At 35.4% G+C, this 144,179-nt stretch overlaps 1 protein-coding gene across 4 annotated transcripts; it reads right to left on the bottom strand.

Moving 5' to 3' along the window:
- Positions 1-51,866: 51,866 nt before the first annotated feature.
- On the bottom strand, positions 51,867-111,212 carry LOC149532534 (phosphopantetheine adenylyltransferase-like). 4 transcript variants are annotated; one of them, XM_089805126.1, is made up of 3 exons: positions 110,868-111,212; positions 110,615-110,719; positions 51,867-52,714 (listed from the first exon to the last, which is right to left on the bottom strand). In XM_089805126.1, the coding sequence occupies exon 3, from the start codon at positions 52,499-52,501 to the stop codon at positions 51,929-51,931; it is 573 nt and encodes a 190-aa protein (XP_089661252.1). In that variant the 5' UTR covers positions 52,502-52,714; positions 110,615-110,719; positions 110,868-111,212; the 3' UTR covers positions 51,867-51,928. The 4 variants fall into 4 exon arrangements, with proteins under 4 accessions (XP_089661252.1, XP_089661249.1, XP_089661250.1 ...); XM_089805123.1 differs by lacking the exons at positions 110,615-110,719; positions 110,868-111,212 and adding an exon at positions 110,493-110,529; XM_089805124.1 differs by lacking the exons at positions 110,615-110,719; positions 110,868-111,212 and adding an exon at positions 110,472-110,523.
- Between the last annotated feature and the right edge of the window lie 32,967 nt (positions 111,213-144,179).

Here is a 144,179-nt window from a genome sequence, read left to right as displayed (position 1 = left end):
ATGCCAGAATTGGATAGGGAAAAAATGGCCAAGGCATTAAAGAAACATTCTAGAAAATTTGTACCAAAATATAGGGCATTCAACATATTGCAAAACAAGGTTGAGGATGTTGTATAAAAAGACCACTTTGAATTGGAAATCATTATATGTTTTTATAGCACCCAAGGCAATTATGCAAGAACTTATTGAGGTAGGTGAGGAAAAAGTTGAGAAATAATAGGTAACTGAGGTAATCACAATTGACACTAAGATAGTTACACAAGAGGAAGGAACTAAAAAAAATGAAGAAACATAGGCACTAGTTGAGGAAGAGTAGCAGACAGAATAGAGTGTAAAAGATACACTAGCATTGAGTGCCAAGTGCCAATCCTCAACATGAGGTGAATATAGAATGTGATAATGTAAAGATTAAGGATGGTTTTGATACTATCACTTAGAACATCAATCCCCTCATAGAGGATGATTTGACGAAGATACTAGTTGAATCCACTACCTAAGCCAAACTTTGTAAAAATCCTATATTGGTGAGTGTTGATGAAATTGAGAAGGAAAATAAAGTATTTATAGGGGAGGAATTACAAACTAAAGAGACATCTATAGCCCCTCCCAAATTTACATTAATGCAATCTACATTACCCATTGTGGTATATCAAAGGAAGGAGACAAAAACTTCCACTGTTAATGCATTACTCCAGTCTCAGTTAATATATAGGAAAATGAAAATGATTAGGGTGAGACAGTTGGAGAACACAAAGATGACATAGAAAAGAATGAAGGAACCCAAGTTATAGTAGGTCAAGTAGATATTCTTGTACCTACAGCACAAGATCAAGGTTCATCTATGAATGTAGAGAAGGCAAAGGAAAAGACTAAAAATCTAGGTATTACTACCAAACATGAGGAGGAATTAGTAATACAAACACTGGTAACTTTACTAGAAACTGCTACTCCTCATATTCACGCTCTTCATAGGTTGAGTATAGAAGCTATACCCCTAAAATCATCACAGTTGAGTCCAAGAACATCCAAGTAAGCTAAAGTTACATCATTTATTGATGTGAACTTGGATAAAGTGATTGAGTTGCCCAAGTTTTATTTTGCAACTATCACTGTAGAAAATATGAACATACTTTAGGATACTTTTGCAAAGAAGTAGAATCAAGAACTGCTCAGATAGTAGCATAAGAAAAAGCAAGCCTTGATAAATATTAAAGGCATTTTTATTGATGCATTTAGTCTGCCAGCACTAGAAGCAACAAAGTCAATCATAGAATAGCTAACCATCTTAGTAGAGAAACTAAATGACATAGACCTAGATTCAAATATTAAACTAATTGAATGGTCTGAAAGGAAGTTTCAACATAAAGTTGATGAAAAGATCTCAAGTGCTATTGGACTATCACAGGTTGAGTTAGCAACCAAAATTGATAGTACGAAGAAGGTACTAGAGAATATTCTCTCTTTGTACACCAAATTGTGTAATCCCACTTTTCACACGAGAAATAAGGAATCACAAACTGAGTTTGGAGAGTCATATACAATCATCTAGTATTACTCTGCCTAAGTCTCTAGTCCAGAGTGAGAAATATTTCAAAAACCTCTCAACTCCCAGAGTCAGTTAGTAGTATTACACATAGATGAACCTAACATCAAGGCTAAACTGACCAGTATCTAGTCTATTCTAACTCCACATATGGATATATTGCACAAGGAACTAGCTTTTTCAAAAACACTCATGAAGAAAGATTTGCATCTTTCTGCTCATGAAGGCTTAGCTCACCTTTTTGCCAAGTTAGCCATCCAGATCAAATGGTTGGAGGTATCTTGTGATAACTGGGATGTAGCTTTGAAAATAATGCTAGAGGTCCATAAATAATTTTTGGAAAAATACACTCTTAGTGTATAACCCTTTGATCTAAGTCTCAAAATGGAGGAGAATAAGAAATGTGAGAAATGGAGAGAAATATGAAGGGGGGAATAAGAAGTATGGGGGAGATACTATTTTTGAAGAAAAGAGATGTCAATGATAGAAACAAAGTACATCTACTCAACAAGAGGAATAATTTTGATTCAAATATAGAATAGCACAATCAACTTAGTGGGAGTTATTGAATTTTGAGGTATGGCTGATGAGTCATAAACTTTTGCAAAATTTTGAAGTTTTTTGAGCTCTTGTATGTATATGGATATTATCTAAGTTACACTTGAAAGGATAAAGGTTATTCATACATGAACAAGTATTTTTCCACTCATGTCAAAGGGGGAGATTGTTAATCTTGAATTTTTTTTGACATATAAGTGATAATATACTTAATTCATTTACTTAATTCATGTCGAACAAGTAATACATGCTAAGCACAAGTTGTCAATTAGTATATGCCGATCGACAAATATTTAGTGTGAGCCAAGTAACTAGTAAGTGTCGAGTCACTCAAGTATCAAGAAAATGGTATGTGCTGAGATATTTAGATGTCAAGTGATTAGTGGATGCCAAGTCATTCAAAGGCTGAGTTATAGCATTGAAGTTGTAGTTGATGCCAAGTATCAAGGACTTCAAGTGACAACACAGTTTTGACATAGTTGTTTGTAATGGCACAAACTCCTATGTAAACCATTTTTTGACCAACTTAAGGATTAATTTTTTTACAATCTTTGTTGATAAGGATGAATCTTAAATGTGAATCCCTATGCATAACATGCATCCAATTAGAAAAAGGGAAGGTTTAAGAGGTAATATGGGTGAATCACAACTATTGATTCATATCTAACCCTAAGTCACCTAGGTCTTCTTAAGGAAGAAAAACCCTAAGATTTGTATGAATGCTAAAAAATGAGAATTGAAGAGAGTTTACATGCACAAATAGAGCACTCATGGTAATTAAGGTGTTATGAATTGAGTTACATTGCATAATCAGTTAAAGAAGAATAGAGGAAAGGAATCAGAGGACAATAGAGATACATCTGATCAGAAAGGATCAAGTACACATTAGTATAGAGGTCATCTAACATCAAGCAACAAAGTTCTAATCAAAGGATCATTACTGAAACATTTTAATAGGTGAATCAATTAAATCTCTTAATAGAGTAGTCTTAACAGGCTATTGTAAATCCTTTAATTGGGTGCTTACTTCATTGTAAGTTAGATTCCTCTTACCAAGCACACTTTTAGCAAGGTGTTTAAATTTGTTAACAGGGTAAGATCCAACAATCTTGTAAGCCTTTAATAGGGTAGACCTTCACAAAGTAGATCATGTTTCATGATCAAACATTGTAACAATCATTTGGGTACACTTTATTACTGTAGTAGTGAAGATTTGTGGATGTCATCTCCACCCTAGTTTTACCTTCTCCTTGGAGGGTTTCTAAGTAACCAAATATCTTGTGTCATAAATGTGTTGAATATATTACTCTATGCTATGGATGTATATATTTAATTTGGTATTTTAGTTTATATGCATAGATTGTGAGATGGATGTGTGATCAATAGTTTTTGAGGTTGAAAGTTTTAAGTGATGATTCATCCCACACACCCCCACCCACCCCCCGGCATTAGATTTTACTTCCCTATTGTATTTCCAACATTAGGATTAAAAAAATTAAGAGATGAATAAGCTAAGTAGAAATGAATCAACAAATGAGAGATTTTGTGCAAATATATGTGTGAAGAGTCTTAAAAAATGTAGGAGTATTGTGGGCTATGTTACTCTACATCAATAATTAGTGAATTCTTGTTAAGGATTGTAAAAGGATAGTTATTCATAAATCATGGAAAGTGTTTATTTTCCTTTCTATATTTTTTAATACTCATATGGTAAATGATGAGGAATGAAGGCTTTGTGTCACTATCAAATATAGAGTATTCCACATGAATCAGGAAAGTATTGGTCCTAAAAAATTTTAATAGAAATACATGGGTTTCTAGGAGATAAAACCATAGTTGTACATCTCAATTACAAGAAAAAAAAAAGGTTTCTACAAAAATAAAATGATTCTTATAGACATGAAAATTATAGAGGCCCTTGTTATGTAGGCACAAATCTCCAAGATAGAATGATAGGAAAAACCTTGAGCTTCAATTTTTAAACATAACACAAGGAATAGATATAGAAAATAGATGCCCTTGTGGAAAAAACCAATGGGGATTATGTGACTTGAACTATAAGCTATGATTTTTGTTTGGAAAATTACCCATACATATTGAAAGTTTTACCCAATGAGAAAAACATGAATAAGACAATGAAGAGGGACCTTGGAAACATTTATTTTAAATGGTATATGAAGGGACAAGCTTGAAGATTGTTAAGTAAATAATTTTTATAGACTATCAATTAAGTAATAGGACAAATGAATATAGTTATTGTTCATAGACTTGGATTGAAATAAAACATTATGAAAGGGTAGATACATTATTAGTAGGTAGGTCAAATGACTTAATGAAGTCTAACGTAATGAATTATTCATGACTACCATAATAGAGATAGACCCAAATTTGTGATTAAATTCACTAATGAAAGACAAAATGCAAAAGAGCCTAATGAATTTGTATATAGGATAAGGAAGAATGATTTACTTGAATGTTGAACTATGTAGCCATGGACATTAAGGTTGTGGGAAAAGGTTAACACTTGTACATAGGTTACAACTATTTGGTTTACAATTTATGTTGTTCTCTCAAAGAAGTATTTTTTTGGTGAAGAAATAATACATAAATGAGAAAAGTTTAACAAAAAAAATGAAAAAATGTGTTCGCCATTGGAAACAATTTAGAACAAAATAATGAATAGGACTTTTATAATAAATTATATCTTTAGAGGCTTTGGCCTCGTCAACAACCTTTGTGGTAAGAAGAATATGTTAGTGGCCAATGTTAGGTTAATCCCATTAAGTGATCCACTTTCATGGATGGATAGTGTTTGTATAAGGATAATTTTTTGAAAAATCCTTTTGCTCGTGCCTTGTAGCATAACAACACTGGCACCTAAAAGTAATCCTTTCATTTTTATTGTTTGGTTCGAGATCTAGGAGTCAACTTTGATTATGATCTCATGTACTAGGAGTTTTGATAGAAGTATGGTAATTTCTTCTTAGATCACCATTTCCAAGGATACATGGTGATTTTATTTCCTATTATAAAAGTACACCGATTGGGAAGAGTAAGGTGGGGGATCTAGAAAGTTTTAGCGCTAAATATACCAACTAATGTGCCCTTAATATTTTGTGGAACTAAACAAGGAATATTTTCAAAATGATGAAAATGCTCAAGACAAATTGTAATTATGTGATTGACGGAGACAATGATGTCAAAATTTGAAACCTTGCGTTCTCAAAGCTAAACAAATCACATATCCAAGTTAAAGATCTATGTAACATGGTGACCTTCATGAGCCTCTTTGTTTCTCTCCAAGCTAAGATGGGAGTGTGTTTCTTGTCTATTTCTTCATTCTGTAATAACAAAATAGAATCATATTATGCTTTTGTCAAAAAAAATAAAAAGAAACATTCAATAAACAAAACAAAAAAATCAACCAAAATCAAATTCCTAATGAAATTTTAGGTCAATGTAAATGGAAATGCCAATAAAATCTTAAGTAAAAGAAAAAAAATCAAGAAGAATTCAAATTGAAACAAAATCATAAGCAAATAAATATGTTGAATAAGCTTGACATTGAAGACATAATCATTAAGATTTTTCTTCCCATTGACTAGAGAAAATGTATATAAAATCTCAATGTAGTCTCAACAAGATTATTTGAGCCTCCTCATAATCGACTTGTGCAAGCATGGTAACAAAATGAATAAATTATTTTTTCACCATTCATTTATATTTTACCCCTACTGAAAATACTTGATTATTTTGTGTGAATTTTTTATTTAAGAAAATTAAATTAATATTAGTATTAATATTTAATTTAAAATAAGTAAAATAATGATTGAAGTAATAGTGTTAGGCTATTATGAAGCTTCTTCAAAATTGAAACTCAAATCTCCATATTTTAAAAGTGCTCTCTTAAAATTCTAAATGTTAAATTTTTTTAGGTAAGACTTTGGAAAAAAATGAAAAACTTTTTTAACATATAAAATATAGTTTTAAAACTTTTTAAATCAAGGAGCTTCCTCTAGCACATAAACTCTTAAAAAAAATTAAAAATACATAAATAATATTAAGAAAATAAAATTCTAGTAATATCAAAGAAATGATTTAGAATAAAGACTTGAACTATCAGATCCTTTACAAATCTTCCTCCGAAATGTTCATTCCCTTATTTTCTACCATATATTAGTTTATAAACTCCCTATAACTAACTCCTAGGATCAAACTCTTATCTTTACATCTCTTTTTGTAATGTTGCAATTTTGTGACTTGTGTATTTTTCTATTTTTCTAATAAAACATTATAAAACCTTCCCAAAATGTTACTGGACACCCCCAAATATACAATTATGGACTAAATAAGCTGAATCACAACTATTTAACCCTTTATGGACACTCTTCACCATTTGATCATTGTTGATTCTATTAGGACCTTACAAGTTTATAATTTGGACAAATAGTTCTCATGGCCTTACAAAATGAGTCGCTTTGCCTTAAATTACCCACAAGACCTTACATAACATGGATGAAGCATTTTAAAAGAAGATAAAATTAAAATTAACCTTTATTATAAATTTCAAAGGCTATGTGATCATGCACCTTCATCTCAAGTAATAAACCTATTAGTGTACAAGAATTACTAGTGAAATATGGTGCCAATGAAGATATACCAAAAATGACCTTATGAATGAGACCTTTTGAGGAGAATAAGTTTTGAAGATCTCATCCCTAAGAATAAAAAAGATCAGTATATTTATTGGCAAAGTTATTTAGCATTTTTATATTAAATATACTTGGACCTCCTATCTAATCTCTTTTAACACCAAAGAAACTTCCTACATTGAGCACTCCTTACGTGTTTTCAATCAAAACATTGATTAGACCAATTACCTTTGATGTCATTGGTCACATGGTTATAAGAATGCCCTCTACTCCCATTACCTTCTATTTAGTCATTTATTTTGCAGCTCAATTAGTCACTATATTTAGGTGACCAATTATCTAGTCACTTATTTAGTCATTTATTTGGTAGTTTATTTAGTCATTTCTCTTTAATTGATCTTATGATTTTACTCGGTGTCCAAATTGGTCACTTATTTAGTCACTTGCACCTATAAATTGCAAAGTAATAATGGAATGTGATCAAATTAGTCATGTGACTAAAATTTTTAGTGGTGTGACTAAAACATTTAGTCACATAGTCACATATTTGCTAAAATGTACTAGTGTACTTTTTCTCTCTTTTAGGACAATTAGATGCATAGTGACCAAATTCATTACAAGTCCAACATTCAAAGTCTCTCTTACCATCTGGTTCTCTAGAAGAAGGGCTATATATTCTTCAATCTTTCTGTCTTCTTTATATATGGTTATGCTACTACTAGCAAAATCTCTATGAGTGCTTGCACTTCTAGATAAGCATGGATGAAAACTTAAGGCACTAAAAGATTTCTCCACTCTTGCCAATTCTCCAGACTGTCTCAAACTATCTTCTTCTTCTTCCAATCTTCCAAATAAAGTCTCCCTTATAAACTTCTCAGTACAGGGTATCAAAATCTCAATCATCTATGCTACTTGCTTGAATGGTGGTGTCAAAGTTTTCAATATCTTCCATGCAATTTCATCTTCTTCCTTGGATCCACCATATGACTTGATTCCTATGGAAATCTCAGATATTCTACCAACATAACTTCTTCTAGATTCATCTTCCATCATTTTAGTATCTTGAAATAGGCATATCCAATTCTGTAATCTTATCCCTTTTCTATGTGTATCCCCTTCAAAAATAGATTATGAATCTTTCCAAATCTTATGATATATTTCTAGTGACTTTACCTAACTGTATTCATTATCAAGAAGAGTTGTTAGTAATGTTAGATGCAATCATTCAATTGTATGTTGTCTTTGATGTTACACAAATGTCAAGTATATACCGAGAAATCAGTGTATGTCAAGCTCACTCAGGAGTCAAAGGAAGTTCTAGTGTATGATGAGCATTTCAGTATTAACCAAGTTTAGAGCCAATGTTAACTGAGCTCACTCAATTACCAAAGGGCATTTTTAGGAAGACAATGTCTACTAAACTTACTTGATTACCAAAGAAAAGTTGGCATGGTCAAATGAGTGTTAACTAAGCTTACTCAGTTACCATAAAAAGTCTAAAGGAAAGTCATTTTTGACTTAGCATTGATCAATTTGGATCAACTAACAAAGGATTTTCCTGTATCATTTTATTTGATCTAAAAAATTTGTTAGTTAGTTCTAGTTGACTCATGGGATGAATTTCATTTGTTTGAAATTGTATTCAAGCCAACTTGACAAGGTAAAACATATAAGGTCAAGTTGAGGATTGAATTGGAGAGGAAGCATGGAAATGAAAAGATAAATCAAGGAAACAAATTGGAAGGATATTTGAGTATCTAAATTGACCAAGTTAGAAAGAACATTTTGATCAAGAAGGATCAAGTATTCAAGGCAGAACAAAAATCTAAAATTATAAAATACAATTACATCAGCAATCATGTCATATCATTGTTACTCTCTAATAATTGTAGCAATGAATCAAATCTCTTAACAAATTTAGCTTAACAGCTATTTGCCAAATCCTCTAACAAGATGGCATTTCTAGATTGAAGTTTCTAAAGACCTCTAACAAGGTCACTCCTAACAAGGTGAACAAAATCCTTTAACAAGGCCACACCTAATAGTGTGATTTGTAACCTTTAATAGGGTTGGCTCCTAACAAAGATCACTTTATAAGAGTGAAAAATGGTAACTAGTCGCAATTGGTAGTTTTTCCCAAATTGGTTTTCCACGTTTAATCTTGGTGCCTCTTGTGTTCATGTTATTTTCTTAATAATTCTACAACTAAGTTAATTAAGGTTAATCACACTTAATATCATAAGATCTACATGTTCAGTGTTAAGAAAGTAACAATACATATATTCAATATTAACTGAGTTTTTATCAAGTGACAATCATTCTTAGTGTAAACTAAGTTACTGTGTTAACCAAGTGTTTTAGTACTAACCAAGTTACAATAGTATTTTAGTTTCAATAAATTTTGGTTGTGATTTGTACTAACATAGATTTTTTGGTGCTTCCAAAAAAGGTTTCAAGGACCTAAGCTAAAGATGAAGATGTCTTACAGAAGGGAGGTTCCTAAGTGGAATAGCAATAACTTCCAAGCATGAAAAGAACTCATGAAGCTACATTTGGAAACAATTGGAGACTTAGGCCTAAAATATTTGAACACCAAGTATGTGGCACCTACTAAAATGATGATTGTGGAAGAAATTACAAAAAAGAAGAATCATAACATAATGACGATTGACACACTAAATTTGATGAAGTCAAAGATTGTGCTACTACTTATGAAATGTGTATCTAGCTGAAATATATCTATGAAGTAGATGAAAATGTAAGGAGAGCTAAGGTAGAAAGTCTCAATTTAAATGAAGATGAGAGAACATTAAATGGTTTACATTGTTGTTAAGGATGAATCAGATGATGAGAATGATAAGATGGCCCTCATCTCTCATGTTAGTAATAATGACACATGGATTATGATAGTGGTTGTTCTCACTACATGACTGGTGATAAATCTAAATTTGAGCACTTGGAAAACTATGATGTTGGGAGTGTCTGATTTGGAAATGATCATGAACGTTGTCATGTGAAAGGAAAATATTGTATTCCACTAACCAATGATCATAGATGTGACAATTCTTATTGGGTTGAATAACTAAAGCATAATCTTCTTAGTGTGGGACAATTGAATAACATTGGGTTCAAGTTAGAGTTCATGAATAGAAAAGTGAAGCTGCTAGATGGAAATGGAAATATAGTTTAGATTGGCAATCAAACAAGAGATAATCTATTCTACCTAGATCTAATTTTAAATTCATGTTTCATAGCTCAAGTAGAAGAAATTTAGTTATGGCATAAAAGCTTGTGTCGTGTAAATTTTGATAACCTAGTCAACATAAGAAAGAATAAAAGGATTAAAGGCATTCCAAGCCTGAAGAAACCTGATATGGGCATATGCAAGCATTGTCAACTTGGAAAGAGGGGAAAGACAAGTTTTTAAAGCAAGAAATATCATTTCAAAGAAATCTTGGAATGAGTTCATATAGACCTTTGTGGACCTATTGGCATACAAAGCTACACTGGATATAAGTACTTTATTTATTTTTTTGGTGATTATTTTAGGATGATGACAATTATCTATTTAAAGGATAAATTAGAATTTTATTAAAATTCCAAATGGTATCTGGCTAGAGTTGAGAAAGAAACTAAAGTATCTAAGGTTAGATAGAGGAGGTGAAGTCATCTCAAATAAATTCGATGAATTATGCAATGAAAGAGGAATCAAACGATAGGTATCTGCACCTAGTACACCTCAGCAGAATGGCATTGCTGAGAGAAGGAATGGATTCTCTACTAATCCTAAAGAAAACCATATATGGAAATCAAAAAAATCATGAGGTATCTAAAAGGTATCGAAGATTATGGTTTTTGGTATAAGAAAGGAGGCAACTTTGATTTGAAGGCATTTACTAATGTTGATTGGGCAACAAGTGTTGATGATAGAAAGAGAACTAATGGTAGAGCACTTTTTCTTGGAAAGAGGCCAGTATCTTGGGCAATCAAGAAGAAGAATTGTATCTCTAAGTCTACAACACAAGAAAAATATGTTCCTATTATAGTCAATTATTCCAACATTGTGTGGTTCAAGCAACTGTTGTCAGGTACGATGAAGGAGATCAAGGACCTAGTTGTTATCTTCTATGATAACACCAATGCAATCAACATATTGAAGAATCTAGTAATGCATACCAAAACCAAGAAAATTGCAATAAAATATCATTTTTTGAGTGAATTGGTGCAAGACAACAAGGTGAGATTGGAATAGGTGAATACAAAAGAAAAGATTGCAGACATATTCACCAAGTCATTGCCTAAGGATGCATTTTTGTACCTACGAGGTAAGCTAGGGGTTATTCCCCTATCTGAAGCTCACTAATTAGATTTTAGAGATGCATCAACCAAGCATGTTCAAGATCAAACAAGTTGATGTAGTGTTGTTAGAGTAAATTGCATATGAATCTATACGTCAAGTACTTGGAAACTACATTGATTATTGTATTTGGCATGAGATTTCAAAGAGGGAGAATTTGATATCATATATTAGAATTTTTTTAATATCTAAGATGTCAAAGAGGGAGAATTTTTCATATCATAATTTTTGAGCTGATATCAAGAGGAAGAGTTTTCTATTTTTCTCATTACAATCAAAGATTGACGATAGAGGGAGTTCACACTAATAGAGGTAGTTCTCATGAATAAGAATTAGAATGAAACTAAGGATATTATCCTTACTTCTATTTTTCTCTAAAATTTCTATGTATCATGATATGTGTTGTCATTAATGCTAAAGAGGGGGATTTTTTGGATACAATCATGAAATTGTATGTTGTCTTTGATGTTACACAAATGTCAAGTATGTACTGAGAAATTAGTGTATGTCAAACTCACTCAAGAGTCAAAGGAATGTCCAATGTATGATGAGAATTTTAGTATTAACCAAGTTTAGAGTCAGTGTTAACTGAGCTCACTTTGTTACCAATGGGAATTTGTAGGAAGACAGTGTCTACTTAGCTCACTCAATTACCAAAGAAAAGTTGACATGGAACAAGTGTTAACTAAACTCACTTGGTTACTAAAGGATGTCTAAAGGAAAGTCATTTTTAAGTTAGTTTTGACTAAGTTGGGTCAGCTAATGAAGGATTTTCCTATATTAGTTTATTTGATCTAATAGTTTTGTTGGTTAGTTCTAGACGACTTGTGGGATGAATTTCATTTGTTTGAAATTGTATTCAAGATGACTTAACAAGGTAAAACATATAAGTATAAGGTCAATTTGAGGATTAAATTTGAGAAGCATGGAAATGAAAAGATAAATCAAGTAAGTGAATTGGAAGGATATCAGAGTATCTGAGTTAACAGAGCTACAAAGAACATTCTAATTAAGTATGATCAAGTATTCAAGCTAGAATAGAGATTTGAAATCATAAAATACAATTGCATCAACAATCAAGTCATATTATTTTTACTCTCTAATAATTTTAGTAGTGAATCAAATCTCCTAACAGAGTTATCTTAACATCTATTTGCCAAATCCTCTAATAAGGTGGCATTTATAGATTGAATTGTCTAAAGACCTCTAAAAGGGCCACTCCTAATAGGGTGAACTAAATTCCTTACTAGGGTCACACCTAATAGTGTGTTTTGTAACCTTTAACAGGGTTGGCTCCTAACAAGGCTCACTTCAAAAGAGTGAAAAATAGTAACTAGTTGCAATTCGTGGTTTTTCCCAAATTGGGTTTCCATGTCAAATCTTGTTGTCTCTTGTGTTCATGTTATTTTCTTTATGATTCTGCAACTAAGTTTATTAAGGTTAATCACACTTAATATTATAAGATGTACATCTTTAGTGTTAACAAAGCAACAGTGCATACATTCAGTATTAATCGAGTGTTTACCAAGTGATAATCATTTTTTGTGCAAACTGAGTTACTGTGTTAACCAAGTATTTCAGTGCTATCTGAGTTACAATAGTATTTCAGTTTTAGTAGATTTTGGTTTTTTTTTGTATTGACATCATAAGGGACTGGGATTTTTTTTTGTGGTAATTGATTCACCCCTTCCCTCTCAGTTACTCCTCTTACATTTCCAACAAGTAAGGCTTCTCATGCTCTCATATTGCACATAAAAAAATATCTTTTTGCTTCACTACATTCTTCAAGCTTGTTTCCTTCCACAATTATTTTTTCTTCCTTTGTCAAAGCTGGTCAATATCCTGGACCCATGCATAGAAGATGGGTCTTCACATTTTCTTTCCATCTATCATAGTTAACCCAATTAAACTTAACACTATCTTATTTGAAGTGATTCATCATTGATCTCCCAAAGAAATTAATTTTTCTCTTCAAGGACCTAAGGCTATGATACCAATTGTTAGATATATAGTCCACAACATAACTAGGGGGGGGAGGGGGGGAGGGGGGCATTGAATCATTTATCCAACTATTATCACAATTATCAACCTTATTAAACCTTAACCATATGAGAAATTTAATCAATAACCATAACAAGATACTCAAACACAATAACATCAAATATGTTAACTAGGGAAACCCTTGGTAGGGAAAGCCCTGATGGGGATGGTACCCACAAAATGATGTACTAATATAAATATTATTTTTTAGAGGATGGACCCTATTAGGAATCTATGAAAAAATTTAGTATATATCAATCCCTATTAAGAGACTTTGAATCCCTATTAGGAGATTCCAACCCTATTAGGAGTTGTGCCAACCTAGTTAGGAGTTGTAGAAGGAAGATGGACCCGCTGTCTAAACAACTTCAGGGGAAAGACCAATGAACCCACTATCCAAATGATCTATTTACCATTCCTTGTAGAATAATAGAAATGAACTATACTTTGCTTCCCCTTCATTTTTCCCATCAGCCAGAATTCTTCTCTTTCTAATCTCAATACCATAACACCAATTTCACATCCAAAAATCCCTTGGATCACTTGCTCACATTTATCAAACATTCTACTCTTTTTACGCACTTCACACACTTGATCACTATTACAATCAAGGAAGACATATTTCATTTATATCAAGTCCTCAAAACAATTCCTTGAGCCAGCCTTGCGACTTTACCAATTGATTATAATAGGATCACAATAAGATAATTAATTATTTTGCAACTACACAACATTGTTGGCTCACATTTTTCACAACTTATTACATGTGTGACTCTAGGACTTGCACACTCATTGATATGATCATTAGACTATCCTCTATCTCTATGTAATTTTTCATATCTTGATTCTATCTCTGTTAGGAGATACAATCCAATCATCAAAAGTTTCTTATTAGGTACTTTGCCTTTATAAATCTTATATATCTTCTGTACATCTTTAACTTATGTAATGTACACTTAAACTCATCACCAGGACATGGTGTAGAACATTTCCTTAATCACACATCACCTAAACATCAAAAATCTATCTATACAACCATAATCTTTGTCTACTACTCTGCTAGTCTTTATAGAAACCATACTATGTTGTCATCAATGACAAACATAGTCATGAATGCAACATGTCAATTATGTCACATGCTTACCAATGCTTAGGATACTCTCTAAAGGAATAAAAAATCAACATTCATGCCAACATATTATGTCATTCCTACCTCTCCCTAATCGTATTTTATCATGTACTGATTAAAAAATAAAAGGTTTTCTTTGGAAATGGACCAAACAATCTCAAGAAAAGATTTACCTTTTATCTTAGGAGAAAGTTTGTGCTCCTAAGGATTTAGGGGGTATTGTAATCAACAATCTTGGGTGCATAAGCTTGGATTATTTTTCCAAGTTAGTATTGGAAAAAAATCTAATCATTATTCTAAGTGGGTTGGCATCCTAAAGAATAGGTGTCCAGATGATAATAGTGAGGAAAAAAACTCCATATCTAAGCCCCCCTCTTGCTTCCCACTTGTAGAACTTCATGATCAAATGTAGAAATTGTATCATTCCCTTTCTTTCATGGATCGTTTATGATATTGAAAAAGTATATTTTTAGAGTGATTCATGGAATAATTTTCCTCTTCTCATCTTGATTAAATTTTTGGCTCAACCCAAGGAGATTTTTTCAACTCTATAGTTATCTAAAGTAAAAAACCACTTCAATATAATAAATACTAGTGGTTTCCCAAAAGTGTAATAGAAATATTTCTCTATCATTCCCATTTCAATGGATCATAAAATTAGACTTTTAGAGATACTTTAGAAGACCATTAGTCATCTTAAGGACTTTCAAGATCACCTTATTTGGCCCCCTTATCCCTTAGGGGTTTATTTAGCTAAACAAGGATGTCATGTTATTTCAATAAATAATATTATACCATGTCCTAAAATATTTAGTCTTTGTTGGGATCCTAAATTCTTGCTCAAGGGGACATCATTTTTGTGGTTGACTTTTTCTATAAGAATGCTAACTAGTCATATGGTAGTACACCTTGGTATAACTACTATTTTAACTTATATCATATGTGGAACTCATGTGAAAATAAGTAACCATATTTGACTTCATTTCCCTATTTCCACATATTGTTGGGAGTGTCTTATAGGAAAACATCATTGGTCTTCCCCCTTACTAGTGAACTTTGTAAGGTATGTGATGCATGATTATTTTTACTCTTTGTTTTTGTTTGGCTAGTAGCCCCATAAATTCTAGTCTAGGAAATTTGGCAGAAGATAAATGGGTTTTTTTTGTAATGAGTATTACCCATTGAGGTGATTATTGAAAAAATTAAAGCCTTTATTCATGAATAAATCAATGCATATTTTTATAAGTCTAAGGGTATTGAGTCATGATTCACTTCCATAGACTCAAACATTTTATTTTAATATCAATATATTAAGCTATCTTTCAAATAAAATCTTTGACTAAACAAAGCCAAGAAAATTAATAGAAAGGAGATTAGATAGAAGCCCCCACCTCTCAACAAGATCAAGTTGAACTTTTATGGTACCTCCAAAGGAGATCTATGTTGATCTCATTTTGGTCTTGACGAGTGATGTATGCACCCTAACATGGTAGCCTAGACTATGCGCCCCCATTATTCAATTGATCAAATTTCCTAAATCAATGGTTTGTAATATTTTATTAAATCAATTCAAATCACTTTATTTGATCAAATTGTGATCAATTTAATTATTTCAATATTTCCTAAGGTTTGATCATTTTATCCTAAGTCTTATTTAATTAAAAGAAAACCTTTCTTTTCATTAAATAATTAATCCACATTTAATTAATTAGGAGAAAAACTCCTCTTTTAATTTTATTAAATATTTCCTATTTAATTAAAAGAACTTGCTCCCTTTTGATTAAATAAAATCTCACTTGAAAAAAGGAAATAAATTAAATAAAACTAAATAAATAAATCTTTTTTTATCTACACTTAAATGCACATATCTCTAAGTAGGATTCCTCTTTTTCTTCTTTCCACTTTCTTCTCAAGCACTCCTCTTTTCTCATTGGTGGAATTTTGTCTCACATGGATCAAACTCTATTATCTCATATTGGTTGTGAGAAGCCTCCGACCTCTACATCTTCCTTTATAAGGAGCCCTCTCCTTCTCATTTTCATATAGAGAGAAATATTGAGAAAGATATAGAGAGAGAGATATAGAGAAAATAGCTCATTGATATAGTATGGTTATGCTACATGTTTACAGAGCAATTTTGGAGAGGGAGTTTGAGCCTTAGGGTTTGGAAATTGGAGCTTCATTGCAACTTTTCTCTTCTTTTTGTATTCTCTCTTGCATCCATGACTTCCATCATCAGGTTTCATCCTTGCATTTTCATATTATCTTAGAGTCATATTTGTTTTCATAGATTAATATTGCATTTTTATTTCCTTTCATAGATTAGATTTCCTTTCCTATATTGCTTTGCATTATCATCATTTAGATTAGCTTGCACATTTATTTACATTCATATTTTGATCCTTGAATCTCTTGTTTCATGGTGTACTTGCATGGGCACAAATTAGGTCAAACTAAGGGCCTCCATTACAAATCCTTGCACTCCATGAATAGAGAGCTAAGAGTCACCATTTGAGATCTCATTCTTGAGTACTCTTGGATATAATGACTCATAGAAGTGTGCCAACATTTTAGCACACATATTTTTTGGTGCCCACTGTGGGGCAATCCACCTTTACTTGGTTTTAGATATTTTTGGAGCTAACCCTCTTATGCAAATTTGTTTGGAGACAAAAAAACCCTAGATCTTAATGATTTGATCATATCTCCCAAATGTTTTGGTTTTTCGGTCTAAATTTTTTTTTTTAGGTTGGTGACATATTAGAGAAGCTTTACTCAAATTTTTAGATTTTTTTGAAAGAATTTATAATTTTATAAATTTTTCTTGATTTTTAATGAAAAATCATTTTTGGGCACAAATTAGTGAATTTTTCAAAAAAAATCTATATTTTTAGAAACTTATTCAAATTTTAAATGGGGTTGGTTCTTTTTATTTTGAATTTAGAGATCATATTAAGGCTCAATAATTTGATTTTCCAAAACTGATCTATTTTGACAAAAGGGCTCCCTAGGGCACAAATGAAAAGATCTTTTCAAAATTATGACATTTTTGGAAATCTCTCTAGTTTTTTATAGGGGTCTCTTTTCTTTATTTAAGGTTTTGGATCCGAATTCATATCATATTGGTCCAATCTTGTTGGCTAGGTCAAAAATCAATATTAAAATATGGGCATTTAATGAATAGCTTGCAATTAATTTTCACATAGATCAATGCATGATGTGAGCTTTTATTTAGATTTTTTTGTGTTATTATCACTCTTAAAAATTATATTTTTAGGTCTAACCTTAGTTTTGCATAAGTTGGATATATATTGCATATCTTGTGTTTGGTTTTTGCTTTGTTTGTTGTGAGCGAGCATTCAAGCGTAAACAAAAGGTACAATAGAGAAAATATGTGTTGCAAATATTACCAGGTATTTTTTTGGATCTCTATAATATTTTGATTTGAAAATGAAATGAACCCTCTCATGTGTTTGGCTTGAGTGCTTTTATATGCTTTCATATATTCACACTTCATTTGGTGCTCTAAAATTGGATATAGATATACTTTCACGCATATGTGTTTCACATAGTAATTAGACCATATGAATATTATTTGTGGAGTTATTGAGGTAATGTGCTTCATTCACTTGCCTTACATCCAAATCTCTTCTCAATGATAGATCCCCTTGTAGGTAGGGAAGGATATTTTTCATTATCTCACTATTCCACTTGGGTTTGTCCTCAACATCCATTAGTACTTTCTCTTTTGAGATTGGTGGTGTTTTTTGTTGGCTTTTTCAAAAAAAATGTGAGGTGATTTTGAATTAGTGTGTCAAAGAATCTTGTTTGCTATGTTTGGGTAAGGTGAAGAGGCAAGAGGAGTATGCTATGTTCCCTTTTGGGCACATCAGAAACTTGGAACCCTTGAATCCAAACCAAGTCCCCATGTGGTACAACTTTGTGAGTCTTTCTTGATTAGAGAGGGTTGATTGTATTGGACATTCCATTTATTAGGTCAACCACATGAATAGAAGCTCAAACAATAAGAGCCATTTTTGACGTGGTAGTAGAAATTGCTATATAAATGTCCTTGTGGGGGAAATCCTCATAGGTGTAGTCTTTTGTTGGGTTGTCGGATCTCCTCAGTATCTCCACTTGATTAAACTCTTGGAATATGTCAAAACCCTAGTTCGTCGAAATTGGATTTTTCCCACTCTAGATTGCAAAAGCTATAGAGTTGAACATTACTAAGAACCATAGTGTTGCCAAATTTTCTTTTCTAGGACTATTTACATAATTGGAAAATATTTTGAGAACATACACGGTGGTGGTTCTAGGGATTAGACTGATACTATGACACTATTCTTATTCATGTGCCCACTCATTGTTTGAAGATTTTTAATTGAAATTATTGATTGTTACCTTGCATGCCTGGTTTATGATTCAAAATTTATCACACCTAGTTGGATATTTAAAATGAATAAAATCTGAGTTCCTAAGTCTAGACTTTATGATCAAACTACTTTTGTATTTTGTTATTTCTAGTCTCCCTAGGTTGATCTAGTTATGATTAGGCTAATTACCCCAATTTTAGAAGCTTGTTTGCACCTTGGGTTATTGTTCTTTAACCCCTTGAGCTAGTGATCTTTGATTTCACAAGTGACCTTGTTTGGAGTCAATGAGTTAGAGACCATCCTTGTTGAGAAAGATATACCTTTGGATTATTTAATATTATGCTTGGAGAGTCTTAGTAATCTCTTGTCCATCCACTTTCATAAAAATTAAATTTTAATTATTTATAATTTGGTTAAATCATCCTCCTAGTCCATATGTGCTAGGGTATTCACCCAAAGTTGTGGGCATCTCTGTAGCAGTGTTGGTTTATTCCTATTGCAAAATTTTATCTTATCACATGTCTTTTGGACAAGTGAGTGCTTTTACTATCCTAGTTTGGTACCAACATTTCTTAGGATTATCCTACCACCTAGTACCTTTTCTTTCATGTCAGTTACAACAAGATATTAAGTAGATCAAGGAAAGTGACCTCAAGTTGTCTTTAAACAATTACCTTTAGTTCAAACTCATCATAGACATAAGGGAAAAGAACTTGTGTTTGTTCAATCACCTGAGAATATTCCAGAAGCTTTGTTTCACCCTAGTAGTGACCTTATTAATTTGAGTGCACCATTAGCATCACCTCACTCAAATATAGATATGGATTTTACAATGGCTCCACAAAAGAAGAATTGAAGTGGTGAATTTTATGTTGACCATTTGAGTGGTGGTCCTGCTCATGAAAATAGACCAACCTCACCCCGTATTGAGGATAGATATTTGGATGCACACCAAAGGGCTAACAAAGGTGAGAATTATACATATCAAGAAGGGAAATCCCAATATGATGAAAAAATTAGTGAGCCTTCTAGCACTTGTGTGAATGTAACATTTACTAGTAATCAATTTAGACAATCAAGACTATATGTACCACTCATGACACCTTTAGGTTATGCGAGTGATAGACTCAAAGTACTTAAGTGTGATAGAAAATCCCTTCTAGAAGAAAAAGATAAGAAGGAAGAAGAATTTAGACACCTAGAGGAAGAAAGGCAAGTTATGTTTGAGATAAAAAGGAAAGCCCATCAAGAAGCACAAGACCTTCTCATGGCTCTGCAACTTGACAATAAATTCAACAATGTGCACATTGGTGGTGGAAAAAACTTTCCTCCATCCACCCCTCCTAAGACTCCATGAAGTGGAAGACACTCAAGAACACATTCATGATCTCCTAGCCCTAGAGGAAGAAGAGCTTCAAGACATGATGATTATAGGAGACCAAAACCCCGTAGACTTTCAAGACAACCTTCACAAAAAGCTCATCATGGTTCACAATATGGAGATGGTAGCTCAAACTTTGACCGCAATTCTTATGATTTCATGGCTATGCAACGAGACCCACATTTTCAGCAACATATGGAAGCATATATGGACCAAAAGAGAGATTCATGATTAATCAACAAGGATGCTAAGGTCCCTTACAACTTTGATGTAAACAAAAAGATTCAAAAGCATGATCCCTCTATGAAAGAAGAAATTGACCAATTGAAGAAATAGTTGAAGCAAATATTGAAACCCAAGAGTTCTTTCTCACTTGATTCAGTTTGCCCTAATCCTTTTGATAAGAGTGTTTACATGAAAGATTTTCCTAGAAAGTTTGAGATCCCCCAATATGACAAATATCATGGAAACAGGGATCTGAATGATCATGTGCATCAGTTCTATACTCTGAGTTTTGAGTTTCATCATGAGCACTCATGCGATTATTTCCAAGAAGTCTTAAGGGTCAAGCAATGGAATGGTTTACCAATATAACTCCTCCTATTAAGACATTCCCTAAGTTAATTTAGAGATTTGGACAACACTTTGCATATAATCTTTCACAATCTCTCTCGCTATTGGACTTATGTCACACAAATAAAAATCAAGGAGAATCCTTTGTTACTTTCTTGAAAATATGTAGATGGCAGTGCTCTCGTTATTCTAGGACTATTCTTGACAAAGAAAAGATTGAAATCCTCATTAGTAACATGGTTCTTGAGATGAAGTACGAAGTTAAGAAGATGGTTTTTGAGTCCTTTCATACCATGGTTGAAGCTACATTTATAATTGAGTATGTTTTGAGAGAGCAAGGTATTTTGACAAAAAATGGAAACAACGACAATAATGGTTAGAATAACAACAATAATAACAAGGATAAAGGAAAGAACACATATTGGAATAAGAAAAAACAAGTGGTTAATGATGGAGTTGTAGATTTCTCTAAGCCTAAAGATAAAGTTGGTCTCCATTTGGCTAGTTCCAATCAACAAAATAACAAGCCAAGATATCAAGAAAGGCCTAAAGGAGAGAAATGTAACTTTACACAATTGGGTGAGTCATATGAAGAGATATTTATGAAGCTCCTTGCTCATAATCTTGTGCACCCATATGATGTCACAAAGTTCCACACGCTTGAAGTTAAGCCATGGTGGTGGGATGAGAAGGCCTATTTCAAACTTCACAGTGGCATTGGACACGATATTGAAAATTGTAGGAGATTTAAGCATATTATTTAAGATCTTATTTAGAATGGAAAACTTAAAATAGATGGATTAAATACCAATGCTGGTCACACAACATTCAAAGAGCCTTTGCCCAAGTATGAGAAAAGGGATGCTTCCTAACCTAAGAATGGAAAGGTTGCAATCAATTAAACTTATGCAAATGTAGAAATGTTGTCAATATGCTTGAGGTTGTAGAAGAAAGTGTCAACATGATGGAAGATAAAGATCCCAGTGGTTATGATTTAAATTTGAGCTCTCCTATCCTTGGTGAAAATCATGTTTTGGTGATAAGGGGTGCTTACTCTAGAGAGTCATCTCAAGGTCCCCTTGTCATTAGAGGACCCAATTCATTCCAATCAAATAAACCTAAGCAAGTGTCTTCCCAAAGTCTCAATGCTATTATGCAAAGTTAAGGTCCCCTTTTCATTAGAGAACCCAATTCAAACTAGTCAAGTAAACCTAAGCAAGTGTCTTCCCAAAGTCTCAATGTTGTTACACAAATTCAAGGTCCCCTTGTCATCAAAGGACCTAGTTCAAACCAACCAAGTAATCCAAAACAAGTACAATCCAATAATGTTCCTTCAAAACCAGTGGTTAATCCTAGGTCTAATTATAATCTTGTTGATCAATTGCAAAGAACCCCTGCTCAATTTTTGATCTTTGAGCTTTTAGAGTTGTCTCCAAGACACAAAAAATTTCTTTAGGACACTTTGCACATGGAAAATGTCCCCAAAAAATTAAATGTTGATCAATTCTCGAACATAGTTAATCATATTGCTAGCCCTCATTACCTTTCCTTTTCAGAGGAAGATGATAAATCTTTGAGCCATCCACACAATCTTGCCCTTCATATTGAGGTCATGATCCATAGAACCTATGTTAGGTGTGTGTTGATAGATGGGGGTGTTGGGCTTAATATTTGTTCTTTGAGTCTTTTAAGGACATTATCTTATTTTGAACAAGTTATTGATACCAGAAGGAAGATTATTATCAAATCCTATGATGAGATAGAGAGAAGTTCAAAGGGGTTGGTCATCCTTCCCATTAGGATTCGTCCTATTGAAAAAGATATTTTATTCCAAAGAGTTGATGCTAGACTCCTTACGTACAATATTTTACTTGGTAGATCATGGATTCATGATATATAAGGAGTGTCATCTACCTATCATCAGTGTGTTAAGTTCCCTTACAATGGAATGGAGATTTGTATAACTGAGGATAATACTTTGTCTATTAACTCTATTTTAGCAAGTACTAATGTTCCCCTCAATAGAGAAGTGGATGATTTTGATGCAACTTTAGCTAAATGTAAAGACAAGTTCAAATCCATAGACCTTGGCATGGGGGGATATCAACTCAACTCCCTCGCGGCATTACCAATTTCACCTAGGTCTTATGGTAAATCTTCATAAGAGATGAAACCTTTCTCTTCAACTATGACATTATTTGACACATTTTTACAGTCGCGAGCACCTATTCAAGATGAGAAAGAAAATGTGGCTATTAGAGTTGGATTTATAGAGAAGAGAAGTATATGCACAATGAGAACTTCACTCCCTCTCCTAAAGCTTATGGAAGAGGGTATACTTTTTTCAAGAAGATGGGCTATCTTGGACATGGCTATCTTAGTAATTGATTGGATTCTAGAGTTGAACCCCTTTATCATTGTCTTTTTGGATGCAATTCTAAGAAGTCAGTTGGCCTAGGTTATGTGAATCACAACAAGAATGTTGCTTCTATCATTTATAAGTCAAACAGTGAAGAAGAACAAGAGTAAATATCTAATTTGGAAAATCAACAAGATATGTGTGAAGATTGGGTCCCTTCTACTAATCTCCTTTGGGGAGATTTAGATAGTCTAGTATCTCTTGAGATAGTTGTAAATTTAGAACAAGAGAGTGTGACCCTTAATGATATTGAGGCTTCCACGTCCAAGCATCCCAAGCCTTCATGGTGTAAGCATCCTAGTTGAGATTTAGAAATGGATTCCAATGAGTATGAATGGGACTCCCTCTCAGAGCCTTCTACAGTTGATATGGATATTGATGTTGTTCATACATATAGTTCTCAACTCAATTTAGTCAATAATTCATGTGTAGGATTAGATGATTTGAACTCACATGTTACCTTAGTGGATGATTCTTTGCTTGTTAGGACGAATCTTGATTTGGGTAGTTTATGAAGTTACTTGATGGACTCTAACTCTTCGATCACCAGAGATATCATTCGTACTCATAACCTTGAACTAGTCATTGATTTACCCCTTGTTCATCCTAATTTGATTGTTTGGTCCCAACACAATCACGAACCTAATCTTTTAATGTTTCAATATGATTATAAGATAGCCTACTATTTGAATGCCATTAAACCCATAGTCTCTTCCACTAGTGAACTAGCTACCTACATGATAGAGCCAAACATCAAGTACCTGAGATGAAAAATAAAAAGAATAGGAGTTCTAACGGTGAAAACCACTATGTGGTGGTGTCATAATCAAAAAAATTAAAAATAAAGGATGTATCTAAGGGTGAAAACCTATCTAAGGTGTCTGAGGATGAGGTACTTGATCATCTCCCTAGTTATTTTCAAGATAGATCTTCAGTGTTTATTGAACCAACACAAATAATCAATTTGGGTATGGTTGAAACTCTACAAATGATACATTTGGCTCAATATTTTTCATCACAAGAAAACGTAGACTACACTAAGTTCTTACAAGAAAAGATCAATTTTGCATGGACTTATTTAGATATGCCAAGGTTGGTCACTAATCTTATTATGCATCACTTATCCATAGCTATAGGTGTTAAACCAGTTAAGCAAAAATTGAGAAAGAAGCATCCTCACATAGCTATCCTAGTCAAGGAAAAATTAGAGAAACTCCTTGGTGTAAACTTCATAAGATTTATTGACTATGCTGAATGAATATCAAACATTGTACCAGTTTCAAAACAAGACAAAACAATTTGATTTTGCACAGATTTTAAAAATGTTAATAGAGTATGGCCAAAGGATGATTTTCCACTTCCTAATATAGACATGGTAGTGGATATGACTATGGATTATAAGATTTATTCCAAAATGAATTTTTTTTCCAAATATAATCAGATTAAGATAGCTCTTCAAGATCAAGAAAAGATTGGATTCACTTGTGTATGGGGTACCTATTGTTGGAATGTTATGCCTTTTGGATTAAAAAATGTAGGAGCCACCTATCAACAAGCTATGGCAACTATTTTTCATGATATGATGCATAAAAACATGGAAGATTATGTGGATGACACCTTGGCTAAGTCTAAGAAAAGAGATACACATTTAAATGATTTAGAAGTCATTCTAGATCACATGGAACCATTTCAACTAATGTTAAATCCTAAAAACTGTGCATTTGGAGTCACCTCTAGAAAATTACAAGGATTCATTATTTCAGCAAAAGGAATAGAGGTGGACCCTGAAAAAGTTCAAGCAATCATGGATATGGAACCTCCTAAAAACATTAGTCAAATGAGGAGTCTTTAAGGGCATCTTCAATCTATAAGTAGGTTTATTTCATAGTTGGTAGATAGAGCTCAACCTTTCAACAAAAACTTACATAAAGGAGTCAAATGTGTATGCAATGAAGAGTGTCAAAAGAGCATAGATCAAAACAAGAAATACCTAGAAAATCCTCCTATTTCAATGCCTCCTATACCAAGGAAACCACTTATTCTATACATTTCAATGATAGAGTCTTCTTGGGGGGCATTATTAGCTCAACTGGATGAATATGGGAAAGAAAGAGAAATATACTACATTAGACATACTCTTGTTTCATATGAGGTTAATTACACCAATATTGAGAAAGCTTGCCTCGTAGTTGTGTTTGGTTCCCACAAGTTACGACATTATATGCTTGCGCACACTATACACCTCATAGAAAAAATTTATCCACTTACATATTTACTAGGTGAGGCTGCCCTCATGAGTAGACTTGCTAAATGGATGATGATCCTTTCAGAGTTTGACATGGAGTATTTTGAGCAAAAAGAAATAAAAGAGAAATCCATAGTAGATCAATGTGTTGATTTCCCACTACAAGATGATGCACCTGTTCAAGTTGATTTCCCAAACAAGGACCTCATGTATATAATTGTAAGAACATGGAATATGTTCTTTGATGAATCCTTTATGCAAAATGGTTCTAGAGCTGGTGTGTTGTTTTTTTCTCCTCATGGGTACATGATTCCTAAATCTTACAAGTTATTATTTCCATGTACAAATAACATTGTTGAGTATGAAGCTTTAAAAAATGGACTTAAGATGGCTATAGAATGGAGAATTATAGATTTACACATCTACAGGGAGTCATAGCTAATAATCAACCAAGTCAATGACAATTATTTAACAAAAAAAGAGAAATTGGTACCTTACAAGAAAATTGTTGATTCCTTGAGATGCTACTTCACATTTGTCTCATTTCAACAAATCCCTAGAGCAAAAAAAAAAAGTAGCTAATACTATGGCTACACTTACTTCACTTCTTCAATTAGAGCAACAGGAATCAAGATTTAAATTCTTGGTGGAAGAGTTGCATCACCTTGTCTATGATTCCCAAGAAAATCATGTTATTTGTACCCTTCTTGGTCATGAGTCATCCCATTACAGTGCCATTTTATTCATACATTTTTGATGGCATTATACCTAAAATCTTTAATTGATCTAAAAGCATAAACCTTGTTCAAAATTGTAAGAATTTGGCTTAGGCCAGAATTCACCCAAGAACTAAAGAACTCAACAAAAGCACAACAGTAGACCAAAATAGAGAGTATGATTAGAATGATGATATTCATTCAATATGCCATATAGCCATTATAGCCATTACAAGAGTACACTAGGAATACCTGTATATAAAGGCCTCAGGAGAGCTTCTAGAATGCATAGAAGTCAGCATCATGATAAGTCATACAACCAAGCACATGTCCACCAAATATCTGTTATCCTCCATTAAGCACAAAATTAAGTGCGATGATGTGAGGATAAGCCTACAATGGTGTAGCACACAAATTAGTGGTGTAGACAACATGTACTAAATGAGAAGTGTGAATAACTATGTTGTCAACATGACAACTCGGTGAATGAAGCAAACTCCTACATTGTAGACACCATGTGCATAAGTAGAGTTGTGTAACTCATGAGAGTACAAAAACTCCTAAGTGTCTCACCTAAATAAATAATTAAATAATGCATTAACCTAAGTAAACTTAAGTAAGTGTAAATAGTAAACACTTATTTACACCAATACCCCCTTAAGTGCAACTTAGGGGAACACCCTTAAGCTTACGAAATCTAGGATGTAATGCAAGATGGGTGTTGGCTACTAGGCCATGTTAGGTACCCATGTACATAATGCTATGCAATCTCTCATAAAGAAGAGAAAGAGGGAAAACCTCATGGGAAAAACTCTCCCCCAAAAAGAGAGATAAATAGGGATGCATGGATGGATGGAGTAATCAAGACCCCTCCATTACGACATACATCTAGTATATACATAAGAGAATGATGAGAAGAGGAAGAGACATGATAGGCTCCCCCCCCCCCAAAAAAAAAAGAAGAATGTGAAATAGTGACTGCTCCAATGAAGAAGCTAATCCAAGACTATAGAATGGTGTTCCTTAGGAAGAAACAATACCAAAGGTACAAATGAGATGCTTCCGCTGTGCATGGAAAGAATCCCATTGATAAGTGATGTCTCTAAAACCTACTCAACTGACTGAAGAACCTACCCCAAAGAATTTTTTGTCTCTGTAACTGATGAAGAACCCTATTACAACTGCTGATCATAAGTATCCATAATCACTTCAACATGTGAGGATCGATCATGTAGAGAATGAATAAGAAGGTCAGATGAAACCCTCGTGACAAATGAACAAGGTACTGCTACATCAAGAAGAAGAGGTAGATCATCAATACTATTCCCCAAATCTGTCACTGAACCTGTACCTAGAAGATTGGTTGTGTTGGACCTATCAATGTGGCTATCTATGCATGTGGTCTGAATTAATGTAGTGACCTCTCACTGCAACTGTCGATAGAACCCCACGTATGTGAATCTGTTGAAGCACTATTGCTAATGTCACTATTAGTTTCCACACTGTATGATGTGTGAGGAGGATGAGAGGAAAAATTTGGTGAATTTTACACAAAGTGTACATCCTTCTCCACAAAAATCTGATGTGTCTTAGGATCTAGAAGTCTATATGCCTTCACACTGTCTTCATAACCAATAAAGGTACAAGGTCAAGCTAACTATGCCTTGCATCCCCTAGAAGATATCTTTGCCCATGTAGGACAATTGAAGACTCTGAAGTGTGTCACAATAGGTTTTCTACTTCACCATGCCTCAAAAGGAGTCTTGCCATCTAAGGTTGGATGAGGAGAACAATTAAGAATGTGAGTGGCACTAGAGATTGCTTTGACTTCTAATGATGGATCTAGAGACTTGGCTTGTATCATGCAACTTACCATAGACTTAAGAGTTTAGATCCTCAATGTTACAACATCTATCTTATGTAGACTGAATGTTGGTGGAGTCTGAAGATCAATTCCCTCGTGTCTACAAAAGTCTATAAGTCTTCTATTCACATACATGCTTCCATTGTCCATTCTTAGAACTTTGATGGCTTTCCTAGATTTTTGTTCTACATGATTCTTGAAGGCTAGAAATGTGTCCAACACTTCATTCTTGTTATGAAGAAAGTAGACCCAAGTGTATCTTGAAAATTCATCAACAAAGGTGAGTATGTAACAACCCTGGCTGAATGCAAAAGGACCTGCTAATACAATGTGAACCATCTATAAAACACCTGGTGCTCTTGAAGACTTCCCTTTCTGTAACTTCCCCTCTGGATGCATATCCACTAAATCTGTTAAACATTCACCCTTAGAAAATTTGATTTGAGGTAGACCTTTCACCATTTAGTTTGTGCAAAGTTGTTGAAGATAGCGATAGTCAAGATGACCATACCGCTCATCCCATAATTACATTGTTGAATTGGATTGAGATAAGAAGGCCTTTGAAGGAGACTTGGGCACAAAATGGAAGAAATAGTACAACCTTTTGTTATGATTCACTTTCCCCACTATAACCAATGAGTCATTTTAAGACTGTGCACCTTTAGTGAGTCTGGAAGGAACTCAACTCTATGTCCATCTCTTACGTGAGTGATTTGGTAGATTGATAGGAGATTTGAACTTAGATTTGGAACATAGAGAACATTTTGAAACTCTCCATTATCCATTTCCATGTTTCTTTTCCCTTCAACTTCCATTTTACTATCATTTCCCATGAAGATGTGCAGTACCTTTGAGTGATTCAATGAAGAAAAATCCTCCTTTGAAGAATCCATGTGATATGAGGTACCTAAGTCAAAGATCCATTCCTTTGAAGAGTTGGAATTAGCCATGAGTGCTTTCCCTTTGCCCTTTGAATCTGAAGATGACTCTTTATCCTTGTAAGCATTAGGCAATGGAACATTATGTTTCTTCATGATGTTGGTCAATTAATCAATCTACTTAAGATAACACTCATGCTCTTCATAACCCATTTTCTTGAAATAGGCACACTTCTTTTTCTCATTTTTTTTGTCACTCTTCTTATTGGAATTCAAGGACTTTCCTTGTTGATTGGATTGTGGTGTTGTCTTTTTCTGCATCCTCTCATTTTTCTTTCTTCCACTTCTTACCCTTTCCTTTACTTGAAGATTATCCAGTTGAGTTGTGAGAACCCTCATTATTGGCCACCAATGCTTTAGACTAAGGTGATTTGAGAATCCCCATTGATTTCAACTTCTTTTCTTCATCATCCAACAGTTTAGCATATTCATCAAAAGTGACTTTCTTGTAGGCAGACCCTAAGGTAGTCTCTGAGGTGTTAAAAGAAGATACAAATGTGGAATACTTCGATGGTAGCTTGTTATGTATGAGATAGATTAGTTTGTCATCTTTGATAGAACTCTTACAATCAGTGAGCTTTTTCCTTAGTTCATTCACCTTGATGATGAAATCTTGTATTGAATCATATGACTTAGGATCTAAGGAGACAAGCTCATCTTCAATTTTGAAAACATCCTCTTTAGACACTTTACCATAAAGGCTTTCGAGGGTATCCCAAGCTTCCTTGGATGTAGAACACTTCTTGATTTGATACATGATCTTGTCATCAACCCCCAAACATATATCACCTAAGGCTTTCCTATCCATTACTACCCAAGCTGAAATATCACTTGCTAAAACATTATCACCTGCTGGTTTAGGAAGAGTACCATCTACATATTGTGAAACTCTATTATGCATTAAGTGATACCACATTTTTATGGACCATGTTGCATAGTTATGAGGAGTTAATTTAGGAAACTTAAAGTTGCTAATAATGTAAAAAATGAAAGAAAATTACAGAAAAGAGAGAACACAACACCAAGAAGACCCCCCCTTTTTACTAAATCAAGAAACCCCCCCCCCCCCAAAAAAAAAAAGATGCTTTGGGCACTTTATTAGTAGTGCGATTATAATGGGCCACTTGCCAATTATGGCCTTTTTGGACTTCTAATTTTTCTTATTAAAACCTCTTAATGGATTACAAATCTAGAACTTTACAATGTGCTACAATTCTGAAGCATTACAAAGCAAAGAAAGACCCTATTGTTAAAAGTGACACTTTTGTCCATACAATACTAAAATTTGACTAAGGATCTGGAAAGTAGACAAAAAATAACACACTTTCAAAAAAAATAGAACCTATTTTCGACTCCAAATGTGCCCGTACAGAGCATTTGAAGTTGCAAAACGTAGGATTATGCAAGTATAGTCGCCAAAAAATGAAATTTCTAAATAATCCATGCACCAAAACTACAAAATAACTATACCACTGAAAATTTTAGAAAATTCTACCCAATTTCAAAAAAAATTGCATCGAAATTGGAGTCTAAATGTCTGAGTTATGGCCTCCTAAAGTCGGACTGCAAAAACCAAAATCAATCTGCAGATGGGTTGCATTAGTGAATGAAGGGGTTAAATTTGATGGTCATACAGCCATCACAACAATTGTAACTTGGCCTGGTATGACAGTTAGATGGTCATTAATTTTAAGCTAGTGAATTCATGATGTCAGTGTACTCCATGTCTGAGATGTCGTCAGTGTGACATCATGATGATGTCAGCATGTACAAAATTATACAATAGATAACATGTATAGTATGGCCTATCCTACATGTCTAATGACTAGATTATGTAGATTACTGGCGTGTCTATATTTTATTGATCCACTTGCATTGTACAGTCTACTTGCCTAGATTTGTTGACTCCACGTGTCTGGCTTATTTGGCACTATTGGATGAGATGTTTTAGCTTCCAAATGTACAAAGGAGTGTGTGTCACATGTCTATGTTGAACCTAGAAAGATGGTTAATTAATCTATGTTGGGTGGCAGGAGGAGGCAGGTACACAACACGTGTCATATGTGTTGTCCTCAGAGTGTTGAGCTATCAAAGATTCGGCAAAATATTCCTCTCCATTGTCGTGTTGTGAACTATGTCAGAATCTTGTGAATATGCCCCAGAATGTTTTTTTTGAATCTCATTGGCCTTTAAAGATGCCAAAGGTTGTGGGGTTTATCCCACATTCAACGTGGGATGGACCTGCGAACTCTTGAAATAGTGAGGGTCGCAGAAAAGAAGCAAATGAGCTTGCCAAATTTTGGAAGGCTACAGCCGCTGGGGTAAGTGCTATGCAACCAATGATAGAGAAAAGGAGCTCAGCCAGGCTGAGTGGGCTTTGTTGGCAAATTTATTCACCCACCTGGTACAACTTCTACAGGTTTGCAGAGGTACTACCCGATTTGATTATTGAGCCAGCTTGTGAAATGTGATAATACCCTACAAAAAAAATTTGAAATTGCAGAGCCAAGATCTGATAGCTCAGTTCTGCAAAAAAAAAAATTCTTTTCCTGGCTATATATAAAAAAATTCAAAAATTCCTAGATGGAAAAATAATTTGCAGAGATAAAAACTAATTCAGATCTGAAAAACAATTAATTAGATCCAACAATGATCATACACGAACTACAAATCAGGGCCTTCAAGTTCCAATTTGCAAAAAAAAATTGCCTCACGATCAACTTTCACTTAGCATAGGCAAATTTATAGTCAATCTTCACCAAATCAATGCTCCAGACACAATGGTGAGGTCAGATCTAGCTCTAGACACTCTCAATTTCTACAAATGCTCCAGATTTGGGTCAAGGTGCTAAAGCATGAACGGTCTCAAACGACTATGCATAGAGAATCTCCCTTAGCTCTGATACCATGTAAGTATTTGGCTTAGGCTAGAATTCACCCAAGAACTAAAGAACTCAACACAAGCAAAACAATAGACCAAAATAGAGAGTATGATCAAAATAATGATATTCATTCAATATGCCATACAACCATTACAAGAGTGCACTAGGAGTGTCTATATATAAAGGCCTCAGGAGAGCTTCTAGAATGCATAGAAGTCAACATCATGATAAGTCATACAACTAGGCACATGTCCACCAGATATGGGTTATCCTCCATTAAGCACGAAATTAAGTGCGATGATGTGAGCATAAGCCTACAATGGTGTAGCACGCAAATCAGTGGTGTAGACAACATGTGTTAAATGAGGAGTGTGAATAACTATGTTGTCAACATGTCAACTCAGTGAATGAAGCAAACTCCTATGTTGTAGACACCATGTGCATAATTAGAGTTGTGTAACTCATGAGAGTACACAAACTCCTAAGTGTCTCACCTAAATAAATAATAAAATAATGCAAAATAATTAAATAATTCATTAACCTAAGTAAACTTAAGTAAGTTTAAATAGTAAATACTTATTTACACCAACAGAAACACCTCTCGTCATTCCCTAATCTTTGCAGATTTTTATAGGAGGGGTCTAGATGGAACACTTCTTATATGCTTAGAAAAGGAAGAATCCGATCAAGCGTTAGTTGACATCCATTAAGGCATCTATGGGGGACATTCCAATGGCCTTTCCATGGCTTGAAGGTTGCTTAGGGTGGGGTACTATTGGCCCTCGATGCAAATTGATGCAGTAGATTTTGTAAAGTCATGTTAAAAGTGTCAGAAACATGGTAATCTGATACATGCTCTGGGCAAGGAACTCATTCCTTCTATCTCTCATTGGTTGTTCAGTGTTGGGCCTTTGATCTTATTGGGTAGATTAATCCCAACTCATCATGTGGACACAAGTTTATTAACATTGTTATTGATTACTTCACTAAATGGGCAGAAGTTGTCCCACTTTCTGTTGCCTTGGGCAAGAAAATTTCTTTGTTTATTCTAAATCATATTATATTTAGATATGGAGTTCCTTTCGATATTATCATTGACAATGGAGGCCAGTTTAAAAATAAGGACCTTAAACAACTCTATAAGAAATTCAATATAAAACAACATTGGTCCTCCATTTACTTCTTGCAAGGAAACAGTCAAGTAGAAGCATCAAATAAAACCATTCTCAAAATCTTAAATAAAACAGTTCATAAGAATGGTAGAGATCAGCACTTACATATAAATTGAGCTTTGTGGCCCTATAGAACAAGTATTTGTACTCTGACTAGGGTTACTCCTTTTGCCCTTACATATGGTGCTAAAGTAGTGTTACCTTTAGAGGTTGAGATTCCTTCACTCAGAGTTTCCCTCAAAGATCTAGTTATAGATGAAGACTACCATGCCATGAGACTTCAAGAGTTATAACTTCTAGATGAGAAACGTCAAGCATCATTTGACCATATGAGGGTCTATCAAAAGCATTCAACAAAACGGTTCACCCTAGAGAATTCCAGGTGGGATATTTTGTCCTATGTGAAAATTCTAAGAACCAACAAAACAGAGATCAAAAGGGTAAATTTGAACCTAATTGGCTTGGACCTTACACTACTACAACAACTTTTAGGTATGGTGCCTATTTATTGTCTACAACAGAGCGAGAGCAGCTCCCTAATCCTATCAATGTCTTGCACCTAAAGAAGTTCTATCCATGATGTTCATTCTGTTTGGGGGCATCTATTTACATATTTATTGATCTTGAAAAAAATACAAAAAAATGATATATTTCAAAAATTCAAAAAAAAGATATATGGAAAAATTCTAAAAATTGGAAAATGTCCTAAAACAATGATCATTTTAGTAATAAGCACTTTGATTTATCTCCAAAAAAATTATATATTCCAAACAAAAAAAAAATTAAGTGGTGAAAACCTAGAAACGGGTGCTACTTGAGGCCTTTGCACCCCTGTTTCTTAGTGTATGTCCTCGACACTTGACCTTTCGCCATCATGCCTTGTCCTTGTTGCCTTGGTTTGGAATTGGTCTTTGTCTAGAGGGCATAACTGTGTTAGCTTTGGTCTCTTGGTTGTGTCAGTCTTCAGGACACCTCGCAAAATGGTTTTTTTCAATACTACCCCAAATGTATTATTCAATACAACCCCTGACATCAAGTGCTTTTCAACACTTATCAGTTTTGTCATGTGATCTTACCTGCTTGCAAGCATTCAATCCTTATCCTCGAAACTCACTATCAGTTAAGACACTTAAATTTTAAATACAAATATTTAATGCTTCACCTATGTCATGATCTTTTCTTTATGTGTTGAGTATTATTGATTTTCGTTGAGTGTCCTTGTCTGACAAGTCTCTCTGGGATGCATAGCTAGAGGACTTTGGGAAGGGGCATGTTTTAAGTTTCCTTCTACTTGTGGGTGTGGTCTTGAAACTCTAGAGTGTCTCTTGTTGTCCCCTTGAAACACTTAGGAGATTTGAGGCATCATCCTTGATCTTTTATCTTTATTTTTGCACAACCATTCTTATAATCATTCTAGCATCTATGCCTTGATGCGAGCATGGTTTTTCTATACTAAATTGGGAAAGCTAACATCAAAGTCATCTTGACCTTTATGTCTTTGATGCTTATGTTAGAATCTTTCCACATTCCAATCTGATTTAAATCACATTCATATCTTCATAGTTGCACTTGTAATCAATAATGATTGTGTGATTTTTTTATGTTCATTAATAATGGCCCAATGATGAAAATAAGTTCTTTTACATTCTCTAATAAATGATCAACACAAAATCCTATGTCACAATTGCTCTATTGCAAGTACACTGCATTTTTAGGTTGTATTATGAGTTTGAGAGGGTTTTTCCATCCTCTTTCTTGTGGAAATTTATCAACTATGGTCATATTTTGATCTTCATTTCCTTATCTTCTTTCGTGATCTCAATCGAAATTTCTATCTTAAACAGTTGATTGATTCTGGGGCATTCTATTTCTTATGAAAATTTTTATTTTCTTCTTTTTGTTTCTTTCCATATCTTCCAAATTTCTACCTTCCATTCGCTTTCACCTTACTTATTTTCTACTAATTCACCTTTGGGGCATAACATTTCATGTTTGATGATCTACCTTGGTTCTGTGATTCTTATATCTTTCGTCTTACATCAAGAACTTTATCTTTTTTTTATTTGATCAAATTTATCAATTTGTTGTTTCTCCTCTATCTCACTTTGATTTTGATCACGAGGGGGCAATACCTATCAACTTCAATACTTGATTCAATTTTCTCAATTTTATCCTCAAATTTTTAAAGTCAAAATTTATTTATATTCTTTGTCCTGATGTGTTCTTGAATCGACCACATATCTGGGTTGCTTTGTGATCTCAAATTGATCTTACTTCAATTTCTTTCTTTGACTACATGTATTCCCAAATCGATCACACATTAGTCAAAGAGGGGCAAATGTATGCACCCTAAAATGGTTGCCTAGACTATGAGCCCCCATTATTCAATTTATCAAATTTCCTGAATCAATAGTTTGCAATATTTTATTGCATCAATGCAAATCAATTTCTTTGATCAAATTGTAATTAATTTAATTATTTAAATATTTCGTAAGGTTTGATCATTTTATCCTAGGTCTTATTTAATTACAAGAAAACCTCTCCCCTCTTTTAATTTAATAAATATTTCCTATTTAATTAAAAGAACTTGCTCCCTTTTAATTAAATAAAATCCCACTTGAAAAAAGGAAATAAATTAAATAAAAATAAATAAATAAATAAATATTTTTTTTTTCTCTTCACTTAAAGGCACATATCTCTAAGTGGGATTCCTCGTTTTCCTCTTTCCACTTTCTTCTCAAACACTCCTCTTTTCTCATTGGTAGAATTTTGTCTCGCATGGATCAAACTCTATTATCACATATTGGTTGAGAGAAGCCTCCCACCTCCACATTTTCCTTTATAAGAAGCCCTCTCCTTCTCATTTTCATATAGAGAGAAATATAGAGAAAGATATGGAGAGAGATATAGAGAAAATAGCTCGTTGCTATAGTATTGTTATGCTATAGTTTTAGATAGCGATTTTGGAGGAGTTTGAGCCTTAGGGTTTGGACATTGGAGCTTCATTACAACTTCTCTCTTCTTGTCTTATTCTCACTTGCATCCATGACTTCCATCATCAAGTTTCATCCTTGCATTTTCATATTATCTTAGAGTCATATTTTTTTCATAGATTAATATTGCATTATTATTTTCTTTCATAGATTAGATTTTCTTTCTTGCATTGCTTTGCATTGTCATCATTTAGATTAGCTTGCATCTTCATTTGCATTCATATTTTGATCCTTGAATCTCTTGTTTCATGGTGTACTTGCATGGGCACAAACTAGGTCAAACTAAGGGCCTCTATTACAAACCCTTGCATTCCATGAATAGAGAGCTATGAGTCGTCATTTGAGATCTCATTCTTGAGAAATCTTGGATATAATGACTCATAGAAGTCTGTCAACATTTTAGCACACACAAGTGACAACACACTTAAGTCATATACAAGTAGAAACATAGTGCAAGTCAAGCATCAGTTGGAAATAATGTATGTCGAGCAATAAATTTAGTTAGTATCAAGCACCAGTATGTGTTGAGCAGATGGTATGTGTCGAGTCACTCAAGTGTTGAGCAATTCATTTATGCTGAGCTATTTAGAAGTTGAGTAAAACAGTGGATACTAATTCATTCAGGAACTAAGTTACAACAGTGGATATAGTGAATGTCGAGCATTAGAGCTTTCAATTATCGAGTAAATAGTTTTTAGCATAGTTGTTTGTAATGGCACAAAGTCCTATATAAACTATTTTTGGTCTCACTTAAGGATTATTTTACAATTTTAGAAGATATATACGAAGGTATACTGAGAATCCCTATGCAGTGCATGCAAACAATCAAAATAAGAGATGTTCTCAATGGAAAAATGGATGAATCACAATTGTTGATTCCTACTTAACCCTATCTCACCTACGTCTTCTTAAGGAGGGAAAACCCAAAAGAGTTTGCAATGTTTGAATGAGAAGAGAAGGTCAAATGCTAAATGCAGAGAGAGTATTCATGGTGACTAAGGATTTTATGATAGAGATATGAATCGCAGAATCAGTTAGAGAGAATAGAGAAGAGTAGTTAAAGGAAAAAAGATATACATTTGATTAGGAGGATAAAGTACACATCAGGAAAGAGGAGATCTAATATTTAGCAGAGAGCAGAGAGGTGCTAACTGAAGGATCAAGGCTGAAACATTCTAATAGGTGAATTAGTGAGAATATCTTAATCGAGTAGTCTTAACAGGATTTTATAAATCCTTTAACAGGGTGCTTGTTTTATTGCAAGTTTAAGTCCTCTAACAAGGCATAGTTTTAGCAGGGTGTTGAAATCCTTTAATAGGGTAAGATTTAACAGTCTTTGTAGCCTTTAATAGGGTATACCTTTCACAGGGTAGATCATTGTTTATGATCAAACAATTGTAACCTTAATTGGCTACACTTTACAACTACAGTAGTGAATATTTGTAGGTGTCATCCCCACTCCAATTTTACCTTCTCATTGGAGGGTTTATGGGTAACAAATTTATTGTGTTATGTGTTATTTATTTTACGCTATGGATGAACATGTGTAGTTAGTTATTTCAAATTATATGATAAATTGTGAGATGGATGTGTGGTGAATGTTTTATGGTTAAAATTTTGAATTATTGATTCATCCCCCCACCCCCTCTTAGAGTTTAATTTCTCATTGTTAATTCCAACAATTAGTATTAGAGCCTTGTTCTTTGGAAAAGAAAATATTTTTAGCTTTGAGGAAAGATCTTGAAGATGGAAGTCTACAAGTTGGGAAAGATTATTAAGAACTAGAAGATTGAAATTTAGCTTACCCTACACCAACTCATGGAAGTAAGAGATGAATTGTAGCATTCATTGAAGAGAAGCAAAGAGATAGTTATTGGAACAAATGCCACACATTGCCAAGAGGAAGACACTACTAATTTTTTTGCAGATGGAAACTCAAGTGACTTTGATGCAATAGTTGTAGATCTGATGGAAAGGAATGTTACCCTAACTAAAGAAGTTGGAAATCTTGAGATAGAACAAGAAGTCCAATCACTATTTCTATGTTAGGTGACCAAGCAAAAAAAGAAAGTTGGGGAAAAAAATGTCATGATTGAAGATGACAAAAGGACACTAGTTGACAGACTAGAAGAGAAGACATCAAAGTACAAAAGATTGTTAACATACAACTGGATACAATGAATCAATTAATGATTTCCAATCATGAATTGAATGGAAAGGACATTGAGATAACAACCCTAAAACAATGGAATGAACAACTGAGGAATGAACTGAGAAGAGAAAAATAATTTGTTGAAAGTTACAAAAAACCTAGTGAAACCATAAAATACTTTGAGAGAATGATGAGATCTCCTAGATCTAACAATGATACTACTAGATTGGAATACACCAGCACTGAGGAAGGAGAATCATCCAAAAGTGGTGAACAAAGAAACAACAAAGGTAAGAACTATAAACCCACTTGGCATAAATCATTATTGCATCTTAGTATCTCTTATGCAAGTTATCTTGGTCTTTCATTTGATCTTGGGGGTGTTATAGAGTCACCAAAAATTCTAACATGTTATCAGAGAAATTTAGGTGTGATGACCTCTTCTCAAGAAGTGCAATATTGGTTTGAATCAGTTGTTGGTGCAAAAGTTAGCAATTTGGGCATCATCATTGCATAGTCTATTTGGAGAAATTTGTGGGTTTATATTTTGTAGCTTTCTAGTGCAAGTCAAAATTGGATATTTTGCTAGTTCAAATCAGAGGTTGGGATCATATTAAAGAGGTCTAGAAACCCCTAAATCAGATTCTATTTCATCTAGATCAGACATATAAGGCCAAATCTAGAGACATTTAAATTTTGGAAGTGCACCAAGTGTGATTTAGAAAAACTAATTTATGAAGCAATTTTCAAACAACGATATCTCACTCACCCAGACTCCTTTTTTTAGCAATAATTTTTATTTTGGGGTAGAATTGTATGATCTACACGATGGTTCAAATGATGTCTAGTATCTATTCTTGAGTTTTAGCTAAAAATTAGGAATCTCATTTTTAACAACTTTCAAAGCCTCGTTTGGGCTCATTTGAAATCCTTTTCGTGTACAATTATTTATGAAAGTACTTAATATTTTCTATATTTTTTAGATCTACTATCAATTTTCAATGCTTATGATAAAAAACTATACTTTCAAAATTTAGCATATTTTTTTCAAGTGTAATGCATAGGCCTTAGTTTGGTCTTTTGCATAGTGAACTAATTCTACTATAGCCTAATTGTGGGGTATAATTATTTACTGATCTCAATAGGTAATGTGAGAAGCATATCATTAATATAATCAAGGGATATGGTAGACATTTTTTGTAATAGATTTGACTAGGGATAATTATGAGTCATGGACAAAAGGAATCATCACTCTTTTCATATTTACAAAATGCACTTTACTCCAAAATCAAGGATATTTATTGCCTCCATATAATTTGGACTATTATTTGGAAGCATTTTGGATATCCATATGTTCCTTTGTTCCTAAATGATCCTATTGCAAATTGTCTCATTCAATTTGATGATGCATATAATATTCTCTATAATGATGATATATTAGATGAGATTGAGTATAATGTGTAAATGGAGAGCTAGGATGATCCAGTAACTCCTCCTAGAGCTCCATCTTCTTCAATTGAGATCACGCATTCGTCTCTTGTTGGTGATTCTAAAAGAGTTATTACAAGATATATTTATTCATCTTTTTTATTTGGATTCCTATGTGTCAGATATTGATTCATTATTTGAGGAGTCTCACATTTCATATTTGGGAGACACATCTGAGGGGGTTTCTCTTCCCTTTGATGATAGTTTCAACACAATTAGATTTGATAAATCTTCACCTCCTTTGGAGATTGAAACTATTTATTCTTCTTCTTCACCTATTTTTCCACATTTCATGGTTCATCTTGGTGATGTGATGGACTATTTGTGCTTGGAGAGACATATTCAATCTTCAAATATGCATACTTGGAAACCTTCTTCCTCCTTTCATTTGGATATGGGTTGGTTTGTGGCATCATCATCATACTTCATTTGGACTCCACTTTCTAGCTCTTATCTAGTATGGGAAGCATTCTTGTATTTGTATTTGGTATATCTTCTTCTCTAGGGGTGAAATGTTGTTTTTAGACATTGGACTATTCTTTTGTCTTCAAGCACACACCATTCTTGCAAGGGATTCTTCATTATGGGTGGGGGATATCATATCTCCTACTATCCTTCTGGGGGGGGTGGGGGGTCTTTCTTTGTATATCCATGATGTATGTAGCTCTTGGGGGGTCTTGAGTACTCCACTCATCCATGGATTTTGTGTGTTTGTCTATCTTTTTGGAGGGTTTTTTCCATGAGGTTTTTTATCTTCTTTTCTTTGTGAGATATTCCATTTTGTGTATAGCATTATGAGTACCCAGCATGGCCTAGTAGTTGAGACCCATCTTGCATTGTGAGTTTAAGTGTATTCTCCTAAGTAGCACAAAGAGAGTGTGTCGGTGTAATCAAATATTTGCTAGTTACATTTTACTTAAACTTACTTAGGATAATGCATTAAATAGTAGTTTTTCATTGAGACAACCAAGAGTTTACACCTTAATTATGCACATGGTGTTGGAGAATTCCACTCTAGGTGGTGATAGTGTTATCTCAATCCCCCTTTACTACACACATCACATTATCATCCTCTTCATTGCATAATGGAAAATGGTCCACCTTTGGTGGACATGATTCCACCTTATGTAGGTGATAGTTTATCTTCTTCTTAACATTGTCTCAAGAATATTGTCTTACCTATATATGCAAGCCTATTATGTACATTTGAGATCAATTCATCGATGTCCATTATCATTAGTATCATTGCTGCATCTTAATGCAATTGTCTTGTCAATCTCTTGTGGAAATCTTGGTCTTTGATTTGATCCTAGGGGTGTTGTAGAGTCACCTAAAACTCTAATAAGTTCCATGACCATAAATTTCACTCCCTTTTCATAAAAAAAAATTCAGTTGCTTTATCGTATGGCTAGTGACTTCACTTGATTAATTGTTATTTCCAAAAGTCATTCTACTTATCATTGTTACCTTATTTAATAATTTAGGTAATGATAACAATAAATTATTATTTAATTCTCACTTTTGAAATATTTTGAAGCCAGATAAAAGTTGGACATTATATAGTTTATAAGCATTTACTTTGAGTATCAAATATTTTACTATCCAAGATCTATAGGATTCCCCTCCAGAGCTTAGTAGGGCTCAAAGTAAAAAAGAGGCCAAAAATTAACCTATTTGTTGGCATTTTCCAATACCTAAGTCAAAGATAGGTGTCCTCCATGTGCACAATTTAGCTACATGAATTATAACTTTATGAGAACCTTAAGCATTAGTGTAGAAAAACCACCAATACAATGTGCATAAAAAAATACCATGTATTTTTATTTAACCCTGGTTGTACTGAAGCTAAATGAAATTTGGATGTTATTCCAAACGATATATTTGGCCTTGTGGATATGCTTTCAAATGTAAAATATTGCTACTACATTTCACATATTAATAAATTGTCTTGATATATATATATATATGGGTTTATTTTCAAAAGGAGTTTGTTTTATTTTCTACAAGTATAGAGTTTAATTCATTTGTTGAGAAATTGAAAAGAAAGAAACTAAAGGTTTTTGAAATAGATAATAATGGTAAGTCCTTCTCTAGAAACTAATTATTGTAGGTGTTCAAGGATTGTTTGAATTCAGTAAATTTGGATAACAAAACCTTTTAACATATCAGCCCATAGTGTGGAAATGAGGGATCTTGCAAGCTATGAAATTACTTTAAAAATTAGGAAGAAAGCAAAGACAAACTTTATTGCATGTTAGTATTGCATATGTTAAAGAAGACTAGTTGCACTATGTTAGTAATCTGTATATTATTTTACTGAACATATATCTAGTAATTTGTGACCAAGGAAACTCTATTGACTCAGTTGATTGATCATCTCCAACTAATGGTTTGTAAGCTTTTCTACTTCAAAAGTTATTTCCACAAGTTTAATAAGTAATCTATCCTTTGTCTTCTTCAGCCATGAGCTTGTCTTTCATTGCTTTCTTCTTTTGTTCCATTTCTTCACATAGTGTAACTGATTGGATTTCCTATTCTCTCTTAAGATCTTTTGCTTCTTTGGTTAGGGCACTAGTCTTCTCCAGTAGTTTTGTCAATGCTTCATTGTTAGTACTAGTCTTTCCACTGTTGTGCAGTCCTTCTATGTTGAGTTCTTTGTATTGTGTGTCATTTCGTTGAATAGCTATCTCTTTCCTTCTTTTCAAGGATTTCCTTAACTCTTCTTTTGTTACTTCTAATTGTTTCAATATGATCAGGATTTCAATCATCTAGTTCTCATTGATTTTTCCCATCTTAAACACTTCCATCTCCACGATTTGGTCCTCTCAAGCTGTTAGGCTTCCTAATAATAGAACTGAGCTCTGATATTAATTGTTGGAAGGGTTAATGAGAAACAAGATACTAAGAGGGGGGTGAATCGAGATGCTAAACTTTAACTCATAAAACCAAAATGCTAATTTCACTCCTAAAGCATCTCATATCTTTAATTGAAAAACCTAAAATAGTAAAGCTAAAACATAATCATCCATGAAAACTTTAACACATAACACAATGATTTGGTAACCCATAAACACTTCAATGCGAAGGTAAAACTAGGGTGGGGATGAAAGCCACAAATCTTCATTGTTGCAACAATAAAGTTAACCTATTAGGGTTACAATGTTTAATCATAAGATATGATCTACCCTGTAAGGGGTCTTCATTGTTAGAGACTATTAGGTCTTTTAGAGACTATTAGGTCTCACCTTGTTAAAGGATTTTACACTTACAACAAAGTAAGGACTCTATTAGTAGGTTTCCATAGATCTATTAAGACCACTCTATTAAGAGATTTACCCTAATTCAATTAACTGTAACTAATTTAGTACCTGACCCTTGGTTTTCTCTATAAGATAGTCTTGGGTCTCCTCTTTGCAATGTCTTTGATCTAATCTCCTAATCAAATATCTCTATTAAGTCCTTCACTGCTCTGGTTTCCCTCTATCTGATCTTCTTTCAAACTTAGTCTTTTCTCTTCACATGCGCATACACACATTCCTTCCTGCATTCATACTGATTCTAGGGTTAGAATCCTCCTTATATAGATGTCTTGTGAAAAATATAGATCTTGATCGACAGTTTACAATCCATCATCTTTCGTTGTTTCTATCTAATTTTTTGATTGGTTGAATTGCATACCTCGAGATCATTACCTTCTACAATGACACATGATCATCTCCTTAACTGGCTCTACAAATATTAAATGTCATATAGAATTTGGCCAAAATGGTTTACATATGTGTTTGTACCATTACAAACTCATATGACAAAATTGAACTACTTGTCACTTGAAACAAAATTGAACTACTCGTCACTTGAATGCTCTAATGCTCAGTCATGTTGACTCATTCATGCTTGGTTCCAACTATATTGCTCAACTCGTACATGTGCTTGGTCTCAATTGAATACTCAACCTTCACTAGATGACTCGATCGCGGTGATGACCATGCAATCTTGCCTAGTAAATGACTAAGTGTTTGGACACTAATAGACAACATAGGCTTAGAGATAAACAATCTCTCCTTTGACATTAGTGGCAAAAACACTTCGTCATGAATATTCATTTCTTCCTAAATGAATACTCCCTCTAAGACCATAGCTCGGATGCTCATATGATCATTTGATTTCTTCTAATACTGCTATGTTTTGTTTAGGTGCTTCACTTTCCCTTTTGATTTGATTATTTATTTATTACACAATGTTTCCCCCTTGTTTTTATCACAAATGGCTTGGGGCTCTTGGGACTAATTTGTTCTTATCAAAGAATTATTGGTGACTTGCCACAATATTGGCATAGTCGTTATTCCATCTCTCCTTAACTTGGTCCAAATTTTGAAACTAAATTTCTAGCTCGGCAGCTAGATCAATAAATCTTGCAATATACAAAAAAAAATGTGTATCTTTCTTCAAAATGTTCTTGGCAATATATACCTCCTTATGAATGATTTCCAAATAAGGTAATAACTGAAGTTGAATCAGTGTCAACTTATTCTGGATTGATCTATCTTTAGCTATGAGCTCGGTTATTCTCTGTTGACCAAATGTCAATTTATTATGTGAGGGTGAGCTTGAACTTGCATTCTTGCCCAATGTATTCACACTTGCTCTCATGTTTGCATGTAACATTTCTAATGAGCATTTAGTATCAACTATAAAGAAATCAATATCACACAATTTCAGGTACAATGAATGAATGGTTTGCAAAAATTGTTTCTAGTTGTGATAGTTGCAGTTGTGTATCACTTGATAGTGATAGTTGAATTTGTTTCCCCTTGTCATTCGATCTTGATCTTTGTCATTGCACTTTTGTAGGAATCACCTATTGTATAGGTGTCTCAGTCGTGGGTTCTACAGCATTTGCACTTGGCAATTGAATAAGAGCTTGAGTGGCCTCTTTCTCTTTATGTGTTACTTCTTCTATTGTCAACTTCATGCATGTGTCCTTGACAACATATTCCTATGCTTGCAAAATAGGCATACAAGTTGTGTAACCACAATTAAAGTCTTACCAAATTTCTCGACACTTGTATCCTCTATAACTGATGTCACATCAATATCATCAGTCTTCTTACTAACAATCTTTGGATAATCTAAAAATTGTAACAAAATTGGATAAGTGCAGGGCTTTCTTAGATCTGGCATTAAACTTTGAATATCCTCTTCTGTTACAATATTCGAATTCGGTGGAGGGGTGTCAGTGTCATCTTCAATTGTGACAATCTCTTTTTGCTCATACTAACTAACTAGTTCTTGAATCTCCTCGATTAGTTTGGCAACTTATTCTTTCTTCTAGGCATCTTCAAACTTTATTGCATCTCTACCTTCCCTCACTTCCACAAATGGAGTAAGCAATCCAAATGCTTATTTCCATACCCAAATACTATCTTGCTCAACTTCATGAGCTTTATTTTTCAAAATATGATATGCCATGTCTCTCGGCATAAACTTCTTTACAAAATCCTTAAGGGCTATAGACATATGAGACTTTCCCAAATCTTCCATAGCTTGTGCCAATGTCGTCTCTTTTATTTGTTTCTCGGTGGCCAGTGCCCAACTTCTATTTGCATCAACTTGTTTGTACAAACCCATTGGGAATCCATCTCCCAATTCCAAGGGTGTACGTCTAAACTTGATCATCATGTCAATCATAGCTTCTTCAAGCTTAATTTGATCATCATTATTCAAATAATCATAATTAATATCTTTGAATCTTATAAAAATTTCTAATTATCTTAACTTTTCACATGCATAATCTACAACCATTGGAGGGAGTCTCTTTACTACTTGAAGTTTGCTAGGTTCATTAGGCTTTGTTTGTTTTTCATCTTCCTCCTACTCTTGTGCTACAATCAATTTTCTCCTTGGCTTCTTAGATGTTATTTGCTTCAGTATTTCATTCGATTTCCTCTTCTTCGATGGACTTCCTTTGACTTTCTCGACAGGGGGTTGAAATGTCTTCAAACTGGTGATAATCACCTTGCCTTTCAGCTTCTGAGGTGTCACCATCCCTTGCACATCCTTTTTCATGTCAGCCTTTACCTTATAGTCAATAATAAAAACCTTTTTCTACTCTGTTGCCTTAGGCTTTGTAACAAGAAGTTCCTTTCGTTTTCCTTCCTTAACCTATTCAAGTTGACCTGAACCTTCTCCTTCTTCTTTATCTATTTCTTCCTTTTCTATTTCTTCTCTTCCTTGGGCATATCGGATTCAGCAGTCAGCTCGGCAATTATTGTTTCCTACATGCCAAATTGCTCAACACCAACATCTATCTCTTCAGCCAAAAGTGCAATCACTGCTGCAGTTACCTCATCTATATTCACTTTGTAAGGCATTGGCCTTAGTTATGCTACCCTTGGCAAAATTGTTTGTGCATAAACAAAATTTGTATCTACAATAAAACATATTTCATCGTAATACTCATCTAATACAGACTTGGGAATTCTCATTTGTTTGTCATCTTTATTTTTAACTTTTCAAAATAGTTATCCATTATTGCTTCAATTTTTTCTCCCAATCTGCTAATTAAACCATTTATCTGCTCCATTGTTGGTCAATTCCTATCCCATGTAATGGTTCCAATAGTAGGAAAAGAATTTTGAACATAGAAAAATGTACAAACTAATAAAGATACAAACTTACAAGAGGTATTCTTTTCTTTCCTTATTGCCTCTAAATTCTTTAGAAGTCAGTGAAGTTGTAGCTCAGCAAGGTCATAGGTATGATCCTTCTTCACAATCTTGTAGCTCAAATCCACTGCTACACATGGTACACTATTCAACCTGTTGAATTGATAAAACTTGTGTGCAGTCACACAAACAACAAACTTAACTAACGAGTCCTCAATTCCATCAATTGACATTCCTCGACCATTCCACTTTGCCTTGATAAAATTTTCAATTGTGTTCTTCATTACTTTTAGGTTGCTCCAAGGTAGGATACCTAGTTGCCCTTTGAATGATGACCTTGTTTATCTTGATTGGCTCACCTTCTAACCATATTTTCATGTTGTGAATGTGGCTAAGCACAATCTTTATACATTCAAATTTTAAAACCTTTGGAAAACCTAGGGCACAAGTAAGCCCTTTCTTGGTAATGATCTTGTGTCCATCCTTTAAAACTCCATCAACACAGCTTCTCATATGCTGCTCTAATCTCAAAGTCTCCAATTTCTCCAACTTTACATAGGTAATAGAATCTTACATCTTGAATAGTCAATACCCTAGGTGGAATTGACGATAAAGCTCCAATATCATCAAACAATGTTTTCGAGATTTACAAAATTTATGAAATAAGGCAAAGGACTTTGGTCATTTCTTACAATTGGAGCAATGTTGTCCTTCAACATTTCACTTCCAAATGCCATTATGAACTAGGGTTTTGCAATAATAAATCCTTTTGCAATATCTCCACTGAATAATCAACTCGGTACTGAGAGTAATACTTACTTTGTTTGACAAATTTGTTGGTATTTTGTTATAATTCTCTTTCACTGGTCACAGAAATCACCTTGATCGCCTTAAAATCTCTCGTGAGCTATTTTGATCGCCTGGTGAATGAAAATGAATGTCCAAATTCAACAAATACCTTCAATTTTTTCAATTTAGGTTTGTAATTAATGTTTTTGTACTTGATTGGTGCATGACAACGACCTTAGTCTCCATACTTGCTCGATCAAGGTTACCTCACTTGGCCAACACTAATTCATTTGGTCAATACATCAACTTTCTTGATGACTTAGTCTATACTGCAAAGCTCAGTCAATACATCAACTTTCTTGATCATTTGGTCTATACTGCAAAGCTCGGTCAACATAGACTCTACCACTAATGCTCGGTACTCTATGTAATAAATGATTTTCTTTTTCTTTCCCTTCTATGAATATGTTCTTAATGCATCTTTACTTATGCAAATATGAACCTTTAGTACTTCTATGTTAGGAACTGATGTAAGATATATCATTGAATATATAATTCCTACATACCTTCTTTTTTTAGTTAGATGTGTGATCACCTAATCCATTGGATTGGGTGACCTCTACTTCATTGGCTCTATTGTTTCCAACTCTCACTATGTCAATCCATGTTTTCTTTCCTTGATGCATGTGTTTGTTTCTCAAATATCCAGTTGGACTTTTTCTTAAATCTGCACTCATGAGCTTTATGTCCATACTTTTGACAGTTGTAACAATGACCTTGGAATACATTTTTGGTTGAGACTGCTTCTACAAATGTTGGTTGTGTGATCGAGTTTCCAACAATGATGACATGTAGGTTTGCCTTTTGATTTGGTATTCCTTTGTTCTCCACTCTTTGATGATTTTGCTTCTTCAGTAGATGAAAAGTGCTTGTTGTATCCAAGTCTAGAGGTGTCTTTTGTTCTAGGTGACCTCAACAGTTCTTCAACATATTTGACAACTACATTTGGTTTGTTCATTCTTTCCATGAGTTCTTTTTCATGCCTTAACTCACTTCTCAATTGCTCATTCTATGACCTTAGGTCTGTGATATCCAAGTCCTTTTAGTTTGCTTCCTGATTTGTAACTATTAATTGATTGATCATGTCCAACTGGTGGTTTGTAAGTTTATGTACTTCAAATGTTCTTTCCTCAAGTTTGATAGACATCTGTCTTTTGTCTTCTTCAGCCATGAGCTTGTCTTCCATTGCTTTCTTCTTTTGTTCCATTTCTTCACATAGTGTAACCGATTGGAATTCCTATTCTATCTTGAGATCTTTTGCTTCTTTGGTTAGGGCACTATTCTTCTCCAATGGTTATGTCAATGCTTCATTGTTACTACCAGTCTTTCCATTGTTGAGCAGTCCTTTTTTGTCGACTTCTTTGTATTGTGTGTCATTTTGTTGAATAGCTATCTCTTTACTTCTTTTCAGGGATTTCCTTAACCCTTCTTTTGTTGCTTCTAAATGTCATAATATGATCTAGGTTTCAATCATCTAGTTCTCAATGATTTTTCTCATCTTATACACTTCCATCTCCATGATCTAATCATCTCAAGTTGTCAGGCTTCCTTATAAGAGAACTAATCTCTGATACCAATTGTTGGAAGGGTTAATGGAAAACAAGATACTAGGAGGGGGAGGTGAGGGTGAATCATGATCTTAAACTTTAACTCATAAAACCAAAATGTTGATTTCACTCCTAAAACATCTTATATCTTTAACTAAAAAACATAAAATAGTAAAGCTAAAACATAATCATCCATGAAAGCTTCAGCACATAACACAATGATTTGGTAACACAGAAACACTTCAATGTGAAGGTGAAACTAGGTGGGGATGAAACCCACAAATCTTCATTGTTGCAATAATAAAGTTAACATGTTAGGGTTACAATGTTTGATCATAAGACATGATCTACCCTACGAGGGGTATGCCCTGTTAAAAGTTTTAGAGACTATTAGGCCTCACCTTGTTAAAGGATTTTATGCTTACAACAAAGTAAGCACTCTGTTAGGAGATTTACATAGATATGTTAAGACCACTTTGTTAAGAGATTTACCCTGATTCAATTAACTATAATTGATTCAGTACCTGACCCTCAATTTTCTCTGTAAGTTGGTCTTGGGCCTCCTCTTTGCAATGTCTCTAATTCAGAACTCTTAATCTAATATCTCTATTTAGTTATCCGCTACTCTAATTGCCCCCTGTCTAATCTTCTTTCAAACTTAGTCATTTCTCTTCACACACCGATACACACATTCACTCCTTCCTTCATATTGATTCTAGGGTTAGAATCCTCCTTAAATAGATCTTCTCTTAAAGTTCTAGGTCTTGATTGATGGTTTACAATCCATCATCTTTTGTCGTTTCTATTTGATTTTTTGATTGGTTGAATTGCATACCTCAGGATCATTACCTTCTACAATGACACGTGATCATCTCCTTAGTTGGCCCTACAAATATTAAATGTCATATAGAAGTCGGCCAAAATGGTTTACATGTGTTTGTGTCATTACAAACTCACGACAAAACTAAACTACTCAGCACTTGAATGCTCTGACGCTCAATCATATTGACTCATTCATATTGTCACTCGGTTTCTATATACCTGTTTGCTCGGCAATTGTTAATCTTGTTAATGTGCTCAGTTCCAACTATATCGCTCAACTTGTACATGTGCTTGGTCTCAACTAAATACTCGGCAATCACTCTCCTGTTCAGTATGAACTTTGTATACCCGACCTTTACTAGATGACCCGGTCACAGTAATAACCATGTAATCTTGTCTAGTAAATGACTAAGTGTTTGGACACTAATAGACGACATAGGCTTAGAGATCAACAGATCTCACAAGCTATGAGATCACCAAGGAAACAAAAAAGAAAGAAAAGACAACTTTTTATAGGAGCTTTGAACAAATAGGGAATAGTAGACACAACCTTATACAAATACTACTCTTTCCCAACATGAGGAAGAGAGGAGCTCACAAGACATTTTCTCTATCTACAAACCACAATCCAAGCAATGGAATCATCTAGAACCTCTCGAAGAGGGGAGGAGAGAGAAAGGTTGTCCTCAATAAGGTAAACAACAAATGAAGGGGATCAACAGGAAGACAAGGGGAAAGGCTAACAACATCCATTAAAAAAGACATGATAGGAGCATAAATTGTCAAAGAAGTAGGAGAGCTCAGAGCAAAAGGAGCCAACGCAAGGTCTACATATTAAGACAAGGTCACCCTTACATCAAGCCCATTAGAACCCTAAGAAAAAACACCCTCCAAAGTGTCAAGATCCTCGACACTAAAATGATCATCAAAAGTGATCTATATGTTGAGAAGTAGGGCCCTTCCTATGACAAAGAGAACAATTGAAGCTAAATGGCCTATTGCAAAACAATGGCGACAATGGAAGGGGATCCCCTCATAATCCAATTGTTGGGACTAAGGCTAATCCCCAACCATCAAAACCACATTCATATGAAGAGGTAAGGAGAGATCAATATCCACCAAAAAAATAGGATTGTTAGACAAATAGAAAATCCATATAATCCATAGAAAAATGTAAGTGTAAATAAATATGAACAAGACTTTGATGAACATAAGTAGAAACAAATTAACTAGTACTAAACTTAAAACAGTATTGAGTTAAAGCACTTCACGTGGCCTGCTACTTTCTCACAAGTTTCCAACTCTTGCTTAGTTGACAATACCTTATGAGGTATGGATAAATGAAATACCACAATTTAGACATTTTAGAAGTTTTGATAACAAGGCATATATTAATGTTCCTAAAGATGAGCATTATTAGCTTAATTTTAGATCTGTAGGTCATGGTGTGAAAATAATGAGCTATATGCTTTGTAATATGTAGTATTAAATGTGTAAGGAAATTAAAATTATTAATAACCTCATTTGAATCCTAGTAAAAGGCCTAATTTTGCTATTAAGAATGATCAACAAGAGGATGCTCAATAATAGAATCTACAAAATGATGAAGGTGGATGAAATTCAAGTACCAATGAACAACAAGAGCATCTTGTTACACCTTCCAAAAGGTCCACAAGGAAACAAAAACCAATTGAAAAGTGTTTGAGCTTCTACTTATAGTTTTCATTTACTCTATCACGTAATGACAACAAAACTTAGATCTCTGAATCAGGATTTGCCTGTAAATGAGCATGAATTCTAGATAGAGGCCATGAAATTAAATAAATGATTTATGAAAATGTGACATATAGTATCTATGTTAGTTTCACTAAGGAAATCCATTGGATGTAAATGGTTATTTATAAAGAAATTTTAAATCGGGGTAAGTTGGAGTCCTGCAAGGCCTAATTAGTAGTAAAACGTTATCCTCAGGTTGAAGGGGTAGATTTTGGTGAGATATTCACATTTGTTTGGATAAAGAAACCTCTAATAAATTTATTTTATCTATTATTTTTTCTTACGATTTTGAGGTAGTGAAAATACTTACAGAACTAACTTTTCTAGATGGTTTTCTGATGAGGAAAAAAATTTGAATTATGAATTATGATTTTATAATATGGGTGTATAGATAACTTCAGGAACATAGCTATTGTTTGCATGGCTTCAGGCCAAACAGATGAATGCTCAGAGCAGATCTCTCCACCAATTATCTCCTTGAAATTTTGGAGAGTTTTGCTCTATTTCCGTATACATGAGTGCCACAAGGATAAATGTCAGAGACTATTTCTTTCTTGATTAATGGTTTTGATTTAAACAAATTAAGCTTCAAATTTCAGCCATAATTTCTGTAAAAGCTATTCTATGGAGTCATGGACAAAAAAATCTTGACAAAAAATTCAAGTTGCTTCACTGTTTTTCCCCATTGCAGGTATGCTATATTTTCTGATAGCTGAAGACACAATCAACTTCAAAATGAACATAAACTGAATCAGTAAATTAATTAATCTAGTCAATAGCATTATAAATCATTACTCAGAAGCAACAGAACATTCTTTCCCAGTCTGTTTAGAAGTATCAAGTTGACGCAGTGCTGTGGAGCTGAGTTTTTCACCATTTTCCCCTTCAATGACCAGGTCAACCACTTCCAACTTCAATTGAGATAAACCCCTTTCAGCCCTTCTTTTATTGACAGACAGTCCACCAGAAAAAGTTTCCTTGCTGACAATGATGGCATCTAGATCACTGTCCACAATGGATGGACCATAGGGATCAGTTATAGGTTCCACTTGCACTAGTAATTCTGGTTTGACAGACTTAATGTATCTTTCAACAGCTCCAATTCTCTTTTCCACAGGTTCAATCAAGTGAGCAAGTTGTTTGTTTTCTAGCATTGGTCCAGTGCACACACCAACAACCACTCTGCCCCTTGTCAAATCTGCTGCAGCCTTGAGAAGACGACGATGCCCATCATGCAACCTATCAAAGGTGCCTCCTAAAACAACAGCATCATATGAGTTCAGCGGAGAGATGATTTTTGAAGCATCCATACCTTCAGAATTGTTGTTATTAAGCTCTTCAGTTGCTAGATTTGCACAAGACATTGGTTAGACCTCTCCACTACTTGGTTACCTCTGCTTTCTATTTTGCTAGTTCTTTTCGTGACTAAAACATTTCCGAGTCAGTTGAATGTGTCACCTTCTTCTTGTCAAATATGTTTAATCTACCACCAGAATCATCATCAGAATTGTCTGCATAAACATGTACGAGCATGTATACTTTACAGAGTTTTCCAAATAAACAAAACTCCTCGGTACCTAAAATAGAAAGGAACAATATTAATACTACGAATATTAGTAAGGCAGTGAAAATCAAAGTAGATTGTCTAATGACAAGCAAAAGATCAAAAAGTTAGCTTTACAACAAACAAAGAGGTTACAAACACTAAACATTGTTACCAACTAATTGCACTTATCATGGAGTTCAAATCCCATGGTGCATAGCCCGTATACCACAAAGTTGATCTATAATTAGATCAAAGCACACCCATTTACAGTATAAACTATTATTATTTTTATGTGTTCATTTGGAGGAAGTAATATTGATAAACCGAGATCCAACTAGCTATGAAGCTCTGTCAATTACCAGTGCACCAGAAGATGATCTAACTGTAAGATTGCTTCTATGAAACAAATGAACAGTATACTGCAACTGCTCTTCTCTCCAACAGTCGTTTTATAAGCTTTTATTGCACTTTTTAGTAGACTTTACCTTGCAAATATCACTGCAGTTAATACTTTGAAATTGGTAACATTCTGCTAAAAAGAAAAGAATGGAGAAGGGACTAAAGAAGAGGCATGCTTAAAAAAATAAAGGAGTGGTATGAGAAGGTTTGCTTCAATAGAATCCCAAGCCATTTCTCAAAATCCATCTTCAAATAGCACTCTATCATACAATTCTCTTCTCTAATTTACATGAAACCAGTTCTGTTTCCTTTGAAAGGAAATCAGTGATGTATAGAAAGCTGATTTGTAAAGGATTGTAAGCTTTGAAAGGACCACTGCGAGTATAGTTTTGGTCTATGCTTTGAAGAGTTTATTTTGGTCTAGAAGACATGTTTTCCTCTAAGTTACCGATGCGTGGGCCCAGGAGGGGGTTGCGTATGCGGACGCGGACTGGTGCGTGAATGTGGGAGGAGGCGTGGCAGATGCTGCCAGGAAGCTGCTTTGTCACTTGCAGCTGCGCGCAGGGTGCTCCGAAGAGCATCCGGGCACATCCTGTAAGCATCCGAACGTTTCCAGCGTCCAGTCACTTAAGTGACTTAAAAAACATGTATTCTAAATGATTTTTTTTTCCTTCTATTTGCCTCACAACCCTAAAACAGCCCTAAAAGAGGCCATTGCCCATTCTTCCCATTTTGTTTTCAGCTGGGCTCTCTTCTCATTTGGTCTCCATTGTGGAATTCTGAAAGCAAGGTCATTAGTTTTGAAGAGGACCATTCCTAGGGTGTCTATTGAGCTTCCACAAAGGACGAACAAGCATCTAAGGTGAGCATTCAATCCATTTCATGAGTTTTTTTAGTGATTTGTTTTAGTTCTTCATGAATTTTTCAAGTTTTAGAAGAAATTTTTCAAGATTTTTTTTTTTTGTAAAGAAATGGAGTAAATTTTTTTAAACATTTCTCTAAGTTATTTTTTTCTATTTTTTTATTATATTTATAGTTTCTATTGTGTAAGAATGGCCACTACTGATAGTCAAAGTTCAATAGCAGGGCAAGAACGAAGTGATAACTTCAATATTGATGTGGCATCTCCATTATGGAGACACACAACAAGATCATCACAGGTTTCCGAAGGTGGGTCATACATTAGGAGATGCAATATATGTCATAGTAAACCATTCAATAGCTCATATTCTTAGGTCAAAGCTCATTTTATGGGCCCTACTGGTAAAGGAATAGCATTGTGCAAGGGAAGGAAAGATGGAAAAAGGTTGAGCGATGCACAATTAGCCAGATTCATAAAAGAACAAGAGGCTGCTGATCGTTTAGTGAGCAAATCAAAAACAAGTTTGTACAAACCTTCATCTACAAAGAGCAAAGTGAATGTGCCCACTGATCATGTTACATCCTCCAAACATCCATTCTTGGAAGTGGGAGAGGAGGATGATGAAGTAGAAGTTATTACCTGCAAAAGAGGTCCATTGGATCAAGCATTCAAAATGAAGGCAAGAGAGATTGTTGCTGAAGCAATTGCACATTGCCTTTATGCCAATGGTCTTCCTTTCAATTTGGTAAGATTTCCATATTGGAGGGAAATGGTTGCAACCATCCTTAGAGCACCAACTGATTACATTAGCCCTGAGTATGAAAAGGTGCGTACTAATCTTTTGCAAAAAGAAAAGATTTTTATAGAGAAAGCTCTTCAACCAATTAGGACATCTTGCAAAACTTCCGGCATAACTATTGTATCTGATGGATGGAAAGAAACCGAACATTGATAAATGTGATTGCAATGTCCCCCAAAGGGCCAATGTTTTTGAGGGCTATTGATTGTGAAGGACAAGTTAAGGATTCACAATTCACTTCTATAATTCTCATTGAGGCAATAGAGATGGTGGGCAGTGAGGATGTGCACCAGGTGTCACAGATAATGCCACGAATTGTAAGAGTGCAGGTGCTTTGGTTGAGTCTGGATATGACCACATTTTTTAGACACCATGCACTGCACACTCTCTCAACTTGGTCATGCAAGAAATTGGCACCTAAATAGATTGGGTGAAGTAAATATACCAAGATGGAAAGCAGATACAAATGTTTGTGACAAACCACCACATGTCACAATCTATATTCAGATCATTCTCCAAGTTGGAGTTGTTGAAGGTAGATTTAAAATTGTAATTATCTAGTTTCATTTATTTATTTATTTTGAATAAGTTTTATATTTATGTTCAATATCAAATTTCTCATTTATAACTTCATTTCATATTTGATGTCATATTGTCAACTTGCTTATAGGTAGCTAAGACTAGATTTGCATCTCATACTGTTGTTCTGAAATGATTCCTCAAGGTGAAATCAGCATTGGGCCAAATGGTTATTTGTAACCAATGGGCTATATGGAAGGCTTCAAATTCAGAGAGAGCCTTGAAGATCAGGGATATGATCTTGGATGAGCATCGGTGGGCTCGTGTGCAATTTGTGTTGGATTTCACCGAGCCTATCATGAATATGCTAGGCTTTGCCGATACAAATGCACCTTGCTTGGGGGATGTGTACGATGGCATGGACACCATGGTAGAAAAGGTAAAGCTTTCCATACAAGCACATGAGACTAACCCCATAGAATGTGAAGCCTTGTGCAAAAAGGTGGAGGATATCATTCATCATCATTGGGAGAGGATGACTACCCCATTGCAACTCCTTGCATATGCCTTATCTCCAAGGTACTATAGTCAGTAAATACTTGCTATGTCAGATAGAATTGCACCATATGTGGATGAAGAAGTTGCTACTGGATGCTACACTGCATTTGTAAGACTCTTCCCAGATGATAAAATACACAGAACGGTGAGGTACGAATTTGGCTTAATTGCTTCAGGATCAAAACTTACTCCATATGCAATAAAGGACCAAAATGACATGAGAGCTATCACATGGTGGTACATGTATGGTCAGCCATTCAAGCATCTACAACCTCATCCAATCAAGATCCTCTCACAAGTAAGTTTTCATTTATTTATTTATTTAGCAATTGTATTCTGCACTTTAGTGTTTAACATTCTCTAATTTGCTTTTCATTTGTATGTTTAATTTTAAAAAATTTAATTTTTATGAAAACTAATCAGGTTGCAAGTTCTTCTACTGAACGGAATTGGACTACATACTCATATATCCATTTAGTGAAGCGCAACCGGTTGGGCTCAAAGAAAGCTTAGGACTTGATTTATATACATACCAACTGGTGCCTTTTGTCAAATAAGGAGGATGGATACTAGGAAGGCTCAACCAAGCTTTGGGATGTAACCTCTGAATCTACAAACTTGGATGCAACACTTCAGGATCTTACTATGATGACAGATGATGATGTTGATAACATCATAGCACGTGCATCTAGCACAATTGGAACCATGCATGGTTCAAATGAATTTGCAAGTGTTACAACAGAAAGAGATGATGAGAATGTGGATATTTTTGAGAATCTTTATGATTCTAAACGACTAAATGTGATTTGTGAATCTTGAGCCTTGACTCTTGATTGATCAACATTGAACCATGAACTATGATTTGATTTTGTAATTCAAATTGCATTGGAATTTTGATGTTTTGATTACTATTATTTCAATTTGATTATGATAATGATTCAATGAATGGTTTATTTTTGTATATTTAATATTTTTTGTATTTCTTTGCATACATTGTCATAAATTATAGTTGACAACTTTACATAAATATATATGTATTTATATATGTGTGTGTGTGTGTGTGTACGGACGCATCCAAAATCCTCTTAAAAAAAAATCCACACATCAACAACCCCCACCTGCATCAACATCAGAACCAGAATTGGTAACTTAGGTTTTCCTTATGTTCATGGTGTTGCGGGGACGGGGACGGGAATAGGGACGGGGATTGCGTTTCAGGGATGTTCCTGAAGGGCCAAAAATAGGGAGTGGAAGAGGATTACGGTATATATATATATATATATATATATATATATATATATAGAGAGAGAGAGAGAGAGAGAGAGAGAGAGACCTTTTTTTTATGTTCTGAAATTAGAGAATGTCTTGTTTGAGACACAAATAAGCCAGCAAGTCCAACAATGATGCATGCATGAAACACGGATTGAACTTAGTGCTAGCTTAAAACCAATAGTTAATGTCAAAGCCCACTTCGACTTGTACCTTTTCTGTTTTAAGCAAAACGTTCACTAGTCTTGGTTTTTAAAATGTTCCACAACATTTTGGGGATGGGGACACAGTAGGGGACGCATTTTCAGGGTGTTTCCTAGAGGGTCTAAAATAGGGGACGTGACACCATGTAACGTAGATTTTTTCGATTCCAAGAATTTTTTTATTTTAAAATCTTGCGGCATTAGAGTAATAGCAAAGGTGGTCTATTAATTAGATCAACACACTCATTTATAGCACATAAACTGATATCCTTGATCCTCATGTTTCAAAGAAGATTAATATTGAGGCTGTAATCTACTTCATTAACAGAGGCAATTCAGATGAAGACATTGCAGAAAAACAAGATGCAAGCAAATTTTACTTGCACTCATAATTATTAGGGCATTTAGCTGGATCAGGTTCAGACAGGGCATAATTAAGCTGCAAAAGAAGGGTGATAATAACTTTAAGGGCTTTCTCAATTTACCTCTTATCTAATAAAGTTTCTTTGACTAGAGAGTTACATTACCTTGTTGAGCCCAAAAAAAAAACTAATTTGACTTTATTTCAAAAGTTTTATAGTTCTCTACACCAGAACTTGTTCTAAATGTTGAGTAACATGGCTTGTTTTTTGCAAATGTACTAACATTGCCAATGTAATTGATGTCTTCCAAATGCAGATTTGAAGATTCATAAATATGAGAGGAGACATGTCTTGTGAAGAGACATGTCTCTATAATTAATCATCATTAGTTAATATATTAATTATATAAGTAACCAAATATATATATATATATATAAAAGAATATTTATCTAATGATGATTTACCACCAACAAGGTATCTCATGATCAAATCAATCTGACTGCAACTACAAACTTAACACTAAGAGCTATTTGGGAGAAGCACGGAGCCAAAAATTCAGAGGAAAACATACATCCATGCGTATTAAGTTCTTATAATAAATAAACCAAGTAGCCAGTTCCTTGTTGATAAAGCTATCAATGACTGATGAAATGCTTACCGAGGTTCAAACAAACAAGATCTGTACAAGCCGTTAGATAAATATAAGGGATTCTTCCTCCAAGATATGCTTTTCTCTATCATGATGGATGAGAAGATGTCTTGACAAGCAAGAACATTTGATGAACATCAAAAAAATTTACCGCCAATTGTCTGCCACAGATCACAAGATGAAAGAAGATGATACAGTGCTCATTACATTAAAAAGCTTACCACAGGCCTATGAACAATGTATTGAGACAGTATCACATTTTAAGTCACAATATTCTAATCCATAATCAAACTCACCAACCATAAAATTTGGATGAAGTTTGGTAAGGGTAAAAATTCAGAAAAAAAAATTGAATTAAATTCACCTTATCTAGTTTTATTTATTTTTAAGTTGTATATCTAATATATTATCAAAATAGCTAAACATTGCATCATATACATCATATGATCATATTATGAAACATATTTGTTTATCAAATTTGATACAATAAAATATAAATTGATTATATTTGATTTGATTTAATATAACAGTTTTTTAATAAAATAATATGCAGCTAATTAATTATTAGCATTTTATACAATTTAATTTATAGTTTATAAATCTTATAAAGTACATGAATAAATATAAACAATAAAGTTATAAACTATGTCGAATGCTTTAAAAAAATCCAAACAAAAACAAATTGCAGTAGAAGCTGTACAGGGAAAGAACATGGCAGAGGGAAGGAATGCAACAGGCAAAGTTTCAATTGGTTTGGAAATTGCAGACTTTGCTGGCCATAGAGCATGTCTCAGTCTGCCAGCTACAGACACCTCGATCGGTGACTTGCCTTTCTCAATCCACCTCAAGGTTGAATTGCAGAAAATAGCAGAAATAAAGATGCACAGAATATTCATCACCCAGCAGTAGCACTCAGCAACTGCTCACATTGACTTACAAACAAGAATATTTTTTACCACTCTGAGCAATATGTGTGATTAAAAAGAACACAGAAAAGCATTTCATCAAAAAGCCAAGTCAAAACCCCTTAAGCCCTGTTCAAAACCCTAAACACACTCTTAAAGTTTTTACTGTAATGAAAAAACATAACAAGTTATACCGTATGAATAATTGGCCGAACTTTAAGGAGTTTTATACAAATATTTGGAATTCAGAAAAATTTGAACTTCATCCATACAATATGCCAAGCAGGCTTAGATCGCATCTACCAGTGTTGACCTAAAATTTGAAGAGTTGTGCCATAAGCTCTTGCAGCAGGACAGATGGAAGAAATTGATTAGCAGCAGTACTGATACACAGAATGTAGAACAAGCAAATACAGCCAAGGACAAGGGCAAAAGAAAATAGTCTCAAAAGAAAGGACGAGAACAATGAAGAGACTACAAAGAATATGAAAAATGCATGTCACTATTGTGGTAAATTGGGCCACATGGAGAAGCACAATAGAAAGAAGTTCACTGTAAAGAAATCTAATCTGAGGGGGCCTCCATCAAAGGCTCACATTGGAAAGCATTCCAAGGAGTCAGCCTTCTATGCTTTCATGGTCAGACAACCAGCAAATCAGTCAGACTTCTATGTGGTACGTTGGTTCCAGCCCAACTCAACATTTTAGCCATATAAAAATCAGTTCATGGAGTCACACAACTTGCTCAGATTCACTCATCTTCAGTGATGTTGAGTACATAGATGTTGGCAGAAGAAATGTACATAGATCTTCTAGAAGGGAAAATGCTCATTTTTTCAATGTGTACTATGTGGCAAGAATGGAAGTCAATTTGCCCTCTGAGTCAAACTATGCACTGAGGTCTCAATTTGGATGTCAGTATTGGCAAACACAAATGCTATATAGTGGACAAGGAATCCAAGAGCCACTCTATTGGTATCAAAGATCATGGTTTGTATCGGCTTATTGATACTGAACAGGTTCAAGAACATGTATTGGTAGCAAAGAGTACCTCAATATCAATAGAATGTGGCATCACTAGTATAGGCACCTCTACCTCTATCACCTAACACAAGTAAATTTGGAAGAAGTATTATTTGACATCCAACAATAGATACAAGGTGTTTGCCAGCTTTGTCATCGGTAGAAACTGTGTAGCTGATGGGTTCATGTCGTCAGTAAAGATTTTGTAGCCGTGTTATGTAGCCAACGAACCCCTTCGGGAAGGTTTGGCGGGAAATATTTATACCCTATCTAGGATCATTGTAAATCATCATGATAAGCATTATGTAATCTCTTGGCATATGCGAATAATAAAAGGAGTACTACTGTTCTTGTTCATTGTCTGTGTGCATTAATCTATTTACCTATGCGGTAAACAAGCTTGCCAACAAAGGCAGTAGCACATAACTCCTTTTTCAAATGGATAGGCTTGGAGAACCTTGTGAATCCTACAGCTGGTTAATACAAACATTTATGGACCAATGAATACGGCATCAATCACTAGTGCCAAGCACTTTCTTTTGTTTGTTGACAATTTTGGAAGGAAAATGTGGGTGTTTTCTTTTAAGTCAAATCAATTTCAAAAGTTAAAATCATTTGTCAAGAAAGGGTCAAGATGCGATATTGTAACTCATAGGTTTGAACATGAGTCTCTTAGGCAAGTAGCAATACTAGAACATTTTCTTGATGATAACCTACATTGGCATCCAAATGACATAGAAACAAGAAGCCCAAGTCATCAAGCAATCTTGACTTGGATGAAGAATCTCATACAAAGAGACCAAAGTGGTGGAAAAGTATCATTTTTAATGTTTGGGATGACAAAATGATTGAGGTGGACCATCAAAGGCTAGAGCAAAAACATAATTCACTTCGCTCTTGTAGCCAATCTTCAAGGAGTTCATGATCCTTAGGAAGTCATGGAGGCAAAAGGATAAATTATATGGAGAAAGGCTATGGAAATCAAACATTTATCTTATGGGGAAAAAAAAAAGACTTTGGGTTCTTCCAGGTCTTCCACATAGGAGGAAACCTATAAATCGGTGTACAAAATCAGTATAAAATTGATAGTACATATACAAGCACAAAGCATGGTTGGTCCCAAAAATGTTCATACAAAGAGAAGATTTAGGCTAAAAGGAGACTTTTGCTCCTACAGCAAAAAATGAACATCATTCATTTACTTTTGGCCATGGCCACTCAATTTGGCTGGAAAGTCCATCAAATGGACATAAAAAGTGTCTTCCTCAATGGAAATTTAGAGGAAGAAATGTGCATATCTCAACCTTAAGGGTTTTCAGATTGCAAGAAAGGAGTATCACATATGCAGATTGAAGAAAGCTTTATATGGCCTGAAGCAGGCACCCAGGACATGGTACATCAAATGTGACAAGTATTTGGTTGAATAGGGATTGGAGAGGAGTTCTTCATATCTAAACTTTTTACGTCAAAAGCTTAGACAATTTGATCATTCTTCAAGTCATCAATGTAGATGATATCATCATTATAGGTATTAAGGCACATTTAATTGAACAAATCAAATGTGATTTGAGTAAAGCTTTTGAACTGACTGATTTAGGCCTCCTACATTACTACCTCAGTGTAAAAGTGTGTCAAACGATTGATGGTATTTTCACTCCTCAGTCTAAATATGCCAAAAATTTGCTCAAGTACAGAACAACAAATTGCAAAACCCCATCTAGGGCTGAGGCTTTTAGCCACTACAGACTCAAAGGTAACAAGTGAGTCAGGATTAAGGCAACTGGTGGGCAGTCTTATCTACCTTACAACTCCTAGACCTGCTTTGAGTTGTGTTGTCAGTTTCATTTCCATATTCATGACAGCACCAAAGGCGGAACATTAGTTTGCGACAAAGTAATTATTGAGATGTGTGAAAGCAACAGTCGACTTTGACATTTTGTACAGAAACATAAACATCCTAGGTTAGTTGGGTTCACAGATTGCAAAGATTTTGTTGATGATGAAAAATCAACTTCTAGATAAGCTTTCCATCTTGGCATTAGTGCAGTCACAAGGACCAATAAGAAGCAACAAGTAGCAGCTCTTTCCTCAACAGAAATAGAGTATCGGGGAGTAGTATAAGCAACATGTGAGTAGGATGGCTAAAAGGAAGACTTTCAAAATGAAAATGCCTCAAGCAGGACCTTCACCTTTGTCCAATGAAAATCAAGGGCTGCAAAAGTTTGCCAAGAATACAGCATTCCACGAGTCTAGCAAACATATCAAACTTAATCATCATTTCATCACACAACTTGTAAAAGATGGATAGGGGATATTGTAGTATTGTCCTTCGTGGGATACAACCAGAGACATTCTTACCAAGTCTTTGAGTCTTGATGTATTTGTGAAATTTCAGGATAACTTGGTGTAGTTTGTCAATCCACTATTAGGGTAGGTATTAAATTATTATTATAATATTTAGTATTTAATGGTGGTGCAGGAGCATCTAAGAACCAAGGGACATAATTGGGTCATATGCATGACATGGCAGATCCTGTGATATGGGTCATTTGCGTCCCCTACTACTTTTATTTGTTAAACATTATCAACACAACATTGGATAAAAAAATAGAATTAAAAATAGACAAGGATATCAGTGAAGTTATTCATAGCCAGTTAAATGGAAGAAAAAAAAAATTGGTGGTTCCAAATGACATGTGGACCAGAAATACAGAAAACAGTTTGGTCAATAAGTTGTTTTTGAGAGTTGTGCTTCTTGAGGGCCAAAGTAGAAAATACAAAATTGCAGACATCACATAAAATAGGAAAGAAATTCCAAACATGAATGTTTAGTATGAAATGGAAAACATGAATGTTAGGTGACAATTGTTGGAAGCTGTTTTACATTCATATATTTCCCAATTTGAGGGAAAACAGATCAATGGAAAACCTAAAGAGTTTGGCTTGTGCAGACCATCAGCAAAGAGATTCCTTGCCAATCATAGTGAAAATCGAAAACATATGTAAATTTTCTCCTCCCTTGATTTTAAAAGCTGTCATAGAATGACATTGTTGGCTCACCAAGGTATGAATACTAATGCTAGTTCACAAAGCAGAGCAATCTTTGTAGTTAGTTATTTCTCCATACTTTTTTAATTCTCTAGAAATTTTTTAATTGAAAGTTTATACGGTTCTTTTGTACAATACACCAAATATGGCAAATACTGGCAGTGGGCCAGCATCCCTTGCAGGATTCGCAACATGGCTTAACCACCTCCTATGGTTTTATAAGACTATTGGTTGTATCGGGCATTGATAGGTCAATCTTTTGGTGCAACGGCAACCCTATCCTTTCTAACAATTGGTATCAAAGCTGGGTCACAAGTTCGAATCTCGCAAGCCACGGCGAGAGACACTAGGAGGGGGATTGTTGGCAGTGGGTCAGCATCCCTTGTAGGATTCACAACATGGCTTAACCACCTCCTGTGATTCTATAAGACTATTGGTTGTATCGGGCATTGATAGGTCGATCTTTTGGTGCAACAGCAACCCTGTCCTTTCTAACAACAAAGGCTCTCTATTTGTGGGTCACTGTAATGTTTTTTGTCAAGATATTATTTACTACTCTATCCAATAAATTATGTATGTTTACCGCATAGGTTAATTAAGAATTGCACACAAACAATAAACACAAACACAAACAGCAGAACTCTTCTTATTATTATTCGCATATGCAAAACAATACATTCCTTCCATGATAAGATGAATACAATGCTTGCCGAAGGGGTTATAAATACTTTCCCAAAGGAGTTCGTCGGCCACATACAACATGTCGCTACATAACAAAAACCTTTCCGAAGGGACCCGTCAGCTACATAACAAGAACCTTTCCGAAGGGACCCGTCGGCTGACACACAATTTCCTTTCCGAATGGACCCGTTGGCTGATACACAATTTCTACCGACAACAACATACATCACATAATAATAAAGATGGCAGTGTGTACCAGATACAAGAGTAAAATGCCTTCAGTTGCTCATGAAATTATTATGGAGAAGAGAACCAAAGATGGTCGGCCAAGGATTCCAATTCAACCAACTACACCATACTCCCTTCCTTGATGGTACACAAAATATTTAAAGGACCCAATGATTGCCAAAAGGAACACAACCGCCAACCGACACTTGCAACTACCCAAGACTAACGAACTTGATAATTAATACATTGCCAGATAACCAATATTATTAAACATAACAATGGGCATTATATGCAGAGTACATCATTCTCTCCAAAAGAAAAATTTGTCTTCCAAACGACAAGTATACATCAACTAATATTTGGAGAGACTAATGACCAGAGTGTAGACAATGAATTTTACTATGCAAAATCGAAGTTATACTGCACTGCAAAAATCAAACAGGGTCAAGGGCAGCACCCCTTCTAAGGGTTTCAAGGTAATGCCCCCTACAAAATCAAGGGTTAATGCCTCTAAAAAGGTTGAGCGACAACACCCCGCATAGTGCCCAAGGTGCATTAAGACCTTCAGAACTGCATAAAATGCCATGGCGCACATAATTTTCATGACTTTTTAAGATACTAGGAATGATGTTGGATCCGAAAAGGATCGACTGATAACACCCCTCAAAGTGCCTAGGGTGAGTTGAGAACTTTAAAACCACACAAAATGCCATGGTGCAAATCATTTTCATGACCTTTTAAGATGCCAACAATACTGTTGAGGCCGAAAATTAGAATTTTATGTCGAAATCATGATGTAGAAGTTGTGGAAGTCGTACGAGAATGAACTTATGATGTTGTAATTGCCACACCTGATTGCCTGACTGCACTACAATCCTCTTGTGAAGGTGTTACCATGTTGTTGCCCAGTAACTCACACAATGTACTAGAATTGTATAGATCGCTTGATGCAAAGCTGTTGAACACCATATGTCAAAACCAAAAACTGCCTTTTCAACATTTTGTATACCATATGACAAAACTGTTGATTTTTGTGGGGTGAATTTAGATCATATGTCATACAAAAAAATGAATAGGTTTGAGTCGAGACCGTATGCCATATGGCAGGACTGACACTAAGACCTATACGCCAAAAGGAAAAATTCATATGCCATACCTCAAAACTCTTTGCAAGCAAGTGGTAGATCACATTCATACATCGTATGGTAGCTATCACACAAAAGAAATCCACATATGAAAAGGACAACTATGACATACAAAGGGATGATTTGTCTTATGGTGGAAAAGGAATTGAGCCATACATTGGGCAAGACCACCAACCTATATGCCATGCGAGGTATGTAACCCGTACAGGGTATGCAAAGGTTGTACGTCAAGCAAGACCACTGATCCACATAGACAAGGAGAGTTAGGTCGTACGGGATGTATTTAGAAGAAGTGGCACCAATTCATATGGACAAGTGCATGAATAATTTTGCCTTTGTTGCTTCTTATAGAGATCAATGTTGTGTTCCTGACACGGAAAATTCCTAGGCCATTCTCACCATAACTGGGTTCCACTACTTTTGCCAAAAAACAAGCATACCCCCGCTGAAAGTTTGTTTTATAAACTTGTTGAGTGAAATATAAATTTGTCGAGAGTGTAAATTACACAATGGCCTTTGCATATTCTTCATTATTTTTTGCTTTCCATTCTCCATCTTTCTTCTTTCTTTTGCTGTAGATTTATGGTGAAGTGGATTTCACTTGACAACCCTTGTACACTCCATATTATATATTTTGTTCTTCATACTATTAGATGTACCATCCATAAATTTACATGTTTTCACCTGTTGGGATTAGGAAAGATCGTCGCTGATTGTTCGATTGGAATTGTTGTTGACATGATAATACGATCACAAGTTTTGTCATTGATGTCAACATATGCTTTGTACTTGCAAGACAAACTCAGATTTTGTATGTTGTAGTCTATTGATCAATACAGTACAGATAGTGTATAACAGTCTGAAGTATGTGAGCATGAATTTGTGTTGAGGGATGAGTGATCTTATCTCTATGGTCACAACTTCTTACGTGTTGATTTGAGTGAGTTACAATTGATTTGGTGAAGACTAGTTACAGGCCAGTGACAAAGAATTATGCCAGAGGTAGTTGCAGTATTTTAGGTATAACATGATTGCGAGATGGACTTTATATTTGTGAACTTAGAGGATGATAGAAGACTTGGATGTGCGTGTGTCTTCAGATTTGTTGACCATTTGGTTCATGTTGGATTGATTTCTAGCGTTTGGTATATATTTCTAGTAGTCGATAGGATGATGTTGCGTGTTGACTAATGTGGCAAGCATTAATTATGGATCTTGGCATGTGTCCTATGAATTGTAATTGTTGTATATTTGCTTAAGAAGGCTTGTATGCCTTAGCATGGGTTTATTTATTTATTTGTGTATTGCGGAAGTCCTAATAGGCCGACCTAATTGCTTGTTTGTAACTTGTATAAATATTTTGTAATCTATGGAATGATTGTTATATGTGTGAGCCATGATGTTGGATACCAAAGCAGTGTTCAAGGATTGTCAGAGGCTTTGAGAACAAGTATGAATGGAAACTATTATCATTCCTAGTGGACTTCAATGGAACTATAAAGGCAATTGAGTTGTCAATCAATCAATTCAACAAAGGTGTACTTAACCTTTACTCTAGCAAATGATGAGTCTCTTGAAGGTGGGTTAAACCTTCTTCTTTGGGCAGTGTGCTCGGGCAGCGAGCCTTTTGTTCTCATCAACTCCTAATAGGTTTGTGAACCTTTTAGCAAGGGTTCAGCCCTTTAACAAGGTCTTGTCCTTTAACAAGGACAAATGTACTAAATGCATTATATTGACTCCTAAAAAGGTTATTTATATATTAGTACATGATCTTGTGGGTACTCCTAAAAAGGTTATTTATATATTAGTACATGATCTTGTGGGTATCATCCCCACTGGGGTTTTTCCCTTAACAAGGCTTTTCTCGAGAACAAAAATCTATGTTATAGTGTTCGCTTTCTTGTTGAACATTGTTATATTGTTATAGTGTTGGCTTTCTTGTTGAACATTGTCATATTGTTAATTCATTTTAAGAAGTTTGAATTTGATACTTATTACTCAAACTGATTCACCCTCCCCCCTTCTCAGTTGTGAGGGGTGGACTCTCGTTACTAACATCATCACCAACTCTTCACAAAGAGTTGTCCCTTCAAGGAAATTTCATGTTAATAGGAAATCGCATAGTCCTCCATTTTCTAGTGAAATAGTTCATTCAAGGAATTTATCATATCTTAAAAAAAAATCTTCCAATTCAAACACTCTTTCACCATTTGGTTTCGTGCCTTTCCTTCCTTCATCCAAACCTGACTCTCCATCTTCAAACTTTGATTAAGAGGATGCCAACTCCTCACTCACCACCTAATTTCTTAGGTTGATGACATACTTCCTTTACTCTTGATTGAGTGTTTCTCTTCCAATTGTCATTTGCCTTGGCAGCAATCAGCCACCCACTCCCAAGAGATGTGTCGTACACCTTCTGCAATGGGATGACTATGAAGTCCAAATGAAATTCTTGTGTCCCAATTACTTATTTGTGTGTCATCAATGCTTCCAACAACTTGATGCCATGTTGGTTTGCACCTACCAAGTGGAATAAAAACGGCTATATTGTTGATCTTCCAAGGCACTTCCAAGTAATCTTCTAATACTATGTTCACTCTTGAGCTTACATCGATAATGATGTTTATCAACTTCTTCCCTGTTATTTCCATCTCAACAACAATCGACTTCCTCTTGATGCTCACTCCCAACATGGAATCAATGGCCTTTTTACCTTTTGGGTGGTGGCTTCATTGTTGATTCCTCTTCTCGCTTACATTGGTTCTCGCCAACTATGTTGCCACTAAATGCATTAGTAATTACCACTCTTATTTGTAGCATGGTTTGAAGAAGGTATGTCATGTTGATGGGTACAGTTGTTTATAGATTTGTTGTATGGAGCCTAATCAAGCTTGGAGGTTAATTTTTCCCCACTTGTATCAGCACAATTTCCACCCAAATAATTCAAGGGGGGTTTGGGAGAAGCACCCCCAAGACAAGGGTCATAGGGCAGCACCCTTGCTGCATCACAATATAGGGTGGAGTCAAGGGGCAGCACCTCCAAAAGCTCAAATGACTTTTATTACTTTGCAAATGTGTCGAGAGTTAATTCTCTATTAGCTAACATATTCTAATCCTATTTTTGGAACCAACACAAGTCTTGATAAAATGGCTTAGGGTTAGGGTGCTTATATGAGAACTTTGCATGGTGCAATGGTATTGAGTTGCAAGGGATTGCTGATTGCTATTGGTTCAATTTGCTACATAATAATATTGGACTCTACTTGGTGAATGTAGCCCAAGTTTGGGTGAACCATGTTAAATTATGTATCTTCTTGTTTCTTTTTTCTATTACTCCTCTATTCTATTAGATATTTGTCTTCTAGCCCTAACATGTAGCACTTACTATTTTCTCAAATTCCAACTGTAGTGGAGTATTGGTGGCTTCATTGGAGGTTGTTCTCCTAGTCTCATTGCCCATTCATTTGGCTTCTCAGAATCTCTCTTCGATGTGGGGATCCAGGTATATTGTCTTCCTTGTTTGTAACCTAGTGATCGCTAGGACTTCCTCATCCAAATCATCGATACCCAACAAATTCACCCCTTTTTGCTTCAAACAATCAATGTCTTCAAGATTCCCCAATACATACCATTTGCAAGATAATTGTATGTTGTCTTTTATATTCTACCAATCTCTCACCAAGTGACCCCATTCACTACATTGTTGGCACTCTATAATAGGACATTCTTTGGAGTCATATTGTATTTGATTTCACCCTCGTTGATTTCCATAATCATCTAGTGATGTGTTTCGTGGCTTCGATGGACTAGACTCTCATTGTGTAAAGAGTACCTGTGTACTTGTATTCTTCAAGTTATATGGGCACTCCTTTATTGAATGGACCATCACTTGGCAAACCTCCCAAAACATCTTTCTAGAACAATTATCTTTCGTGTAACCTGCAATTTTGCATTTAGTACACCATAGTTCATTAGTTTTTTTATTAGATCCTTTCTCGGCCTTCGATTATTTCATCATTTTCACCATATCTTGTCGTAGGGCCTGAACTTTTTTGAATTCTTCATCACAGCTACCATCAATCTTCTTGTCATCATTTGTCTTCCTCTTCCCTTGGGAGGATACCTTGTTTTCACTCTCAATGTCCATTGCTTGATTATGAGCATCAATGTAGGAGGACGAAGGCACCATTTCCATCTTCTAGCTCAGTGAGGGAATTAGCCCCTCTATAAACCACCTCTCCTTAAACCCATGGTTGGTTCTCCAACTTGACCAGCAATTCCTTCAACCTACGATTGTAAGCTTCTATATTCTCCTTCTTCCCTTGCTTGGTATTATAAATTGCAAAGGCAATCTCATTGTTATCTTGTAGCAATTTAAACTCAATGTCGAATGCCTTCTTCAATACATCCCAAGATGCTATAGATGAAGCATCCAATTTTGTGAACTAGTCAATGGCTATACCCTATAGTGTCACTAGAAATGCTCTCAACCAATAATCCTTGTCCTAGTGACTACTTGTTATCCAAATAGCGGCTCGATGGAGAAACTGACATCTTTTACACCTACTTACTCCCTTTATATCGGACCTAGGCAAACTATTCTAACCACTATGTTTTGTTGCTTTCCCTACACACAAGTCCTCTACATGTCCACCTCCAACGTTCCTACACTATTGAGTACTCTTAGACTCTAATTTGTCCTTGTAATCCTTTTGTCCAAGGGTCTTTGGTTTGGATCCTCTATTTTGGGTTCTCCTGAGATGGATAGTGTCTTTTGTAATGTCCCCAATTTTAATAAAATACTTTAAATAATTAACGGTCCCAAAATTTAAATAATATAATTTGGACCTTTAGTTATTTAATAAAGGGGCCCAATTTTAATTAATTATCCGTAGTTGTTTGTCTTATCAGCATTCTTTTGTCAACCCTCTGGAGTTTTCTTCGAAGGGGTATTTATGTGCAACATGTAAGAAGTTGTTAGCATGCAATTTGACTATTTCTTTGTACTGCGAATTCCTTTTGGAGTTCTAATTTGTTCACCATTTCAGAAGTGGAAGATTTTCCCTACTTGGCTATTCCGGTTTCGGTGGACTTCAATACTCACCCTATTCTGTCTTTAGATTACTTTACTTCAAGTTTGGCACATCTGGAGCACCATATTTGTCTGACAATATACATTTCTTAACTTGATTGCAATTATTGGTATTGGCAATTATCTATGCGATTGGCATTTATCGGTGCGAGTGGCCAGTGTCTTGTTTATATTATTACTTCCATCTGCACTAGGGCTCAACATCATTAATGATTACACACTTCAGTCCAGTATCTTCATCCATTTCCCTTACAGCCATGCACTTTCTTCCCTATACGGCAATCCACTTCCTTCCCCGTACGGCCATCTAGTTCCTTCCCCGTATAGCCATCCACTTCCTTCCCGTATGGCCATCTACTTCCCTCCCTATATGGCCATCTAGTTCCTCCCCCGTACGGCCATCCAGTTACTCCCCGTACGACCACCCAGTTCCTTCACCATACGACCATCCACTTCCCACCATACGGCCACCAATCTATAAATTGAGTTGTCCAATAGAATATGAGACGTTACAATGGTATCAAAGCTAGTGATCTTGCCAGCTTGTCGAGTATTGAATTCAAATCATGGCGTCTAGTGATGGGTTGGTTGATCCGCTAAGAAAGCTAAGAAGTCAACAAAGGCTCCACAAACAGGCGAAAGAAACACTCAACCTCTTGACGTACACAAGGCCATTGGTAACAACATTCATTCCTAGGGTAGGGCAACAAGAAATGTGAACTCCCACGTTGGTTGAGATGTTGAAGAAAATCAAGCAATATTGTGTGATTGGTGAATGGGAGAGAGAGACACATCTCTAAAGAATAATATAGAATTGCGAATGAAGTATTTATTATCTCAACACAATGAACTCTTCAACAATGTTCACAAGCAGGAGATCAATAAGTGGCTACAAGATGAAGTCACACAAACACGAGGAAAATGAAGAGTCACATGAGGTTTTGCAAGAATCTGTTGCTATGCCTACAAATGGAGAGCACATGAAACTTCAAGATGATGAAAACGGTGAAGGAGATGCTTGCAAACCAACACTCGTCGATTAACTTGATAGAAATTCTTTACCAACAGTTGTTCAACTTCATGAAGATGCTACGAATGATTCCTTGCAGGAGCAATCATAATTGGTTGAATATGGAGTTTATCCTTCAATTTTGCCTAAGTCGAACATGATTGCAATTTCTCCATGTAAAGGGCCTCCTCATAAAAATAATGGGATCTACATAGGCTATGAGATTCCTATGGAGGTAGATGATTACATGAAGATTGTGGATCTAGACATCGATGTGATTTATGATTAGCTTCTTTGGGATCTTGGTGACTATGGACATGACAATGTAGCACAACAAAAATTTGACAAGGATGTTTATGGAGCAGCACAAGCTAGAGTCACTCTTCACTGGTATGATAGTAGTGCCAACAAATATGGGCACAATGACAGTGGTAGTGTGATGCGTGCTGATGCAAGACCATTCACAAGGAAGTGGCAAGACTCGCCTGACTGATGACTTCAAAGGAGATTGGTGTGCGTGATCCCATTAAGGTTTTGGATTCGAGCCTTGGTGTGTTTTATGATTGGCTTCCATGGGATCCTGGTGGTTTTGGACATAGCATTGTTTATATCAGAGTAGGGCAGCAGAGGTCTGGTGGTGATCAACTCATCTCAATTGAATTCAATTATGCTCATGTGATCCTAAAGAAGCATGGATTTTCCAGTAGATTTAACTATCTACGTCCACGCCTCATTTGGGATACTAGAGTCTGTGGATTGCTTGAGGACAAGCAATCTTTGGGCAGCAAGGATTTGTAATGCCCCCAATTTTAATACGATACTTTAAATAATTAACAGCCCAAAAATTTAAAGAATATTATTTGGACCTTTAGTTATTTAATAAAGTGAACCAATTTTTATTAATTATCCGTAGGTATTTGCCGTGTCCGCATTCTTCTGCAAACCCACGAGAGTTTTCTCCGCAGGGGTATTTATGTGCGACATGTAAGAAGTTGTTAGCATGTGATTTGGATTATTTCTTTGTACTGCAAATTCCTATTGGAGTTCTAATTTGTTCGCTATTTTGGAAGTGGAAGATATTCCCTACTTGGCTATTCCAGTTTTGGTGGGTATCAATCCTCACCCTATTCCATATCTGGATTACTTTGCTTCAGGTTTGGCACATCTGGAACGCCATCGTTGTCTGAGAATATACATTCTTAACTTGATTGCAATTATCAGTATTGGCAATTATCTATGCGATTGGCATTTATCTATGCGAGTGGCGAATGTCTTGTTTATATTATTACTTCCATCCACACTACGGCTCGACATCATTAACGACTATGCACTCCAGTCCAATATCTTCATCTATTTACCTTCCCGTATGGCCATCCACTTCCTTCCCCATACGGCCATCCAGTTTCTTCCATGTATGGCCATCCAATTCCTCCTCGTACCGCCATCCAATTCCTTCCCCCGTTTGGCCATCCACTTCCTTCCCTGCACCACCCTCCACTTCCCACCGTACAGCCCCCAGTCTATAAATTGGGTTTCTGAATAGAAATATGGGACATTACATCTTTGATCTGCAATCCTTAAAGATCGCCTAATCACTTGGCCTTGACCACCTTGTGTCCACTTCTCGCCTTTATTGGGATCTGAGGTCATGAATCACACAACTTTGACCCAATTTCTTTTTAATGCAATGGAACCAAATGTTTACTGCTATATCTAATAAATTATATACATGACATAACAATAAAGATGGTGGTGCACGCCAAACATAGGATTTAAATGTCTTTATTTTCTCATGAAATTTTTATAGAGAAGAAGACCCGAGATGGTCAGCCCCAGATTCTAGATCATCTATCTACACCATACTCCCTTCCCTAATGGTTGCCAAGAGGAACACGGTCCTCAACCACCCAAGACTTGAAACTACTTGAGAGTGACAACAAACTTTCTATGGACAATTAATGCATTGTCAGATAACCAATATTATCAAACACAACATAGACATTGTACATTGACTATAGATATGTTGTGGTGCATCAATCAAAGCTATTTAAGGACAAAGGTTCATATTTTTTAGTCCTTGGATGAAAAAGAGCTCTGCCTTAAGACTAGCGGGAGTTCTTTATGGGTAAAAAATAATGAGTTCAACAAATCTTGGGTAGTTGGAATTAGAAGTTTCCAAGATTTTGGGGGCTAAGCTTTTTTATTACTATAAATCATAGGAACAAATGTTGGGGTAGTCCTCTGGTATAGTTAGGGTTCCACTTGATGCAAGTTTTTGATGCACTTAGCAGAGAGCTGAGAGAAAAGTCGAAGGTTCAATATTTCATATCACATAATTGATAAGGTACGGCTTTCAAGTTCATTAATTTTTGGACAATGCCTTGTGGAGTAATATACACTAAAACAAATTGAAATTTCAAATATTTAACCAAATACTAAAACCAATAGATAGAAGTTCCCCACTTTTCAGCCAAATTTCCTCATATATTAATTTATTCTCATTCATTAAAAGTGTGGGTTGTCAATATATTGTTTTTCATAGTCTTGTTCTTGCAAAAATGCTAAAGGTTGGATGAGCAAATTGCGCTGCTGAAGCAGAAACTTAGTTTGATTGTTGAAAAATGATCAAAAGAAATAACAAGCTTAGTTTGGTTATTGCGAAAATGATAAAAGAGATTAACAAAGGAAAAAATTGAAATTTACAAGTAACAAGTGACTGCACAATTATATTGAAGAGTCCAAATATAATGATGTAAAAATTGAATGCCAGTAGAAGGATCGATTACTCATTAAGCCTTTATGGCTTTATATTATTTAATAGGGCTTTGGCCATTTTAGTGTACTACTACAACCATACATTATTGGTAGCCATGCCCCAATTCAATTGATAAATCTAAGATTTGTTGTGTTTATTGCTGAAAAGAAAACACGTTGTTTGGCAATATTAATCAAGAAATTTGCTTTATTATTGATAGCTAAGGCAGATGCAATGTAAAATTGACTTGGATTAAATTCAGCATGGTTCAATAACAGAAATACCATCGTTTGCAACATATTAAATATGGCCTTTAGCCTACAGATTGATATTCCATGTATTGTTAATGACACCCTGTTGACTAAAAATTTTGTTTGTCACTTACTACAACTTACAAAATTTTGTAACTTTAGGCAACATTTCATGAGATTTCTCTCTCTTCTCAGAAATAGGCAAGGCTCCCTTCTTACCATAAGTGGCTTCAATAGGAACTTAACTAAAATTACAAAAAGGATGGTTCTCTTGATCAATTCCTCTTTTTTCAGGAATGATTTGCATGTCTAGGGTTATGCATGTTGTTGTTATTAAGTTTCCAGAAAAACCAAAATATGTTCTTTCAAGCATAGATGGGTCCATTGGGCATAGTATGAATAGGGAAAGTGTATGAGGTGATTGTGGAGAACAAATGAGCAAATGGGTCAAGCTCAAAATGGCTAGAATAACCAAAAACGGGTTTTTTGAAGTGGATTGCATATGCGGACAGCGAGCTTTATGTTAGAAATAAATAATACTGAGAGGGTGAAGCAATATTCTACAAACTTTTGCCCACAACTGAATATTGTTAATCACTTTATAACTTGCATTTGAAAGTAAACCAACAATGTTGAACAATAAATATAACCATACACATAGAGAACTCATAACACCATAATTTGTTAACAAGGGAAACCCTAGCCAAGGGAAAACCTCGGTGGGGATGATATCCACTAGATGATTCACTAAACAATAAGATCCAGTTAAAGATATTAACCCTGTTAGAAGTCTATGAAGTACATATAGTGTCTCAAGTCCTTGTTAGAGGACTAGGCCTTATTAGAAGCCTCAACCCCATTAGGAGTTGCTTCAACCTTGTTAGGAGTTGGTAGATCAAATACAATGTATGCAAGAAGAGTCCACTACCCTAACATGCAAGTATACAATTTAGTTCTTTCACATAATAGATATACATACAATACTGGCTTGTTGTTGTAACTTGCACTTGCTCTGATCTAACATCAGATTTCGTAGTTCGCATGTCACATCAATCATGCAACTTCCACAATATTTACGCAACACATACATTCACTGCGCAACTCACTTTCCCACTTATCTGCATAACATAAGATCTTTACTTATATCTTTTACCCATTCACAAATTGTTGCTCAGTCGACTTCCATGTCTTCACATGCTTGACATAAAATAGAATAATATCCACATAGTCGGCTTAACGTGACTTAGTAATTATTTTGAGACCAAAATAATTCCTAAAGCCGTACAGCTCTGTTTTCTACTATGCTCTGTTCTGCACTGTTAAATACTAGCACAATTAAACTTATTGTAACTTGCGTCATGCTGACCATACACACATGCGCATTGGTGCACATTATCATAAAGGTGTCACAAGGCTTTCCTCAACTGCACATAAGCTCATTCTCTACGCATCATCCGTATTGTTAAGATTTGTTCACTGTACTCCTGCAAACTATCTAATACTTAAACAATTTTCTGTCTCTGAATGCATAAATGAAATGCTGAGTATATGTTGCCATAAATGACAACCATCAAGACATCTAAGTGACCATATTGCCAACAATCTCCCCCTTTGGCATTGATGGCAACATTTGGAAAAATTAGCTAAGTCCCAAAATGATGTCATACATAACAAAAACAAATAAAATAGCTCTACAAAAATTGTCTTCAAAACAATACAATTTTATTCATGTTTTGATGGATCAATACATTCCTTAATCACTCCTTTACATTGATACATACATAAGCTCCCCCTTACATATACATTAACATCTATACAATTTTCCTCTACATAATAACACAATACTCCCCCTTTGACATCAATGGCAAAGGTGTCAAAAATTGTATCACAAAAACTTGATACTGATTGTCGATTAGCTCGTCATTCTTGATATACAATCTGCAAAATCAATCTTCAATCTGTCAAAGTCTTTCATCCAGTTGCCTTTGACTGTATCCGATATACTGATGAGTGTGCAAAGTGCATAGGATGCCACTTCAACTGTGCTCAAGTCAGTATAAGCGAAATTGTCATAGGAAACCTTTGCTGAAAGACATTCCTCCAATTGCCTCTACAAAATTACAACCTTGGGTGCCAAATGTTCTCTAAGAACAGAGAATCTTCTTATTGCCTTCTCTTTGTCACATTCAATGCTTCTGACAACATTGTGGATCTTCTCAATCTCATTCTCAGAATCTTCAATTTTGATCACTGGTTGTTGCAATCTTATAGTGAGTGACTGAAGCTCACCCATGTGGCCTTTGATCTTTGCATCAACATTAGATAGGTAAGTGCAAGACATTGCACACTATCCATACAACTTCTTACCTTCAACAATATATTGTCTCAATTCCTTGATGTTTCCATCAAGTGCCTTCAAATCATTGCACACATTAGTGCACACTGTGTTGAATAGGGCTGCATCATGATTATTTTGTGCTTGCATTGCTGCTACTTCAGCTAAGGTTGTGAGTTCCCCATCAAAGGTCTTCACCAACTCTTTTTCCTTGGCTTGCAAGTTTGGATTAGCTACAGTTGTGGAAACTATCTTTTGCATGCGCTTCAAGACTTCAGCAAGGGTCTTCTCCAAAGACTTTACAGATTTGTTTTTCTCAAACAATTTGCTCAAGGTGCCCATTAGTTCTTTCAGATCTTCATCATTAGATGGATTAGGTACTGATATTCTAGCTGCTGATACTACTGAAGATACAATAGTCTTTTTCATTTGTTCCTCTGCACTCTCGTTATCCTCAGCCTCTCTCTTCTTCTTCTCTTCTTCTTCTACCCTTTTCTTTTCCTCTTCTTCTTTCAACTTCTTCTCCTGTTCACCCTTCTACTTCTTCTCCTATTCTTCTTTCCTCTTCTTTTCTTCTTCTTCCTTCTTTTTCTCTTCCTCTTCATCATCAGAACTGGTATAGGCAGTGATATTGCCAACAATATTTGCCCCATATGCTACAAATGGATTCTCCTTTGTACCCACAGTTATGTGCGTACTATCCACTTGCATGGATTCAGTACCCATAACAATGTAAGGTGGAGATAGTGCTTGTTGTATCCCTTCTGCCTCTTCCTCTTCACTAGAAGGTGTGTTTGCCTGTACATATATTAGACTATCAGTCTTTGCTTGCGCACTCTCCTTAGGTACCGAGGACATATATTTCAATATAGCCTCCTCTGTTTTTTGCCTTACCTCCTCATAATTGCCTCCCATCAAAAGAATTGCTCTTCTTTTGTTACTCGGCAAGGGCTCAATACCCTTCAAACTTTTCTCAAATTCCTCTTTTGATCCAACATCATATAGTTTATTTACAGATGAGATCCTCATATTTAAATCTTCTTCTACTACTCTTATCTTCCTATTGATCAACCTATTATATAGGTTTTCAGTTATCTTATTCTAAATACTATCAAATCTCTTATTCTTCATAATCATATTTTTTATTATAGCATTCTCTAATTGTCTCCTATCCATGTTGCTATACATGCTATAAAATTTATTCAACTGAGCAAAAGTGTCACCATTTATAATTTGCATGTTTAGATTCTCTACCTTTGGTTTCCATGCCTTCTTGCCTATGGTTGTCTTGGCTTCCTACGCATCTTGCTCAACAGGTTTATCTTCATCATCATCATCTGAGCTTTCAGAACTGCTCACTTGCATGGTTTTCCTCCTTTTGCCAGGCCCGCTGCTGGTCTGCTTTACTCTTTTCTTTGCATGAGGTGCAAGTTCTTGCTTAACCTTCACCAATCTCCCTAACTTCCTTTGCGTAGTAAGTGCTTCCACCTCTAACTATCTCCTTGATTTCTCATAGCTTGCTCTTATAGGTTGCACTTGCGCAACTGTTGCATATGGTGTGCAACGAGAGCTTGCACACAGTGTTGTGCCACCATTACTCCTTCTGAAGGTTCTGCTACTGCAATAGGTGTTGATGCCAACACTTTTGTCTGTCCATTAGTCTTCATCTCCAACGCAATTCCCTTTATCTCATTGAATTTTTGCCTCGTCATGCCAGACTCCGTGAGTATGGAATCTATCTCCTTCTCTACTTTCTTCTTACTCTCCCTGCTGTGAAGCTCAAACTCTACAATCCTTAACCTTTCATCATATGTCCCCCATCTAGGATATTATGTGTCTTGCTCAGACTCAAGTATGATCTACGCATACCCTTCAATCAGTTTTGCGCCCATCTCATTGCCCATAGGCTCAATGAATTTCACTCTAGGTATCACTACTTCCATGCATGTGTTATCAGTTTCCACCATGAAGCACAAATCATCCTTATACTTCTCTAGCATAGAGGGAGATATCCTATACCTCAATTTCATCTCAGACTGAAAATTCTTCATCATCATGTCAATATCAATGTTTCTGACATTCTTAGGCTTGGATCTATAGCTTTGAGTTACAATCTTCATTGCACACTCATTGCTATCCCAATTAATTACTCCAGGAAACTTCTTTGTAACATAAACGAACAAATGAGTCAATAGGGACTCAAATCTAAATACTGTGCTCTTAGTTAATCTTCATTGCACACTCAGTGCTATCCAAATTAATTACTACAGGAAACTTCTTTGTAACATAAACGAACAAATGAGTCAATAGGGACTCAAATCTAAATATTTCGCTCTTAGTTTTCTTTATTTTTGCAATATTGTCCAAAAGCTACACTCGGACAATGTTGCACAAATTTACTTTTCTCCTTTCAACAGCCATCACATATGTTGTATGAAGGAAACCAGCTGGTACAGAGTTTACCCTTGATCCATGATTCAACTTGTACCCTAAGATTTTGGTCAACAACTTGACTCTGTTATCCTAAATAGGATCAACCCTCATATTCCTTCCACCAAACTTGGTTTTTAGGTTTGTCTCCACTAATTTCCTAATGCTTTTCTCATTAACAGGATTACAACCTTCATTGTTAAATCTTGTGACCTTGTGGATTAGGTCATTGTCGATGAAAATTTGCGCATCACCTAACTAGAACATATCATCATGTATTCTACTCAATATAATTTGGGCCCACTCATGATTGTCGAACTCTGTGAAGAACATATACTTCACTAAATTCAAATCTTCAAGAAGCGCATACTCAGACTTCAGCGATAAGTCATTATTACACATGACTCCTAAGTCCTTGTGAATTTCCTCATCACCTATACTCTCAATTTTGCAATGTATATAACTCCTTATATCCTCTACATGTAACACATTTTCTGGAACTTGCAAAAATGCGCCTACAACATCATATAATAAAGAAACAAATGGATGTTTCTTGAACTCATACCTTGGTCTGTCGCTAACATCATACACTCTTTGACTAGCCATTCCTCAATAACTGGAAATACTTCAAGAACTGGATTTAATACTCCATAAAATACCTCAAATTCGCGATTTTAAGTCTTCTACAACTTTCATCTTCACAAACTTGCTTTGCACTTCAATTGTTGTGAAATCACTCTTCAATTCCCTCAAAACACTTTGCATGAACAAATGGTACATCAAATCTTGTTCGCAATCCTTAAATCATTTCAAATTGCACTGTACAATAAATGTGTATCTACCACAAACTCAGAATGCTATCTCTGTTTACTAGTAACCTTGATCTTACAATTCTCACTTACTACGATCACATCAAGACTTGCACACTGGACCATAGCTTTCTCTCTATGTATTCTACCTTCTGTTAACTATGCAATCTCTAACTCACTCTCTAACATCAGTTTTGACCACTAATGCTCTGTTGCTTTTACAATGGCTTAATTCAGACAGGTTGGGCCACAAACAGTTTGTGACTTCAACTTTCCATCAAGTGCATCAAAGAATTGCTCTTCCAATACTATATGTGAACTCTCTGGATTACAAGCCTTCACAAATGATTCTTTAAATTCCTCAACATGTTCCTTGACTGCTCCTTTCTAACTGTTGTTGCCTCCATTTTCATTTCTTCTATCATTCCCGTTGTTGTTCCTTCTGTGATTAGGGTTCCTGTTAAAGTTCCCTCTATCCATTCTACAGAATCTTGTTGTGTGTCCAAAGTCATTCCATAACTGACATAGAGGTGCATTTCTCCTCTAATTGTTCCCATTCTGACTTTCAGGTGCACTACAATTCCTTGCAATGTGTCCAGGATTGTTACATTTGTAACAAACAAACTGCTTTTTCTAACTATTAGGTTTCTCTCCATCATTGGATCTGCTCTGTGATCTACTTCTTCCATTACCTGCAGGGTTAGTATTCTTAAACATTCTACTATTCTTATTATCATCAACAAACATAGGTTTCTTACATTCTACTGCCTTATGTCCATAACTGTGACAATTATAACAATAGAAATTAGTAATAGGTTTAAAAGACATACCTGTACAATCTCTCTTCATATGTCCAACTTCATTACATATGTAATATATATACCTTTGAATTCATGTCTTACCTCTTTGGATGTGATGGGACTCTAAATTTTGGCAAAATTTAGAGCTCCGACAACCATGGCAAAGGGAAAATCTTTAGATCTTACCCACTATCAATATGCTTCAAACCAATAAAAGTCATGATGAGAATGGTGGGAGACACTATAACTATTGAAATTGATGACTGGACTGTCAAACTATGTTTTGTTTTTCATGGAATATGTGATGGTGAACTAGTATGCCATACTGGCCCAATCACTTCTGTTGAATACTTGCGTGCTGACAAAGCGTGAGAAATGTTGGATGAGTTATCTGCTGAAGCTTTGGAACAAAAGGTTAAAGAATACGGTGTAAATACTTCATATAAAAAGAATTTCCTTTCAAATCCACTTCCATTCAGCCTTATATTTGCAACGCTCAGGAGTGAGAAAGGCTGAGCAATTATTAAAGTGTTATATCGACATAATAGTACTACAATCAGAATAAAAATATATATGAACGACGGTACTTGTGATACCATGTATGCTGCCTTGTGAATTTCTGGAAGCAATATTTTCAATGATATAGAAACATCAACACATCTTAAATCCCGCTTGGATTTGGAAAGCACAAAAGCAGCACAGAAGTATGGTATGGACCAGTCATCAGATATCCAAGGATATAGTGCACAAGATGCAAATATTTGGTGACCCTGTGATCAATGTTTTTGGCAGAATAGAAAAACAAATTGTATCTGTATGAAAGCCAATCATCAAGTTCCAAATCACATGATACCTCATGCGAGGAGGCAACAGCCAATGGCCTTGGAGCATGTGTTTCAAGTACTAAGACAATGATCAGGTATACATTAATATTTGGGGAAGCCTGATGAAAAGCAAAATAACCGGCAACAATGATATACCAAAGTCATGAAGAGAAGCCACCGTAGACTCTATACAAAAGGACCCATTATAATATCAACTCATATGCTGGGTAAATAATTTGGGTCGAGAGCACAAAATGATCTTCACCCACTTAGCAACATCAATAAGAGGACAACATCTATGTAGGAAAAAATGGCAAAGGAGTAGTCATCGAAGCCATAAAAGTCTCACAAATTCGATACACATCATTAGCAAGGGAAGACCAGTAGGAGTTTTACGGGTGTTCAAATGCACAGGATACAAATTTGTTAGATTCCAAGGTAGAGCGTCCGCAGCCAAGTCACAGGCAGAAGTTCCACGTCACAACGAAAATCCACGTGACTATAGAATGGCGATGACTTATATAGCGTTCAAGTCAAACATGTATCATGTGTTGTAGAAGATCATGCGATTGCAAACAACAGAGAGTTTGAATTAAAATTACAACTATCAGGTGCTCTATACTTTGGAAAAGTAAAGTATTTGAATAAAATACACCTTGGCATCGTGAATTTTTATTTTATCGGGTGGGATGTGTATGCTGCCAACATTTTACTTATTTTAGTTTTGATCACCAATAGAAGGATAATCAAGAGGTGTAATTAATATGTTAAAGGGTGTAAGTTTTAAATTTAAAAGTCACATCCTTTAGAATTAAAAGATATAAATAGAAGAAATTTTATGAAATGAACAAGATATATTCGAACAATTATATTCTAGAGAAAGTATTTTATATTGTGTACGGAGGGATAAGAAGCAGTAATATGACTTTGTCACATGAATTCAATTATTTTATTATGATTCAATTATTTTATTTTAATAATAAAATAAGAAGTCTTTTGTTTATTATTAAAGGCATGGAGATTTAAACTGCAGGTGAATCGTCCCTTGTAATTATTTTCTAGAATTTTGTATACAATTTAAATGTTAGATAAGTGGACATTGTCATTTTACATTTTAAATTTAATCATCGCATATATTGTGAAATGTTAAATCATTTCCATATTTGTGTCCAGTTTGTCTCCCTATTAGAGGAGTTAAAGCTCAATTTGGACTAATTTAAGATTGCATACATATTTGATCTGTTGCATCTTGATTATTTCATTATCGGCAGTATAAGTGCTTAAGAACATTATAAAGTTGTACATAAAATTTCACTGAAGTTGACTCCATTGCCCAAATAAGCAGAGGTACTGGTCTTTTTACTATTGAAGTCAGAAAATCTGTAACTTCCTTCCTACAAGCATCAAATCAATTATTTATAAATATTTTACAATCCATTCAATTCAAACACTCAGCATCCAATTTTCATTGAGTTCAAGGACCTTGCCAGCCGGAGAACTCAAAAGCTTAAATTTGCTCTAGAAAAGCCTTGAACCAGATAGTCAGTGTTAAGGTGAAGGTTTACTTGCCAGGGTGTAGCAAAGCCCGAAGTGCAAGGGAATCAAAAAGTATTCCCATTCATTAGCCAAAACTGATTGAGAAGTCTTATCGGAGAAGTGGCAAGCTCTTGGATTTCCAATCTGTGGTTTTGGGAACCAACAGGGTGAATCATCTTGCTTGGATTCTTCAACTTGCTCTATTGTTCTAAGTTCATCAAATTTCCTTGTCAATTCAATTTTCTCAACTTCATCAGACCACTTGAACTTTTCTTTAGGGATTTCTGCAATAGAATCTGGGTCTATCCTAATCTCATCTTTCTTTGTTGGCTTCTCTCCGAGAAGATATCCAAGGCTTGTCTTGCCATAAGGTGGTCTTTGATGAAATATCTATTCACCAATGTTCTCAAAACTTGTGTAGAGTTTCTCTAACTATTGTTTTGCTTGTGTCAACTCTCCTTTCACAATGATGTTGTATTTTCCAACTCTGCATGCTCTATCTTAATAGATTCTAATTCAAATGTCACTTGACTCAATTGGGATCTAAGGTCTACATTCTCAAATTTTGGATCAAGTTCACTCTTATTGCCACTAGTCTTAAGACTCAACTTCAATTTAACCATTTTCCACTTATGTTTCAAGATCCCATTCTCTTTCTTGAGATTTTCTATATCATCATTAACACTGATCTGCGCAAAAGGTTCCTTGCCAAACTTCAGATCATCAATTTCATCTTTCAATTTGCCAATGTAAACTTTTGCATCTTTGTATCTATCTTTCAAGTTTTCTCTCTCTTCAGTAAGAAGGTCAATCTATTCAAGAGCTTCTTCAAGATTCTTCTTCAATTGTTCCATATTCACTGAGATCTTACTTAAGCTATTAAGCCTCTTCAAAGTAACTGTGCTCTGACAACAATTGTTAGAAATAGATAATCCTAAGAGGGGAGGTGAATCAGTATTCTACAAACTTTTGCCCACAACTGAATATTGCTAATTACTTTCTAACTTGAATATGAAAGTACACCAACAATGCTGAACAGTAAATGTAACCATACACATAGAGAACCCATAAAACCATAATTTGTTAACTAGGGAAACCTTGGCCAAGGGAAAACCCCGGTGGGGATGATAGCCACTAGATTATTCACTAAACAATAGGATCCGGTGTTAAGGATATTGACCATATAAGGAGTCTATGAAGAACATATAGTGTCTCGAGTCCTTGTTAGAGGACTAGGCCTTATTAGAAGCCTCAACCTTGCTAGGAGTTGCTTCAACCCTATTAGGAGTTGGTAGATCAAATACAATGTATGCAAAAAGAGCCCACTACTCTAACATGCAATTACACAATTCAGTTCTTTCATAAAATAGATATACATACAATACTAGCTTGCTGATGTAACTCGCACTTGCTCTGACCTAACATCAGATTTTGTAGTTCATATGTCATATCTAATCATGCAACTTCCACAAGATCTATGCAACACATACATTCACTATGCAACTCACTTTCCCACTTATCTGCGCAACATAAGATCTTTACTTATATCTTGCCCATTCACAAATTGTTGCTCAGTCGGCTTCCATGTCTTCACACGTTTGACATAATATAGAATAATATCCACATAGTCGGCTTAACATGACTTTGTAATTATTTTGAGACCAAAATAGTTCCTAAAGTCATACAGCTCTGTTTTCTGATATGCTCTGTTTTGCACTATTAAATACCAGCACAGTTAAACTTACTGTAACTTGCATCGTACTTACCGTATACACATGCACACTGGTACACATTATCATGAAGGTGTCACAAAGCTTTCCTCAATTGCACATAAGCTAATTCTCTGGGCATCATTCGTACTGTTAAGATCTGTCCACTGTACTTCTACAAACTGTCTAATACTTAGACAATTTTCTCTCTCTGAATGCATAAATGAAATGTTGAGTAATTGTTGCCATAAATGACAACCATCAAGACCTCTAACTGACCATATTGCCAACACTTTAAAATGTGCAAATGAGGAGTAAAGTGTAATGAAATAGAAACATAGCATGCTTTAATAGGCATAAGTCATGTTATGTATCCGACAAGCATGTGGGAAATTCTTTTTCAACCATAGGATAGCCACATGGAGGCTCATGGAATGCATATTGGTGGGACTTGCACTTGCATTCTCATGAGGGGAAAAGAGGGACTTGCTTCCATATTAGAACAGGATTTTATCCCCGACTACATATGCAAGTAAATGGGACCTTGCATATGCAACTTAAAGAAGACGAAAGAAAAAGTAGATACAACATATATACAAAAACATGCAAATCTAAAAATGTAAATTGAAAGACTTGCAATAAGAAAAATAACAAGACCAAAATGCCTTAAGGAAAAATAACAAGGAATCATAGCCTTTTATCAAGAGGCAAAAGAAGAAGTCATTTAAGGAATTATACCCTTTATAGAGAAAATTGTGATAGGATTACCTCATCTAAAATCTAAACATATTGGAACCTAGAAAGGTTGTACCTTTGGAAATAACTCAAAAGGATCTTTTCCTCATAGTGAACATAAATCAAAAGTTGTTTTAGAACTTATCCACACCGATTTTGTAGTCCAATGTCAATACCCTCTTTGGGAGGATTTTTGTATTAAGTGATTTTCTTGATGATTACTCTAGGAAAACTTGGATTTACTTCCTAAAACTTAAAGAATCAAATGAAGTATTGTTAAAATTCTAAGAATTTAAGGTTTTAATGAAAAATCAAATTGGAAAGAAATCAAGACTTTTAGGGTCCGTTTGGCGAGCGAAATAGGAATACGTATTCCAAAAATTTTAATTCTCTATTTGGATGCACCAAATCGGAATAGGAATAGGAAAAAAATTCTGGCCCAAAAATGAGGATTTGTTAATCCACCAAAATAGATGGAATAGGAATACGTATTCCTATTCCAATTTTTTTTATTTTAGAAAACATAAATTTTTGAGTCTGTGTATTCTGCATCAGATTCTAGATGAACCAAACAAGACCAAGAATACGTAACCCCATTCTCTATTCGAGAATAAGTATTCCAAAATAGGTATTCCTATTCCCGTTTTTATATTCTCGCAACCAAACGAACCCTTAGATTTGACAATGGGGGTGGGTGAATACATTTTTCAAAACTTTACTTCTATTGGGATTAAGATGTGAGTATATAGTACCTTATAATCCACAACCGAATGGAGTGGTGGAAAGGAAAAACAAGACTATCATTGAATCCGCTAAAGTCATGATGCATGATCAAAATATTCACATCTCATTTTGAGTTGAAGCCTCAAATACAATAGTATACATCCAAATAGATGTCCACATTCAATCTTAGCGAATATAACTCTTCAAGAAGCCTTTACAAGAAACAAACTAGATATAAGTCATTTGAGAATTTTTGGCTGCCCAGTATACATACATGTTCCTAAAGAAAAAAGGTCCAAACTATAACCCTCTGGGGAAAAAGGCATATTTGTTGAGTATAGCGAATCCTCTAAAGGTTACTGAGTTTATATTTCAGGACAACGATCTATTGAATCAACAGAGATGTTAAATTTGAAGAACATACTGCATATAACCCTTCCAAAAACATTGAAGAATCAAAGGAGGAATCAACTACAAAATTAGATGAAAACCCTACAATTGAGATTTTGGGGGAGAGTTGTTCAGAAGATCATGAACCCTTATCATCTGAAAGTTAGAAAACTAGAAGCCATTTGTGTTATGGTGCTCTTATATCTAAACTCGTCAAATCTAAACCATCAAGTGTTGAAGAGGCTCTAACATGTCCAGCTTGGAAAGATGCAATAATTGAAGAATATCAATCTATGTTAAAAAATTAGGTCTGGGATGTTGTACCTAGACCTAAGGACAAATCAGTTGTCTCCTCGAAATGGTTATTCAATATCAAACATGCACCAAATGGTAGTATTGAAAAACACAAAACCAAATTTATTGCCAGGGGGTTTTCTCAAAAGGTTGGAATTGAATATAAGAGACATTCACTCCTGTTGCCCGATACACCTCTAGAAGAACCATTATTGATATTGTAGCATCCAAAAAGATGGAAGATACATCAAATGGACATAAAAATTGCTTTCCTAAATGGCGTTATTCTAAGTCACAAGGTTCGAATTTGAGTTTGGCAAGTATAAAATTCAAATGAAGTTCAACAAGAGTAAAAATTTGAGAGAAAATTTGAATTAAATTCGCTTTATATAATTTTAAAAAATTTAAAATTTATGCAATATATCCCATAAACTATCAAAATAGTTAAAATTGTTAGATAGTTGTGTGTAAAGTGCCTTGACAATTTTTGAAGTTTTATCCCTGTTTTTCTGCCTTAGGAATTTTGTCAAACACTTCCCTTGCAGCCTCAGTTTGCTGATGTTTGTTGTTTTGCTATGATTTTTGAATGCCAATGATATTGATGAATACAAATGATTGCAAAATAACTAATTGGAAATCAAAGTGAAATGCAACTTCTTTTTATTATTTTCCAAATGCAAGTACATGAAATTCTGATGTAAAATGCACACCTACAGCCAAGAGGTATTTTCACAAACACTTGGTATGCATCGTATGACTATGCAATGAGACGTTTTTACAAACATTTAGCATTCAAACTGAACAGCTGAATTAAGTTGATTTCCCTTCAATACTTCAATGTTCACAATGACTGAATATTTTGGTAACAAAAAGACATATATTACTTGTCAAATGTATCCATCTACAATTGCCAAATGTAAATACCAAAAGAACCTAGAATAAGTAGCTGAGATGACATGCTTTTTGGCTCTTTTTTTCGGATTTGCTTTTTGGGATTACTTTTTCGGATCTGCTTTTTTGGACTGCTTTTTCGGCTCTGCTTTTTTGCTTTGCTTTTTCGGACTGTTTTTTTGGATTTGCTTTTTCGGATCTGTTGTGAAAACTAAAACTTTTCTCCTTGCCAACTTATGTCAAAAATTAGATGCACAGGCTGAACAAAAATCACTATCTTCCAATTAATCACAAATGAATTGGCTGAATACCAATTCCTCCACTCCCAACTAGGGTTGATATCTCACAATCGAAATTGGCACCTTAAAGTCTTCAAACCCTCAGGCAAGTATGCAAGCACTAAGGCTCTCAGCACAATAGATAAATATGCAACTCAAGATGTGTAAAACGACCCCCCAAAGGCTCCTTATAAAGATTTCACAAGCAACTCCAAGAAGCTTCTAGAGGAATCCAGCACTTTATTCTTTTAAGTGACTTTTTGATATTTTATTATGTTAGTCACTTTAATATTAAATCAATTAAATATAAAGTTACTTTTTATATTTCATTGTTTAGTAACCTTATAAGTAATTAATTTAATATATCTTTTCCCCCTTATTTCTTCCTTTTTAGCCTCCGGAGAAAATAAAGGCTAAAAGAAAATAAGTAGCTGGTGCCTGTCAAAAAGGGGACATTACAGTCCTCCCTTCCCGAAATTGCTTGTCCTCAAGCAATTGCAAACTCGGGTGTTGTAAAATCTGCTCATTCTCCCATGTGGCGCCCTCTGCAGGCAAATCCTTCCATCTCACCAAGTACTCCTTAATCACTCTATTCCGCAATTTCCTCTCTTTGACATCAATGATCTCTTCAGGCATCAAGACCAAATGTCCCTCCTCATCAAGTGGTGGAAGATCCGTGGAAGAGATAACCTGCTGACCTAATGCCTTCTTGAGGCATGAAACATGAAATACATTATGAATCTTGCTGCTCGCAGGCAGCTCTAACTCATATGCTACCTCCCCAATCCTTCTGGTAACCCTGTATGGACCGTAGAACCTTGGGCTTAGTTTCTCTGCTCCACTCTTTTTAAGAGAGGACTGTCTATAGGGCTGCAATCGTAGATATACCATATCACCAATCTCAAAGCTGCGCTCAACCCTGTGTTTATCTGCATAAGTCTTTTGCTGATTCTATGCCATTACCAAATTATCCTTGAGTGCCTCCAATATATCTTGGCTTTCCTGAATCCAATCTTTTGCTTTAGGTGCCCTACTCTCACCAAAAGCCATCTCCACGAATGAAGGTGCATCATACCCGTACAAGGCTCTAAAAGGACTCATTCCAATGGACATATGGTGTGTGGTATTGTAACAATACTCTCCTAAATGCAACCACCTGATCCAAGCCCGCTGCTGTCCTGCCACATAATTACGTAAGTACCCCTCAACCCACTTATTAACAATTTTTGATTGCCCATCAGTTTGAGGGTGATAACTGGTACTGGGTGTCAACTCAGTACCTGTCAGTCTAAATAGCTCCTGCCAAAAAGCACTCATAAACCTGCTATCCCTGTCGATGACTATGTTCTTAGGTAGCCCATGCAATCTAAAGATCTCCCTGAAAAATAGCTCAGCCACCTGTGAAGCCCTGTACTCTGTCGGAATAGCAAAGAAATGTGCGTATTTTGTGAGCCGGTCTACCACAACAAAGATGTTGTCTCTCCCCTATACCTTGGGTAGGCCTGTGATGAAGTCCATCGAAATGCTCTCCCACTTTAGCTCAAGAATGGGCAAAGGCTGAAGTAAACCAGCTGGATGTGTATGCTCAGACTTATTCTGCTAGCAAGTCACGCACTCCTTCACATGCTTTAACACATCATCCTTGAGGCCTTTCCATGAAAACCTCTCTCTAATATGTCTATAAGTTTTGAAGTAGCCCTAATGGCCTGCTAGGGATGTATAATGGCAAAATTGTAGTATTTTCTCCTTCAATTTTGATTCTGGTACCAGGTAGATCCTATCCTTGTAGTCAATCACATCATCAACTATCCTGTACCTGTCATCCCGAATCAATTCATCCATCAACACACAAGCAAATGTATTCTTGGAGTACTCCACCAGTAAGATGGATTTCCAATCTGCCGAAATCTCAGAGAGTGAGCAAGCTGAAGGCCTCCTAGAGAGGGCATCTGCAACAATGTTCTTCTTCCCCTTAACATACTCTATGTCGAAATCATATCCCTGTATCCTACTAACCCACTTCTACTGTCTCTCGTTCAAGTCCTTCTGCTCTAAGAAGTATTTGAGACTGTTATGATCTGTCCTCACCACAAATTTTCCCCCAACTAGAAACTGTCTAAACTCTGCCAAGGCATGCATAATGGCGAGCATCTCCTTATCATAGATGGAATATAGTCTCTCAGGTCCCCTCAATTTATGGCTCTCAAAGGCGATAGGGTGTTGATTCTGCATCAATACTGCACCAATACCTTCCCCTGAAGCATCACACTCTAGAATGAAAGGCTGCATGAAATCAAGAAGTGCCAACACTGGACAACTGCTCATCACCTCCTTGAGCTTATCAAAAGCTCGTTGCGCCTCTGTTGTCCAACAAAATGCACCCTTCTTGGTCAAATCTGTCAAAGGTGCCCCCAACTGTGAGAACCCCTTAACAAAACGCCTATAGTAACTGCACAGTCCGAAGAAGCCCCGTAGCTCTGTAAGTGACCGTGGTGTGGGCCAATCTAGAATAGCCTGTATTTTCCCTTGGTGCACTTGGACACCCTCTGCACTGATCACGTATCCCAAATAAAGAATCTCTCTAAGGCCGAACTCACATTTCGAAGCTTTAGCGTACAAGGATTGCTCCTAAATGATAGTAAGGATCTCATCAAGCTGCTGCAAGTGGTCTTCCCAAGTTTTACTATCTATGAGCAAATCATCAAAGAATACCAAGAGGAACTTACGCAACTGTTTGTTGAAGATATGATTCATACAAGACTAGAATGTGGCAGGTGCGTTAGTTAATTCAAATGGCATCACCAAGAACTCAGTGTGCCCATAGTGGCATCGAAAAGCAGTCTTGTGCACATCTTGTTCCCTCACTCTAATCTGATGGTAACCCGATCGAAGATCAATCTTTGAAAAATATACTGCCCCATGTAACTCATCCAATAACTCATCGATCCTAGGTATCGGGTACCTGTTCTTGATTGTTTTCTTATTGAGGGCTCGGTAATCTATACACATTCTCATGGTCCCATCTTTCTTCTTCACCAGGACCACTAAAGAAGCGAAAGGGCTGGAGCTAGGACGAATGTGTCCCATATCAAGCAATTCCTTGATTGCTTTCTCGATCTCATCCTTAAATTTCTTAGGATGGCGATAAGGGGTAGTAATCACTAGCTTGGCCCCTTCTTCCAACTCAATAGTATGCTCGAAGCCTCTGTCCGGTGACCTCCCTAGGGGTATCTCACCAAAAACCTTGTCATGTTTGCCCAATAGCTCCTTGATGTCAATGTGGACTGGCTGTCCTAAATCTGTAGATTCCTTAGGAGTGATCACACACTTTGCTGCCCAAACTATGTCATCATGCCTGAAAATACTCTCCATACGTCTAGCTGAAACAATCTTAGGTGCTTTAGATGCCATACCTCTAAGCACCACTCTACAACCATTAGCATCTCTGAACTTGAGTTCCATGGTTTGGAAGTTCTGTGAGTACCTTCCCTAATGACTGCAACTATTGGACCCCAAGTATGGCATGGATATTGTTGGTTCCCAAAATCGCAGATTGGAATCCTACGAGCCTTGCCTTCTCGATGCTGGGATATCCAACTGGTTAAGGCCAACTTGACGGGATTGATCGATGTGATCTAAATCCCAAGCACTTCCGGCTCTACAAGACTGAGGCGAGTGTACCTAATCCTGGACAACAGCCTTATATCCAAGATCCTTTTAGCAGATTGGTTAGAGCACAAATATAATAAAAATTTAAACTTGCAAATTATAGATTAGGAATAATAAATGAATATATGAATTTTTTTAAATAAAAAATAATGATTGCAATAAATGAATATATTAATTCGTTAAAGGAAGGATATGAAATAATTGCCAGCTATAGATTTGAATTATGAAAAAATATAAAGACCAATGCCAAAGGGTGATAGAGTCAAAACTATAAGTTTTCACATACAACTTTATGATGTTATGTACATTGAATTTATAAATAGTTTAGTCATCAGGATGCGATAAATCAATTGTTTTTATGCATATTTAAACCAGTCTATAATATTTTAACCCTTATTAGGACAAAATAGATACAAATAAGGAGACAATTAAAATATTTCACAATATTTGTACTTGTCGAGTTCAAATAGCCGCAATTGATTTGATCTACTTACTCTTAACAATAAATTATTAATAAAATTGAGAAATGATCATAGAGGACGAACTATATAATATTCTCGACTTCTAAAAACTTTAAGCAAATAAAATAAATAAATACTTCTTACTAATCATGCCGGAAATAAAATACACTGGAGACAATCCTTACAGACGATCCATCCAATGCATTGACTCCAAAGTCGCATATAAATACATTTATTCAATAATCCGCATCCATAGACTTAGTTCAAAAATTCATTCTTCACCAATAGAAGAATATAATATATCAATTGCTTATAAATTGTAAGATTTTTTAAAATGAATATGAATTGTCTCTTGTGTGTCTCTGGTTTACATATATTTATAAACATAGAAGGGGTGTCGGTTTCATTCTAAAGATCGCACCCCTTCATAACTAATAACTACTCACAAAGACTTAAAATACATCTTTGAGCGAAAAATTATATATTTTGCTTATTAACCAAATACTATAATCCGCTCTCAAGAAGGACTGAAATATTCATGCGGAAAATTCTTTCTCTAATGAGCGATTTCATGCGGAAAGGCTCAAATATTTCCTTCCCCGCGTACACATCAATGCTCCTGGTGTATCCAGATTTCGCCAAATGAATTCCGCACGCTTGAGCTTCGTTCCAATTTGCGCAGGTCTCTGGATTTCCCATGCGCGTTCACAGTACACTCGGCCTAGGCACTTCGTGACTCCAAACTGGAAGGGTTTTTTGTCGATGATATTCTGGGCACCGCTACATGGTCCTATAGTCTCTACATATTCAAACCTGCAAAAAAACATAAAACATTATCAGATACACATCATCAAACAATCACCAATGGGTTGATGAAGGGTTAGTGCTATAATTTCTATGGTCAAGAATATTGAAACTGAGTCTTTCATATCTCTTTTCAAACTTCACTCGGATTCCTAGAAGCAATTTGAAACATTGCAGTCACCTAATTTCACTATTCTGTGAAATATCAGCAGAGCCAGGGTCATTTAATTCTGAACCAAAATCCTTGCCAAGAACTGCCCTAGCTCTTTCCAAGGACAAAGACGACATACTGAGATTTTCCTGAATCTTTCTTAAACATTCCAGTAAAATCACTGGCTCCTTCCAAACTGATACGTGTGTAGAAATTGCATACTCTCTTGGTTTCTGAATCAATTGACACAATCTGTGCATAAAGTTTGTTGCCAATGGAATCCAATACTTCAAAAGATAAATTTGTTATCAGGATTTTGACTTCACTGCACTATTTTGGCTATGATTGCAACTATGCATTATTTGTTGTATTCATATATTCATCAGTTCATCTGTATAGTTTGATGAACATTCTAACTATAGTACTGTTTAGTCTACAGCCAGATGTGGTTGTATGTATTTTCTGACTCCAAACATTAAAAGTCCTGCCTTCATCACTTATAGAACTCCATCAGCAGTAAAAGGAAGTGTACAGGCTACATCAAACATGATCCTCGACCTGTCCTTCATTTGTTGGCAAACGGTGATGATAATTTCTTGTCATAACTGTAGGATTCATCTCTTCACTATTAAAGGCATGTTGAGCACCATGATATCTTCCAGAAAACTGTGTAGAAGCCTGGGTCTCTGATGGGCCAATTCAATACTTTTTTATCAAGCTCTAAACGTTGGTAATGACACTTCTCATATATAGCCTCGTTTATCATTTTCTCCGCTCTATAAAACACTCTCTTCAAGACTATTATTGTTTAAATTGATTGAAAATTTTTGGGTTCCATCAGATATCACCCAAGTCAACCACATAGAAATCATCTATAACTGTGTGGTTGCCCATCCTAATAGACAACTATGGAATCCACTGAGTACAAGCTATCTTACGCCCATCAGCCACCATCACACTGAATCCCTCAAAATCCTCTAGAGGAATTTGTTGCTTGTTCACCAATGATGCATCAATGAAGTTATGAGTAGCTCCATTATCAATCAATACTGCTATCTAATGACCTTGTAGGACCCCACAAACTTTGAAAGAGTTGAACTTAGGAGCACTGGATATAGAAGCAATGATCTCATCATGATTTTCCCCATCTGAACCGTTATTGTCTTCCCTTTGAGGTTCCTCTTCCTCAGAACTGCTCTCATCATCTGATATCACCTCAATTAAGTGAGCCTTGCCTTTCCCTAGGCAACGATGTCCACTAGACTATTTCTCCTTGCAATGATAGCAAATCCCCTTAAGCCGACACTCCTGTCTATAGGCTTCATCAAAGTTCTCCTTATTACTTTTTTTCTGGAATGGCTTCTTCCCCTTATCCTTATGGGATGTGAAAGGCTTGCTAGGAGCCCTAATGTTAGATGTAGAATATTCCATATCTCTAGTCTTCATGATAGCATCCTGGAGAGAATCTGGTTTGAAGGCCTTAACCCACCCACGAAGAGGCTCTGTCAATCCCTCAATGAAGAGCATAACCAACCGCTGTTCTGAAATATCTGTCACCATAACTGCCAACCGTTGGAACTCTGTGATGTAAGCATCCACTGAATTAGTCTACTTGAGTTGTGCTAACTCCCTAAAGTGGAGTTCAGGATCCTTACGATCAAACCTGTCAATGAGCTTCTGGGTGAATTCCAAATATGAAGTAATGTTGGCATGCCCCAAGGTGACAAGTCCATGGTACCACCATTCATGTGTTTCACCTTCCAAATGGAGTGTGGCGTATTGGATAGCCTCTGTTTCCATCATAGGATTGAGCTGCAAATATGTGTCGAGCTTCTGAACCCAAGCTCTAGTTGTACCTTTGTTACTTCCATCAAATGATGGTAAGGTTAGTTTTGCCACCTTACACTGCAAGTCTTGATTTTGCACTCCCCGTTGATTGTTTCTTGGTCTATTTCTCAATTTAAGACCACAAAAGTCTACTAGTGACATGGCAGCCTTGAAATCATCACCTAGAGAGTTGTACTCCCTCAAATAATCACTATATCCCTCTTCTCTTACTTGCTGGTCGTGATTTGCAGCACCCTGTTCTCTAAAAAATGTAGGCATAAGAGGCCTAGGAGTAGCTCTACTTGTTGTTCTAGCACTGCTTTGAGCTGTGTCATTGTTTTCTTGACCCCCATTGTGTCCATTCTGCCCATTAGTCCTGTTATGGTTCCTATCATTTCCATTGTTTCTGTTATCTACCAACTGTCCAAGGATAAGTGACAGTTCTTCTCTTCCTCTTGCCATTTCATCTCTCAACTCCTATTGCCCTCTTGCAAGAGCATTAAGCATTTGCTGGGTACTGCTTTCTTCCATGAGTTCTAAAGGACTTAAGCCCTTTCTTGCCCTGTTATAGAATTTATCCAAAGGATTTATGAATGGAACATTTGAAAACTCTTCACTCATAACCCGTACAGGATGGCAGGAACTTTAGCTCTGATATCACAATAGCAAAGATATGTTTTATTCACAAAGTTACAATCAAAAGTCAAGACTTTGTAACTTCAAAAAAGCTCTAAGTCATCAAGAGCACTTGGCTTAGACGATGTAGCATCATCATAAGTATCACTACCCAATTCATCATCAAAAAAGTCGGACTCGTCTATGCCTGGTACTACTATGTCTTCTAAAGCTCATTTTGTGAAGATGATTCATTTGCTGATTTGTTCATAAGCAATTTTAAATTGCTACGAACATAGACAAGATCTCCCAACTTTTCAAACAACAACTTGTTCCTCTTTTTGCAATGGACGTGGTCAAAGCAACTCCAATTTCTCTCACAAGCTGATGAACTTGCTCATTGACTCAATATTCAAATGACAAATCACTGAAGTTACAAGAGTTTCTGCCCCACAGCTCATCCACCATCTATAACCAGGTACCTCATCTCGTGTCATATCGTATTTGGCTACTCCTATTCCAAACATCCCTTCCACTTTCCTGTATTTCCAACATTGTTCTCTAATTAGAGATGCAATTGATGGATCTAGTTCAAACCTACTAATGGCTTCATAAAACCCTGCCATAATTTATGCATCACTGCTTCTATCAATGTGAAATAGTTTAGGCTCCAAATGGCAAGTTGTTGCATGTAAAGGAGTGTGCATCATTCTCCATCTGCAATCAACAGTCTCCCATATCTCTATGTACTCTGCTTCCACATTATTTAGTGCTTTCTAAATAGCTTTCTTACAATGATCCAAGCTTTCGTAAAACATTCCAAGGCAAGGAGTGTCACCATCAACCATACGGAGCACATCAACAATTGGCTCGCATATATTCAAGACCTTTGTCCCACTTTCCCAAAAGCTGCTATTTAAAACAATTTGTTTTATGATCTTCCCCTTAGCACTTTTCAATAGTGTAGAATTTTCCCACTCATTGGAACAAATTACACATCTCAAAGCTGCTTTCTCTTCAACCACTCTTTTCAAAGTGATATAAAATGAAGCAAATCTTGTATCACAAGACCTCAACAACTCCCTAGATGCATGTTATCTATAAAGACTCAATGTGAGACAATGATTTCATATGAAATTCGCAACTTCTCTTCCTCTATGAATTGCTTCATGTATCCAAGGGAATTTTGCCAAGTCATGAAGCAACAAATCTAAACAATGAGCTACACATGGACTCCAATAAATTTGCGGGTACTTCTCTACAATCAACTTCCCAGCTCCCACACAATTGCTGCACTATCAGTAACTGCTTGAACCACATTTGCAACTCCTTTGCAACTCCTACTTCAAGAATTGCTTCCTCTAATATCTAAAATATATATTCAGAAGTTTTTTTTTTGGTTCATAGTGTCAATAACCTTCAAGAAGACAACCCCTTCAAGACAAGCCACTAAAACATTGATCAATGGCCTTTGACACATACCGAACCATCCATCACTCAATATAGTACAACTTGTTGCCTTCCAAGTGGCTTTGACCACATCTAATTTCCCAGTCACTCTATCTTTTGACCTCTCCAAGAGAGTTGTTCTCAAAGCCTTAGAAGAGGGAGTTATGTACCCTTTGCCAAACTCTACAGCCTTTTGAAATGTAGCACGAAAAAATGGATTTCTAGCTACATTGAATGGAATCGCACTTGTGTAGAATAAATAAGCTAGTAAATCATCCACTTGTTTCCACATGGTTTCCAAAAGTTGTTCAATGTTCCACTCACTTTTGATGCCTTCACAACTTTAGGTAGACATGAAGATGACGATCTAGTAGATGTGAATCTAAAGACATCATCTGCAATTCTTTGTTTATTTTGTGTCTTCTTCATCTTTTCACCAATAGAAGAGGAACACCTAGACATGTAGTAACACCTTCACCTTTACCTGTCGTAATACCAAGCAAGTGATCCATGACCCTTGTTAAACTTCCAATAATAACTTTTGGACACAAATTACACTGAGCTTTATTAGCACCATTACGAGTCACATGTTTCCATGCCTCCGAAGTTGAGTTGTTGGGAGCCATATTACAATCTACATAGTTGAACAAAATGATATTTAGTATCTAAAACATCAATTATGTTAATTTAAATTTTAAAATAAAATAATATCATATTAAATAATATTATTAAAGTTAACTTAAGGCATGTTGAAGATTACAAATAGCATTTTTATAATCATATTATTTAAATTCTATATTTATATAATATAATATAATTTTTTCTTATTTATTAACTTATAATAAGAATTTATAAAATTAAGAGAAAATATTATTAGATATTTATAACAAGATTTCATTTCTTAAAAATCAAATATTATTAAAATCTCAATTTAAAACTAGTTTTTCTTAAACTACATTATTCAACACATTTATTTGAAAATGTATTTTAATAAAGTTCAACTTTAAAATATATAATAAAATAGTTTTGAAAAATTAACATCTAATCAACTATTACTCTTAACATTAACAAATTAATAATATATCAATATTTTAAAATATTTCATTTATAATTTAAAAGAAAAGTTCCATTCCACATTAACTATAAACTTAATCAATTGATTTAAAATTTAAATATATATCTAAGCATAATGAACTATTACTCATAAGTCTTAAAATAATATATAGTACTTTCAAAATATTTTATTTATACATATACTTGATAAATTTAATAAAATAAAGATTTCATTTAATATCAATAAATAAAAATTATAATATTTGCATTATTACCTTATAACTAAAAAATAATATACCAATATTTTCAAAATACTTCATTTATACTTGATAAATTTAATAAAAGAAACACTTTATTTAACATAGATGAATATAATATAGACATTAAAAATTAGAACTAAACAAACCTAAAACTAATAAACTTAAAACTTTATAGATTAATAAAGTTAAAGCAGATAGATGCGGGAGAGATGATGATGTAGGAGGTAGAAGAGCACGGCAGTCAGCAAGAGGAGTTCGCGACGAATTCCTGTGCGCAATCCAAATCGCATGCACAAATCAGTAATGGCGCACGAAGCTACAGAAACCACCCCTGAAACCTTTACTTGAAACCTCTGTTTTCAGCAAAATTATTTGTATCTTTGAGGTTGGAACCAGAGATAAGAGAAGCCGTTTTATAATATGTCAACACCAAACATTTTACAAACTAGCCAATCTTATCTTCTCTTGTTTGCTTCCACAATTCTTGCATGACGACTTTCTTATGCGTGTTAAGGCTTGAACAACAAAATTTTGAATAGGAAAAATATTTGAAAACCCTTAACGCAGTTGCCACACCCAAAGAATAGCAATTTTTAATCGTTTATGGCAATAAAGGAAAATCCCCATTTTTTCCGACCGAACAACAGGCGATTTTATTCAAATAATTTAGGAAATATTGATATTCGGCAATATCTGAATCTCATGCTTGAGATTCGCCAAATACTGTGACTTAGGCATTATTGATGAAGAGGTATATCTAGAACAACCAAGACTTTGTCACTCATGACAAAAACTCCTATGTGTGTAAATAAAAGAAGGCTCTCTATGGCCTTAAACAAGCCCCCAAGGCATGGTACAAAAGGTATGGTACAAAAGGATTGATAGTTATCTTACCAAACTAGGATACTCCAAAAATGAATTTGATCCTAATATATACATCAAAATATCAAATGGTGACATGCTAGTTCTTGTTCTATATGTTGATGACCTATTGATAACAAGAGAAGATCATCATATTGTAAAATGCAAGCAGGATCTAGCATTTGAATTCGATATGAAAGATTTGGGTCTTCTGCACTATTTTTTGGGTCTAGAAGTGTGGCAAAAGGAGAACTGCATTTGTCTAAATCAAGGAAAATACACTATTGACATCTTACTAAATTTGGAATGATGGATTACAAACCATTATCCACATCGATGGAAGCAAATCACAAGCTTAAAAGTGATTCATTTGACTTTGAACCTACAAATCTTACATACTACAGACAGATTATCAGGTCCTTAATGTACTTGGTGAATACTCGCCCTAATATTTGCTAAGCAATAAGTGCATTAAGTCAATTCATGTGTGAACCTAAGAAGATTCATCTCACGACAGCCAAGCACTTTTTGAGATATTTGTGTGGTACCATTGGATTTGGTCTAAAATATGACAATGTTGAGATTCAACTTCAAGGATATTTAGATTCTAACTAGGCCAGCAATTCCACCGACCGTAAAAGTACTATAGGATGTTTTAGTCTTGGATCTGCTATGATATCTTGGTTTAGTAGAAAGCAATTAGCAGTTGCTCAGAGTTCCACTAAAGCTAAATATAGCAGCCTCTATGGGAGCTCGAGAAGAAGTATGGTTAAGGAAGTTATTGTTTGTGTTAATGTTATAATTATGTTAGATAAACTATATTATATATATGAGATATATAATAAATGACAAATATTATATATGGAATAATTAACTTATATTAAGAGTCATATATATATATATATATATGGTGGGTATATTAATTGTGTTATAACAATAACTAATGTAAGTTAATATATTAAAGAGACATGTCTCTTCAAGAGGCATGCCTCTTATATATATATATATATATATATATATGTATGTATTCGAATAGTAACTTGAAAAACACATAAATATTTATAAGTGCTATTACAAGTTACAGAATATAGTAATCGATCCTATTTCACTAACATGGTATCAAAGCCAAGTTCCCTTGAAGGAAGCTTTACAGCTTAAGGGATGATCTTAAGGACCTAAATGTTACAAGATCAAAGATTGCAGAAATTTTATACAAGTGTGATGAGCAAAGTATAGTTGAATGCAATAAATATGAGTTCCATTTGTATAATATACAATCTGATACAAATGAAATAACACGATGGTCAAAGAATGGTTATTAAGATTAATATGAGGTCTTCCAATGCAATGGCGCTGAGATTTGAATCTGATGAAAGTTCTGAACTGCAAGAAATGATCAATCGCCACGACTGGATATTGTACATTGATTAAATCCAAGATCTATACAATCAAAAGGTCAGGATGCTTGGTCTATCCTCATGATCTAGACTGTAATCAATCTACCAACTTGCGCTTGGGCGCAATTCTTGAGGGGATGCAAATAAAAGATTAGATTTATATATGTGAACAATTCAAATCAGAATTTCATCTACCAATCACAATCACTGAGTATTGGAAGTAAATCAAATGTCATATACATGAGCAAATACAATGAACGATTAATGTCAATCAAATCATAGAAATCAAAGAAGTAATGCGGAGAAGAGGAATAAAAGACATAAAGGCATGGCTAAATAAATATACTAGGCGACAAATAATTGATAAAGGCAATCAGAAATAAGGAGAAACTAGAAGGAGAGCAAATAGAGATCAAAGTTGACCCTTAGCAATTCGTAGACCATGATAAGGAACGAGACAAAGGAAATACATTGAGAGATGTCTATATGACAACTACGCAGGCATGAAGGTTGACTCTTTGTTAATTGTATTACGCCTTCGTACATTGGCCAATCTTGATCACAATTATCCATAATTTGTGGGAGACTGTACATTCGAGAATCCAGATGAATGGAAGCTCTTCTTCTTCGTGTTTGGAGTATTAAGATACATTCATCGCCACGTCCTTCACAAGTTTACAGGTCTGAATTAGTGTTACTATCTCCACGATGGATGATCACGTGACATCTTATCCAGATTTTTGCACTACAGGAGTCAGAAGTGATATTGAATTCCCTTCCTATCAAATAGGAAGTAATGTGCTAATTTGTTTGGGTTTCTAGCCATGCTTCGAGCTTTCCCTGATATCCTCGAACATAAATCACTTCATTGCAGCAAGATTACACATTTCCCATCCAAACAACTCCTTTTTCAGGATAGCTGGTGAATAACAACAATCTTCTACGTAGGCTTCTTGAAATGATATCTATGAAATTACTAATAATTTCTATTCACTCTTAGTAGTGGGTCTATCCTCCATCTATTCACACATTATATTGGCAAAACCAGTGGAAGCATTGTCAAATCAAGACAAATGATGCACAAGTTATATTGTTTGACACCACAAGGACTTTAGATTATGTGGCATTTTAATTCTCCACACCGACTTGGAACAAAAATCATTGGCCCCCATTAGTCAAGCAACATAGCTTTGGAATTCACAAAACGGAAAGAAATTCGAACCATGGTCGTAATTCATGGCAATATTGGTCTTGTTGGACATTCTACTAGCTTACACATTTCTAAAAGATGCATTGTAACTATTCGTAGAAATGATGATAAACAAGCACATGGGCATGGGACACATTGCGAAAGCCATACCAATGTGGCTTGAGCCACAAGGAGATAGGTTGTGTGTCCAAATATATGCAACTTTGTTGGCATACCTCTATGTTCAATAATATAAGAGTGGGAATCTAACATTATAAGGGGGAATGATAACCAATGTTCTATTCCCATTTGAACCGTCCTTATATGGGAGCAGAAAAGATGTACTCAAATTGTTTGACAAATTCTTACATGGAGGCATTTCCTGATTTGATGCATATGGACCTTCATTGGAGCAACTTATATTATTATTGCAAATAAGTATTTATTATCCTCGGGTATTGCATGTATCTACTCATTGTAGTCTCTCTCTCTTATTTTGTATTTCTATAATTACTATAATGAGCTATTTGCCTTAATCTTTTCCTTTGTCTCTGAGGATGTTCTTGCAAGAAAAGAAGATTGGTACATTAGGCATGCTACCAAATATTGTGCAGACTCAATCTTATGATAGTAGCTCCAAAGAAGCTGTGATTTAGGATTCACAAATCATCTGATGATTGAGTTGGATAATGTGAGTTTCTTGAAGCAAATATCCTTGATGATTGAAATTATGAGAGGGAGTCTGACAGTTCATTAGAGGCAACCTTGGAGAGAGGGAGCAGAAAATAAAAATGCTTAAATCAAACTTTTGATGATATTGGTTCAGAAGGAGTAAACCTTGTTGATGGATTCAACACTAGTCAGAAACTATAATAGCTAAAGGACTATGATTCATGGGATAAAGTCTCATGTACGTAGGTTGGAAGGCTTTATGCTATCAGGATACCCATTGAACTAGGGAAGCATGACATGACTTGCTTGCAAGAGGTTAGAAGGATGATAACAAATTCAGAAGAAGTCTGACACTTCATCGGTGAGAACCTTGTGCTAAGAGGGCAGAAAAGTTGATATCAAACTAAGAGGGAGAAACCTTATTCTCTGACATGTTTTATGGTGAATGTTGTGACAACACTACATGACAGTATTCGTGGAGACTTCATGCGAACTTTTGATGTCATATATGTATGAGCCTATCCCCTGTGTACATCATGAAGAAGTGACAACTTCTAAATGATTATCACTTGTATTAGGAGAAGTTATTGAAAGGTGATGACTTTACAATAACTTGTATCATGATATACATTTTGTGTAAATCATGAAAGGCGTTATCTTATAAATCAACTAGGCGTTAGATGATATTAATTTAAATATCTACAAGTTGTTTGTATAGATATATTTTAAGTACTTGGTGAATATCTTGCCTTGATATTCTGATAGGCCATTACCACATTGAGTACTTGGTGAATATCTTGCCTTGATATTCTAATAGGCCATTACCACACTGAGTACTTGGTGAATATCATTTAGTTGATGTTCTAATAGGCTATTACTCAGAGTACTTGGTGAATATCATTTGATTGATATTCTAATCGGCCAATGCTCATGTTACCTAATATGATATCAAATAATAATTAGTGAATATCATATATTGATATTCTGATAGGCCAATACTTATATGATATCATATACTAGAAATCTTTTGATCAAAGATTTCCTCTATGTATTATTTTTGAAATATTACCTATGGTGTAATTTCTACGTGTGTTATCCTTCTATGTGTTAATGTTATAATTCTATCAGATAAATTATATTATATATATGAGATATATAATACATGACAAATATTATATATGGAATAATTAACTTACATTAAGAGTGATATATATATATTGTTAGTGAACAGATTGTCCTTCGAGAAAATGTATGCAATTCTAACCCTGAACGCCCAAGTGAAAGGACAAACTAACATCAACAGTTGGACAGGTTATCACTGGGTTGATAACCTTCCTCTGAATTTTATCGGGTACAGCTCCCCGTATGAAATGTTCAATGAATTTAAATCTTCTGCACTTTTACTTGAAAGTACGAAAGGGTCTCTCACAGATTCTTAGATCGTGAGGTATAGATTATTTCTAATAACCAAAAGACATTTAACTAATCTATAGGAATGGATGACACCGTGAATTTGCAGAAAGGACAATAACCAAATATCTCGAACTAATAAACCAGGATTCACAAAGTAATACTGATTAATCATGCCTGAACACAAAGTTTCTAAACTGTATTCAAGATAATACATATACAGATATTAAAATTCTGTATGCACAAAGTCATGCAAAAACTAAAATACCCATATCATATCTACCAATTACTGTCATTACAATATCTACCTATCTAAAACTCTAACCATTCTACCCTCCCCTTTGCAGCAGCATAAAATCTCCTGTAAGGAAAAAGCAAAACTCTCAACCCCAAACTCTCCTGTATTGCAGCACCAAAGTCTCCCCTACAGAAAAGAAGTGGAACCCCCCTTAACTCTGCCGCTGGCTTATTTAACTTTTCTTTGCCGTGACTTTTCCGTTCTAGTAACTGAATCTTGATATCCTTTTCTACTTCCCAAGAAGTCTTTTTTCTTTTCTCCTTTGATTTTCCTTGATAAAGTTTATTTTCATGAATAGTAATCTTTTTCAAGATTATTTTGATGACCCTTAAGTTTTGCAATATCTCCCTATAATCTCCAAAGATTATTAACCAAAGTTTCAGTATCTGTATATGGTTGCATCAGATTTGGCCAAGTATACATAACTAATTGACAGGTGTCAATTAATGATTTTCTTACCTTTGTATCCTCATATTTTATGAAAATTCGTGGCCCCTATGGTATACTTATGCTAACAGGTGGCATTTGCTGGTGATGATGTTCTGTCAAGATTTCATAACTGTCATTGACAGTTTTGATAGCGTCCCACTCAATTGGTCGTAATTCATTAACCAGGAATAACTATAAGTTTGAAAAACGCTTCAGTCAGATCATGCATAACTTTCTTCTTAGCAACATATCTGAAATTGAGCCAAATCCAACGGTTCGATTGGAAGTTATGCCCCCCGCACTGAGACCCAATTTGATTGTCTGCATTCTGTAATTGTTAATTGTTGAGCCGATAGCGGTGTGAACAGAAACCCATAACTCTTGATCCATACTTAATCTCATAAAAATATTTGGAGAAGATTTAGATAACTAGGTTTTCCAACAAATATCTTAAATGCAGCATGATCCAACGGTCGGATTGAGAGATATGGCCCTCGAAATATGACTATTTTCTGCCATCTGCAATTTATGACTGTTATTTCTGATCTGATAGTGGTGCAATCAAGAACCTGTAACTTTTGATCCATAAGAAATATGACAAAACGCTTTGGTGAAGATTTAGAGAACTAGGTTTTCCAAGAAATATCTAAAATTCAGCCAGATCCAACGGTTAGATTGGGATTTATGACCTCTGAAATATGACTTTTTTTTTTCATCAGAAAATCTGTGTTTGCATGTTGTATTCTTGCATGGTGTTTCAGGCTTGCTGTCATGGGAGCACCGAAACTTGTCTTTATTAACGTTTGCAAATATAGGCTCTATTGCACATTCTATCAAAGAGTTTTCTACCATTTCCATTGATTAGCACATTGAGAATAATTGGCTATCGAGTTCTTCACACAGGGAAGGATGTGCTGAATAGCATGCTGAGGATCTAAAATTCTACAAAACTTTGTCACCTTTCTTGCAGCCACAATACGCACTTTTGCTTCATCATCCGTGAATCATTCACCAGTAGCAAGCCTCTTCATAGGTGGAATAAACCAATCAATCAAATCACCCTCCTTCATCTGAGAACTAATTTGGCATAGTGGTTCAACATTTTGCTTTTTGACACTGATTCCATCCTCCAGTTGGTGGTCAATAATCCAAACCAGTAGAAAGAAAGAGTGGCCAGATGATATATAAATAGGCCTCACAAAATAGTTATCCAGTTCTCCAGTGAAGTTTTATTCAAATGACCATAACTCAAATCCTGTGGAGAATATATAGTCAACAACAGAAAATTTACTGAACCCAACTGTGAACCATGATGTAGAACTGTTGTCAACGAAAGTAAAACTGCCATTGAACCATACATGTGAGCTTCTCAAAATAGATCATCGAACCTCTAAATTACTGTACTGAATCATTGAACTTGACAATTTTGAGCCAGGACTTGAATCTGCAAGATGAACCAGTGAACCACCTTGTGCTTCTGAACCATCAAACTACTTTGAACTACTTCGAACTTCAGTTCGAAGTGGTTCAAGAACTCTGAACTTGAAGTTTTACTTCGATTGTATTGAACCTACAGGATGGGTTATTTGGACCACTAAACCATTCTGAACTACTTTGAACGACTTCGAACTTCAGTTCGAAGTGGTTCAAAGAGGTTCAACATCTGAAACTGAAAGCTTTAAAACTGTGACCATATCGGGTACTAACATATATATATATTGCATTATAATATATTGTGGGTATATTAATTGTGTTATAACTATAACTAATGTAAGTTAATATATTAAAGAGACATGTCTCTTCAAGAGGCATGCCTCTTTATATCATATATATCATTCCAATAGTAACTTGAAAAACACATAAATATCTATAAGTGCTATTACAAGTTACAGAATATAATAATCGATCCTATTTCACTAACAGTTTGGACTATTTGGGAGGTTCTTGAATCCCATAGTTATACACTGTGATAATCAAATCTGCATTAAATTGTCTGTAAATCCAGTCTTCCATAACAGATCCAAGCATATAGAGATTCCTTTTGACTACATCAAAGATATGGTAGACAAGGATGTCATCAAGTTGGTATATATCAGTACTGAAGAGCAAAATGCCAACATACTTAACAAACCTCATGCTAAGTTGAAAGTGGAGTACTTTAGAGGTAAACTTGGTATGACTAAAATGTAATTGTAATTCCTGAGATTAATTCTCAGTCATGTTTAAATTTAATAAATATTCATATTCAAATGATGAAAGAGTTACAATAATGCATATGTGATTTATGTCATGAAAGATGACGATCTTTCATTTAATTTATGTGTAAGGTCGCTATTGCAAGGTGACAACCTGAGCAATAGCTTGATCATGTTATCATGATAGACTACATTAAGTTATTGTCCCAGAATGTGTCGGAGACCATGATAAGACTACATTAAGTTGTTATCTCGGAACATGCCGGAAATCATGACATTAAAGTTGTGTTCTTGAGTTCTTGATCTATTATCATGACAGACTTCATTAAATTGTTGTCTCGAAATGTGTCAAAGGTCATGGTAATTAACGTATCACGATGTTGATGTCCCAAAATATGCCAGAGATTGTGGTATCTATGATATAGGAGACTACTATGTTGTCCCTAAGATCAAGATTGTTATCTGATAGACTACACTCAGTTTTGTCCTGGAATGTGCCGGAAATCAGATAACTTATATCCTTCTAGGATATGATTGATTTAGTGTGATATTCTTGTTTCATCAGAATATGAGAGTGATGAAAATCATACAAATGAAGATCAGCATTTGAGATGATTGGGATGTATCAATCCTCCCTCACTAAGAGGGTGTGTTAATGTGATTGCATCTGTCTGATTGATTCCTGATATAACTCATAATGATTACGTCTGTAAATTATATATATATAGACACACACACACATAAATTTTATATATATACACACATATAAATTATATATGTATATATATATATATACACACACACATATAAATTTTATATATATACACACACATATAAATTATATATATATATATATATATATATATGAATAGTCATTATAATACAAATCAATCTTTATCTTATATGCTGCGATTAGTTAAGGCCTGTTTTGTTTAAGGCCCAATGCTCTTTATCTGCGCCCGATTGTAATCGGGATTATGTTAATAAAGTCAAAGTAATACACCATATAGGGTCATGACCCTACATGGCATATGCCACACAGGGTCATGCCCCTACATGTGGTAACCTTTCAAACATTATATATGTTGTGTGCCTGCAGTTGGAAAAGCATCGAAGCAAAACAAATGTGATTACCACTGCATTCACATCTGCACTTCTACATCATCTTTGGGACATCGATTAATAGTTAGTCTTTGCCAATCGGTCAGTGGTATATAATTGATCTGTAATCACGTCAGACATTATAAACTTATCAGAATTATCCTTCTTATCAAGTCTGCAAACAAATAATATCAGAGATATTTGTATTCTATCTGAGATCAAATTCCTTCGCACTTGGGTTCAAGATTTGACTCTTGACACCTTGCGTAGGAGTACTAGGTTCTAATTGGTTCAAAACTCTTAGGATTGAAAGAGTATCTACGTCAAGCCCATACATGGTACTTTGTCTCCTCTTATCAACATTGTCAGAATTTAGCATTGGCTTGGAGAAGCTTGAGCAATTTTGAAAGTTTGCAGCCAACTTTGGCACCTATTCTACACATACTACCACATGGTTCTATAGTCTTACCCTCTTTAGTTTACTAGGGACTCCTAATTACGCTATGACACTTTTCAACACCAAGATGGCAACAAATGAGTAGCTTCCAAAGATCTACATATTCTGTTTTTTTCATTCATATCCCTTGAACAGAAAGATCTTTAGCATTCAACTTTGGATTTGTTTCTTCCTGTGGGGAGAAATGTTCTTCAACAAGCATAGATCATCTTAGGTTTTGACTTTTTACTGTCAAGCATCTACCATTGGTATATTAAACTATGCATTGATCGGGTCTTGATAGTTCTCTTTGGCCTTCTTTCTCTTTGAGAGGAAATCTTTTGTCACATTGGGTTTTCTCCATCGCAATCTTCTGAAAGAGATCATCTTCTACATAGGTTCCTATCATGGCTAGACATTTGTTAAAACCCATCAATCCTACCCACCTAAGCAATGCCTATGGAAGTTGTTGCTGACTATTTATTTTCTTGCATCTAGTCTGCAACTAGGAGAAATTTATTTAGATGGGTATCAAATTAGATAAGTGTCATTTCCCTTGCATATAAATAAGAACCCAAGTAGAGAGGTAATATGCATATGATAAAGGTGGTAGTATTTTTCTTACTTTAGTGGAAACTGTACTATCTCCTTTATCCCAAATTGTTCGTGCAATCACATCTCTTGGTGGCATCTACCATCCAAAAAATATGCCTTGGCAAAAACTCGACAAGCCCAAAACATACAAATCGGCAAAATCTCAACAGCTTAAAAAATTGCTTAAATTTCATTAGAAACACTTCTTTTTTGCAAAATTCAATGATGAGATGTATCCAATGAGTACAAAAGTGATTTCTATTAGATTTTATTGATTTGAATCAAATTGAGTACAAAATTGCATCCTCGTATGCTTTCCTAATATAACAGTTAGCTAACAATTATTATAAATTTATGATCATTGCCTTTGAACATTTTCATGATGCAGCATAATACATAAATTGCATATTACAACATTTTTCATCTTCCTCTTTCCCGGTCTAATCAAAACTTCGGGAGAGTTACTAAATCTCTAATCATAATTGAATCTTGGATAGTTATGGTATGATATTTAATCATAGATAAATGATATTATAATAGAGAAAAAAAAATTGTTGTCTATATTGGTCTCCACTCCCAGACCCCTTCATTGTAATGAAATTCTTATATAACAAGAGATCGGAAAAACTAGTGGGGGTTTGCGAGTGCGGACCCCAATGGCTTTGAGGGGTAGTGATGGCAAGCTGCACAAGGTTGTAGATATGAGAAAAAACCCAATGATAGAGGAGTGCAAGGGAAGATTTCATTCCCCAACAAGCCAAAAATGGGAGTTCAATGATAAACAGACTTGAGCAACGGCAGAATAACCCATGCAATGCAATAGATTTCTGCAGTCATACGGTAAATGGGGCTACTATAGAAAACTTTCTTGAACAGTAAAATTAGACTATTTAAGCTCAACTAGCAGTTTAGATCTCAATTAGAATCATGGTGCCAATAAAATACGCCACTCACTCTGCATCAAGGATGAATGCTGGCTGCTTCAAAAATATTGGCTTGCCCTTGGGTTTTTCATTGATTTAAATAGTTTTTCTTTGGTGTATTAAATTATAAAGTTCTTTACAAAAACGTACTGTTCAGCGAAACTAGGTTTTGGCGTTTCTGTCTCTCTAGTGGACCATCATCAGGGAGGAGGACCAACGCCAATGAGATTTTCTGTTTTCCAAAAAGCCCAATGACCTTATTGCCGTTTGAGATGTTTATCAATTTTCAGAGTAAAGGCATTTTAGCAACCTGAGTAGCAATGGGCCGCTTTGAAGGAAGCTACTGATGACCGTAGACATGTCTTCCATGGCATCAGACCTAAGTTGGCTCCCGTGTCTCGTAATCAATGCCGAAAAAGTAATTAGAGTAAGAGGTCCACAAGCATTAAAATTCCAGTGAAAAAAGTCTGAGAAATTTTCAAACCTAACAATAGGCCTGCATTACCCATTTTTAGTGCATTTTATGCCGTAAGAGTTTAAATCGAGGAGGTCGGGGATCAGCATAACAGACAGACCCAGGTTTGGAACATCAGAAATGTGGAAATGGGCATTTGAGAGAAATATTACCTCTGCAATTTCTACAGCAACTTCTTACAAAATATCTAAATCGCCTGTGTCAACAAAATCGGTAAGACAGTTGGATTTATAGGCTTGCTTTCATTGGGCTCCCCCCTGCAATCATTAACGTTAAACACGTCAAACCTAACAGGAATTTTAGATTACTGCTGATAGGTAAAGATGCACAAATCATCTCATAAAAAAGTTGTGCGCTTCATTGCAACTGTTGTCTACTAGTATTGCATTTTAAGCAAACAAACACCTCATATAACCCCATAATTAAACGAGTTGCCCTTGTTCCTCATTACTTCCTATTCACTCGCGAAGATCGAGAAACAACCCATCAAACTTGTTTGGCTATATCCAATCCATTTGAATCTTTAATCTTCAAAAATTCGATTACAGAGAAGTGAGTAGGTGCGGTACGGGTGGTAGAAATTCGATGGAAGAGGAAGGACTTCCTCGCCGACCGTTTTGACTCGCTTGGCCGCACTAATTTGGAAACCGGTCGGAATCAGATTTTTGCTATTTCAGTTCGGACCTGTTTACGTTCAGTCCGTTTAACAACATGATGCAGTCATAATATTTTGTGGAGTCGGACTTACGAAAATTAGCACTAACAAGTAGGAAGGAAGGAAGGTTTTATAGTCTAGGACTATATGTCATAGTTTTTGGATTTATATATGGAGATATGGGACCACCTCCTATAGAGCTATTATAGAGCTAGAGTTCATGTCTACTCTTTAATAAATACATAGATGATGCATTTCAAGAACAAATACTATGTCGGCATAAGTTCTATTTTGAGGGCAACATTCTTGAGGAAGTTGGGAGTGTAAATATATTGGGATTGATTTCAACAAAGCAACATTCTTGAGGAAGTTGGGAGTGTAAATATTTGGAATTAATTTCAACAAAAAGCTAAGCTAGGAAAGTTGTACAAAGAAAAGAGTATTAAGAAGATGGAAGACATTTTATGCGCTTTAAAATAGGTGTTCTGAGGTAGAGTTTTGGGATTGGAAAATGCTCAAATTTTATTTGGTCTTCTTATACTATTGGTTGTTCTTTATGGATGTGAAATATAGGCTAGCAGCACTTCAGCCTTACATTGGAAACAAATTGAGAGGATCCAAAAAGTGTTAGATCATAAACAAGATTAAAATCAAAAATATTGTTTCATATCATATTATATTAAGTGAAGTCGGGTTTGCACCTATCGAGGCAATTGCTATGGTTCACCTAGATGGCCTAAAGTGGTCTTTAATGATATATTGTGCAAATGTAAAAAGACATGGATGCGATGTGATGAACCTCCTTATAGCAATATCGTGAGAATGCTCGAAATAACAGAATACAAAGTGATAGCAGAACTCAGAATGAATCTACTGATCGCAGGCCACTTCGAGGGGGTAACCTCCTTTGAGCAAGCTCAATACAATAAATTCGTCCGTGCCCATCAAGGGCCTCAACCTATTCTTATATACTGAGTACGATCTAGAAAAGTAATACTACCTATGCATGTGGGATAATAAAATATACTCACGGGACGATTTACAAAGCATATGCGTCCAACAACACTACTCTAACAAAATAAACAGAAGGAACACACAGGTTCCTAACATCCCCTCTCCCTTAGAAAAAAGCTTTGTCCTCAAAGCTTAAGGTGTGGAAACTGTTGTTGAATCTGAAGAAGGGGTTCCTAGGTAGCATCCTCTGGTTGCATGCCATGCCACTGAATCAAGACCTCAGAGATGGAGCGAGAGCGAAGCTGGCGAGTGCGCTGGTCAATGATTGCCACCGGCTCCAGGATAATGGATCCTTCCGTATCCATTTCAGGGAGAGTAGTTTGTGCTCTGACAGTGGTACCCAGAACTTTCTTTAGACAAGAAACATGAAAGACTGGATGAATGCGGGAAGAAGGAGGAAGTTCCAGTTTATAAGCAACTGAACCAATCTTCTGCAGAACCTTATAAGGCCCATAAAATTTTGGGGCCAGCTTATGACGCCCTTTCAGCTTTAGGGAGGATTGTTTGTATGGCTGTAGACGAAGAAAAACCATATCCCCAACTTGAAATGAGCGCTCAGAACGGTGTTGATCTGCTTGCTGTTTCATCCGATTACGGGCCATGTGAAGATTATCCTGTAAGGTACAAAGAATCTGATCCCTGCTGCGGAGAACTATGTCAACTGCCTGGACTGGTGAGCTGTTGGGAGTGTAGGGAAGGAGCACTGGAGGTGCCTGACCATAGACTGCTTCATATGGAGTCATTTTAGAGGCAGTGTGGTAAGAGGTATTGTACCACCATTCAGCTAAAGGGAGCCACTTGGCCCACTGATGTTGCTGTTCGGAAGTGAAGCAACGAAGATAAGTTTCCAAGCATTTATTGACAATTTCAGTTTGACCATCAGTTTGTGGGTGATAGCCCGAACTCATCTTCAGTTTGGTGCCAGTTTTCTGAAACAGTTCAGTCCAAAAATGACTGGTAAAAGTTGCATCACGATCAGAGACAATGGAAGAAAGGAGTCCATGAAGACGAAATATCTGGTCCATGAAGATTTGTGCAACAGAGGAGGCAGTATAGGGGTGGCTAAGGGCACAAAAATGACTATATTTCGAGAGACGATCAACCACAACCAAGATCACTGTCTTGCCACCGGATTTAGGAAGCCCTTCAATGAAATCCATAGAAATATCAATCCAAATCCGTGTAGGGATGGGCAATGGTTCGAGCAAGCCAGGAAGGAGGGTCGTTTCACCCTTGTGGCGTTGGCAAGTATCACATTCAGCCACCATCTGTTGAATCGTCTGTTTCATCCCTTTCCAAAAGAAGTTTCTCCTTGCTCGCTCATAAGTTTTGAGGAAGCCTGAGTGCCCTGCTGAAGGAGAAGCATGGAGTTCATAAAAAATAGCCTGATGTAGAGCTGGGTTCTGAGGAAGCACTAGCCGACCCTTGTATCGAAGAGAAGCACCATCCCAAGAGTAATGTGGTATAGCAGAAGGATTATTGGCTAGCTGGTGAATGATTTGAGATAAAGAAGAGTCACTGTCATAGCCCTGCTGAACAGACGCTAACCAATTGGGAATGGGCATAGAAATAGCGGAAAGGGAAGCTTGATTATCAAATGTGCAAGAAAGAGCATCTGCCACAATATTCTCCTTACCCTTCTTGTAGGTGATCTCATAATCATACCCCATGAGTTTGCTGACCCATTTCTGTTGTGTAGGAGAGGATACCCGTTGTTCCAGGAAGTATTTCAGACTTTGGTGATCGATTCTGATGCAAAAATGACTCCCTAAGAGGTATGGCCGCCACTTCTGTACAGCATGCAAAATAGCCATCATTTCTTTTTCATAAGTAGAGAGGGCTAGATTCTTACCAGAGAGGGCTTTGCTAGTGAACGCAATAGGATGGTCATCTTGCAGGAGAACAGCACCCAATCCATTGCCGCAAGCATCACTCTCAATAGTGAAGGGTTTGGAAAAATCTGGCATTGCGAGAACAGGTGTACTGCACATAGCCTATTTCAGTTGTTCAAATGCAGTCTCAGCAACAGGGGTCCAGGAGAAGGCATCCTTTTTTAACAGAGCTGTCAATGGTGCTGCAATTTTTCCGTAATCTTTGACAAACTTGCGGTAGTAGCCAGTCAACCCCAAAAAACCCCGAAGGCTCTTGAGAGTTTTAGGATGCGGCCAAGTTTTCATGGCATCTATTTTTGTAGGATCCACCCGCACTCCATGGTGTGCAACAATATGCCCGAGATACTCCACTTCCTCCTGGCCAAACACACATTTAGATAGTTTTGCACAGAGTTGATGATCAGAGAGAAGTTGCAAGACAAGCTCCAGATGATGGAGATGCTCAGCCCAAGTTTTGCTATATATGAGGATATCATCAAAGAAGACCAGAATGAATTTCCGGAGGTATGGTCGAAATATGTTATTCATCACTGCCTGAAATGTTGAAGGAGCATTCGTGAGGCCAAAGGGCATGACTAAAAATTCATAGTGACCATCATGTGTGCGGAAGGCAGTTTTAGGTATATCCTCCTCATTAACCCGAATTTGATGATACCCAGAACGAAGATCTAACTTGGAGAAAAAATGAGCCCCATGAAGTTCATCAAGAAGTTCATCAACAACTGGAATGGGAAACTTGTCCTTTATAGTGAGATGATTAAGTGCTCGGAAATCAATGCAGAGTCGCCATGACCCATCTTTTTTGCGAACAAGCAGAACTGGAGAAGAAAAGGAACTGGTACTAGGGCGAATAATACCTTGCTTCAGTAAGTCACGGACAAGTATCTCGATTTCGGTCTTCTGATGAAATGGGTAGCGGTAGGGCCTGATGTTGGGCGGAACACTGCCAGGAAGGAGCTGAATACGGTGGTCCTCTGGACGAGAAGGAGGTAATCCCACAGGTTCAGCAAATACACCAGAATACTTGTCCAAAATGTGTTGGAGATCGGCAGGAGTGCTAGAGACTGCTGATGGCTGCATCTGAATGGAATGGAGCTGAGCGATGACACCATGTGAATTCTTCTTAAGAAGTTTTTCCATACGGTGTGAACTGATGATGCTGAGAGACCCTGGTTGTAAGCCTTTCAAAGTGTGTTGGTGCCCCTCGGCTGAAAACTGCATCCAAAGTTCAGCAAAATCCCAGAGAATGGGGCCAAGAGTGCGTAACCATTGGGCACCCAAAACCACATCACAGCCACCTAAGGGTAAGGCAAACATGTCAGAGCGCATGTTATAATCGCCAATAGAGAGACGCACATTGCGACATTTCCCTTTACAAGGTAAAGTGCCCCCATTGGCAATCATGACTTCAAAGCTAGAGCAGGGATGGATAAAGCAATCAGCCTGTTTGGCTATTCGTGGATCAATGAAGTTATGAGTGCTACCAGAATCAATGAGTATAGTAAGAGGGATCTTCTTGAAGAAACCCTGGACCCGCATGGTTTGTGGAGTAGTGACTCCTGCCAAAGCATGGACAGATATCTCTGGTGGAGCTTCTGGTGAAGGAGGTTCAGGCTGGTGAGGCTCAACCTCATCATCCACTGTTTCCTGAGCATCTACATATTCTTCCAGTTCCGGTGGAGAATCCACATCCAAGAGATAGAGCTTTTGCTGAACACATCTATGGCCCCGAGACCATTTCTCATCACAATTATAACAAAGCCCTTTGTCTCGCCTGACTCGCATCTCTGTTTCAGACAAGTGCTTGATCGGAGTAGTTCTGGGAGCTGGTATGACTGGAGGGTTGTGAGAACCTGTATTTCTGAATGGAACAAAATTAGATCTGGAGCGTTGTAGAGCACTAATCTTGTCTTCCGCTAACTTAGCCAACCCAAGGGCTTCCATCATTGTAGTAGGTCGAAACATTTTGACTTCTGAGCGAAGTGCATCCTTCAGACCACTGACAAAACAACTACGGAAGAATTCATCAGACAAGCCCTCTGTGTGATTAGCTAATTTTTCAAACTCTGTCTGGTATTCTCGTACAGTGCCTGTTTGACGCAGTTTAGTGAGTGCTCCTGTGAAATCATCAAAGGAACTAGGGCCAAAGCGCTCCAAAATGAGGGTGCACAATTCTCTCCACGTTGGGCCTACATTAGCCTTGATGTACCAACGGAACCATTGAAGAGCTTCATGTTCCAAATGAAAAGATGCAAGGGGGACTTTGTGGTTATCCAAAGTATTATGCAAGCTGAAATACTGCTCTGCCCTATAGATCCATCCAGTCGGATCAGAACCATCGAAGCGTGGAAAATCAAGCTTTGGTCCACGGAAATTGCCAGAAGAGGACCCAGTATCTCCTGAATGGTTTCGGCTCATGGCTGACTGCTGAAAGTTAAGACCCAGAATTTTGTCATCCAGATCTTGAAGTTTGGTTTTGAGGGATGCCATTTCTTCTTCCATGATTTTTGCTCCTGTACGCGTAACAACCATAAAGCAAGGTTTTTTTTTTTTTTTTTTTTTTTTTTTTTTTTTTTTTTTTTTTTTTTTTTTTTAATGAAATGGGTAGAAGATGAGAAACAAAAACTTTTTTAGTTACGGCAAACTTGGATTTGGGTAAAACTCAGATAGGAAATGGGTGTTCGACGGGCGGTGGGAGACTATCTGGGGACAAGGGAAACAGAAAAATGAGGGTTGCAAGGGTAGGAAGTATGCGAAATGATATTGCAGACGTTCTGCGAAAGTATGAGCAGAAACAGAAAGCAAACAAGGAAGCTACGACTAAAAAACAGAAAAATTTTTACTCTTTTTTTTTTTGAACAGTCGACTTAGAAAAATTCACTCACAGACAGAACAACTGAAAAGAGTTATTGCAATAACAAGAGATATTAGAAGTGAGAGGAACCTGAAGGCCACGACAGAAAAAAAATTTGATGTAATTTCCACCCAGCGAGCCCAAGAGAGTGCTCTGATACCAGATGTGATGAACCTCCTTATAGCAATATCGTGAGAATGCTCGAAATAACAGAATACAAAGTGATAGCAGAACTCAGAATGAATCTACTGATCGCAGGCCACTTCGAGGGGGTAACCTCCTTTGAGCAAGCTCAATACAATAAATTCGTCTGTGCCCATCAAGGGCCTCAACCTATTCTTATATACTGAGTACGATCTAGAAAAGTAATACTACCTATGCATGTGGGATAATAAAATATACTCACGGGACGATTTACAAAGCATATGCATCCAACAACACTACTCTAACAAAATAAACAGAAGGAACACACAGGTTCCTAACATGCAACAAAACATAAAGTGGATGAGCAGACGGAATATTCATTTTAGTATGTGTCCCACAAACAATAAAGAAATAAAGATATTTGTTATGGAGAAATTCTATAAGAAAAATTGGAATAATTGACTTGGACGAAAAAACGTGATCAACTCCAAAAGGCATACATAAAGGCCAACATTTCTAGGAGACCTAAAAGTCTTATTGCACATCTCAAAACCAATTCTCATCTGCTGCATTGTGAAGTTGGACGATGGAAGAGACCAAAATAATCTTGAGAAGAAAGAGTTTGCACACTTTGGAACTCTAGAACGGTGGAAACCGAGCAACACTTTATTTTAGAACGTAAGGCATAGAAGGATGTCAAGTTCAAATTTGCGGATACTATATCTAGTAGCTTTTGGCACAACTTATTCAGTGAGAGAACATTGAGAAGTTAGGTGGGCTCATCATCAGCTTGCACAAAAAAAAAGATATCAAATTGTTAAAGTTGGTTTAGTTGGTAGGTTGTCCCATAGACTAAGTTTAGCCTCATGGATGTTAAAAATCATCTATCTATCTATCTTAGGATCATAACTTTAAGTTCTAACATATACAATGCAATTTTATTATTAAAAAAATAGAAAATAGTCTCTGGTAAAAAATTATATATGGATGAAAAAATTACTATATTTTTATTTTTAATATTTATAAATGAAAAGTTTACTAGTTTTCTTTAGCTTTTAAAATTAGAAATTGTCTATAATATTGACTTGTGTGTGTGTGTGTGTGTGTGTATGTATATGTATATGTATATGTATATGTATATGTATATGTATATGTATGTGTATATGTATATATGTATGTATATATATACAATACATATATACAATACATATATATATATATATGTATATATATATATATACATATATATATATATATATATACATATATATATATATATACACACATATGTACATATGTACATATATACATATATATGTACATATATATACATATGTATACATATGTACATATATGTACATATATATGTGTACATATGTATACATATGTACATATATGTACATATGTATGTGTACATATGTGTACATGTGTGTGTGTATGTATGTATATATATGTGTATATATATGTGTATATGTATATACACATATATGTGTATATATATATGTGTATATATATATGTGTATATGTATATACACATATATGTGTATATGTATATGTGTATATGTATATACACATATATGTGTATATGTATATACACATATGTGTATATATATATATGTGTATATGTATATACACATATATGTGTATATGTATATACACATATATGTGTATATATGTGTGTATTCTGCACAAACGCAACCACCCGGTGACCCACTGTGTGTGTGTGTGTGTGACACACACACACACACTTGCATCTTTAGTGTATTGTAACTTCATTCTTCAACTTCTTTGACAATTACATTTGTTACACTATTATTTTTATTAAATTATAATATTTGCATGTAATCTTAATTTAAAACTACTAAGAAACACAATAACTTTGAAATTTATTTTAATTTATGTCCTATAAATTTTATATTTTTAAATATTTATATTGACTATTTAAGTAAGAAACTTTAGAAGGAGATTTTTATATTTTTGAAGAATATCTTACAAATTAAATTAAATATATATAATTATTTTTATTATTGTTTTAAATTGTGTATTTATGAAAGATAGCCTCCTCACACGCACACACACACACACACACACACGCACACAAAAGATTTATGTTGATTTTTAACATTTACACTTCCTCTTCTTATTAATGAAAGCAAAGCATTCTTGGTTGTGGAAATTTTCATACCTGCATAATTAATTAGTGTCAAGTGTTTGAGGTTGTTGCATTTACAATGAAGGCGTTGAACCCCAATGGCTGGTGCCTTTTTGGAATCCATCGTTGGGGATATTATCAACAAATTCACAGACGAATGCCATTTGAAAATTATTTCCATGAATAGAAGCATCCTCAAGCCAAAGGATTTTAGATGTGAAATATATATATAAAATTGATAGAGAAAGATGAAGCGGGGGAGAATTCATTGTAATCGACACACCTTTGCAAGTAGTGGAAATGGCGAAGAAATTCCTCTACTATCAATTGGATCAATCTAGGAACAAATTTGTATAGTATTGGGTAAGGGGAACATGGGAGATATTTGTATAGTATTGGAGAGGGACGTGAATCCAATGTGTTATTAAATAAATATTAACTTTATCAAAACTAAAACTTATAACTAATATATGCAACAACCACAAGATAAGAATCATGCACAGTAACACAAATTTGTTAACTAGGGAAACCCTAAATCAAAGAGAAAACTTGAGTGGGAATGATGCTCAAAAGATGATGTACTAATATAAACATTCCTCTATTAGGAGCCAATTACATAAAATTAGTACATACAACCCATGTTAGGAGACTTTAAATCCTTGCTTGAAGATTTCAACCCTATTAAGAGTTGATAGGAAGTCAATTGAATCTACTACTCAAATTACTTTAGACTTGTCTTCACAAGACAATTATATAGGATAACATATCTAATTGACTAATACAACAAATTATTTGCCACTACAATTCCTATGAAGTTCTCAATACATCCTCAACACCATCCTCTAATCTGATCTCATCAAGTTTGCACCCTTAGCATCAATGAAGGAATATCTCTTTGATTTGGAATGAGCCTATCCAAAAAGAATCAAACTTTCCATGTAAACCCTTTGGTTCTCTGTATTTGTCCCAAAGTAGCACAAGATCACCCTCGTGGAGCACCCTTTGCTTAGTCTTCTTATCAGATAACTTCTTTACTCAAGATTGATGTTACTATATTTTTTCTATTGCCACTTCCCTTTCTTCTTCGAGCTTGGTCAAATATAGTATCCTCTTTTCAAGAGCATCTTTGTATTCATGATTTTCAATAGCATTCTACAACTTCAAAGTGGACAATCCAAGAGGGAGAGGAAAACTTGCTTTAGTGCCATATAGGATCTCAAAGGGAGATAATCTTGTTTCCCTCTTCTTAGTGGCGTGATCAACCCATAATGCATCATACAAATGCTTGTGCCAAGACTTGTGGTTGATGTCTATTAGCTTCAGCAAAATGGATATAATTTTTTTATTGCTTGTTTCTACTTGACCATTGCCTTGTGCATAATAATCTAAGGAATGAAACAATATGATCCCATATTGATAACCAAAGGTTGACATTTCTCAGGATGGGAATTTTGTAGCATTGTTAGCAACAATCTTGTTGAGCACTCCAAATCTAACCAACATATTTTGCTTAATAAAACTACACACCACTTCTAAGGTTGTTTGCTTGACTGGAATGACCTCCACCCATTTGGTGAAATAGTCATTCACCATCAAAATATGAGTGTGTTTGGCACTAGATTGAGGATGGATAGGACCAATAACTTTGTCCAAGCCCCATTGTTGAAAGGGTTTTTTGATCACCACTAGTTTAAATGGGCATGTTGTTAATTGAACTCTCCCTTTAAAATGTTGACAAGATTAACATTTCTTGACCCATTCCTCTACATCTTTAAACATTTCGGCCCAATAGAAATAATTTCTTAGAATTTTATAGGAAGTTACCAATGTTGAGTAGTGTCCTCCACACTCTTCGTTATGAAATGCCTAAAGTAACTCCTTTCTTTGCTTAGACTCATGCACCTCGAGAAGGTGTCATCTATCCCCTTCTTATACATTATATCACCCCAGATAATGTACTTTATAGATTTCAATTTCAAGGTCCTTTTTTTTGTGATATATGAGTGGGACATTCTTCATATGTTAGAAAATAAGCAATGTTGGAAAACCAATTATTGACATTACTGACAAATAGAACCAATGGCATTTTTTTTTGTTTTTCTTCTTCCTATTTGGGAGATTCCTTTGCAATGGTTTTACACAAGGCTCTTCCGCTAACAAGCTTTGTAGGTCTGATGTCAAGTCATATTCCTGTACTTTAGCTATCCAAGAATCTCTTTTGTTTAAACCAATTTCCTGTTGTGTTAGGATAGCCTTAACTGTAGTATCTGGAATGAATACTTGGACTGTGAATATAAAATGTAGAACCCTAACTATTTTATCACTCTAACCACAACATAAGCATTCTTTTCCATCAAGGAATATTTCAATTCATGTTTTTTAAGAGGAATACTCATAAAAGCTATCGGAGCTTAACCATTATCTCCATCAGATTGGGTTAGTATAGTGGATAAAGTATTCTCAGATGCATAGCGATTTAAATGAATTTTTTTTGGAAAAAAGTTGGATAAGAAAGGGTAGGAGCACTAGCAATCACAAGTTTAATTTGTTCAAAAGAAACCATAACTTCTTTTGTCCAATTGAAACTTACATCCTCTTTCATCATATCCATGATTGACTTTGTGGTTTTTGAGAGATTTGGCATGAATCTCCCTTATGAAATTGATCTGCCCAAAGAAAGATTTGACCCCTTGTTTGTTCATTGGGAGCAATAACCGTCAAATAGCTTTCACCCTCTCAAGGTCTATTCAAATACCTCTCTTTAAGACAATGTGTCCCAAAATTTATTTTTCTATCACTCTAAAAATAGATTTCTTGGGATTTAGTGAGATACCTTGAATTTGACATTGACATAAGATAGATTCCAGATGATGAACATGGTCTTTTCTCTTTTTAGAAAACACTATAAGATCATCAAGATTCATGATGATAATATTATTCTTGAGGTTTGCAAATAAATGATCCATTGCACGTAATAAGGTGGCCCCTGTCATTTATCAAACCAAAAGGCATTCGGTTGTAAGTAAATATTCCCCAAGGAGTGGTAAAGGTTATTTTATGTTGGTCTTCCAAAATAACACTAATTTTATTATAACTGAAGAAACCATCTTGCATTAACATGAGCTCGAAGCCATACACCGATTGCAAGATATGATCCATCACAGGGAGCCCATAATTATCCTTAACTGATGCCTGATTTAAATTTCAGAAGTTGACACAAATTCTTATCTCACTATTCTTCTTCCTAACTAGGATGATATTGGCCACCCATGTGGAATGATGGATATGGTAGATAATCTTTGCTTTAAGTATTTTATCAACAACATTGAATATAGCATCAAAAACCTTTGGATTAAATTGCCTTTATTTTTGCTTAAAGGGAGTTGAACCAAGCTTTAAGGGAATCTGGTGTTTGTATTTTCCATTCATGAATTATTTTAGATCTGAAAAATTGTTGGGATTTTCAAGTGGGAAATATACTTCTAAGAAGGGGGGGGAGGGGGGGTGGTGTGAATCAGAAGTATTATAGTTTAACCAATAAAACTTTTATCTTTAAAACATCACATGCATAAATATATGAAAACAACATGTAAAGTAAATACATCCACATAAACACTTGACACTAGATATGATTACCTAGAAACCCTCCAATGAGAAGGTAAAATTGGGGTGGAGATGACACCCACAACTCTTCACTACTACAGCAATAAAGTTCACCTATTAAGGTAACATAATTTTGACCATTCTCATGATCTACCCTATGAAAGGCCTGCCCTGTTAAAAGCTTGCAAGGATTGTTAGATCCTACCCTGTTAAAGGATTTTAACACTCTATCAAAAGTGTACCTGGCTAAAGGATTTACAAAACATTCACTTGGAATGTCACCCTATTAAAGACTTTATACAATGCTATTAAACCAACCTATCCCCATAGGATTTCATTCTGTTAATACAATTGTTAGAAAGTATAGTAGAATGTTTGACCTGATCACTTGCAATCTGCTATTGCTGATTTCAAATCCTTGTTTTGTCCAATTTGATCCTCACTGATCTGTATGAAGTTGCTTGTGGTATTGATACTCTATTCTTCTAACTAATTTGTAGTTTTATCCTTCTTCTAAGCCACCTTTGACTTGAACATTTTACCCCTTTCACTTCCTTCAAACTTCACTAGCATTATCTCCTTGCATGCATTCTCTTTTTGCACACTCTATCTCTCTCTAAATTGTGGAGCTTTGACTTCCGTAAAAATATTTCGTGACTTAGGGTTAGGTATGAATCTACAATTGAGATTCATCCATCTTTCCTGCTCAAATCTTTCCATTTTTCTAATTGGTTGCATGTTGATTGCATAGGAATCCAAATAGATTCGTTCTTATCTTTTAATCCTTTAATATCTATCCATATGTAAGCTCAAAAATGGTTTACATCTTAGTTTGTGAAGGCACAAACTCTTATGTTGATTCTATGTTACTTGGTACTTGTTGATTACTGATGTTCAGCACATACTAAATTTTGTCTTGCTCGACACTTGAACTTTGCTCAACATCTGAAACTTGCTCAACATTGTCTATTTGTTTAGCATATGAATGACTTGGCACTTGTTGAATTTCTGGCTTGACACATATTGTAACTCGACATCTATATTATACTTGACGTCAACTTAGAAAATTTCTTAAGTGTGTTGACACTCAATTGTCAAAACCAATCTGAGATCAACAATCTCCCCCTTTGACATGAGTGTCAAAAACACTTAACTATACATGATGAAACTAATCTCCTTGAGTATAATATACATTATGTTCGGCATATATACAAAACTTCCAAATTGTTTAAAATTTTGTGAAGGACTATATACCTCAAAATTTTATATCTCCCCCTAAGTTGATGTGGCATATCCTTGTAACAAAAATATCTCTAAGTAGATTGATGTGTCTCAGCTGATACTCCTTGTCTTCAATTCTGATACTCTTTATCTGATGTGTTCTGTTATGCCCTATTTTTCTCTATTTTTTTTCCTCCTTTCTCTGTTTATTTTATTACTCCCCCTTTTTTTCTAGCTTCTCCTTTCACATGTTTCCCCTTGTAGTTTAAGTGTCCTTCTGGCTTCACAATTTCTCCCCATTTTCCTTTAAATTCTCCCCCTTTTTGACACTTATGTCAAAGGGTCTTAGACACTGACTGAATATTTGGCCAAGAAATTCTTGTTCACTTCCATTACAATTCTTAGAGCAGCATCCCAGTTTTGTATTACAACTTTTAGGGATTTAGTTTGGATGCAAGGTGAACTAAGCCATCTAATGTAGAAAGATTGGGATCTTTCTTTATCACATTCTCTGCATAGGCTAGTTCCTTTTGCAAAATTTTCATGTGAGGGATGAGGGAGGCTTGTATTTGCACCAATTTGGCTCTTGTGTTAACCTCTTCTACTGTTAATACAGCTAGTTCCTTTTGAGTGTGAAGCATTGTGTTAAAGTGCTTCTCACTTTGAGCTAGATCTTTAGGTAGTTGCATGCTTGATATCTTTAAGTTCCTCTCTAAGCTCATGATTCTTTGTCTAGTTTCCTGTGTGAAGATAGAAGGATCACACAATTTTGAGTACAATGAGAAGATATTCTCAAGTACTGTCTTCACCATTTCAATTTTCTTAGCTAGTTCTACCTGTGATAGTGCTATCTCACTAGATATTCTTTCATTCACCTTTGTTTGAAACTTCCTTTCTGACCATTCCATCAGTTTTGCATTAGTATCATGGTCTTCACTTTGCACCTAGTCCACTATGTTTGAAAGTTGCTCCACAATGGGCTTTGTTTCATTAAGTGCCTACAAGATAAATGCATCTAGAAAGATGTCATTTATTTCAATTAATGCTTGCCTCTGTTTATACTCATTTCTGAGTATCTCCTGCTTCTTCTTCTTCTCTAGTGCCTTTTGCACTTCATTGATCTGATCAATGTTCATGGTTTCATAGTCATACTTAGGAATGACTATTTCGTCATCTAGTGTAGGGTCTCCATAGTGAAGTACCCTTGCAAACTTTGTAGAGATTGACCCTGGTGCTAAAATTTGAAGTGGTGCTAAAATTTGAAGTGGTACTGCTTCAGCGCTCAATTTTTGTGGCATTCTTGTTGGAGTCGTAGAGGTTGGCAAATTAACCAAAGTTTGAATTGCTTCTTGATCCTCTTCCTTTGGGGTCTCCTTCTCCTCCTCTGATCTTCCTTAATCAATGACTATTATCTAAGGTGGTGCACCTTGTACTTGTGCAGTAGGAACAGAAGTTGGTCCTTTGTTGGCTCTTTGGTAATTGTAGTAACTTTGACTATGGAGTCAACCTTAGCTAATGTATCTTGTGCAGCTTTCTCTTTAGGTCTTCCACTTGTAGCTATAGGGATGATAGAGGATATTAATTTTGTTGCCATCTTATCCCTAGTCAAGTCAACTACTACTTTTTGCAACTCATCTACACTGACCAACACTGGATTACTATATAATTGGGCCTATAGAGTTGTTTGGTCAAGGATCTTCTTGAGATCCTCTGCAGTCAATGGGTTTATGTTCTGACTAGAATTGTCAGGAACATCCTTTACTTTTATTGTTTTTGCAGGTGTAGAAGTGTGATGTGGAGGACTTGGAGGTGGCAATTGTGTGTCTTGCACATTTTGTTCTGTTTGCTGCTCTTCAGCAGTTTCCATATCATCATTTTGAGTTTCCTTCTCCATTGTGTCATCAACCTTTTCTTTTTCGCTTTCACCTTCCTTTTCATTTTCATCCTCTTCTTCATTGTTTCTCCCTTCAAAGGGATCTTCCTCTCCTTCTTTTATAGTTGTGAGGCCATAAATTAATTTCCACATTTGAGTGGACTTTTTTAGAACATCTTCAATCTTATTCTAGAGAATGCTAAATGCTCTATATTTGGGTGCAAATTTACTTCCATGCTTCTTATTTGCCTTGGTTATTTGCCCTTTTGCGAGCTCAGGCATTACTTGGGCCAATGTTAACTCTCTTATTTCTTTCTCCATATTAAGGCAAGAATGCCATTTATTTTCAACAATAGAATACAACTCTTTGGGCATTGAATTGTCAAGTTCAAGTGGAGTATTCTTGAACTTGGCCATCATGTTGTAGACTGATTCTTCAACCATGTTTTGTTCTCCTCTACTCAACTTATTAAAATCAATGCTTTTCAAGCCAAATAATTCTACATTATCTCTAATATTATCACGTATATTTTCTAAATCAGACTTGGTGGTGTGACTTACCACTCTAAATTGGCTAGTGTCCTCAAATTCAGTCCTTTCCTCATCTAACTCAGGAGGTGAAACATATTTTCTTCTCAACTACTTCTTTGTTGGACCTTCCTACTTGGTAGCCTTCTTCTTCTCTTTCTCCTTAGCCTCATTTGTTGTAGATCATGTACTTGCCCTTGTAGTAGGCTTAGTTGGACTTGGCTTGGCTATCTTTTTGCCTTTGGGCTAAGCTATAGGTTGTTTTTGAGCTTTTCTTTTCTTTGGCTCTAGCTTGGTAAGTGCTTCCTTAGCTTGCTCTTCCTCCTCAACACCTTCTTCCTCTTTAGCATCTTTACCCCTGCCTTGTGTCAAGGCAAGTGGCCCTTGGCCCTATTCTTCTTCTTCTTCTTCTTCTTCTTCTTCTTCTTCTGCTTCTATTGTTCCTTCACCAAATTTGGCCTTAAGCTTTTTGACCAATTTATCCTTCTTCTTTAGGGTTGTAGTAGTCTTCAACTCCATCTCTACCTTGGACTTTACAACATCAAAAGTGCCAAAGGGTTTTGCACTTTTATCAATATCTTCTGCAAGCAATGTTGCGATTGATGTTGATGCCTCATCAATGTTAATTTCATATCCAAGTGGTCTCAGCCATCTCACCCTTGGTACTGCTACTTGGATATATGTATAATCAATGTCAACTAAGAAACAAATGTCATTGATGTCTTGATCCACTAGAGAAACTGGTATTCTAAGCCTTTTCTTCATAGACTTTTTAAAGTCTTCAAAATAGCTTGTCATTAAGGTTTCAAAATTGGCTCCCATCTACTCTATATACTCATTCACTTGTACTACTATAGAACTATTTGTTTTCCCAACTTATTTTACCAAAAGAGGGGAATTCATTATGAACATAGAAAAATATGCATATCAAAATTGATCCAAACTTACACTAAGCACTCTTGGATCTCCTTATTGCTCCCAAATTCTCCATAATCTGTTGTAGTTGCAGTTCTGCTAGATCATATGTATGATCCTTCTTGACAAGTTTGTATCCTACATCAACTACAATGTATGGTACACTGTTTGGTTGGCTTGACTAGTAGAATTAATGGGATATAACACTAACAACAAATTCTACAAGTGGATCTCTGATTGTGTCAATTGTTATGCCCCTTTTGTTCTACTTTGCCCTAGTGTACTTTTATATGGCTTCTTTTGAATTAATCCTTAGGGTCTTTGGCCATTCTAGGGTTGGGTAACCCATTACCCTATGTATGATTCTATTTGATAGCTTGATAGGTCCATCCTCCAACCATAGGCATCCATCATGAATTCTACTCAACATTATTCTTATCCATTCAGTTTTGAAAATTGTGGGGAAATCTAAGGCACAAGTTAAGCCCTTCCTCTTGACAATATGGGATTCCTCCTTTAATACCCCATTCTCACAAAGTTTATCACAGGCTTACTGAATCTCCATGTCACCTATTACTCCAACTTTACAATTGTAACACTTTCTGACATCTTGCACCATAACAACCTTAGGTGGAATAATAAATAAAGCACCAACAAGGTTGTTTTTGTAAGCGACTTTAGGAATTGGCCTAAATATTGGTTGTTTGACTTCATTACTAACCAACTGAACCTCAAATAGTTCCTTGTCCTTGGGATTTCTAGAGCTAGATGCCATTTCTGAAAACTAGGGTTTCAAGATATAGAAATTGTGTAATTGCATAGCTCGACACTTGAGTAAATACCTTAGATCGATGAGACAATGTTGAGTCTTTGCTAGAATCTTCACAAAAGCATCAATCTCTACTTGGAAATCATTCATGTGCTCTTCTTGCTCTCACTCTATGTTTGCAATGACAAGAAATGATTGAAAACTTGACCTTATATCCTACATTACATAGCATTTAATGCTTAGTGCATATACAGTTGTCCACTTGGCTACTTATGCAATTATGCTTTACTTGGCTTCCATTGGTTTTCCAACACTTGGCTTCTATTGACTTTGGCAAACAACTCATCATACACTAGGATTTCACTCGGCATCTGAAGGCAACTTTCCTTAGCAATAGTGTGAAAATTTTGAAGATTTAACCTTGCATCTTTATTCATGTTGATCTATCTCTTTCAATGCTAACTCATTCTAGGAACTGATGTATGATAAAAACATTTAAATATCAGTCCCACATACCTTCTTGCTTATTGTGATGAAGTATGACCACTTGACCCTTTAGATGAAGTGATCCCTCCATTTGATGTGTTGCATCCATATTTCTTCCTCCATGTCTTATTCATCTCTCCTCTAATATGCTCAACATCTACCTTGCCTTTTCCCTTGTTTGAGTCTAAGTTAGGTGCCTTTGATCTTGTTGGACAATGCTTACTGATATGACCAATCTTCAAATAACTAAAGCATGTAGTTTGGCTCAACCATTTGTTGTAGCTTCTACTAAAATGTGTTCTTATGCAATTCTCAAGGATGTGTCCATACTCTTGATAGTAGTGAAAGCCATGCCTTCTGTTGTAATCCCAATTATAGGAATTTTCGTGGCTTTTTCCTTGTTTGATGACCATGTGGGTTTGGATTTGCATTCAAAGGCTTTATGTCCATACTTCTGATAATTGTAGCAGTGTCCTTCAAATCTTAGTGCATGCATGGTTCTTGCCCAACATTCATGTGCCTAATGACCTTGTTTGTTGCACTTGTAACAATGGATCACGTTCTTTGGCTTAGCCTTCTGACTACCATTCTTGTTCATGCAAATATTAGTTGTATGTTCTTTCTTTCCACAAAAATGATAAGTGGAGTTGAAGTTGTTACCTATGTCATTCCTTTGTTCAGTAGTCTTTAATTACTCTCCTTCTTTAGTGCTTGTGTAGCCCAAACTTGATGTGTCTTTATTGGATCTAGGGGATTTCAATAGTTGCTCAAAGTACTTGATGGATTCATTTGGCTTGTTAAAGCTTTCAAAAAACTCCTTCTCTCTTTTTAGGTCATTCTATAGTTGCTCATTTTGCAACTTTATTGTAGTTATTTCAATGTCCTTGACATTCAACTTATGATGGGCACTCATCATTTGGCTCAAGGTATCCAACTGCATGTTTGAGATCCTAGACAACTCTGCTGATTTTTCTTCCAATCTGTTTAACAAAATTATTTTGTCTTCTTCAATCATGAACTTATCCTCAATGGCTTTCTTCTTTTGTTCAGTTACTTCACATAGCAATATTGCCTATGATTCTTGCTCTAATTTGAAATTTTTGATCTCTTCAGCTTGTGCTATGTTCTTGTCTATGAGATATGCAATTGCTACATCGAACTCACATGAGTTACCATCTACAAATAACTTTGTGGTGTTAGTCTCCTTGTATTGAGTGTCATTCTCAGCTATGGCAATCTCTTTCCTTCTCTTTAGTGAACTCCTCAATGCTTTTTTGGCTTCATCCAATTGTTGCTGTAAGAGGTGTATCTCAATCTCCTGATTCTCAATGATTTTTCCAAACTTGTAGACTTCCATATCTTTTCTCCAAGATTTAAGGCTTCTCCTGATGAGAACTTAGCTCTGATACCAATTGTTGGGATTTACAAGTGGGAAATGTACTTCTGCGAGTTGGGGGGGGTGAATCAAAAGTATTATATTTTAACCAATAAATCTTTTATTTTTAAAACATTGCATGCATAAACATATGAAAATAACATGTAAAGTAAATGCATCCATATAAACACTTGACACTAGATATGATTACCCAAAAACCCTCCAATGAGAAGGTAAAATAGGGGTGGGGATGACACCCACAACTCTTCACTACTACAACAATAAAGTTCACTTATTAAGGTTACATAATTTTGACCATTCTCATTATCTGCCCTGTGAAAGGCCTACCTTGTTAAAAGCTTCCAAGGATTGTTAGATTCTACCCTATTAAAGGATTTTAACACTCTATTAGAAGTGTACATGGCTAAAGGATTTACAAAACACTCACTTGGAATGTCACCCTGTTAAAGGCTTTATACAATGGCTATCCATAAGATTTCATTCTGCTAATACAATTGTTAGAAAGTATATTAGAATGTTTGACCTGATCACTTGCAATATGCTATTGCTAATTTCATATCCTTGTTCTATCCAATCTGATCCTTACTAATCTGGTATGAAGTTATTTGTAGTACTGATACTATGTTCTTCTAATTAATCTACAGTTTGACCTTCTAAGTCATCTTTGACTTGATCAATTCACCCCTTTCACTTCCTTCAAACTTCGCTAGCGTTATCTCCTTGCATGCATTCTCTTTTCATACACTCTATCTCTCTCTGAATTGTGGGGCTTTGACTTCCTTAAAAAGATTTCGTGACTTAGGGTTAGGTACGAATCAATGATTGAGATTCATCCATCTTTCTCTCTCAAATCTTTCCATTTTTCTGATTGGTTGCATGTTGATTGCATAGGGAATCCAAATAGATTCATTCTTATATTTTAATCCTTAAAGATCTATCCATATGTCGGCTCAAAAATGGTTTACATCTTAGTTTGTGAAGACACAAACTCTTATGTTGATTCTGTGTTACTCGGTACTTGCTAATTACTGATGCTTGACACATACTAAATTTTGTCTTGCTGGGCACTTGAACTTTGCTTAGCATCTGAAACTTGCTACGCATTGTCTGTTTGCTTAGCATCTGAGTGACTTGGCACTTGTTGAATTTCTGGTTCGGCACATATTGTAACTCGGCATCTATATTATACTTAGCATCAACTTAGAAAATTTCCTAAGTGTGTTGACACTCAATTATCAAAACTAATACGAGATCAACAAAAACCCCAAATGAAAAAATCTTGATATTCCTTCAACAAGATCACAAATCCCTCTTTTTCCTTCAATGATAATCCTTTCCTAATCAAAACCATCTTTTGAATTTCCTCCAAACCAATGCTTATCTTATCATGATTAGAGAAATTGGAAGGCTTAGTATCTTTGATTTTCTTCTTCCCTTCATCTTCTCTATCAAAAATATTTTCAAAAGTGACAAACCCCTTGGAATAACATTACCTTTTAGTTGAACAAATTAGGGATTGTCTCCTCATCTCTTGTCTTTATTCTTCACTTCAAGATTATCTAACCCTTTGAAATTCAGATAAGAAAATGTAGCCCATCCTTCGAGTAATTCAATGATATGCTCATCATCATCAAAGACTTGCTAATGTTGGTCATTATTTGGCACACTAGGTCTATAAATCATCTCCACCGTATAAATATCTCTATTGGACTTAGGGTGAGGAATACAAAGAGAAGCAAAGAGTGCAAGGAAATCAACTTTGGAATTTTGTCCATGAGGGATAGCTCATATAAAAAAAACATCAAAATTCTCAATCTCATCCCATAACCTATTTCTATAGGCCTTCAATCTTGTATTGTTTGTTTGATATTGTCTTCAAACCTTGTTGACAACTAGTTTTGTATCTCCCAATACCTTGAGTTGTTTGATCCCTTTTTCACTAGCATATTTGAGGTTGAGGAGAAGAGCTTCATACTCTGTCATATTATTGGTAGTTTCAAAAGCCAACTTATAAGCCTTTGGGAATATTTTCCCTTTAGGTGATACTAAACCCCTCCGACAACTGAGCCAGAAGATAAAGAACTTCCATCAAATTGCGTTGACCATAACTCATTAGTTATGCTAGTTATAAGAGGCTCAATAAAATCCTCTTTAGTGGAAGTCATCATGTATGTTACATATCCGGTATCAACATACAATGTTTTAGCCATCGAGTCATTAGTTTTCAAGACTGTGTATTTAGCTTTAGGCTCAGGATCAAGTTTAACATTTTTATCACCAATCAGAATCAAGGCATGAGGCATGTATCTTGATCTCACCTCCAAGATCTCTAGAAAAAATCCTACTCAGTAGCATCCCATAAGTGGTTGGAATATCAACAACCAAAATATTTAATTTTACCTTCTTTTTTGGGTGTGTCGCAAGAGCTACTTGAGCATCTTTTATCTGACCAACCAATGGGACTTGTTTTTCCTCCATAGAATACACTCTTCCTAATGGTTTTTTTAGAGAGAGACCTAGGGCATGAGCCACCTTCGAAGGCATAACATTATCAGATGCACCCAAATTAATAATACAATTTCTTAACCTTCGATCGACTATATAGAGAGATACATAAAATGAATCAAGTTTACCTGATAAAGAAGCTACAACAAATAACTCATCTTTTGTCATGGGACCTTCTAAATTTTCCTCTTCTAAAGTAGTCCCCAATTCATGGTTGATAGTAATTCTAGGTGTACCTTTACCTTTTCCAACACATTGAATCAACATATCTAACTGATGTGGATTGGCTTTCAAGTATTCCAACTGAGAAATCTACACTTTAGTCCTCTTGTAATGATTGATAAAGTCAAAGGAATCTTCAACAATAATGGAAAACTTAGCTTTATCTATTTCCTTTGTCTGCAAAGGACCTACTGGAGTGTGCTTGCAAGATAGGATACACTTAGGAATTTCATCGGTGGCTTTCTCCTTTTCTTCTTTACTTCATTTATCTTGTAGTCTTTGCCTCCAATTTGGTGTGGATGCATTGTAGGAATGGTTGTTTATATCTTCAACCATTTCACCATCTAATTCATGCTCTAAAACATTTATTGAAAATGTTTCAAAGGTCAGCTTTATTGTATATTTAGGGGCCACATTCTCTTGAATATTCTCTCTTATCAAGTGCATTTGCATACATCTAATATTAGGACAACTTGTACCATCATGATCTATTGTTAGGTGAAAATCACACATAGCTTCTTGATTTTTGGATGAAGTGGGATGCTCAATGACTAATCTTTGTATTAGCAGAGGTAACCATTTAGATTGCTTGTTGGCATATAATTCATCCTCAGAATATCTTGATATAGACATGGAGGGTTTTGAAGCAACTAGTTCTTGATTTGTAAGAAATCATTAGCCAATTTTTGATATAAAAGGTCAGTGGTAGTGATGGAAGATTGTTTTCCTTTTCCTTTCTATAGGTTGTGGCTCCATTTACCTAGGCTAAGTAAGTCATCGTCTACTTCAATAGCTAAAGTTTGTGCAACTGCTAAGTTGCGAACTCTTTCTCTTTATATTTGAAAGCTTACATCAAAAGGTTGGGCATTGATGAAGAAAGTCATTTGATTCTCCTTTGTGGGTCTTTTATTGATAGGGATTTGATTCATAGTTTTTTTAAAGAAAGCATTAGATTCTTGCATGGGCTTGTGGATTTCTTTCTCCATTTATTTTAATTGAGAAAGAAGTAAATGCTCATATTTGGTGGTCTCAAATCTTCTCTCAAAATCTTGAATCAAAGTTACCCATTAAGTGACTAACCCAACTAGCAGTTGACCAAACCACTCCACTGTGACATCGGTGAATGTCTCACCAAAGAGGTGAACGAAAACATCTTCATACTAAATTCCCAAAACTTCACTTTCTCTAAGGAATGTGATGATGTGTTGATCAATGGTGACTTTCCTATCCCTAGGAAACTTAGGAAGGATTTTTTGAGATCTAGTAGGCATATTGTGTAATTGATTCCAAAAAGCTAGAACCAATAGCACCTCCCCATGGAACCAGGGGTTGCAGAGCTTAATGTGCAATGGGTAGGAGAAATATATTCAAATGTTGTAAATTTATTGCTACAAGAACCAGGGTACCTAGTAGGATCAAAGCTTGAAAATCTATAGGAGGAACAATATATTTTAGTGGTGAAGATAATCTACTAACTGACTTAGTATTTCTTTTCTTTTTAGGGGTGATTGGTTTGACATATAACTTTCGAAGAGCCTTGAAATCCTTGTCTAGTAGACCTTTATGTCTGTCCATTTTGGGTGTATGCTTTTTTAGCTAGCTTATTGATTATTGTTCACCTGGCCTTGAGCCCAAATAGGATTTGGTCCATTCTTTCTTGGGATTTGTGCAATTCTTTCAACAACTATTGCTTCTTGTCTAATGGGTATTCCTCTCAAGAATTTTCCAAACTCTTCTTCTTGTTATAAGAAGTAATGAAAACTTCTTCTACACCTCTAGGCAAGTGTGTTCAAATATGAAATAATGTCTTCTTGTGTGTCTTGAAAGACAATAATTGGTTGGAGAACCAGAAACAAGTTCGCATGTGGTAGCACCATCTTCATCATAAGAAGCTGTTAAACTTACTTGTTTAGGTCCCCAATAGAGTCGCCAAAAATTTGTTGGTAAACATATTTGTTACTTGAAAATTACATGATTTGACCCAATAGAATGTGTGGCAAATCAATTTCTCCAATAGTTGGATAGGCCCTTGATATTAAAGCCTTCATTTGTATTTAGAGGGGTAACTACCTCACAAGATATTAGTTTTGATTTTAAAATAAATATGTATTCAAAATTGAAGATTAAACAAAAAGCTACCGATGATGAATGCACCAAATGACTTCACAACTTTGTTAGATTAACATAAATTGATAATAAAGGCAATCAATAACTACACTTGAAAATGATCATTATCACCATGTTGATTCATGATTCATGAACATTTGCACAATACCATGAAAATATCCATCGCAAGGAGAATCAACAGTTTTACACTTCAACAATTCAGATTTTAGAAAAAAGAACTCAAATGTGCTTTCCATTATTTTCTTGCACTAAGAACATAAGAGAGATTTTTAATTACAAAGACAAAATTTGTACACACATTCCAAAAAATTACTTCTCATAAATTTTTTAACACAAATGCTCCCAAATTCCAAAGTCCAAAAAGTCCCTTACAAAGCCAAAATGATTCCTTATATAGACATTAAGGTAAAAAAATACTCCTTTGTGGATAATAACTACCTCCCAATTACATGATTTTGGCAAGGTTAATTAACCTTACAAAAATTAACCTATGCAAGAAAAACATCTAAACACATGAATCAAGACAATATTCATCAAAAAGAGCACAAGATATACACCTAATCACTAAGGCTTCTAGCTACTAGAATCCATCTATCGATATGTGATAGATTTATTCTTGGAAACCTTGTAGGCATCAAGTATTGCTGCCACTGATCATAATTTGGAATGAATGCATTTTCAATCCCAAGCTTGGTTATGAAGTACTTATCTTGGATCTCTTCCAACTCTTGTTGATATGTCAAAATGCTACAATCTTCCAAAGTGACGGAGACTAGGCTGAGCTTCACCATAGTTTCAGCATCTGACATTAGATTTTTATCTCTAAATGAATCCTAACACTTAAGGAATTTAGGAGAAACTAACAATCAACATGTTGAAGGTCACTCATTGCTTCTCTACCTATAATAATTGTGACCACTTAATCTGAGACTTTCCCTTTTTTCTATTCACACACTCCTATCAAATTTTCAAATTTGGCGATCCCTCTACTGATTTTTATCACTTTCTAGTTGATACTCTTACTCCATATGTGCCCCTAATTATCATTCAAATCAATGATAACCTTTTCAAGGATTAGATTTTTCACATCCACCTTTGACATTTCCTACAATTCATTGGCTGCTCCTTGCTAGGTGACCTTTTGTTCCTTATTGATTTCAAGTTCTTTAAACATCTCTTCCACTTGCACATTGATCTTCTCACATATTTCTTTTACTCCATTTATGAACTTTGAAGTATCTTCTATTGGTTGAAGTTGATGAAAGATCAACCCCACAACTCTCAAGAATCACCTGCATGCAAACACCTATCACAAAAAGAGAGAAGCAAAAACTCAGGAGGCTAGAATTGCCAAATCCATAGAGGAGTCATGCTTGATGAGCAAAAAGAGAAAAATTGCTATTATTAAAAGTGAATCAATCATTACAAAGAGATCAATCCTTATAAAGGAGATCAAAACCCTAAAAGGTAAAACCTAGGTTGCATGATAATAATTAATAAAAGAATTAATTATGATATTGCTATCAGGATTTAACTGTGTGATTTTTGAGTCAAACTCATTGACCCATGTTTCATGAGTAGTAAAACATGGGTCAATGAGTTTGACTCAAAAATCACACAGTTAAATCCTGATAGCAATATCACAATTTGACTAGCTGTGGAAATTATCTCCTACTTATCAAAAGAATTAATTATTATATGCACAAAGTTTAGCTTAAGTAAACTATAGATAATAAGTGACTTAATAATTAAATCAATGTGATTTAATTACTAAGAAAAAATTTATTACTCTAATAACCCCCATTAAGATAAACTTAGGGAGTAGCTAAAAACTTAGAAACTACTACTAAAAGTAAATTTGGCTCCTAACAACAAGGCCTGATGAGGTACCCAATCACAACCAAATCTCTGAAAAGAGAAGAAATAGAGAAAACCACATGGAAAAAATATTACTCCAAAAAGAGATGGAAATAATGCTAAAAAGAACTAGTGAAGGACTTGAAAAGCCTCCAAACTAGGGAATGTCCTAGAAAATAGGAACAAAAGATGATCATGAAGAACACTTCTAAAGCATGAAGCTACAAACACTACTAAACTGTTGATCTAAAGAACTTCCACTATATAGAACATGACTAGGTAGAGAAGACTAAGTTTGAAGAGCTAATCAATAGATGATGGAAAGTATCTTCATGACCTCAAAAAATAGGAATGAAAGAATGTCTATATGATAAATGATCCATCTCACCGAAATGCATATGTATCCAACCACTACAATTGCCCAATACATAGGATCAAATGTTGAATACATAACTCACTCCATCAAACCAAGAAAGTAATATAACCAACATAACCCACCTATAATGTTGAGAGGTAAGATATAAACATTGAAAATGAATGCAATAGCTCTTATAAAAAGAAGAACCAGGAACATCAAGAGTGTAAAAGAAGTACAAACACTTATAATGGCACATGTCATCGATACATCATGAGGCTAATGTCATGGAAGATACACTCACTTGACAAAGGAAGATGGCAAATATGGCCAACATGAAAGCCCCCAAGGCACTTTATAATGTAGTGTCAGTACAACAAAACACAAAGATGTACAAGATCCCAAAATGCAATAGAGTGACACTTTATCTCAGTGCATTTGCAAAAATACTACAAAAGGATGTCAACAAAGATCAAAAGAGACATAAGGTTGATACAAGAGATAGTACAACCCATGAAAATTTATCTGAAAAAACAAAATCAACCTCTAGATCAGAGACAACCAAAATATCCACCAGAATGCAAAAAAACAAAAAACTAAATGGGATGTCCTTAGGGTAGAATCTGGAAAATAAAATGTCTCAAGATATATCTCCCGGAGTGAAAAATAGAACCTTTGAATTTGATTGCATAAAATAGCAACCAAACAGCATCAAAAGTCCAAATAAACTACATCATCAGAACAAGCTCAAAACTAGCTTTCTAATGATATCTTGTTTATAAAAAATGGAGCTCGGATGAGCAAGTTACGAACAAAAAACCACATGTAGGTCAAAAAAGCATTGGAAGGGCAAAACTAAAAAAGTTACCACATTAGGATTTATGTCAAAATGCATCAAAAAGCATGCCCACTAGTATTAGAAATTGCCTTGGGAAGTGTGCCAATTTCATACCAAAACTGACTCAATTTACATGCCAAAAAATCTTGATTTAAGTGTCCAAATTCATGATTTGTGTGCCAAAAGAGCTTGATTTGTGTGCCAAAAGAGCTTGATTTGCACGCCAAAAAATCTTGATTTGTGTACCAAAAATCATGATTTTTCATATTAAAAAATCTTAATATTCATACCAAAAAATCTTGAATTTGTACAAAAAAATTTCAATTTTTGTGCTAGAAAATTTTTATTTTCATGCCAAAAATCTCACTTTTGTGCCAAAAATCATCAAATCACTACCTCAGGAAACATGCCCAATTCTAGGAGTAGTTTTTTTGCCTCAAATTTTGACTGTGTCCAAATTGGACAAATTTTATATGAAAATAGGGGTTTTTGGGCACTCTAAGCTCAACAGTGATGTCTGTTTGGGCTCAAAGTGCATCAAAAATCAATGGCCCCTAGATCTAATACAAAAATCCTCTAAAAAATGAAACCCTTTGAAAAAAAGGCACAGATCTTAAAGCCAATCCAAAACCTCTCATTAACAAAACAGGGGCATGAAGATCTAGATCTTTGATACCATGTTGAAGTTGATGAAAGATCAACCCCACAACTCTAAAGAATCACCTACATGAAAACATCTATCATAGAAAGAGAGAAGCAAAAGCTATGGAGGCTAGAATTGCTAGATCCATAGAGGAGGCATTCTTGATGAGCAAAAAAAAGAAATTGTTATTATCAAAAATGAATTGAATTATTACAAAGAGATCAATCCTTATAAAGGAGATCAAAACCCTAAAAGTTAAAACCTAGGTTACATGATAATAATTAATAAAAGAATTAATTATTATATGTACAATGTGTTGGATTTGATGAAAGATCAACCCCATAGCTCCCAAGAATCACCTGCACACAAACACCTATCATAGAAAGAGAGAAGCAAAAACTATGAAGACTAAAATTGCTAGATCCATAGATGAGACATTCTTGATGAGCAAAAAGAGAGATTGCTATTATCAAAAGTGAATTAGATAATTACAAAGAGAGATTGTCCTTTTAAAGGAGATCAAACCCTAAAAAGGTCTAACCTAGGTTGCATAATAATAATTAATAAAAGAATTAATTATTATATGCCTAAAGTTTAGCTTAAGTAAACTAGAGTTAATTAGAAAATATGTAATTACTCTAATACCTCCCCTTAAGATAAATTTAGGGAGTAGCTAAAAACCTAGAAACTACTATTGAAAGTAGAATTGGATCTTGACAACAAGGCCTGCTGAGGTAACCTAGCACAACCAGATCTCTAAAAAAAATAGAAATAAAGAAAACCACGTGGAGACAACCCTACTCCAAAAAGAGATGGAAAACATGCTGAAAATAAACTAGTGAAGGACTGAAGAAGCCTCTAAACTAGGGAATGTCTCAATAGATAGGAAGAAAAGATGATCATGAAGAACACCACTGAAGCATGTAGAAGCTGCAAAGTTCTATCAAAAGTAACTGCTGATTTGAAGAACCTCCACTGAAATATAAATTGACTAGGTAGAGAAGACTATAATCTACATCAAATTAGGAGGCACACAAAAGAAAATAATTGAACTCAAAGATCATATGGTGTGAAATACCAAAGCCTAAAGAGTTGATCAATCAAACCAAGGAAGCATGTGAAATAATAGTAGAATCCCCTAATAAAGACAAGGGTGAGGTAATAGGAACATTGATGCAATGCTAGTGTAGCACTAGCCTCAATAAGTGATAAGCCCAAGTTTGATGGGAAAATGATCATCGAGGTAAAAAAAATGCCAGAAAAAGACCCCTACTAGAGAAAAAGTCCAACCTCTGGAAACAAGAGCTAGATCAAAGGGCTGGTGCTAGATTAAAAACCAGTGGCTAAGATCAAACTTTCACATGTGTAGTTTTTTTTTTGCCAAAAGGCAAAAATGCATGTGTTTTGATCATATCACCCAATCAAGTGGTAAACTACCGATGAAAATTCGGAAAACACCTATAAATATTGCCAAAAAGAAAATCCTATAGGGTAGACCATTAATGTAAACTAATGATGACTTTGACTGTGAGTCTTCCATAAAGCTTGACACACTTTGCAAGGTTGGTGCATAAAAATGAGTGGATGCTCATCTAGAAAAGGGACCAGTCATGGCATGGGGCTCTCCTCCTTTTTCTTTTTATGATCAATAGGTAGAAGAAGTGAAACAAAAGTTGAAAAAGCTAAAAATTCCATACCCGTGGTTTCTCCATTACAACAATCGCATGCCCAATCAAAGGAGAGTCTAAGAATAATAGTTACCCAAATACAAGCTACTCTGACATGGATGACTAGAGTTGATCAATCCCAAGCCAAAAAATAACTCATCTTGCAAAGCATTTGAAAAATGTCATATGACTGTTTACTCCAAGAAGTCTGGCAGAAGTCATGCTTAAGATCAAAATCCATGCCAAAATCCTTAGACTTCCCACCTTCACAAGGTAACACCAATAATAGCACACAGGGCATATTGAAAGATCTCTGACTTCCAAAAATGCCAAATCAAAGGTGGGGTTAGAAGGCGTGGATATGGAGAATTCCTTCCAAGGTTGGGAAACACACCATTACACCACTTTGAAAGGTGTAAAAGGAGGATGGGTGGCCCAAAAAAATCCCTCACAAAAACCATCAATCAAAAAGTGAAATCCATAGCAAAAAAGAAACAAGCCAATTCCATCAGAGATCTAGCAAGATGAGATCTACAAACCCTTGTTAGAGATGTTGATGTAATAGAAATAACAATAATGATATGTTGCCCAAGAGAAACACTATGTGGAATACATGCAAGTCCCTTCATATGTCCACGCTAGAGAAATGCCACCGAAATATACTGGCAAATGCATAATGACGAGGTAGTTCCTATGTACTTCATTCTCGCAGGAGCACAGTCACATTGCCCACAATGGAAAATCCACCCCTTATGAAGATGGTAATGGAAGCTCTTTCCTGACTAAAAGGGCATCACTAGAATCCTCTTGCCCACTGATTGCTTTGGAATAGGTAGATTACCTCGAGAAGAGAGCATGTGATTGGAGGATGGTGCAATAGACAGGGTCCAAACAATAACTCACATGTAAAATATTCATATTCAAAGATCACCTTGAAGGTGACAATAAGGACATAGGTTTGACACCAATGAAAATTTCAAGAAGCCCAAAGTGGGCTTGCAAATCTTGAAAGGGATGCTTGGAATCCCAAAAAAATGTTTTCTCCAATGTTGTGCAACCCACAAATGTCATCCAAGCTAGAGGACAAGGCTCAATGATGCTCCAACAAAGCAAATGTAACTTCAAAGAGTAAAGGGCAAAGGCAACTATTAGCCTCCTTACCATCTCCCTAAAGTAGGCTGAAGGCTAGGCTAAGGTTGAGACTAAGAGCTAGATAAAACCTCACGGTGGTAGCCATAATGTCTTAAGGACACAACAAGAGCTAATAACTAATTGGACTTCCTATAAACCAAGTTTGCTACAAAATCAAAATGTAAGATTGCTCACAAAATAGAAGAGTCGTATCATTGGGTGAAGAGGAACATGTAGGAAGTAGAGTTTGTGCCACTTTGGCATAGAGGAAACCCACTCAGGTGGCTACACGCTGCCTACTACGTGCATGGCCTAACAGACCTGTGCTTGATGGGTACAAGGCTATTTTTTTTTTCCCTTGGTCAAAAATTGACATGCAATGTAAGTGGGTGTGGGCTCCACTGGCTCCCTCCTTGGCTTTGATACCTGTGCACATAATCTAATGCAAATTTTCCCCTACTTTGAGAGAGCCCATGGATTGATGGCTGACAAGGGGCCATAGGGTACATCCCTATTTGAAAAATCACCATTCTCCACAAAAAAACCTCATCATGGAATCGAGAAAGCATAGGCCCAAGGTAATGCTTCCAAACACTTTGGCATGAATTTTTGCAAAACAAAATAAAATTTTGCAATTATTTTATACAAAAAAATTTAAAAAATCACTGCCTTGATTTACGTGCCTAGGTCAAAACAACTTGGGTGCAAAAAACTTTTGCCTTTGATTTCAACAATGTCCAAACTAGACATATTTTATATGGAAATGGGGGTTTTCGAGTGCTCTAAGCTCAACAGTGATGTTCGTTTGGACTTACAACGCTCCAAAAAATAGGTCCCCCCAGATCAAATACAAAACACTTCCAAAAACTGAAACCCTCTGAAAGAGAAAACTCAGATTTGAAAACAGATGCCAAATCTCTCACAAACAGAACATGGGCATGAAGATCTAGATCTCTGATACCATGTTGAAGTTGATAAAAGATCAACCCCACAACTCCCAAGAATCACCTACATGCAAGCACCTATCATAGAAAGAGAGAAGCAAAAGCTATGGAGATTGAAATTGCTAGATTCATAGATGAGACAATCTTGATGAGCAAAAAGAGAGATTGTTGTTATCGAAAGTGAATTATATCATTGCAAAGAGAGATCATCCTTATAAAGGAGATTAGAACCTTAAACAGGTCCAGCCTAGGTTGCATCATAGTAATTAATAAAAGAATTTATTATTATATGCCTAAAGTTTAGCTTAAGTAGACTAGAGTTAATTAGGAAATATCTAATTACTCTATACAAAAATTAGCTTAAGTAAACTATAAATAATAAGTAACTTAATAATTAAATCAATATGATTTAATTAATAAGAAAAAACTTTGTTGCTTTAACACTATCATCCTATCTACCCATGCTCCTATCATCATACAATGAGACTTTTTCTTGTTTACTTTGTCTACTACAGTGTGATCAAGAATACCTTTAGGACACTTAAGAGCTGGTGAAGTAATTATTGCTTGGACATTAGAAGAATTGCTAATTGAGTGAAAGTATGATACTAAATAGGATAAAATATGGATGATGAATAGGGTTTAGAATAATGCACATGAAAGAGACCCTAAGCCCATATTTTACATGTACACATGTAGATTATTATGATATGGGATGTAAATATAGGAGACTAATATTGAAATGAAGAAATAAAAGGTACTTAGCTCCAAAAAAAGAATCAGCCGAAAACCCTATCAAATGATCTTAAAAACTATTGATTTCCACATTAGTGAATCAAAATTGTGAAATCTATAGAACCTAGTTATCGTTTCCTTTTTTGAGGGTAGGTCAATCTTGACCTAGATAGTGGGACACAATTGTGCCCCAAAAAGTCGATCTTGGCCTGCACTGCTCTGACAAAATTTCTATTAGTGGATCCTGCAAGTTCGACAAAAAGGGTATCCAAATCTATACTTCAATTTTCTATTCAACACCTGTATCTCAAGAAAAATGGTTTTTTTTTTTTTGGATGAGGGGTTTTCCTTGGGCAAACCCCAGTTTGGAATCAACCTTGAAATGTAATTGAAATTGTAATATGAATAAACAAAGTAAATGGAACTATTCACCTTGCTTATGTAGAAATCCTTATGGAGGATTTGAATCCTTGAATCCACAAGTATGGATGCTCCAAATGAATGTAGAAATGAATGTAAGATGTCTCAAATCAATGGAATTAGATCTTCAACACCAATCTTGAATGGATCTTGGATTAGGAAGAGGCTTGAACATAAATGGATGAATCTTCAATAAGAGGGCTCCATAGAGCTTTAATCATTTAATAGCTACTAATGGATCTCCTTGATGAATTGAATTCTTGAAGATGGATGCTTGCTTGAACTTGATAATGCTTAAATGCTTGATCATGAAAGAGTATAACTTCTTCTCATCTCCTTATGCCTTGTTAGAGAAAATGAAGGAAGAAGGATTCCTTATATAAAGATCTAGGGCACAAACTTCATGGGAAGGCCGATATGGGAGCATTAAATCTCAATTAACCTTAAACCATAGAAATGGACCTAGATTAAATGCAATCTAAGAGTTTACCATTTCAAAGACCAAAACAACTGACTTGGAAGCAAGAAACAATTATTTCTAAAACTTGACATCCAGAAATCATGGAACTATAAAATTTGGACTTGGGGTCAGGGATGAGGTCGACCCTGCCCTAGGTCAAGGTCGAGGTTGACCTTGACCTAAAAGGTCATCCTTAACCCTAAGGTCAAAAAAATCAAGATCTCAGTCTAGAATACCAAAAAAGTGCAGAAAGAAAGTGGAAAAGGGAGCAAAATAGGGGAAAAAGCTAAATCCAAGTCAAAGACCCATTC

The sequence above is a fragment of the Cupressus sempervirens genome, chromosome 10 (assembly GCF_028749045.1).
Source record: "Cupressus sempervirens isolate cs-2001-9-10 chromosome 10, ASM2874904v1, whole genome shotgun sequence".
Classification (NCBI taxonomy): Eukaryota; Viridiplantae; Streptophyta; class Pinopsida; order Cupressales; family Cupressaceae; genus Cupressus; species Cupressus sempervirens.
The sequence above is the reverse complement of the archived record's forward strand: the minus strand, read 5'-3'. Positions and strand labels throughout refer to the sequence as shown.

Excerpts from the sequence above, each read along its gene's own strand:
- LOC149532534 (XM_089805126.1), bottom strand. The coding sequence starts at position 52,501 with ATGTCTTGTGCAAATCTAGCAACTGAAGAGCTTAATAACAACAATTCT.